We start from the raw sequence: 135,446 nt of genomic DNA on the forward strand, positions 1-135,446 counted from the left end.
TCCTATAGAAAGGGAGGAGAGAACTGTAACAAGCTTTCTAAAAAGCTGCTTAAAATCACTTAATGCTATCATAAAGACCCAGAAGAGATGCAGAGGAGGCTTACCGGTTCAAAAGTGGGAAGAGGTGTAATCAGAGGTCTGCACTCCTCAACGGTTTGAGCGGAGCAGCTCAGGAACAACCCAACCACAAGGAAAAGACTACTGAACCACAGATTCATGATTCTACAAGTGGCTAGCTTCAGTGTATAACTTGAAGAAAAACAACAAGCAGGAAGCTCTGACAAAGCTGAATGACTGATCCTCACAGAGCCACTCAGTCTTTATAGAAGCTGCTTATGGCAGAATTCCAAGTGCCCTGGCTTTTTGAATCTATATATTATAGGAATTTAAAAAAAATATTGTTATTTATTTTCCTTGGAGTTGGGCAGACAATATTTGACTTCAACCTTGTCTCCCTACAGTTAAACAGGAGGTTCTAGGGTGTCCTGTGTTTGTAGGATTCACAAGGACACTTTAGTTTTCACATTAAACATCACAGATGTGTTGACTTTTCCTGAGCTGCCCCAATACACAAATACACAGACAACATGTACTGTAAAATAAAACCTTTTTCCTGAAATCTGTGGTGGTCGGGTTAAAAAAGGTAAATAACACAACTTCTCCAAGTAAGCTCCAACAAGCCACTCATTTGCAGCAAGTTAGCTGACTGAAGCCTACCCACACAAAAAGGTTTTTAACATCCTTCAAACAAAAACATATATGTGGAAAATTTGGGAGACCCAAAAAATAATTATAGATTAAACAGTTTTGTATCTAAAGTGTGTGGAGAGCAGTGATATGGCACACACACACTAACAGAGTCCCAAATCTGAAAGTTGGGAATCTTGCAAAATGTCTTGCGGTCAAACTCTACTTTAGAGTAAACTAATGTGGAGATTGACGGGTAAGAATTGCGATGATAGTTTTAGGACTACTTTTCACTGAAAATTGACCAAGAAAAAACTAAAATTATGGACAAATCTTGGGAGGTTGTGCACGTTTTCATAACCTGGAGATGAGTATAAATTTACTATAATGATTTGCTGTGATTATTGTTATTTCTTTTCCAGTCAGCTTGCTACTCAGTTGACTTTTGTATTGTTTGCGTGACAATCCACAGACTCAGCTGTCATTTGGGTTCACCCCATACAACAAGATATCTGATATACTCGGCATGTTTAATAGCTAGAATTTGTGATAGTTGTGGCCCCAATATCGTGCCCAGTAGATCGGATAGAGATCAACACACCTCATACTTGAGACAATTCTGGAATAATAATCTTTACAACCATCACAAATTATTTAGAACTGTAGAGAAGGGAAATTAGGCACAAAATTGGCAATTAACTAGGGTGTAACCCGCAAGCTCAACGGTGAAGTTACATAAGATTGAACTCTAATTTTCATACAACTCGATAATTTTTATATGGTCATTTTAATTTTTAGGATATTCAGAAGAGACTGAAGATATATTGCTGTATTTATGGTTACTTAATGACATTTCACCCTTGTTCTGGAATTCCATTAGTTTAATTACAGCAAATTTTGTGCATAGAGAAAATCACATACTCGATTGTGCAGTTTGATATAAAGATAAAAACAAGCTCAAGCTTTTTTAAACATATAGGCCTGTTAACCTCATTTCAGATCTAATGGTCAAGGACTACAGTCTGTAATCCCCTATATATCTTAGCATTTGTAGCAAAGAGGCTAAAAGGTCTAGCTAGCTTGCATTGGATCGCGGTTTGGCCAAGCTAATAAACTAATAAGTTACCTTCTGTCCTGCTTAACAGAAATAAAAGTATTACACTGGAAATATGTGAAGGGTGAGAAAGCAGCATACACTATTTACATAAAACATTTTTTTTTCTGCAACTCAATTTTTTTTTCTCAAATCAGTGGTTTTAATTATTTTGGCCAGAGTTGGGTACACCACAATTGATCCAATGTTGTCTCACTGTCGGTCAAAAGGAGATTCCAGGTTGTTCTATGTTTGATTTGACCATTCCATTTGTGCATCAAACATTTACACGGGTTGAGTTGTCCTTAGTGACCCAAGATGCACAAATACACAAAGAATACAGTTCATCATAGGACTGTGACATTCCAGCTAAAATCAACACTTACTGATAGCCTCACCCCACTTTTAATGCCAGGATATCCAAGTCACCATCAATTACCAGCCCCTAAAGTATGCATTCAGGTCATAACCTGCAGTGAATGAAGGTTAGTCAGAATTTTTATTAAGCCTGAATAAAGGCACTTGTTTTCAAAATATTATGTAACAAGGCGTTCTTTAGTAAATTTTGGAAATGTTAATGTTTAAGTATGTTAAAAATCATCACATTTTTCAGTTTTGATGTGACCTAGATATGCATAGCTATAGTCTGCTTAACATATCAGATGTTTCTCACACTACTAATGCGATAGGTAGATAGCAGGGGGAGATCTTTTTTCAACCAATGTATAAACTTAAATTGTTGTTGAATATGGCTCAAGAACAAATAATCACAGCAGGGCAAAAGCAGATAAAGCTAGTTCCAAAACAATGGTGAACCTTGAGGTGGCTTTCACCCCCAAACTTGGAGTGGGCATTTTTTCTTTTGGACAGGCTGTGCCAGAGACCGGCGGCTAGTTTGTGCTAGCTTGCAAAATAATTGTATTTTTCCTTACAACAAATGTATTAGGCCTATTCTTAGGTAGCTTGCAGTACATATATTTGTTTCTACTTTCTTGACTTCATGCAGATGTATGGAAGTTTGAACTTCATCATGGGGTTTCAAGGACAACTAAAATTTTAACAGTATCCTGCAATCAAGCCAGAGCTCCTGGGTTAACATTTTTCAGGACCAATATACAGAGCAGTGGTTCTCAACTGGTCTATACTCAGGACCCACCACCAATTCCATACTGCAAAATTGCTACCAAAATGTTTCAACCAGTCTGATTTATTGACTGAAAAGTTGTGGAATTTGGAGCCCAGGTCCTATACGCTCCCAGAATACAGGCCTGCTCATGGTACCTACAGTCTCTATATGTACTATGGGAGGTAGGGCCTTCAGGGCTCTCTCCTTTGGAATCCTGAGCTCCCTTGGCTCGTAGATTCCTCTGGATCATTGGTGTAGAAATATTAATATCAGCCTTACATCGACTTCAACATCTATATTTAACATGATTAGTCTTCCCCGTTTCATCATCATTACAGTTGCTAAAGTTAATATTAGACTGATCTGGCTCTTATCACACTTAACTTTTATTGCTAATTATTCTGGATATTGGTTGGCCATGAATATAATCTGTTAGTGTGTGGTGTACTGTTTTTGTCATGACATTGCTATCCACACACTAAAGGATCAAAATAGTTTCATCATTATATTTCTACATGTTAGAGGTCTCACACATTTTCTACATACTTGTTTGGAGGATGATCAAAATCTTCTATCTAAACTACGTGCTCTCTGCATATTTGTGTTTTGGGGCAGCTCAGGAAAAGTCAACACATATGTAATGTTTGATGTGCAAACTGAAGTGTCCTTAGGAATCCTACAAACACAGGACACCCTAGAACCCTTAAAGTGAAAGGGGACAAGGAGGGCTAGAAATTCCAAAAAGCCAGGGCACTTGGAACTCCGCCATAAGCAGCTTCTATAAAGACTGAGTGAATCTGTGAGGCTCCATCATTCAGCTTTGTCAGAGAAAAGCTTTCTTGGTGTTCTCTTCCAGTCAAGCTAGCCATTTGTAGCATCATGAATCTGTTGTTCAGCAGTCTTTTCCTGGTGGCTGGGTTGTTCCTGAGCAGCTCGGCTCAAACAGTTGAGGAATGCAGACCTCTGATAACACCTCTTCCAACTTTTGAACCGGTAAGCTGCCTCTACTTCCCTCCTGGTTCTTTACGTTAGCAACAACCTTTTAGGAACCCTTTTCAGTTTTGTATAATAGTGATACATGAGATGAATTGCCTGGAGCTCAGAAATGATTCGCCCTAAAATTTAAATACATTATCATTTTCTTCCAGTAAGTGTGAAGCTGTGGTTTTCAACAACTGACATCGAATCCATTACTAAATCATATTCAGATGTTGTTTCTCTCTTATTTAGGTCTATGTGTTAAGCTATTATTAACATGTGCTACTTAATAAGCAAACACATTGGTTTCGAGGTTACACATAAAGGCTTTTTTCACTTCCACAACTCTTTTCAGAAAGTTCTTCGGGTTAGTGTAAAATGTGTTTTCAGAATCAGAATCAGAAATACTTAATTAATCCCAGAGGGAAATTCGGTTAGGTACTGTTTCTTGTGCAATACCTAAGTTGCACTGCAAACTCACATAACCAAAATTGAGGAATCGAAATACAATGTTCTGCAAAACCTTTAGAAGAGGGTTGGCCTCGTCTAGGGGGCTCGGGTATTAAGATAGATGAACCATATGATTGAAAAATGAGTTGATATATTACAATCTTGATCCAAAATTTGATACCAAGTGCTACGCCTGATAAAGGTTTGTACCTTATTGACTTCATGTTTGTCTGCAGAGTTACGGAAGGTGGATCTTCATCATGGGCTGGATTACTAGTGAACCACATAGAGCATTGTTCAAGACAACCAAGAGCCAGTGGATTGACTTCATTAAGACATCACCAAATGACAAGCAATTTGTTCAGGATATTGGGATCAGGCAGTGAGTATCAGCAGTGCAAATATATCATATAATAATTTAAATGAGTAAACATAGAGGAAAGAATCCCCCTAAAACTCAATAAACTAAGGTTTCTCACATTTTTGTCATGTTGTAGTCCTAATAATTCTATCGAGACAAGAACAACATCACTATGCTAAGAAGACAATTGTTGGGGAATAGATTTTTACATTTGTTGGTAAGGATGGACTGTTGAGGACAGACTCACAATTGTTATTTCAAGCTCAACTTAACTCAACTTCAGCTTTATTTCCCCCCCGAAGTGCAGTTGGTTTTGCTGCAAGGCATAACAGGACAGGAAAAAAAACAAAAGACAAAATGCATTATGGTGTTTGTCAAAAGTATGCACAGCCCGTTACTCTCACTTTTAACAGTTCCATTCTTAAACATGGTTTTCATTCAACATATGCTCTTCAACAATGACATGTCTGAACTTGTCTTTTCTCCTTTATTTCTTCTCAGTCCTACATATTGCAAGTATGGATCGCACCCTGTAACTGTTCATTCCAACCTTGCAGCTACTGACAGTAAGTCACCTGATCTGTTTTGATTATGGAGCTTGTCAATATTGGTTCTGTTAATCTGTGAATCTCAGTTTGTCCAAACTCTCGCTCGCCATTTTTACATGCTTCTGAAATTTTGATACGAGACAGATATGTTTGTTCCTAAAATCACCTTATTTTATAACATGGAGCCAATCAGGAAGGTTGTTCCTTTAGAGAGTGAAATGCCGGTTGCTTCCTCTTTAGGGAAGTTTTTCCTTCCCTTGTAACTTTGTTAAATGTTGGTTAGTGCTGTGCTCATGAAGGATTAATGTTTTTGTAAATAATATAACAAAGAGAAGGGTCTAGACATGCTCATTTTGTAAAGTCTCTTGAGATAGCATTTGTTATGAATTGGCTTTATATAAATACAGATTAGTTGCATTATTTATTGATTGCTAATGTAGAAAATGTTAGCATGATAAAAATCTGAACTTAGTTTCTCAACCTGAAGAACAATATTCCAGCATGTTAGCATTGTACCTTTGAGCACATTACCGTACTGATCATAGCATTTATCTCACTCAGCCCAACAGAGCTGCTAGCATGTTAATAAAACTATCGTAAAAACTCCTCTTCTTCTGGTCAAGTAAATGTATCCACCTTCATTTGAGTCTGGGAGCAATGTCTGCTTCAGATGTAAATGTTTTTTTTTTCTTTTTTTCTTTTAGAGTCCAGCTTCACTTGCACGTACCATTCCCTGCCAACCTGTGAGGGATGTCTGCTCTACACTGTCGACAGCAGAACCAACAATAATTTAATACACATTATGAACATCACTGAACCCCAAACCATTGCAGAGGTCGAAAGCTATCGGGCATTTTACTTGATGGGTAGGAACAACCAGATTCATCATAACTTCTTTGATATGTGAAACATTTCTTCATTTTAATCTATTTTACATTTCTGTTCCCAGCTAAAGAAAATCATATCAAGCACCACGAACTGGCACATGCCATGAAACAGGCGAGGTGTCTTGGTTTCACAGGAGAACCAGACTTCATCTATGACCCCAGGCATAGTGAGTAACCTTCAAACATGTCTGATTAAATAATGAAATGTAGAAGTGTGATTTCAGACAGAACTGATTTGTATCACTCTCTTTGCCTTTGCAGCTCTCTGTGACAAGAACAGAGATTAGGATGGAGAGGATTGAAGGGGATCTTCAGCAAAAGATATAAACTCCCTTGAAATTTGTTTCGAACTGACATTAGCAATGTAAATAAAAAAAATCTGACTTGAAACAGAAAGGTGTTGCCTTTGTTTTTGTTTTTTTAAATCGAAAAAAAAATCAGGTTAGGGTGGGGGCCAATGAAAGGTACTGGTGCATACAGTGGTGTTAACAGCACAGTTTAGTTAGTGTTTAGTTAGGAAGGAAGTTATTGTGCAGCCAGCTAATAGAGCTGAATTACATTTTGAAAATATATTTTGAGTCATATTTATTAATTTATAGGGTAAATTATATTATAGGTACAGGTTTAAAGGACAAGGCACAGCTACATCAGGTCATATTAAGAATCAGTATCTAGGTGTTTACACGTGCCCCAGAGGAAAATGTTGACCAATCACAGGTCTTGAAGTTTCATTTTTGAGAAGGTGCAAATCAGGCTACGTATGTTGGGTTCTGCATAAGACGATGCAATTTTATTGTCATTATTTAATTTGCACACTTGTGAAACAAGTTAATTCGAAGTGTGTCACACAAGAGATCAAAAGTAGGTACAGGGTGACACAAATCTAAGGTGTATGCTATGGAATAGATTTGACACCATGCTTTTAGACAACATGTTTTAGACAACATGCATTTGTGACACTCAGAGGGGGCAAAGCAGGCAAATACATTGTGAGAAGCCAAAAAACACTTGGTACACAAGAGGTACACTAACATGACGGGATATTGAGAAAATATCAATCAAAAATCATCAACCAAGCTTTTTTCATACAGTTGCAGGAAAAAAGTATGTGAACCCTTTGGAATTTCCTAGTTTTCTGCATAAATTGGTCATAAAATGTGTTCTGATCGTCATCTAAGTCACAACACTAAACAAACACAGTCTGCTTAAACTAACACCACACCAACTATTATATATATATTTTTTTATGTTTTTATTGAACACAACATGTAACCCAGTGCAGGGTGGAAAAAGTATGTGAACCCTTGGATTTAATAACTGGTTGACCCTCCTTTGGCAGCAATAACCTCAACCAAACGTTTCCTGTAGTTGCAGATCAGACCTGCACAACGGTCAGGAGGAATTTTGGACCATTCCTCTTGACAAAACTTTTTCAATTAAGCAATATTCTCAGGATGTCTGGTGTGAATCGCTCTCTTGAGGTCATGCCACAGCATCTCTATCGGGTTGAGGTCAGGACTCTGACTGGGCCACTCCAGAGGGCGTATTTTCTTCTATTGAGCTTCAATTGGTGGACAGATGGCCTTAAGTTTTCCTGCAAAATGTCTTGATAAACTTGGGAATTCATTTTTCCGTCGATGATAGCAATCTGTCCAGGCCCTGATGCCGCAAAGCAGCCCCAAACCATGATGCCCCCTCCACCATACGTCACAGTTGGGATGAGGTTTTGATGTTGGTGTGCTGTGCCTTTCTTTCTCCACACATAGTGTTGTGTGTTCCTTCTAAACAACTCAACTTTGGTTTCATCTGTCCACAGGATGTTTTGCCAGTAGTGCTGTGGAACATCCAGGTCCTCTTTTGCAAACTTCAAACGTGCAGCAATGTTTTTCTTGGACAGCAGTAGCTTTCCCTGTGGTGTCCTCCCATGAATTCCATTCTTGTTTAGTGTTTTACGTATCGTAGATTCATCAACAGAGATGTTAGCATGTGCCAGAGATTTGTCTTTAGCTGACACTCTAGGATTCTTCTTCACCTCATTGAGCATTCTGCGCTGTGCTCTTGAAGTCATCTTTACAGGACGGCCACTCCTAGGGAGAGTAGCAACAGTGCTGAACTTTCTCCATTTACAGACAATTTGTCTTACCGTGGACTGATGAACATCGAGGCTTTTGGAGATACTTTTGTAACCCTTCCCAGCTTTATGCAAGACAACAATTCTTAATCATTGGTCTTCTGCAAGCTCTTTGTTCGAGGCATGGTTCACATCAGGCAATGCTTCTTGAGAGTAGCAAACTCAAAACTGGAGTGTGTTTTTTATAGGGCAGGGCAGCTTTAACCAACACCTCCAATCTCGTCTCATTGGACTCCAGGTTGGCTGACCCCTGACTCCAATTAGCTCTGTGAGAAGTCATTAGCCTAGGGGTTCACATACTTTTTCCACCCTGCACTGTGAATGTTTACATGTTGTGTTAAACAAAAACATGAAAACATATAATTGTTTGTGTGGTATTAGTTTAAGCAGACTGAGCTTGTCTATTGTTGTGACTTAGATGAAGATCAGAACACATTTTATGACCAATTTAATCAGAAAACTAGGAAATTCCAAAGGGTTCACATACTTTTTCCTGCAACTGTATAACACCTTTCATATAAATCACATGCAATTCAAAGTGCTTTGCAGTGAGTGACATGAACCTTTAATAATGACATTTTACAAACAAAAATGGATTTAGTTGTAATGACTAATGTATACCAATAGCATTAAAGTAAATACAACATTTAAAGAGAAGGAGTTAAAAATAAAAATATCTAAATATCTAAATAAAACTAAAATATAACTCGGGGATCATGTGGGGGGTACTGCGGAAATATGGGGTCCCGGGGCCGTTGCTACGAGCCATCCGGACCCCTGTATGACCAAAGTGGGAGCTGTGTCCACATCCTCAGCACAAGTCAGACATGTTCCCAGAGGGGTGGACCGTGAGATTGATAGACAGATGGCTCAGTGTCAGCAGTAATGCGGGCGTTCTGCGGTACCATTTTGGTAAAGAGCGAGCTGAGCCTGCACCAATGGTGATTGGCTAGGGGTAGTGACCAAAAGAATAGGATCACGGATACATGTGGCCGAAATGAGTTTCCTCTCGAGGGTGGCTGGGCTTAGACTTAGAGATAGGGTGAGGAGTTTAGACATTCAGGGGCTCAGAGTAGAACCCCCTACTCTTTTGCATTGAAAGGAGCCAGTTGAGGTGGTTAAGGCATCTTTGGGGATCTTTTCCAGGTAAACCCAGTAGACCCAGAGTTTCGCTGGAGGGATTACTTATCGTGTCCAGCCTGGGAAGCCCTCGGAATCCATCAAAAGGATCTGGAAAACATTGACCTTGATGCAACCGTGACCTAACCACGGATAAGCGGAAGAGGATGGATGGAGGGAAAAATAACACTTATCACTGTTAAAAACTAGAATGAAGGAAATTCTAAAACCCGACATAAAAGCCAAACAGATAAGGTATTTTTTTAGTTCACCTTTAAAAGGATCAATATTACTCTGCAAATGTCTCCAGCCAGTTGTATTTATGTAAGTAATTTCTCACCTCACAATTTTTGAAGTCTCATCATTTTATTTTAAGTTGGTTTTAATCAGATCAAGATATTTATCAGATCGATCTCACTTTGTAAATGTTAATGCAAACCCGGAGTTAGCCATGTTGAGCCACAAGGTGTATTTCTTTGACTGATTCTATTGACCTTGTACAGTCTATTTTTCCTTATTATGAGGAAATACTCCATACATTTGAATTGTTATCCAGATGATACTTAACTATACATATCAATAAGCCTATTGACACCAAAATGACAAGTTTCCCCTTCCTAATATACAGTACATGTATCTAAGCCAGCCAGGAGAAAGAATCCCTAAAGATCAGGACTTAATCTGTGTTATACCTGAGAACAGACATGAAAAGAAACAGCTGGTTAAAGGAAGAAGGAGATATAAAAGATGCAGAGATACAGCTAATATAACGTCAATTCCATAATCAATGCCAAAAAGACTGAAATTCATGCACGGCCTGCTCCAACCCCACCTCAGCAACAAGGAAATGTAGACAACAGGAACTCCAGCATATTATCCCATATGCTGTTTTGTGAAGTGTCTCGAGATAACTCTTGTTATGAATTGGCCCTATACAAATAATTATTAATTGATTGAATGCAGTTTTATTTTAAAGATATTTACTTGTATACCACATGTAATGTTACTGTTCTGGTTAATGATCGTAAAACCAACCTGAAGGCGTACCTTCAAATGCTAAAGTTAAAGAATGTCATATTGTGTTTAGATACTGCTTTTAACAGTTATTCTTGTTAGTTAGCTTAACATCTGAAATGTGAAATTGTGCCATAGGTAATTTTTTGTTCAAATTCCTAAAGTTCCTCTATGATTCAAAAAATCAATTCAGACTGATCGAGAGGGAGGCAATCTCATAACTTGACATGCCTCCTCTCTCCAACGTTATGTTAAGACTTCAGAAACCCCTGAACCTGAGGGGACAGAGCCTTCTCCATAGCCGACCCTCCCTGTGGAATTCACTCTCCTCACATATTCAAGACTTCACAGGCCCATCCATAGTCTAATCACTGCTGAAGACTCACCTTTTCAAGTGAGCTTTTTGTGTGATTGTGCTGTGTTCTGTGGTGATTGGAGATTTCTGTCTGCTTTTGGTTTGGTGCTTGTGTTTTTTTTTTCTTTCAGAGGCTGGGTGTGGCTTATTGGCTGCTGGAGCTCTCTGCAATCACTCACCTGTTCGTCATCTGTAATCACCGGCTGCAGCATTTATACCCTGGTTCGCCTCTACGGTGGTAGATCGGCGGTTCAGTATCAGTAAGACTTTTTTGTGCTTTGGATTACCTGTCACTAATTATTCCCTTGTCTTATTTTTTCCCCAGTGCCTCCAACCAATGAGCTCCAGCCTCTCATTCAAGCCTCACCAGCCTTCACCAGCCTCACTTCAATAAATACCCCTTTAACCACTACCCTGTTTTCTGGTCCTGCTTCTGGGTCCACTTAAAAACCTTTGAGATCATATCAGTGTTCACTCTTATGTGTTGTTTAAATGTTGTTGTTTATCTGATGTGTGTGTAATATTGCTGGCTAAAGTGTATTACAGTATTAATTTGCTTTAGGCCTTACTACATCTGTGTGCAACAGTCCATTAACATAAACCCCATCCCCACTCTTAATGTATTTATGAGATTGGAAAAAACGAAGGCCACACCTTTAATGTTTCAAGTCACAATTCTTTACTTCCACAATTTCAGTTTAGTTCAGTAAAAGATATGATGTCAGTCGTCTTCATCTCAAACATCTTTTCCTTTTTCACACAACGCTGTAAAGTGAAAGAAAAATGAATTGATTAAATTATGTCTGAAATCACACTTCTACATTTATTTAATCAGACATGTTTGAAGGTTACTCACTGTCTTTGGGGTCATAGATGAAGTCTGGTTCTCCTGTGAAACCAAGACACCTCGCCTGCTTCATGGCATGTACCAGTTCGTGGTGCTTGATATGATTTTCTTTAGCTGGAAACAGAAATGTAAAATAGATTAAAATGAAGAAATGTTTCACGTATCAAAGAAGTTATGATGAATCTGGTTGTTCCTACCCATCAAGTAAAATGCCCGATAGCTTTCGACCTCTGCAATGGTTTGGGGTTCAGTGATGTTCATAATGTGGATTAAATTATTGTTGGTTCTGCTGTCGACAGTGTAGAGCAGACATCCCTCACAGGTTGGCAGGGAATGGTACGTGCAAGTGAAGCTGGACTCTAAAAGAAAAAAAGAAAAAAAAAACATTTACATCTGAAGCAGACATTGCTCCCAGACTCAAATGAAGGTGGATACATTTACTTGACCAGAAGAAGAGGAGTTTTTACGATAGTTTTAGAGCCATGCTAGCAGCTCTGTTGGGCTGAGTGAGATAAATGCTATGATCAGTACGGTAATGTGCTCAAAGGTACAATGCTAACATGCTGGAATATTGTTCTTCAGGTTGACAAACTAAGTTCAGATTTTTATCATGCTAACATTTTCTACATTAGATATCAATAAATAATGCAACTAATCTTTATTTATATAAAGCCAATTCATAACAAATGCTATCTCAAGACACGTTTCAAAAGGAGCAGGGTTAAACCTTACTGTTTTATATTATTTACAAAGATCCAACATTATTCCACCATGAGCACAGCACTAAGCAACATTTACATTGATAAAACAATGTTTAATATTTATGTTTCTCTTATATAATATAATGATTTTGGCAAACTGAGATAGCCTCTCACCTATAAGGTATATATAGGTTGAAAGAGGCGGTTTCTCTGTTGTGCCTTTTATTTGGACAAACTGAGATTCACTGATTAACAGAACTAACATTGACAAGCTCCATAACCAAAACAGATCAGGTGACTTACTGTCAGTAGCTGCAAGGTTGGAATGAACAGTTACAGGGTGTGATCCATACTTGCAATATGTAGTACTGAGAAGAAAAAAAGGAGAAAAGACAAGTTCAGACATGTCATTGGAAAAGGGAATATGTAAAAAAAAACAAACACAAGGAAGGCTTAAAGTAACAGTTATGAGTCTGTTCTCAACAGAACATCTTCACCAAATCAATGTAAAAATCTATCCCCCAAGAGGTAAATTGATGTGCCTTAAAGGATGTATCTCAGGTGTTGTTTGGTAACATCTGTAGAGCAGTTAATCTGGTTGGGATGATTAAGAATTCAGCATGGAGTAGTATAGACACAAGAATGTGACCAACGTTTGTTAAATGTGTTTTAGGGGGATTCTTTTCTCTATGTTTATCCATTTACATGAATATATGATATATTTGCACTGCTGATACTCACTGCCTGATCCCAATATCCTGAACAAATTGCTTGTCATTTGGTGATGTCTTAATGAAGTCAATCCACTGGCTCTTGGTTGTCTTGAACAACTCTCTGTGTGGTTCACTAGTAATCCAGCCCATGATGAAGATCCACCTTCCGTAACTCTGCCGACAAACATAAATTCAATAAGGTACAAACCTTTATCAGGCGTAGAACTGGGTATCAAAAGCTGACTCAAGATTGTAATATTTCAGCTCTTGATTCAAATCATATATTCATCTTCAATATTACCCTAGCCATTCTAAACAAGGCCAAATATTTTCTAAATGTTTGGCAGAAAATCATATTTAGATTCCTCAATTTTGTTTTTTTAATTGAGCAGGTAGTTTGCAGTTACTTAAACGTAAGTAATATACAGGAAACAGTAACATATTCTTAAAAACACATAGATCCTTTACCAGTAGAACTTTCAGGAAAAAGTTGTGGAAGTGCAAAAAGCCTTTATGTGTAGCCTCTAAATAAGCGTTTACGTAATAACGAGCACATGTTTAGCATAGCTTAACACGTAGACTTGAATCAGAGAGAAATAAGATCTGAATAAGATTTAGTAATAGATTCAAATTGAAAACCACAGCTTCACACTCACTGTAGAAAAAGGATAATGAATCCATCTGAAAATGTCAATCTTTGGGCAAAGTATCTGAGTCCAAGGTAGTCAATCTTATACAGTACATCAGTATTTCCAAAACTGAAAAAGCTGCTGAAAGTCATTCATGCTAATGCTAACCTAAAGACCCAGGAGGGAAGTAGAAGCAGCTTACCGGTTCAAAAGTTGGAAGAGGTGTTATCAGAGGTCTGCATTCCTCAACTGTTTGAGCCGAGCTGCTCAGGAACAACCCAGCCACCAGGAAAAGACTGCTGAACAACAGATTCATGATGCTACAAATGGTTAGCTTCAGTTTACAACTTGAAGAAAAACAACAAGCAGGAAGCTCTGACAAAGCTGAATGACTGATCCTCACAGAGCCACTCAGCCTTTATAGAAGTTGCTTATGGCAGAGTTCCAAGTGTCCTGGCTTTTTGACTCGTCATATTATAGGAATTTTAAATAAATAATTATTATCTTTGTTCCTTGGAGTTGGTCAGACAATATTTGACTTCAACCTTGTCTCCCTACAGTTAAACAGGAGGTTCTAGGGTGTCCTGTGTTTGTAGGATTCCTAAGGACACTTCAGTTTGCACATCAAACGTTGTGTTGACTTTTCCTGAGCTGCCACTAAACACAAATATGCAGAGAACATGTAGTTTAGATAGAAGATTTTTATCATCCTTTAAACAAAAACATACGTATGAAGAAAATGTGTGAGACCTCCAACATGTAGAAATATAATGATGAAACTATTTTGTGTGTGGATACCAATGTCAAGTTATAAAACAGTACATCACACACTAACAGATTATATTAATGTTCAACCAGAGTCTAGAAAAATTAGCAACAACAGCTAAGTGTGATAAGAGCCAGATTAGTCTAATATTAACTTCAGCAACTGTAATGATGATGAAACGGGAGGACTGATTGTGTTAATTATACAGTAGATGTTAAAGGAGATGTTAGGCTGATATTAATAGTTGTAGCAGTTAGAGTCGCAGGGGCGCATGTCAGCATGCCGTCCACACCAATGATCTTGAGGAACCAACGAGACAAGGGAGCTCTGGATTCCAAAGGAGAGGGGCCTGATAACTGAAGGCTCTACTTCCCATAGTAGAGACTGTAGGTACCATGAGCAGACCTGATAACTGAAGGCTCTGCCTCCCATAGTAGAGACTGTAGGTACCATGAGCAGGCCTGATAACTGAAGGCTATGCCTCCCATAGTAGAGACTGTAGGTACCATGAGCAGGCCTGATAACTGAAGGCTATGCCTCCCATAGTACATTCAGAGACTGTAGGTAAAAGTAGTCCAAAAACAATCAACAACAATTCTTACCAATTTAGTTTACTCTACAAAACTGTTCAATCTATCATTATTCATGTAAATGTTTTTGGTCTCCCACATTTTCTACATTATGTTTTTGTTTGAAGGATGTTAAAAACGTTTTAGTGTGAGCCAGGCTTCAGTCAGCTAACTAGTTGCTAATGAGAGGCTTGTTGGAGCTTACTTGGAGAAGTTATCCATCACCTTTTTTAACCCGACCACTAGAGAGTTCATGGTAAAGTTTTTTTTTATTTTAACGGTACATATTCTCTGTGTATTTGTGTTTAGGGGCAGCTCAGGAAAAGTCAACACATCTGTGATGTTTGATGTGCAAACTGAAGTGTCCTTAGGAATCCTACAAACTCAGGACACCCTAGAACCTCCTGTTTAACTGTAGGGAGACAAGGTTGAAGTCAAATATTGTCTGACCAACTCCAAGGAACAAAGATAATAATTATTTATTTTAAATTCCTATAATATGATGAGTCAAAAAGCCAGGACACTTGGAACTCTGCCATAAGCAACTTCTATAAAGGCTGAGTGGCTCTGTGAGGATCAGTCATTCAGCTTTGCCAGAGCTTCCTGCTTGTTGTTTTTCTTCAAGTTGTAAACTGAAGCTAACCATTTGTAGCATCATGAATCTGTTGTTCAGCAGTCTTTTCCTGGTGGCTGGGTTGTTCCTGAGCTGCTCCGCTCAGACCGTTGATGAATGCAGATCTTTGATCACACCTCTTCCAACTTTTGAACCGGTAAGCCTCTTCTGATTCTCTCTGATTAAGGTTTGAGCCAAATGCAATTTACGTTCAGCATTCAGCTATGTTGAGATTAATTACTGATATTTTTGTCTACCTCATTGACTTTTTGTTTGTCTGCAGAGTTACGGAAGGTGGATCTTCATCATGGGTTGGATTACTAGTGAACCACATAGAGTCTTGTTCAAGACAACCAAGAGCCAGTGGATTGACTTCATTCAGACATCACCAGACCACAAGGAATTTGTTCAGGATATTGGGATCAGGCAGTGAGTATCAGCAGTACAATATCAGCTGTACAATTATGTTACATAACTTTTTAAATATGCAAGCATTGGAGGAGAGAATTTGCCTTGAACACATTCGATGTTCTAGATATCAAACATATCTTAACACAAGGAGCCATAACAACCATCTGCAGTTATTTCTTTATGTTGATTTGATGTTGGCTAAAAACAGCCCAATGTCGTCCCACATTCTTCTTCTTACAAGGTTGAGGTCTAAGCTTATAGGTCACAGGTTCTGCATCACTATGATAAGAGGAATGTAAACATATAGAAATCATTTTTCTAGCAAAATATTTGAATATGAATGACATGTCTGAACTGATCTTTTATCCGTTCTTTTTTATTTTAGTCCTACACATTGCAAGTACGGATCACACCCTGTAACTATCCATTCCAACTCTGCGCTAACCGACAGTAAGTCTGCTGATCTGCTATCATACTGGTGCTTATGTTAGTCCTGTTACTCAGTGTATGAGTTTGTCCAATCAAAAATGTCAAACACATCTTCCAACTGTTTGTCTCCTAAAAAGGTTTAGGTTTGAGGACTTGTTGCTGCTAGTTGTAGGGGTGCTAATTTAGAAAACTCTGCCTTTGGCTGTATGAGAGTTTAGGAACAAAGATGAATGGAGACGTTAAAGTCAGAGGACATGTTGCAAAGTCCACCAGGACAGACCCTGTTTCAGATTCATCTCACCTTGTTTATATTGTCCTATTGCCTTGATATACCTGAAGGGTTTATGTGATGTCAGATATGATGCAGTATGAAACAGCAGTGGCTGATTTTCAGTGGCCCAAGAATGGGCATCACAAACATTTTAATAAACATAATAATAACAATAAAACAAATACACGAGAAAAAGTACAAAACAAACTCAAAATTTAACATATGATGATACAGGATGCTACTTTTTTACAATAAAACATTGTTAGACAGGGAGCATGTAACCGTATTGATTGTAGCATGTAGCTCATTACTCTCAGACCAACAGAGCTGCTAGCATGACTGTAGACTCTGAAACTATCGTAAACATTACTGTTCTGCAGTTCCGGTAAATGTATCTGCCTTCAAGTCAGTCTAGGAGCAAGCCAAACAATGTCTGCTTGGGATTTAATGGTTTTGTTTTTTCCTGTTAGAGTCCAACTTCACCTGCACGTACCATTCCCTGCCAACCTGTGAGGGATGTCTGCTCTACACGGTCGACAGCAGAACCAACAATAATTTAATCCACATTATGAACATTGATGAGCCAAAAACCATTGCAGAGGTCGAAAGCTATCGGGCATTTTACCTCATGGGTAAGAAGAACAGAAAAGAAAATAACTCCTTTAATATTTGAAACATTTCTTCATTTTAATCTATTTTACATTTCTGTTTCCAGCTAAAGAAAACGATATCAAGCACCACGAACTGGCACATGCCATGAAGCAGGCGAGGTGTCTTGGTTTCACAGGAGAACCAGACTTCATCTATGACCCCAAAGACAGTGAGTAACCTTCAAACAGGTCTGATTAAATAATGAAATGGAGATTTGTGATTTCAAACAGAACTTAATCAATTCATTTGTCTCTCTCTTTACAGCGTTGTGTGAAAAAGGAAAAGAAAAATGAAGACAAATGAATTTCGTATCTTAAACTGAACCAAACTAACATTGTTGAAATAAAAAAAAAATTATATAAAAAAAATAAGTGTGTGGCCTTTGTTTTTTTCCCATTTAAAAAAAAAATATATAGAGTGGGAATGGGGGGTTGAGGGAAAAGGGGCTAGCATAGAGCAGTGGAAACAGCAACAGGATGTTTGTTCTTGATCATCTCAGCTATTCAGGCTGATTATGGTCCCACAAAACTTGTGAGCATCCTCATATCCGACATGTACAATAAATAACTTTCTCAATGGATAGCCTAACCATAGTTAAAATTCATTTCTGTCTTATCCCTTTTAGTTGGTACAGAAAGATCAGGATCCAACCTTAGCCCTGCCACTTTAGAGCTATCTTATTGAAACAACTCAATAGTCTAGACTACCTTTTGCAATTAGATTAGGAACGCATGTCCCCATTCTGTCTGGCGCCACTGGAGATACTTATTTTGATTTGGATAATAAAGGAGTGACATCACTCTTATGCAAATTTCTCCAGCCAGTTGTTTTTATGTAAATAATTTCTCACCTCACAATTTTTGAAGTCTCATCATTTGTTGGTTTTAATCCTATTTATCAGATCGATCTCACTTTGTAACAAATGTTAATGATTACCCGGAGTTAGCCATGTTGAGCCACAAGGTGTATTTCTTTGACTGATTCTATTGACCTTGTACAGTATATTTTTCCTTATTATGAGGAAATACTCCATACATTTGAATTGTTATCCAGATGATACTTAACTATACATATCAATAAGCCTATTGACACCAAAATGACAAGTTTCCCCTTCCTAATATACAGTACATGTATCTAAGCCAGCCAGGAGAAAGAATCCCTAAAGATCAGGACTTAATCTGTGTTATACCTGAGAACAGACATGAAAAGAAACAGCTGGTTAAAAGAAGAAGGAGATATAAAAGATGCAGAGATACAGCTAATATAACGTCAATTCCACAATCACTGCGAAAAAGACTGATCCAAACACTTCACTGTTGGAATTAGAAGGAGCAATACGGCTCTAGACCCCAAACCAGGAGACTGAACAGAGGGAAACGTCTTGTTTAACTTTAGTCCCCTGACAAGGGTACTGGTTACTCACAACCAACTAAAGCAAATCAAGATTAGGGTTACCCAGAGTCAAGTGCATACAACCATTGATCACTTTTCTTAGCGATGTCAGAGCCCTTTGAAGCAGTGGGACAGCTTGGTTGTTTGTATATCACTCATCCATCCATCCATATATTAATATGGAACAATTGCATGAATGCAGCCCAGTAGGAGTAGACGGAGCTCCCCCAACCTTCAGCGAGGTGACCTGGCACTACTACCACCTGACTTCCCCGACACCCAGCCACTACCATCGGACCGTGTCGTCCCTCAACCACCACCCGATGCCCAGCCTCCACCATCGGATTGTGCCATCAACAACACCCGTCGCTCAGCTAACACCACCCACAACCACCGCCGTCCTCATTCATGCACGGCCTGCTCCAACCCCACCTCAGCAACAAGGAAATGTAGACAACAGGAACTCCAGCATATTATCCCATATGCTGTTTTGTGAAGTGTCTCGAGATAACTCTTGTCATGAATTGGCTCTATACAAATAATTATTAATTGATTGAATGCAGTTTTATTTTAAAGATATTTACTTGTATACCACATGTAATGTTACTGTTCTGGTTAATGATCGTAAAACCAACCTGAAGGCGTACCTTCAAATGCTAAAGTTAAAGAATGTCATATTGTGTTTAGATACTGCTCTGCTTTTAACGGTTATTCTTGTTAGTTAGCTTAACATCTGAAATGTGAAATTGTGCCAAAGGTAATTTTTTGTTCAAATTCCTAAAGTTCCTCTATGATTTAAAAAATCAATTCAGACTGATCGAGAGGGAGGCAATCTCATAACTTGACATGCCTCCTCTCTCCAACGTTATGTTAAGACTTCAGAAACCCCTGAACCTGAGGGGACAGAGCCTTCTCCATAGCCGACCCTCCCTGTGGAATTCACTCTCCTCACATATTCAAGACTTCACAGGCCCATCCATAGTCTAATCACTGCTAAAGACTCACCTTTTCAAGTGAGCTTTTTGTGTGATTGTGCTGTGTTCTGTGGTGATTGGAGATGTCTGTGTATTTTTCCTTGTCTGCTTTTGGTTTGGTGCTTGTGTTTTTTTTTCTTTCAGAGGCTGGGTGTGGCTTATTGGCTGCTGGAGCTCTCTGCAATCACTCACCTGTTCGTCATCTGTAATCACCGGCTGCAGCATTTATACCCTGGTTCACCTCTCCCAAGCTGCCAGATTATTTCCGCCTACACGGTGGTAGATCGGCGGTTCAGTATCAGTAAGACTTTTTTATGCTTTGGATTACCTGTCACTAATTATTCCCTTGTCTTATTTTTTCCCCAGTGCCTCCAACCAATGAGCTCCAGCCTCTCATTCAAGCCTCACCAGCCTTCACCAGCCTCACTTCAATAAATACCCCTTTAACCACTACCCTGTTTTCTGCTTCTGGGTCCACTTAAAAACCTTTGAGATCATATCAGTGTTCACTCTTATGTGTCGTTTAAATGTTGTTGTTTATCTGACGTGTGTGTAATATTGCTGGCTAAAGTGTATTACAGTATTAATTTGCTTTAGGCCTTACTACATCTGTGTGCAACAGTCCATTAACATAAACCCCATCCCCACTCTTAATGCATTCATGAGATTGGAAAAAATGAAGGCCACACCTTTAATGTTTCAAGTCACAATTCTTTATATCCACAATTTCAGTTTAGTTCAGTAAAAGATATGATGTCAGTCGTCTTCATCTCAAACATCTTTTCCTTTTTCACACAACGCTGTAAAGTGAAAGAAAAATGAATTGATTAAATTCTGTCAGAAATCACACTTCTACATTTATTTAATCAGACCTGTTTGAAGGTTACTCACTATCCTCGGGGTCATAGATGAAGTCTGGTTCTCCTGTGAAACCAAGACACCTCGCCTGCTTCATGGCATGTACCAGTTCGTGGTGCTTGACATGATTTTCTTTAGCTGGAAACAGAAATGTAAAATAGATTAAAATGAAGAAATGTTTCACATATCAAAGAAGTTATGATGAATCTGGTTGTTCCTACCCATCAAGTAAAATGCCCGATAGCTTTCGACCTCTGCAATGGTTTGGGGTTCAGTGATGTTCATAATGTGGATTAAATTATTGTTGGTTCTGCTGTCGACAGTGTAGAGCAGACATCCCTCACAGGTTGGCAGGGAATGGTACGTGCAAGTGAAGCTGGACTCTAAAAGAAAAAAAGAAAAAAAAAAACATTTACATCTGAAGCAGACATTGCTCCCAGACTCAAATGAAGGTGGATACATTTACTTGACCAGAAGAAGAGGAGTTTTTACGATAGTTTTAGAGCCATGCTAGCAGCTCTGTTGGGCTGAGTGAGATAAATGCTATGATCAGTACGGTAATGTGCTCAAAGGTACAATGCTAACATGCTGGAATATTGTTCTTCAGGTTGACAAACTAAGTTCAGATTTTTATCATGCTAACATTTTCTACATTAGATATCAATAAATAATGCAACTAATCTTTATTTATATAAAGCCAATTCATAACAAATGCTATCTCAAGACACGTTTCAAAAGGAGCAGGGTTAAACCTTACTGTTTTATATTATTTACAAAGATCCAACATTATTCCACCATGAGCACAGCACAGCACTAAGCAACATTTACATTGACAAAACAATGTTTAATATTTATGTTTCTCTTATATAATATAATGATTTTGGCAAACTGAGATAGCCTCTCACCTATAAGGTATATATAGGTTGAAAGAGGCGGTTTCTCTGTTGTGCCTTTTATTTGGACAAACTGAGATTCACTGATTAACAGAACTAACATTGACAAGCTCCATAACCAAAACAGATCAGGTGACTTACTGTCAGTAGCTGCAAGGTTGGAATGAACAGTTACAGGGTGTGATCCATACTTGCAATATGTAGTACTGAGAAGAAATAAAGGAGAAAAGACAAGTTCAGACACCAAAAAGTAAAGTAACAATAATGAGTCTGTTCTCAACAGTCCATCTTCACCAAATCAATGTAAAAATCAATCCCCTGACAATTGTCTTCTTATTACAGTGATGTTGTTCTTGTGACCTGTTAACTCGTGCCTCAGTCTTTTAGCGCGAAAGCATGCATGAAGCCATGAAGTCAACACTTGTTTGCTTTCAAGAATTAATGATTTAAAAATAACAATGGTGGTATGTTATTATTGGCTCCTTCTGTTTAGTTCTGGTTGAAATCTAGGACATACTGTTTCTTCAAAGACTTGATCTGAAAGGCAAATTGTCTCATTTCAGCTAATGTTTGAAGTAACAACTATACATTTTAGGCAGCATACCATGCTTGGATGGCAATCTCCATTTTGGTAGTAACAGACCCAGAAAAGCAAGAGGTAAACTGATGTGCCTTAAAGGATGCATCTCAGGTGTTGTTTGGTAACATCTGTAAAGCAGTTAATCTGGTTGGAATGATTACAAATTCAGCACGGAGGGATTCTTTCCTCTATGTTTATCCATTTACATGAATATATGATATATTTGAACTACTCACTGCCTGATCCCAATATCCTGAACAAATTGCTTGTGGTCACGTGATGTCTGAATGAAGTCAATCCACTGGCTCTTGGTTGTCTTGAACAACTCTCTATGTGGTTCACTAGTAATCCAGCCCATGATGAAGATCCACCTTCCGTAACTCTGCAGACAAACAAAAAGTCAATGAGGTACACAAAAATATCAGTAATTAATTTCAACATAGCTGAATGGTGAACTTAATTTGCAATTTGCTCAAACCTTAATCAGGGGTATCACTGACTATCAAATGTAAAAAATGTCAATCTTAGGGGAAAGTATCTGAGCCCAGGGTATTCAATCTTATACATCAGCATTATGCAAAACTGAAAAAGGTACCTAAAAACCTGCTAAAAATCATTCATGCTAATGCTAACCTAAAGACCCAGGAGGGAAGTAGAAGCAGCTTACCGGTTGAAAAGTTGAAAGAGGTGTGATCAGAGGTCTGCATTCCTCAACTGTTTGAGCCGAGCTGCTCAGGAACAACCCAGCCGCCAGGAAAAGACTGCTGAACAACAGATTCATGATGCTACAAATGGTTAGCTTCAGTTTACAACTTGAAGAAAAACAACAAGCAGGAAGCTCTGACAAAGCTGAATGACTGATCCTCACAGAGCCACTCAGCCTTTATAGAAGTTGCTTATGGCAGAGTTCCAAGTGTCCTGCCTTTTTGACTCGTTATATTATAGGAATTTAAAATAAATAATTATTATCTTTGTTCCTTGGAGTTGGTCAGACAATATTTGACTTCAACCTTGTCTCCCTACAGTTAAAGAGGAGGTTCTAGGGTGTCCTGTGTTTGTAGGGTTCCTAAGGACACTTCAGTTTGCACATAAACATTACAGATGTGTTGACTTTTCCTTAGCTGCCCCAAAACACAAATACACAGAGAATATGTACCGTTAAAATAAAATAAAACTTTACCATGAACTCTGTGGTGGTCGGGTTAAAAAAGGTGATGGATAACTTCTCCAAGTAAGCTCCAACAAGCCTCTCATTAGCAGCTAGTTAGCTGACTGAAGCCTGGCTCACACTAAAACGTTTTTAACATCCTTCAAACAAAAACATAATGTAGAAAATGTGGGAGACCAAAAACATTTACATAAATAATGATAGATTAAACAGTTTTGTAAAGCAAACTAAATTGGTAAGAATTGTTGTTGATTGTTTTTGGACTACTTTTACCTACAGTCTCTGAATGTACTATAGGAGGCAGAGCCTTCAGTTATCAGGCCTGCTCATGGTACCTACAGTCTGTACTATGGGAGGTAGAGCCTTCAGTTATCAGCCCTGCTCATGGTACCTACAGTCTCTACTATAGGAGGCAGAGCCTTCAGTTATCAGGTCTGCTCATGGTACCTACAGTCTCTACTATAGGAGGCAGAGCCTTCAGTTATCAGGCCTGCTCATGGTACCTACAGTCTCTACTATAGGAGGCAGAGCCTTCAGTTATCAGGCCTGCTCATGGTACCTACAGTCTCTACTATGGGAGGCAGAGACTTCAGTTATCAGCCCTGCTCATGGTACCTACAGTCTCTACTATGGGAGGCAGAGCCTTCAGTTATCAGGCCTGCTCATGGTACCTACAGTCTCTACTATGGGAGGTAGAGCCTTCAGTTATCAGTCCTGCTCATGGTACCTACAGTCTCTACTATGGGAGGTAGAGACTTCAGTTATCAGGCCTGCTCATGGTACCTACAGTCTCTACTATGGGAGGTAGAGACTTCAGTTATCAGGCCTGCTCATGGTACCTACAGTCTCTACTATGGGAGGTAGAGACTTCAGTTATCAGGCCTGCTCATGGTACCTACAGTCTCTACTATGGGAAGTAGAGCCTTCAGTTATCAGGCCCCTCTCATTTGGAATCCAGAGCTCCCTTGTGTCGTTGGTTCCTCTGGATCATTGGTGTGGACGGCATGCTGACATGCGCCCCTGCGACTCTAACTGCTACAACTATTAATATCAGCCTAACATCTCCTTTAACATCTACTGTATAATTAACACAATCAGTCCTCCCGTTTCATCATCATTACAGTTGCTGAAGTTAATATTAGACTAATCTGGCTCTTATCACACTTAGCTGTTGTTGCTAATTTTTCTGGACTCTGGTTGAACATTAATATAATCTGTTAGTGTGTGATGTACTGTTTATAACTTGACATTGGTATCCACACACAAAATAGTTTCATCATTATATTTCTACATGTTGGAGGTCTCACACATTTTCTTCATACGTATGTTTTTGTTTAAAGGATGATCAAAATCTTCTATCTAAACTACATGTTCTCTGCATATTTGTGTTTGGGGGCAGCTCAAGAAAAGTCAACACAACGTTTGATGTGCAAACTGAAGTGTCCTTAGGAATCCTACAAACACAGGACACCCTAGAACCTCCTGTTTAACTGTAGGGAGACAAGGTTGAAGTCAAATATTGTCTGACCAACTCCAAGGAACAAAGATAATAATTATTTATTTTAAATTCCTATAATATAACGAGTCAAAAAGCCAGGACACTTGGAACTCTGCCATAAGCAACTTCTATAAAGGCTGAGTGGCTCTGTGAGGATCAGTCATTCAGCTTTGTCAGAGCTTCCTGCTTGTTGTTTTTCTTCAAGTTGTAAACTGAAGCTAACCATTTGTAGCATCATGAATCTGTTGTTCAGCAGTCTTTTCCTGGTGGCTGGGTTGTTCCTGAGCAGCTCGGCTCAAACAGTTGAGGAATGCAGACCTCTGATCACACCTCTTCCAACTTTTGAACCGGTAAGCTGCTTCTACTTCCCTCCTGGGTCTTTAGGTTAGCATTAGCATGAATGACTTTCAGCAGCTTTTTCAGTTTTGGAAATACTGATGTACTGTATAAGATTGACTACCTTGGACTCAGATACTTTGCCCAAAGATTGACATTTTCAGATGGATTCATTGTCCTTTTTCTACAGTGAGTGTGAAGCTGTGGTTTTCAATTTGAATCTATTACTAAATCTTATTCAGATCTTATTTCTCTCTGATTCAAGTCTACGTGTTAAGCAATGCTAAACATGTGCTCGTTATTAAGTAAACGTTTATTTAGAGGCTACACATAAAGGCTTTTTGCACTTCCACAACTTTTTCCTGAAAGTTCTACTGGTAAAGGATGTGTTTTTAAGAATATGTTACTGTTTCCTGTATATTACTTACGTTTAAATAACTGCAAACTACCTGCTCAATTAAAAAACAAATTTGAGGAATCTAAATATGATTTTCTGCCAAACTTTTAGAAGATGTTTGGCTTCTTTGGAATGGCTAGGGTAATATTGAAGATGAATATATGATTTGAATCATGAGCTGAAATATTACAATCTTGAGTCAGCTTTTGATACCCTGTTCTACGCCTGATAAAGGTTTGTACCTTATTGAATTTATGTTTGTCTGCAGAGTTACGGAAGGTGGATCTTCATCATGGGCTGGATTACTAGTGAACCACATAGAGAGTTGTTCAAGACAACCAAGAGCCAGTGGATTGACTTCATTAGGACATCACCAAATAACAAGAAATTTGTTCAGGATATTGGGATCAGGCAGTGAGTATCAGCAGTGCAAATATATCATATATTCATGTAAATGGATAAACATAGAGGAAAGAATCCCCCTAAAACACATTTAACAAACGTTGGTCACATTCTTGTGTCTATACTACTCCATGCTGAATTCTTAATCATCCCAACCAGATTAACTGCTCTACAGATGTTACCAAACAACACCTGGGATACATCCTTTAAGGCACATCAATTTACCTCTTGGGGGATATAGTTTTACATTGATTTGGTGAAGATGTTCTGTTGAGAACAGACTCATAACTGTTACTTTAAGCCTTCCTTGTGTTTTTTTTTTTTTTACATATTGCCTTTTCCAATGACATGTCTGAACTTGTCTTTTCTCCTTTTTTTCTTCTCAGTACTACATATTGCAAGTATGGATCACACCCTGTAACTGTTCATTCCAACCTTGCAGCTACTGACAGTAAGTCACCTGATCTGTTTTGGTTATGGAGCTTGTCAATGTTAGTTCTGTTAATCAGTGAATCTCAGTTTGTCCAAATAAAAGGCACAACAGAGAAACCGCCTCTTTCAACCTATATATACCTTATAGGTGAGAGGCTATCTCAGTTTGCCAAAATCATTATATTATATAAGAGAAACATAAATATTAAACATTGTTTTGTCAATGTAAATGTTGCTTAGTGCTGTGCTCATGGTGGAATAATGTTGGATCTTTGTAAATAATATAAAACAGTAAGGTTTAACCCTGCTCCTTTTGAAACGTGTCTTGAGATAGCATTTGTCATGAATTGGCTTTATATAAATAAAGATTAGTTGCATTATTTATTGATATCTAATGTAGAAAATGTTAGCATGATAAAAATCTGAACTTAGTTTGTCAACCTGAAGAACAATATTCCAGCATGTTAGCATTGTACCTTTGAGCACATTACCGTACTGATCATAGCATTTATCTCACTCAGCCCAACAGAGCTGCTAGCATGACTGTAAAACTATCGCAAAAACTCCTCTTCTTCTGGTCAAGTAAATGTATCAACCTTCATTTGAGTCTGGGAGCAATGTCTGCTTCAGATGTAAATGTTTTTTTTTTTCTTTTTTTCTTTTAGAGTCCAGCTTCACTTGCACGTACCATTCCCTGCCAACCTGTGAGGGATGTCTGCTCTACACTGTCGACAGCAGAACCAACAATAATTTAATCCACATTATGAACATCACTGAACCCCAAACCATTGCAGAGGTCGAAAGCTATCGGGCATTTTACCTGATGGGTAGGAACAACCAGATTCATCATAACTTCTTTGATATGTGAAACATTTCTTCATTTTAATCTATTTTACATTTCTGTTTCCAGCTAAAGAAAATCATGTCAAGCACCACGAACTGGTACATGCCATGAAGCAGGCGAGGTGTCTTGGTTTCACAGGAGAACCAGACTTCATCTATGACCCCGAGGATAGTGAGTAACCTTCAAACATGTCTGATTAAATAAATGTAGAAGTGTGATTTCTGACAGAATTTAATCAATTCATTTTTCTTTCACTTTACAGCGTTGTGTGAAAAAGGAAAAGATGTTTGAGATGAAGACGACTGACATCATATCTTTTACTGAACTAAACTGAAATTGTGGATATAAAGAATTGTGACTTGAAACATTAAAGGTGTAGCCTTCATTTTTTCCAATCTCATAAATGCATTAAGAGTGGGGATGGGGTTTATGTTAATGGACTGTTGCACACAGATGTAGTAAGGCCTAAAGCAAATTAATACTGTAATACACTTTAGCCAGCAATATTACACACACGTCAGATAAACAACAACATTTAAACGACACATAAGAGTGAACACTGATATGATCTCAAAGGTTTTTAAGTGGACCCAGAAGCAGAAAACAGGGTAGTGGTTAAAGGGGTATTTATTGAAGTGAGGCTGGTGAAGGCTGGTGAGGCTTGAATGAGAGGCTGGAGCTCATTGGTTGGAGGCACTGGGGAAAAAATAAGACAAGGGAATAATTAGTGACAGGTAATCCAAAGCACAAAAAAGTCTTACTGATACTGAACCGCCGATCTACCACCGTGTAGGCGGAAATAATCTGGCAGCTTGGGAGAGGTGAACCAGGGTATAAATGCTGCAGCCGGTGATTACAGATGACGAACAGGTGAGTGATTGCAGAGAGCTCCAGCAGCCAATAAGCCACACCCAGCCTCTGAAAGAAAAAAAAACACAAGCACCAAACCAAAAGCAGACAAGGAAAAATACACAGACATCTCCAATCACCACAGAACACAGCACAATCACACAAAAAGCTCACTTGAAAAGGTGAGTCTTTAGCAGTGATTAGACTATGGATGGGCCTGTGAAGTCTTGAATATGTGAGGAGAGTGAATTCCACAGGGAGGGTCGGCTATGGAGAAGGCTCTGTCCCCTCAGGTTCAGGGGTTTCTGAAGTCTTAACATAACGTTGGAGAGAGGAGGCATGTCAAGTTATGAGATTGCCTCCCTCTCGATCAGTCTGAATTGATTTTTTAAATCATAGAGGAACTTTAGGAATTTGAACAAAAAATTACCTTTGGCACAATTTCACATTTCAGATGTTAAGCTAACTAACAAGAATAACCGTTAAAAGCAGAGCAGTATCTAAACACAATATGACATTCTTTAACTTTAGCATTTGAAGGTACGCCTTCAGGTTGGTTTTACGATCATTAACCAGAACAGTAACATTACATGTGGTATACAAGTAAATATCTTTAAAATAAAACTGCATTCAATCAATTAATAATTATTTGTATAGAGCCAATTCATGACAAGAGTTATCTCGAGACACTTCACAAAACAGCATATGGGATAATATGCTGGAGTTCCTGTTGTCTACATTTCCTTGTTGCTGAGGTGGGGTTGGAGCAGGCCGTGCATGAATGAGGACGGCGGTGGTTGTGGGTGGTGTTAGCTGAGCGACGGGTGTTGTTGATGGCACAGTCCGATGGTGGAGGCTGGGCATCGGGTGGTGGTTGAGGGACGACACGGTCCGATGGTAGTGGCTGGGTGTCGGGGAAGTCGGTGGTAGTAGTGCCAGGTCACCTCGCTGAAGGTTGGGGGAGCTCCGTCTACTCCTACTGGGCTGCATTCATGCAATTGTTCCATATTAATATATGGATGGATGGATGAGTGATATACAAACAACCAAGCTGTCCCACTGCTTCAAAGGGCTCTGACATCGCTAAGAAAAGTGATCAATGGTTGTATGCACTTGACTCTGGGTAACCCTAATCTTGATTTGCTTTAGTTGGTTGTGAGTAACCAGTACCTTTGTCAGGGGACTAAAGTTAAACAAGACGTTTCCCTCTGTTCAGTCTCCTGGTTTGGGGTCTAGAGCCGTATTGCTCCTTCTAATTCCAACAGCGAAGTGTTTGGATCAGTCTTTTTCGCAGTGATTGTGGAATTGACGTTATATTAGCTGTATCTCTGCATCTTTTATATCTCCTTCTTCTTTTAACCAGCTGTTTCTTTTCATGTCTGTTCTCAGGTATAACACAGATTAAGTCCTGATCTTTAGGGATTCTTTCTCCTGGCTGGCTTAGATACATGTACTGTATATTAGGAAGGGGAAACTTGTCATTTTGGTGTCAATAGGCTTATTGATATGTATAGTTAAGTATCATCTGGATAACAATTCAAATGTATGGAGTATTTCCTCATAATAAGGAAAAATATACTGTACAAGGTCAATAGAATCAGTCAAAGAAATACACCTTGTGGCTCAACATGGCTAACTCCGGGTTTTCATTAACATTTGTTACAAAGTGAGATCGATCTGATAAATAGGATTAAAACCAACAAATGATAAGACTTCAAAAATTGTGAGGTGAGAAATTATTTACATAAAAACAACTGGCTGGAGAAATTTGCATAAGAGTGATGTCACTCCTTTATTATCCAAATCAAAATAAGTATCTCCAGTGGCGCCAGACAGAATGGGGACATGCGTTCCTAATCTAATTGCAAAAGGTAGTCTAGACTATTGAGTTGTTTCAATAAGATAGCTCTAAAGTGGCAGGGCTAAGGTTGGATCCTGATCTTTCTGTACCAACTAAAAGGGATAAGACAGAAATGAATTTTAACTATGGTTAGGCTATCCATTGAGAAAGTTATTTATTGTACATGTCGGATATGAGGATGCTCACAAGTTTTGTGGGACCATAATCAGCCTGAATAGCTGAGATGATCAACAACAAACACCCTGTTGCTGTTTCCACTACTCTGTGCTAGCCCCTTTTCCCTCAACCCCCCATTCCCACTCTATATATTTTTTTTTTAAATGGGAAAAAAACAAAGGCCACACACTTTTTTTTTTATATACTTTTTTTATTTTTATTTCAACAATGTTAGTTTGGTTCAGTTTAAGATACGAAATTCATTTGTCTTCATTTTTCTTTTCCTTTTTCACACAATGCTGTAAAGAGAGAAATATGAATTGATTTAGTTTTGTCTGAAATCACAAATCTCCATTTCATTATTTAATCAGACCTGTTTGAAGGTTACTCACTGTCTTTGGGGTCATAGATGAAGTCTGGTTCTCCTGTGAAACCAAGACACCTCGCCTGCTTCATGGCATGTGCCAGTTCGTGGTGCTTGATATCGTTTTCTTTAGCTGGAAACAGAAATGTAAAATAGATTAAAATGAAGAAATGTTTCAAATATTAAAGGAGTTATTTTCTTTTCTGTTCTTCTTACCCATCAGGTAAAATGCCCGATAGCTTTCGACCTCTGCAATGGTTTTTGGCTCATCAATGTTCATAATGTGGATTAAATTATTGTTGGTTCTGCTGTCGACCGTGTAGAGCAGACATCCCTCACAGGTTGGCAGGGAATGGTACGTGCAGGTGAAGTTGGACTCTAACAGGAAAAAACAAAACCATTAAATCCCAAGCAGACATTGTTTGGCTTGCTCCTAGACTGACTTGAAGGCAGATACATTTACCGGAACTGCAGAACAGTAATGTTTACGATAGTTTCAGAGTCTACAGTCATGCTAGCAGCTCTGTTGGTCTGAGAGTAATGAGCTACATGCTACAATCAGTACGGTTACATGCTCCCTGTCTAACAATGTTTTATTGTAAAAAAGTAGCATCCTGTATCATCATATGTTAAATTTTGAGTTTGTTTTGTACTTTTTCTCGTGTATTTGTTTTGTTGTTATTATTATGTTTATTAAAATGTTTGTGATGCCCATTCTTGGGCCACTGAAAATCAGCCACTGCTGTTTCATACTGCATCATATCTGACATCACATAAACCCTTCAGGTATATCAAGGCAATAGGACAATATAAACAAGGTGAGATGAATCTGAAACAGGGTCTGTCCTGGTGGACTTTGCAACATGTCCTCTGACTTTAACGTCTCCATTCATCTTTGTTCCTAAACTCTCATACAGCCAAAGGCAGAGTTTTCTAAATTAGCACCCCTACAACTAGCAGCAACAAGTCCTCAAACTTAAACCTTTTTAGGAGACAAACAGTTGGAAGATGTGTTTGACATTTTTGATTGGACAAACTCATACACTGACTAACAGGACTAACATAAGCACCAGTATGATAGCAGATCAGCAGACTTACTGTCGGTTAGTGCAGAGTTGGAATGGATAGTTACAGGGTGTGATCCGTACTTGCAATGTGTAGGACTAAAATAAAAAAGAACGGATAAAAGATCAGTTCAGACATGTCATTCAAATTCAAATATTTTGTTATGTCCTCTTATCATAGTGATGCAGAACCTGTGACCTATAAGCTTAGACCTCAACCTTGTAAGAAGAAGAATGTGGGACGACATTAGGCTGTTTTTAGCCAACATCAAATCAACATAAAGAAATAACTGCAGATGGTTGTTATAGGCTCCTTGTGTTAAGATATGTTTGATATCTAGAACATCTAATGTGTTCAAGGCAAATTCTCTCCTCCAATGCTTGCATATTTAAAAAGATATGTAACATAATTGTACAGCTGATATTGTACTGCTGATACTCACTGCCTGATCCCAATATCCTGAACAAATTGCTTGTGGTCTGGTGATGTCTGAATGAAGTCAATCCACTGGCTCTTGGTTGTCTTGAACAACTCTCTATGTGGATCACTAGTAATCCAGCCCATGATGAAGATCCACCTTCCGTAACTCTGCAGAAAAACAAAAAGTCAATGAGGTACACAAAAATATCAGTAATTAATTTCAACATAACTGAATGGTGAACTTAATTTGCATTTGGCTCAAACCTTAATCAGAGAGAATCAGAAGAGGCTTACCGGTTCAAAAGTTGGAAGAGGTGTGATCAAAGATCTGCATTCATCAACTGTTTGAGCCGAGCTGCTCAGGAACAACCCAGCCACCAGGAAAAGACTGCTGAACAACAGATTCATGATGCTACAAATGGTTAGCTTCAGTTTACAACTTGAAGAAAAACAACAAGCAGGAAGCTCTGACAAAGCAGAATGACTGATCCTCACAGAGCCACTCAGCCTTTATAGAAGTTGCTTATGGCAGAGTTCCAAGTGTCCTGGCTTTTTGAATCGTTATATTATAGGAATTTAAAATAAATAATTATTATCTTTGTTCCTTGGAGTTGGTCAGACAATATTTGACTTCAACCTTGTCTCCCTACAGTTAAAGAGGAGGTTCTAGGGTGTCCTGTGTTTGTAGGGTTCCTAAGGACACTTCAGTTTGCACATCAAACATCACAGATGTGTTGACTTTTCCTGAGGTGCCCCTAAACACAAATACAAAGAGAATATGTAGTTTAGATAGAAGATTTTTATCATCCTTCAAACAAAAACATAGGTATGTAGAAATTGTGTGAGACCTCCAACATGTAGAAATATAATGATGAAACTATTTTGTTCCTTTAGTTTGTGGATAGCAATTTCAAGTTATAAACAGTACATCACACACTAACAGATTATATTAATGGTCAACCAGAGTCCAGAAAAATTAGCAACAACAGCTAAGTGTGATAAGAGCCAGATTAGTCTAATATTAACTTTAGCAACTGTAATGATGATGAAACGGGAGGACTGATTGTGTTAATTATACAGTAGATGTTAAAGGAGATGTTAGGCTGATATTAATAGTTGTAGCAGTTAGAGTCGCAGGGGCGCATGTCAGCATGCCGTCCACACCAATGATCCAGAGGAACCAACGACACAAGGGAGCTCTGGATTCCAAATGAGAGGGGCCTGATAACTGAAGTCTCTACCTCCCATAGTAGAGACTGTAGGTACCATGAGCAGGCCTGATAACTGAAGGCTCTGCCTCCCATAGTAGAGACTGTAGGTACCATGAGCAGGACTGATAACTGAAGGCTCTGCCTCCCATAGTAGAGACTGTAGGTACCATGAGCAGGCCTGATAACTGAAGGCTCTGCCTCCCATAGTAGAGACTGTAGGTACCATGAGCAGGCCTGATAACTGAAGGCTCTGCCTCCCATAGTACATTTAGAGACTGTAGGTAAAAGTAGTCCAAAAACAATAAACAACCATTCTTACCAATTTAGTTTGCTAAAGTGGAATTACATCGTGCAGAAAATGTGTAGAGACATTTTGCGAGATTCCCAACTTTCATATTTGGACTTTGGTTGGCCATGAATATAATCTGTTAGTTTGTGGTGTGCAGTTCTGGTCATATCACTGCTCTACACACACATTATAGGTACAAAACTGTTTAATCTATCATTATTTATGTAAATGTTTTTGGTCTCCCACATTTTCTACATTATGTTTTTGTTTGAAGGATGTTAAAAACGTTTTAGTGTGAGCCAGGCTTCAGTCAGCTAACTAGCTGCTAATGAGAGGCTTGTTGGAGCTTACTTGGAGAAGTTTTATTTAATTTTAACGATACATATTCTGTGTGTATTTGTGTTTTGGGGCAGCTCAGGAAAAGTCAACACATATGTAATGTTTGATGTGCAAACTGAAGTGTCCTTAGGAATACTACAAACACAGAAGACCCTAGAACCTCCACTGTAACTGTATAAAGACAAGGATGAAGTCAAATATTGTCTGAGGCATAAAAACTGTTTCATGCAAAATGAGGTAGACAACTAGCCATGATACAACCTGTAAAGCTGCAGTGTAATTCAAATCTAAAACAAAAAACAAAGAGAAAAAACACACATATCGAACAACAAGTAAGGTACCAACCCAGGGCACCATATATCCATCCTCATAAATCCAAAACTCTGCTGTGACCGCTCCATGAAATCCGCTTACAGGTTTTTAATATAAGCCATTGCTTTAGCATGGTTGTCAAATCGAACACGTCCTCCATTCTTCGTGTAGAAATCAAGCTTAGCAGGAAAAGTCAGGGAAAACTTGATTCTTTGCTCGTGCAGCATTTTTTTGCACTGGTTGAAACATCTACGTTTGTCCTCCACCGCGTTAGAGTAATCTGGGAAGAACATAATATGATGAACTTTCCATGTAACTCTTCCTTTGTCCCGCGCCATATTCCTGATCCTCTCTTTATCTGTGTGTCTCAAGAAGCACACAATAAAATGACGTGGGGGTCTTCCATCGGGATGCGGTTGTGCAGCCGATCTGTGTGACTGTTCTATCTCAATGCTACCACTAAACTCCATTTCCAAAATTTCAGGGAGCACTGTTGCTAGAAACCCAGCTGCATCGCGACCCTCACATGCCTCAGGAAAGCCGACAATACGGAGGTTGTTTCTCCTACCGCGGTTCTCTCAATCATCAACCTTTTGCCGTAGAGCTTCAACTTCACCACGAGCCGCGGGTGGGTTGGCTTTCCACTCTTTATCTGTGTCCTCTAAGAAATCCAGCTGGCTCTCAACACTGGTCAGACGTTCAGCTAGTTCGCAAATTTTTCCCTCGGTGGAAGCCATTGTTGCTCTTATTTCGTCCAGTATCATGCTCGTCCGACATCCTCTGTAACAAGTTGTAGATCTTTGCAATGTCCGCAGCCATGCTATCAGTGCCACTAATTTCCGGGCTTGTTCGTTCAGGAGTTAGCCTCTCCACGTTAGCATCAAAGCAAGCTTTGCTTGTATTTGAAGATTTAGTTGCCTTTTTTTCACCCTGCGTACCAGTTGGAGCCATGGAGTGACTGATACTTCGGTTTTAAATAAAATACGATCTCTTTAGAGTTAATTAAATTGCAATATCACAGAGCAGAGTGAGCGACCAAAACTTCAGGCCCCATTCTTCAGTTTTATTATTTATTTTTTTCTTCCACTTTATTTTATTTTAACAGTTCATATTCTCCATGTATTTGTGTTTAGGGGCAGCTAAGGACAAGTCAACACATCCGTGATGTTTGATGTGCAAACTGAAGTGTCCTTAGGAACCCTACAAACACAGGACACCCTAGAACCTCCTGTTTAACTGGAACTCTACTATGGGAGGTAGAGCCTTCAGTTATTAGGCCTGCTCGTGGTACCTACAGTTTCTATTATGGGAGGCAGAGACTTCAGTTATCAGGCCTGTTCATGGTACCTACAGTCTCTACTATGGGAGGCAGGGCCTTCAGTTATCAGGCCTGCTCATGGTACCTCCAGTCTCTACTATGGGAGGCAGCGCCTTCAGTTATCAGGCCTGCTCATGGTACCTACAGTCTGTACTATGGGAGGCAGAGCCTTCAGTTATCAGGCCTGCTCATGGTACCTACAGTCTCTACTATGGGAGGCAGAGCCTTCAGTTATCAGGCCTGCTCATGGTACCTACAGTCTCTACTATGGGAGGTAGAGACTTCAGTTATCAGGCCCCTCTCATTTGGAATCCAGAGCTCCCTTGTCTCGTTGGTTCCTCTGGATCATTGGTGTGGACGGCATGCTGACATGCGCCCCTGCGACTCTAACTGCTACAACTATTAATATCAGCCTAACATCTCCTTTAACATCTACTGTATAATTAACACAATCAGTCCTCCCGTTTCATCATCATTACAGTTGCTAAAGTTAATATTAGACTAATCTGGCTCTTATCACACTTAGCTGTTGTTGCTAATTTTTCTGGACTCTGGTTGACCATTAATATAATCTGTTAGTGTGTGATGTACTGTTTATAACTTGACATTGCTATCCACAAACTAAAGGAACAAAATAGTTTCATCATTATATTTCTACATGTTGGAGGTCTCACACATTTTCTACATACGTATGTTTTTGTTTGAAGGATGATAAAAATCTTCTATCTAAACTACATGTTCTCTTTGTATTTGTGTTTTGGGGCACCTCAGGAAAAGTCAACACATCTGTGATGTTTGATGTGCAAACTGAAGTGTCCTTAGGAACCCTACAAACACAGGACACCCTAGAACCTCTTCTTTAACTGTAGGGAGACAAGGTTGAAGTCAAATATTGTCTGACCAACTCCAAGGAACAACGATAATAATTATTTATTTAAAATTCTGATAATATGAAGATTCAAAAAGGCAGGACACTTGGAACTCTGCCATAAGCAACTTCTATAAAGGCTGAGTGGCTCTGTGAGGATCAGTCATTCAGCTTTGTCAGAGCTTCCTGCTTGTTGTTTTTCTTCAAGTTGTAAACTGAAGCTAACCATTTGTAGCATCATGAATCTGTTGTTCAGCAGTCTTTTCCTGGTGGCTGGGTTGTTCCTGTGCAGCTCGGCTCAAACAGTTGATGAATGCAGATCTTTGATCACACCTCTTCCAACTTTTGAACCGGTAAGCCTCTTCTGATTCTCTCTGATTAAGGTTTGAGCCAAATGCAAATTACGTATAGCATTCAGTTATGTTGAAATTAATTACTGATATTTTTGTGTACCTCATTGACTTTTTGTTTTTCTGCAGAGTTACGGAAGGTGGATCTTCATCATGGGCTGGATTACTAGTGATCCACATAGAGAGTTGTTCAAGACAACCAAGAGCCAGTGGATTGACTTCATTCAGACATCACCAGACCACAAGCAATTTGTTCAGGATATTGGGATCAGGCAGTGAGTATCAGCAGTACAATATCAGCTGTACAATTACGTTACATATCTTTTTAAATATGCAAGCATTGGAGGAGAGAATTTGCCTTGAACACATTAGATGTTCTAGATATCAAACATATCTTAACACAAGCAGCCTATAACAACCATCTGCAGTTATTTCTTTATGTTGATTTGATGTTGGCTAAAAACAGCCTAATGTCGTCCCACATTCTTCTTCTTACAAGGTTGAGGTCTAAGCTTATAGGTCACAGGTTCTGCATCACTATGATAAGAGGAATGTAAACATATAGAAATCATTTTTCTAACAAAATATTTGAATTTGAATGACATGTCTGAACTGATCTTTTATCCGTTCTTTTGTATTTTAGTCCTACACATTGCAAGTACGGATCACACCCTGTAACTATCCATTCCAACTCTGCACTAACCGACAGTAAGTCTGCTGATCTGCTATCATACTGGTGCTTATGTTAGTCCTGTTAGTCAGTGTATGAGTTTGTCCAATCAAAAATGTCAAACACATCTTCCAACTGTTTGTCTCCTAAAAAGGTTTAAGTTTGAGGACTTGTTGCTGCTAGTTGTAGGGGTGCTAATTTAGAAAACTCTGCCTTTGGCTGTATGAGAGTTTAGGAACAAAGATGAATGGAGACGTTAAAGTCAGAGGACATGTTGCAAAGTCCACCAGGACAGACCCTGTTTCAGATTCATCTCACCTTGTTTATATTGTCCTATTGACTTGATATACCTGAAGGGTTTATGTGATGTCAGATATGATGCAGTATGAAACAGCAGTGGCTGATTTTCAGTGGCCCAAGAATGGGCATCACAAACATTTTAATAAACATAATAATAACAATAAAACAAATACACAAGAAAAAGTACAAAACAAACTCAAAATTTAACATATGATGATACAGGATGCTACTTTTTTACAATAAAACATTGTTAGACAGGGAGCATGTAACCGTACTGATCATAGCATGTAGCTCATTACTCTCAGACCAACAGAGCTGCTAGCATGACTGTAGACTCTGAAACTATCGTAAACATTACTGTTCTGCAGTTCCGGTAAATGTATCTGCCTTCAAGTCAGTCTAGGAGCAAGCCAAACAATGTCTGCTTGGGATTTAATGGTTTTGTTTTTTCCTGTTAGAGTCCAACTTCACCTGCACGTACCATTCCCTGCCAACCTGTGAGGGATGTCTGCTCTACACGGTCGACAGCAGAACCAACAATAATTTAATCCACATTATGAACATTGATGAGCCAAAAACCATTGCAGAGGTCGAAAGCTATCGGGCATTTTACCTGATGGGTAAGAAGAACAGAAAAGAAAATAACTCCTTTAATATTTGAAACATTTCTTCATTTTAATCTATTTTACATTTCTGTTTCCAGCTAAAGAAAACGATATCAAGCACCACGAACTGGCACATGCCATGAAGCAGGCGAGGTGTCTTGGTTTCACAGGAGAACCAGACTTCATCTATGACCCCAAAGACAGTGAGTAACCTTCAAACAGGTCCGATTAAATAATGAAATGGAGATTTGTGATTTCAAACAGAACTTAATCAATTCATTTGTCTCTCTCTTTACAGCGTTGTGTGAAAAAGGAAAAGAAAAATGAAGACAAATGAAGTCGTATCTTAAACTGAACCAAACTAACATTGTTGAAATAAAAAAAAAAATTATATAAAAAAAAATAAGTGTGTGGCCTTTGTTTTTTTCCCATTTAAAAAAATAAATACAGAGTGGGAATGGGGGGTTGAGGGAAAAGGGGCTAGCACAGAGTAGTGGAAACAGCAACAGGGTGTTTGTTGTTGAGCAGCGTTGACACATACAGCTAAAAGAGCTGATTTAGATTTTGAAAATATACTTGAGTCATATTTTATATCTCATTGTCTTCATTCAGCTCTCTGTGACAAAACCAAAAATTAGAACTAAGATGAATGAAATGAATCTGCAGCTTAAGTAATGGACTTCCTTAAGAAAGTAAAGACAAACATGTGACTTGAAACATTAAAGTTTTTTTTTCCAATCTAATAAATACATTGAAAGTGAGGATAGGGGTTGGGGGAAAGGGATTGGTGTACGCAAGTGTGGGAAGGCAAATACTTTCATGCCAACCCCCATCCTCCAACGTTCATCCACCAGGCACGACATGAACCACAACAGAGAATATAAGTACTACAAGTGGGGGGCAAAGTTAGTATCACGTCTTTTAATGTGAAGCACTTTGTGACATCTGCTCTTGCAAGTTGCTATATAAATAAACTTTACGAGTTGGAATAAATTATTCCTCTCAATTCTGCCAAATTAATTACAGACAGTCAGTACTTTGTCCACCTATTGTGATTCTTGTCTGCTAGATGTGACATTTAATCTGTCAACAACGGGAGGATAGTTATTAATAGCCATCCAAACCACTAGTAAAACTATAAATCCGAAACCTTGGCAGATTAAACATCAAATCATGCTTGTTGGTTTCCTTTGTTTGTCCACCTTTCTCGGCTACTCTCAGCTTGATACTTGTGACTTTTTAACAGATAGCAGAAAGGCACTGTTAATTATTAAAACCAAAAACGAGGCTCTTAACAAAACTCTTCTAGCTACATATTCAATCATCTCGGCGATTCAGTTTGATTATGGTCCCACAAAACTTGTGAGCATCCTCATATCCGACATGTACAATAAATAACTTTCTCAATGGATAGCCTAACCATAGTTAAAATTCATTTCTGTCTTATCCCTTTTAGTTGGTACAGAAAGATCAGGATCCAACCTTAGCCCTGCCACTTTAGAGCTATCTTATTGAAACAACTCAATAGTCTAGACTACCTTTTGCAATTAGATCAGGAACGCATGTCCCCATTCTGTCTGGCGCCACTGGAGATACTTATTTTGATTTGGATAATAAAGGAATGACATCACTCTTATGCAAATTTCTCCAGCCAGTTGTTTTTATGTAAATAATTTCTCACCTCACAATTTTTGAAGTCTTATCATTTGTTGGTTTCAATCCTATTTATCAGATCGATCTCACTTTGTAAATGTTAATGAAAACCCGGAGTTAGCCATGTTGAGCCACAAGGTGTATTTCTTTGACTGATTCTATTGACCTTGTACAGTATATTTTTCCTTATTATGAGGAAATACTCCATACATTTGAATTGTTATCCAGATGACACCAAAATGACAAGTTTCCCCTTCCTCTGTGCTAGCCCCTTTTCCCTCAACCCCCCATCTCCACTCTGTATTTATTTTTTAAATTGGAAAAAAACAAAGGCCACACACTTATTTTTTTTTTTTATATAATTTTTTTTTTTATTTCAACAATTTTAGTTTGGTTCAGTTTAAGATACGACTTCATTTGTCTTCATTTTTCTTTTCCTTTTTCACACAACGCTGTAAAAAGAGAGACAAATGAATTGATTAAGTTCTGTTTGAAATCACAAATCTCCATCTCATTATTTAATCAGACATGTTTGAAGGTTACTCACTGTCTTTGGGGTCATAGATGAAGTCTGGTTCTCCTGTGAAACCAAGACACCTCGCCTGCTTCATGGCATGTGCCAGTTCGTGGTGCTTGATATCGTTTTCTTTAGCTGGAAACAGAAATGTAAAATAGATTAAAATGAAGAAATGTTTCAAATATTAAAGGATTTATTTTCTTTTCTGTTCTTCTTACCCATGAGGTAAAATGCCCGATAGCTTTCGACCTCTGCAATGGTTTTTGGCTCATCAATGTTCATAATGTGGATTAAATTATTGTTGGTTCTGCTGTCGACCGTGTAGAGCAGACATCCCTCACAGGTTGGCAGGGAATGGTACGTGCAGGTGAAGTTGGACTCTAACAGGAAAAAACAAAACCATTAAATCCCAAGCAGACATTGTTTGGCTTGCTCCTAGACTGAATTGAAGGCAGATACATTTACCGGAACTGCAGAACAGTAATGTTTACGATAATTTCAGAGTCTACAGTCATGCTAGCAGCTCTGTTGGTCTGAGAGAAATGAGCTACATGCTAAGATCAGTACGGTTACATGCTCCCTGTCTAACAATGTTTTATTGTAAAATAGTAGCATCCTGTATCATCATATGTTAAACTTTGAGTTTGTTTTGTACTTTTTCTTGTGTATTTGTTTTATTGTTATTATTATGTTTATTAAAATGTTTGTGAGGCTCATTCTTGGGCCACTGAAAATCAGCCACTGCTGTTTTATACTGCATCATATCTGACATCACATAAACCCTTCAGGTATATCAAGGCAACAGGACAATATAAACAAGGTGAGATGAATCTGAAACAGGGTCTGTCCTGGTGGACTTTGCAACATGTCCTCTGACTTTAACGTCTTCATTCATCTTTGTTCCTAAACTCTCATACAGCCAGAGGCAGAGTTTTATAAATTAGCACCCCTACAACTAGCAGCAACAAGTCCTCAAACCTAAACCTTTTTAGGAGACAAACAGTTGGAAGATGTGTTTGACATTTTTGATTGGACAAACTCATACACTGACTAACAGGACTAACATAAGCACCAGTATGATAGCAGATCAGCAGACTTACTGTCGGTTAGTGCAGAGTTGGAATGGATAGTTACAGGGTGTGATCCGTACTTGCAATGTGTAGGACTAAAACAAAAAAGAACGGATAAAAGATCAGTTCAGACATGTCATTCATATTCAAATATTTTGTTCAAAAAAATATTTCTATATGTTTACATTCCTCTTATCATAGTGATGCAGAACCTGTGACCTATAAGCTTAGACATCAACCTTGTAAGAAGAAGAATGTGGGACGACATTGGGCTGTTTTTAGCCAACATCAAATCAACATAAAGAAATAACTGCAGATGGTTGTTATAGGCTGCTTGTGTTAAGATATGTTTGATATCTAGAACATCTAATGTGTTCAAGGCAAATTCTCTCCTCCAATGCTTGCATATTTAAAAAGTTATGTAACATAATTGTACAGCTGATATTGTACTGCTGATACTCACTGCCTGATCCCAATATCCTGAACAAATTCCTTGTGGTCTGGTGATGTCTGAATGAAGTCAATCCACTGGCTCTTGGTTGTCTTGAACAAGACTCTATGTGGTTCACTAGTAATCCAACCCATGATGAAGACCCACCTTCCGTAACTCTGCAGACAAACAAAAAGTCAATGAGGTACACAAAAATATCAGTAATTAATTTCAACAAAACTGAATGCTAAACGTAATTTGCATTTGGCTCAAACCTTAATCAGAGAGAATCAGAAGAGGCTTACCGGTTGAAAAGTTGGAAGAGGTGTGATCAAAGATCTGCATTCATCAACGGTCTGAGCGGAGCAGCTCAGGAACAACCCAGCCACCAGGAAAAGACTGCTGAGCAACAGATTCATGATGCTACAAATGGTTAGCTTCAGTTTACAACTAGAAGAAAAACAACAAGCAGGAAGCTCTGACAAAGCTGAATGACTGATCCTCACAGAGCCACTCAGCCTTTATAGAAGTTGCTTATGGCAGAGTTCCAAGTGTCCTGGCTTTTTGACTCGTTATATTATAGGAATTTAAAATAAATAATTATTATCGTTGTTCCTTGGAGTTGGTCAGACAATATTTGACTTCAACCTTGTCTCCCTACAGTTAAACAGGAGGTTCTAGGGTGTCCTGTGTTTGTAGGGTTCCTAAGGACACTTCAGTTTGCACATCAAACATCACGGATGTGTTGACTTTTCCTGAGCTGCCCCTAAACACAAATACAAAGAGAACATGTAGTTTAGATAGAAGATTTTTATCATCCTTCAAACAAAAACATACGTATGTAGAAAATGTGTGAGACTTCCAACATGTAGAAATATAATGATGAAACTATTTTGTTCCTTTAGCGTGTGGATAGCAATGTCAAGTTATAAACAGTACATCACACACTAACAGATTATATTAATGTTCAACCAGAGTCCAGAAAAATTAGCAACAACAGCTAAGTGTGATAAGAGCCAGATTAGTCTAATATTAACTTCAGCAACTGTAATGATGATGAAACGGGAGGACTGATTGTGTTAATTATACAGTAGATGTTAAAGGAGATGTTAGGCTGATATTAATAGTTGTAGCAGTTAGAGTCGCAGGGGCGCATGTCAGCATGCCGTCCACACCAATGATCCAGAGGAACCAACGACACAAGGGAGCTCTGGATTCCAAAGGAGAGGGGCCTGATAACTGAAGGCTCTACTTCCCATAGTAGAGACTGTAGGTACCATGAGCAGGCCTGATAACTGAAGGCTCTGCCTCCCATAGTACAGACTGTAGGTACCATGAGCAGGCCTGATAACTGAAGGCTCTACTTCCCATAGTAGAGACTGTAGGTACCATGAGCAGGCCTGATAACTGAAGGCTCTGCCTCCCATAGTACATTTAGAGACTGTAGGTAAAAGTAGTCCAAAAACAATAAACAACCATTCTTACCAATTTAGTGTGCTAAAGTGGAATTAGACCGTGCATAAAATGTGTAGAGACATTTTGCGAGATTCCCAACTTTCATATTTGGACTCTGGTTGGCCATGAATATAATCTGTTAGTTTGTGGTGTGCAGTTCTGGTCATATCACTGCTCTACACACACATTATAGGTACAAAACTGTTTAATCTATCATTATTTATGTAAATGTTTTCGGTATCCCACATTTTCTACATTATGTTTTTGTTTGAAGGATGTTAAAAACGTTTTAGTGTGAACCAGGCTTCAGTCAGCTAACTAGCTGCTAATGAGAGGCTTGTTGGAGCTTACTTGGAGAAGTTTTATTTAATTTTAACGATACATATTCTGTGTGTATTTGTGTTTAGGGGCAGCTAAGGACAAGTCAACACATATTTAATGTTTGATGTGCAAACTGAAGTGTCCTTAGGAACCCTACAAACACAGGACACCCTAGAACCTCCACTGTAACTGTAGGAAGACAAGGTTGAAGTCAAATATTGTCTGACCAACTCCAAGGAACAACGATAATAATTATTTATTTTAAATTCCTATAATATAACGAGTCAAAAAGGCAGGACACTTGGAACTCTGCCATAAGCAACTTCTATAAAGGCTGAGTGGCTCTGTGAGGATCAGTCATTCAGCTTTGTCAGAGCTTCCTGCTTGTTGTTTTTCTTCAAGTTGTAAACTGAAGCTAACCATTTGTAGCATCATGAATCTGTTGTTCAGCAGTCTTTTCCTGGTGGCTGGGTTGTTCCTGAGCAGCTCGGCTCAAACAGTTGAGGAATGCAGACCTCTGATCACACCTCTTCCAACTTTTGAACCGGTAAGCTGCTTCTACTTCCCTCCTGGGTCTTTAGGTTAGCATTAGCATGAATAATTTTTCGCAGGTTTTTAGGTACCTTTTTCAGTTTTGCATAATGCTGATGTATAAGATTGAATACCCTGGGCTCAGATACTTTCCCCTAAGATTGACATTTTTGACATTTGATAGTCAGTGATACCCCTGATTAAGGTTTGAGCAAATTGCAAATTAAGTTCACCATTCAGCTATGTTGAAATTAATTACTGATATTTTTGTGTACCTCATTGACTTTTTGTTTTTCTGCAGAGTTACGGAAGGTGGATCTTCATCATGGGCTGGATTACTAGTGATCCACATAGAGAGTTGTTCAAGACAACCAAGAGCCAGTGGATTGACTTCATTCAGACATCACCAGACCACAAGCAATTTGTTCAGGATATTGGGATCAGGCAGTGAGTATCAGCAGTACAATATCAGCTGTACAATTATGTTACATATCTTTTTAAATATGCAAGCATTGGAGGAGAGAATTTGCCTTGAACACATTAGATGTTCTAGATATCAAACATATCTTAACACAAGGAGCCTATAACGACCATCTGCAGTTATTTCTTTATGTTGATTTGATGTTGGCTAAAAACAGCCTAATGTCGTCCCACATTCTTCTTCTTACAAGGTTGAGGTCTAAGCTTATAGGTCACAGGTTCTGCATCACTATGATAAGAGGAATGTAAACATATAGAAATCATTTTTCTAACAAAATATTTGAATTTGAATGACATGTCTGAACTGATCTTTTATCCGTTCTTTTTTATTTTAGTCCTACACATTGCAAGTACGGATCACACCCTGTAACTATCCATTCCAACTCTGCACTAACCGACAGTAAGTCTGCTGATCTGCTATCATACTGGTGCTTATGTTAGTCCTGTTAGTCAGTGTATGAGTTTGTCCAATCAAAAATGTCAAACACATCTTCCAACTGTTTGTCTCCTAAAAAGGTTTAGGTTTGAGGACTTGTTGCTGCTAGTTGTAGGGGTGCTAATTTAGAAAACTCTGCCTTTGGCTGTATGAGAGTTTAGGAACAAAAATGAATGGAGACGTTAAAGTCAGAGGACATGTTGCAAAGTCCACCAGGACAGACCCTGTTTCAGATTCATCTCACCTTGTTTATATTGTCCTATTGCCTTGATATACCTGAAGGGTTTATGTGATGTCAGATATGATGCAGTATGAAACAGCAGTGGCTGATTTTCAGTGGCCCAAGAATGGGCATCACAAACATTTTAATAAACATAATAATAACAATAAAACAAATACACGAGAAAAAGTACAAAACAAACTCAAAATTTAACATATGATGATACAGGATGCTACTTTTTTACAATAAAACATTGTTAGACAGGGAGCATGTAACCGTACTGATTGTAGCATGTAGCTCATTACTCTCAGACCAACAGAGCTGCTAGCATGACTGTTGACTCTGAAACTATCGTAAACATTACTGTTCTGCAGTTCCGGTAAATGTATCTGCCTTCAATCCAGTCTAGGAGCAAGCCAAACAATGTCTGCTTGGGATTTAATGGTTTTGTTTTTTCCTGTTAGAGTCCAACTTCACCTGCACGTACCATTCCCTGCCAACCTGTGAGGGATGTCTGCTCTACACGGTCGACAGCAGAACCAACAATAATTTAATCCACATTATGAACATTGATGAGCCAAAAACCATTGCAGAGGTCGAAAGCTATCGGGCATTTTACCTCATGGGTAAGAAGAACAGAAAAGAAAATAACTCCTTTAATATTTGAAACATTTCTTCATTTTAATCTATTTTACATTTCTGTTTCCAGCTAAAGAAAACGATATCAAGCACCACGAACTGGCACATGCCATGAAGCAGGCGAGGTGTCTTGGTTTCACAGGAGAACCAGACTTCATCTATGACCCCAAAGACAGTGAGTAACCTTCAAACAGGTCTGATTAAATAATGAAATGGAGATTTGTGATTTCAAACAGAACTTAATCAATTCATTTGTCTCTCTCTTTACAGCGTTGTGTGAAAAAGGAAAAGAAAAATGAAGACAAATTATGTCCAATCTTTAATTGAACCAACTGAAATTGTTATAATAAAGAAATAAAAAGATTCTTAAAATATTAATGTTGTGTATTCTGATCAAAACATTGAGAGTGGAGATGGGGGGGTTAAGGGAAAAGGGGCTAGTGCATTGCAGTGGAAACGGCAACAGGATGTTTGTTATTGAGCAACGTTGACACACACAGCTAAAAAAGCTGATTTAGATTTTGAAAATCAATCAATCTATCATTATTTGTATAGCGCCAATTCATAACAAATGTTATCTCGAGATGCTTAATCAGTTATGTTACAAAACACAAATGGGATATGGGGAGATTGGATAAGATGCAGGAAGTATTTCTCCTTTGCATCCCTCATGTTCCTTTTGCCCACACTTCCATGCAACTGAGGTGGGTCAGAGCAGGATGACGGTGTAAATATTTATTCCAAATAGATAGTGAAGTGATGAGTAAATAAATGCACATAAATGTTTAAAATGATTATGAACGGATATATTGTAAGAGTGACATGAGAGGCTATACGCTAAGGGACGTAAGACTTCTGTCTAACTTATAAAAATGGAATTTGGATCTACTTTGAATTTAGGAGCTATAATCAACCCTTAATCACAGCCACAGTAGGTGTTGTCTTAATATTCATAGGTGCAGATAGGCACTCTACCTATTTTGTGAAGGCGGAAATAACTAAGAAAATATTGGTTCTACTCGTATAGCTTGGTAAAACATACTGTTGAACTTGTCAGATTGTCACAAATTCAGTTTTATAGTTGATTTCTATTTTAGATGTTCATTTGATATAGCTATACAATTTCATGATAAAGTTTATTTGAGAAAAGCAGAGCCCTGATGGCTTTTAGGAGCTCTTTAGACTAGAGTCTTAGGTGTCAACTGATCACAGCATGGCTTCAAAGAGAGAGTGGATTTGTTTCTTAGAAAGATACCAACAATAAAACCCAATGACTACAGGCCAACAAACATAAAACCCATCAGAGTTTGAGGACTTTCTTTGTAAAATCTGCCGTCAGGGTAACTCAATAAGATTTACCGGAGTTAATGTTAGGTTCCTGTGAGATAGATCTCATAGGGAAAGGGGGGAGACAGCTTTGATAGGTGTCTGAGCAGGGCAGTCTGTGAGTTAAGATCAGAGTTCTCTTCCCTGGCTGATTTGCAGGAAAGAGGGGGTCAGACCAATGTCTGAGCATCAGTCAAGGTGAAGAATATAGGCTTCTTAACGAAGATCTTATATGCGGTGGCCAGGGAGACTTTCACGACATATTCCAGACTATGGCATGTCGTTCAAAGTGTGTAGATCTTGCCTGATAAGAGTGATGTCACTCCTTTATTATCCAAATCAAAATAAGTATCTCCAGTGGCTCCAGACAGAATGGGGGCATGCGTTCCTAATCTAATTGCAAAAGGTAGTCTAGACTATTGAGTTGTTTCAATAAGATAGCTCTAAATTGGCAGGGCTAAGGTTGGATCCTGATCTTTCTGTACCAACTAAAAGGGATAAGACAGAAATGAATTTTAACTATGGTTAGGCTATCCATTGAGAAAGTTATTTATTGTACATGTCAGATATGAGGATGCTCACAAGTTTTGTGGGACCATAATCAAACTGAATCGCCGAGATGATTGAATACGTAGCTACGAGAGTTTTGTTAAGAGCCTCGTTTTTGGTTTTAACAATTAACAGTGCCTTTCTGCTGTCTGTTAAAAAGTCACAAGTATCAAGCTGAGAGTAGCCGAGAAAGGTGGACAAACAAAGGAAACCAACACGCATGATTTGATGTTTAATCTGCCAAGGTTTCGGATTTATAGTTTTACTAGTGGTTTGGATGGCTATTAATAACTATCCTCCCGTTGTTGACAGATTAAATGTCACATCTAGCAGACAAGAATCACAATAGGTGGACAAAGTACTGACTGTCTGTAATTAATTTGGCAGAATTGAGAGGAATAATTTATTCCAACTCGTAAAGTTTATTTATATAGCAACTTGCAAGAGCAGATGTCACAAAGTGCTTCACATTAAAAGACGTGATACTAACTTTGCCCCCCACTTGTAGTACTTATATTCTCTGTTGTGGTTCATGTCGTGCCTGGTGGATGAACGTTGGAGGATGGGGGTTGGCATGAAAGTATTTGCCTTCCCACACTTGCGTACACCAATCCCTTTCCCCCAACCCCTATCCTCACTTTCAATGTATTTATTAGATTGGAAAAAAAAACTTTAATGTTTCAAGTCACATGTTTGTCTTTACTTTCTTAAGGAAGTCCATTACTTAAGCTGCAGATTCATTTCATTCATCTTAGTTCTAATTTTTGGTTTTGTCACAGAGAGCTGAATGAAGACAATGAGATATAAAATATGACTCAAGTATATTTTCAAAATCTAAATCAGCTCTTTTAGCTGTATGTGTCAACGCTGCTCAACAACAAACACCCTGTTGCTGTTTCCACTACTCTGTGCTAGCCCCTTTTCCCTCAACCCCCCATTCCCACTCTATACATTTTTTTTTTAAATGGGAAAAAAACAAAGGCCACACACTTTTTTTTTTTATATACTTTTTTTTTTTTATTTCAACAATGTTAGTTTGGTTCAGTTTAAGATACGACTTCATTTGTCTTCATTTTTCTTTTCCTTTTTCACACAACGCTGTAAAGAGAGAGACAAATGAATTGATTAAGTTCTGTTTGAAATCACAAATCTCCATTTCATTATTTAATCGGACCTGTTTGAAGGTTACTCACTGTCTTTGGGGTCATAGATGAAGTCTGGTTCTCCTGTGAAACCAAGACACCTCGCCTGCTTCATGGCATGTGCCAGTTCGTGGTGCTTGATATCGTTTTCTTTAGCTGGAAACAGAAATGTAAAATAGATTAAAATGAAGAAATGTTTCAAATATTAAAGGAGTTATTTTCTTTTCTGTTCTTCTTACCCATGAGGTAAAATGCCCGATAGCTTTCAACCTCTGCAATGGTTTTTGGCTCATCAATGTTCATAATGTGGATTAAATTATTGTTGGTTCTGCTGTCGACCGTGTAGAGCAGACATCCCTCACAGGTTGGCAGGGAATGGTACGTGCAGGTGAAGTTGGACTCTAACAGGAAAAAACAAAACCATTAAATCCCAAGCAGACATTGTTTGGCTTGCTCCTAGACTGACTTGAAGGCAGATACATTTACCGGAACTGCAGAACAGTAATGTTTACGATAGTTTCAGAGTCTACAGTCATGCTAGCAGCTCTGTTGGTCTGAGAGTAATGAGCTACATGCTACAATCAGTACGGTTACATACTCCCTGTCTAACAATGTTTTATTGTAAAAAAGTAGCATCCTGTATCATCATATGTTAAATTTTGAGTTTGTTTTGTACTTTTTCTTGTGTATTTGTTTTATTGTTATTATTATGTTTATTAAAATGTTTGTGAGGCCCATTCTTGGGCCACTGAAAATCAGCCACTGCTGTTTCATACTGCATCATATCTGACATCACATAAACCCTTCAGGTATATCAAGGCAATAGGACAATATAAACAAGGTGAGATGAATCTGAAACAGGGTCTGTCCTGGTGGACTTTGCAACATGTCCTCTGACTTTAACGTCTCCATTCATCTTTGTTCCTAAACTCTCATACAGCCAAAGGCAGAGTTTTCTAAATTAGCACCCCTACAACTAGCAGCAACAAGTCCTCAAACCTAAACCTTTTTAGGAGACAAACAGTTGGAAAATGTGTTTGACATTTTTGATTGGACAAACTCATACACTGACTAACAGGACTAACATAAGCACCAGTATGATAGCAGATCAGCAGACTTACTGTCGGTTAGTGCAGAGTTGGAATGGATAGTTACAGGGTGTGATCCGTACTTGCAATGTGTAGGACTAAAATAAAAAAGAACGGATAAAAGATCAGTTCAGACATGTCATTCAAATTCAAATATTTTGTTAGAAAAATGATTTCTATATGTTTACATTCCTCTTATCATAGTGATGCAGAACCTGTGACCTATAAGCTTAGACCTCAACCTTGTAAGAAGAAGAATGTGGGACGACATTAGGCTGTTTTTAGCCAACATCAAATCAACATAAAGAAATAACTGCAGATGGTTGTTATAGGCTGCTTGTGTTAAGATATGTTTGATATCTAGAACATCTAATGTGTTCAAGGCAAATTCTCTCCTCCAATGCTTGCATATTTAAAAAGATATGTAACGTAATTGTACAGCTGATATTGTACTGCTGATACTCACTGCCTGATCCCAATATCCTGAACAAATTGCTTGTGGTCTGGTGATGTCTGAATGAAGTCAATCCACTGGCTCTTGGTTGTCTTGAACAACTCTCTATGTGGATCACTAGTAATCCAGCCCATGATGAAGATCCACCTTCCGTAACTCTGCAGAAAAACAAAAAGTCAATGAGGTACACAAAAATATCAGTAATTAATTTCAGCATAACTGAATGGTGAACTTAATTTGCATTTGGCTCAAACCTTAATCAGAGAGAATCAGAAGAGGCTTACCGGTTGAAAAGTTGGAAGAGGTGTGATCAAAGATCTGCATTCATCAACTGTTTGAGCCGAGCTGCTCAGGAACAACCCAGCCACCAGGAAAAGACTGCTGAACAACAGATTCATGATGCTACAAATGGTTAGCTTCAGTTTACAACTTGAAGAAAAACAACAAGCAGGAAGCTCTGACAAAGCTGAATGACTGATCCTCACAGAGCCACTCAGCCTTTATAGAAGTTGCTTATGGCAGAGTTCCAAGTGTCCTGGCTTTTTGAATCGTTATATTATAGGAATTTAAAATAAATAATTATTATCTTTGTTCCTTGGAGTTGGTCAGACAATATTTGACTTTAACCTTGTCTCCCTACAGTTAAAGAGGAGGTTCTAGGGTGTCCTGTGTTTGTAGGGTTCCTAAGGACACTTCAGTTTGCACATCAAACATCACAGATGTGTTGACTTTTCTTGAGCTGCCCCTAAACACAAATACAAAGAGAACATGTAGTTTAGATAGAAGATTTTTATCATCCTTCAAACAAAAACATACGTATGTAGAAAATGTGTGAGACCTCCAACATGTAGAAATATAATGATGAAACTATTTTGTTCCTTTAGTTTGTGGATAGCAATGTCAAGTTATAAACAGTACATCACACACTAACAGATTATAATAATGGTCAACCAGAGCCCAGAAAAATTAGCAACAACAGCTAAGTGTGATAAGAGCCAGATTAGTCTAATATTAACTTCAGCAACTGTAATGATGATGAAACGGGAGGACTGATTGTGTTAATTATACAGTAGATGTTAAAGGAGATGTTAGGCTGATATTAATAGTTGTAGCAGTTAGAGTCGCAGGGGCGCATGTCAGCATGCCGTCCACACCAATGATCCAGAGGAACCAACGACACAAGGGAGCTCTGGATTCCAAAGGAGAGGGGCCTGATAACTGAAGGCTCTACTTCCCATAGTAGAGACTGTAGGTACCATGAGCAGGCCTGATAACTGAAGGCTCTACCTCCCATAGTACAGACTGTAGGTACCATGAGCAGGCCTGATAACTGAAGGCTCTACTTCCCATAGTAGAGACTGTAGGTACCATGAGCAGGCCTGATAACTGAAGGCTCTGCCTCCCATAGTACATTTAGAGACTGTAGGTAAAAGTAGTCCAAAAACAATAAACAACCATTCTTACCAATTTAGTTTGCTAAAGTGGAATTAGACCATGCATAAAATGTGTAGAGACATTTTGCGAGATTCCCAACTTTCATATTTGGACTCTGGTTGGCCATGAATATAATCTGTTAGTTTGTGGTGTGCAGTTCTGGTCATATCACTGCTCTACACACACATTATAGGTACAAAACTGTTTAATCTATCATTATTTATGTAAATGTTTTCGGTATCCCACATTTTCTACATTATGTTTTTGTTTGAAGGATGTTAAAAACGTTTTAGTGTGAACCAGGCTTCAGTCAGCTAACTAGTTGCTAATGAGAGGCTTGTTGGAGCTTACTTGGAGAAGTTTTATTTAATTTTAACGATACATATTCTGTGTGTATTTGTGTTTAGGGGCAGCTAAGGACAAGTCAACACATATTTAATGTTTGATGTGCAAACTGAAGTGTCCTTAGGAACCCTACAAACACAGGACACCCTAGAACCTCCACTGTAACTGTAGGAAGACAAGGTTGAAGTCAAATATTGTCTGACCAACTCCAAGGAACAACGATAATAATTATTTATTTTAAATTCCTATAATATAACGAGTCAAAAAGGCAGGACACTTGGAACTCTGCCATAAGCAACTTCTATAAAGGCTGAGTGGCTCTGTGAGGATCAGTCATTCAGCTTTGTCAGAGCTTCCTGCTTGTTGTTTTTCTTCAAGTTGTAAACTGAAGCTAACCATTTGTAGCATCATGAATCTGTTGTTCAGCAGTCTTTTCCTGGTGGCTGGGTTGTTCCTGAGCAGCTCGGCTCAAACAGTTGAGGAATGCAGACCTCTGATCACACCTCTTCCAACTTTTGAACCGGTAAGCTGCTTCTACTTCCCTCCTGGGTCTTTAGGTTAGCATTAGCATGAATAATTTTTCGCAGGTTTTTAGGTACCTTTTTCAGTTTTGCATAATGCTGATGTATAAGATTGAATACCCTGGGCTCAGATACTTTCCCCTAAGATTGACATTTTTGACATTTGATAGTCAGTGATACCCCTGATTAAGGTTTGAGCAAATTGCAAATTAAGTTCACCATTCAGCTATGTTGAAATTAATTACTGATATTTTTGTGTACCTCATTGACTTTTTGTTTTTCTGCAGAGTTACGGAAGGTGGATCTTCATCATGGGCTGGATTACTAGTGATCCACATAGAGAGTTGTTCAAGACAACCAAGAGCCAGTGGATTGACTTCATTCAGACATCACCAGACCACAAGCAATTTGTTCAGGATATTGGGATCAGGCAGTGAGTATCAGCAGTACAATATCAGCTGTACAATTATGTTACATATCTTTTTAAATATGCAAGCATTGGAGGAGAGAATTTGCCTTGAACACATTAGATGTTCTAGATATCAAACATATCTTAACACAAGGAGCCTATAACGACCATCTGCAGTTATTTCTTTATGTTGATTTGATGTTGGCTAAAAACAGCCTAATGTCGTCCCACATTCTTCTTCTTACAAGGTTGAGGTCTAAGCTTATAGGTCACAGGTTCTGCATCACTATGATAAGAGGAATGTAAACATATAGAAATCATTTTTCTAACAAAATATTTGAATTTGAATGACATGTCTGAACTGATCTTTTATCCGTTCTTTTTTATTTTAGTCCTACACATTGCAAGTACGGATCACACCCTGTAACTATCCATTCCAACTCTGCACTAACCGACAGTAAGTCTGCTGATCTGCTATCATACTGGTGCTTATGTTAGTCCTGTTAGTCAGTGTATGAGTTTGTCCAATCAAAAATGTCAAACACATCTTCCAACTGTTTGTCTCCTAAAAAGGTTTAGGTTTGAGGACTTGTTGCTGCTAGTTGTAGGGGTGCTAATTTAGAAAACTCTGCCTTTGGCTGTATGAGAGTTTAGGAACAAAAATGAATGGAGACGTTAAAGTCAGAGGACATGTTGCAAAGTCCACCAGGACAGACCCTGTTTCAGATTCATCTCACCTTGTTTATATTGTCCTATTGCCTTGATATACCTGAAGGGTTTATGTGATGTCAGATATGATGCAGTATGAAACAGCAGTGGCTGATTTTCAGTGGCCCAAGAATGGGCATCACAAACATTTTAATAAACATAATAATAACAATAAAACAAATACACGAGAAAAAGTACAAAACAAACTCAAAATTTAACATATGATGATACAGGATGCTACTTTTTTACAATAAAACATTGTTAGACAGGGAGCATGTAACCGTACTGATTGTAGCATGTAGCTCATTACTCTCAGACCAACAGAGCTGCTAGCATGACTGTTGACTCTGAAACTATCGTAAACATTACTGTTCTGCAGTTCCGGTAAATGTATCTGCCTTCAATCCAGTCTAGGAGCAAGCCAAACAATGTCTGCTTGGGATTTAATGGTTTTGTTTTTTCCTGTTAGAGTCCAACTTCACCTGCACGTACCATTCCCTGCCAACCTGTGAGGGATGTCTGCTCTACACGGTCGACAGCAGAACCAACAATAATTTAATCCACATTATGAACATTGATGAGCCAAAAACCATTGCAGAGGTCGAAAGCTATCGGGCATTTTACCTCATGGGTAAGAAGAACAGAAAAGAAAATAACTCCTTTAATATTTGAAACATTTCTTCATTTTAATCTATTTTACATTTCTGTTTCCAGCTAAAGAAAACGATATCAAGCACCACGAACTGGCACATGCCATGAAGCAGGCGAGGTGTCTTGGTTTCACAGGAGAACCAGACTTCATCTATGACCCCAAAGACAGTGAGTAACCTTCAAACAGGTCTGATTAAATAATGAAATGGAGATTTGTGATTTCAAACAGAACTTAATCAATTCATTTGTCTCTCTCTTTACAGCGTTGTGTGAAAAAGGAAAAGAAAAATGAAGACAAATTATGTCCAATCTTTAATTGAACCAACTGAAATTGTTATAATAAAGAAATAAAAAGATTCTTAAAATATTAATGTTGTGTATTCTGATCAAAACATTGAGAGTGGAGATGGGGGGGTTAAGGGAAAAGGGGCTAGTGCATTGCAGTGGAAACGGCAACAGGATGTTTGTTATTGAGCAACGTTGACACACACAGCTAAAAAAGCTGATTTAGATTTTGAAAATCAATCAATCTATCATTATTTGTATAGCGCCAATTCATAACAAATGTTATCTCGAGATGCTTAATCAGTTATGTTACAAAACACAAATGGGATATGGGGAGATTGGATAAGATGCAGGAAGTATTTCTCCTTTGCATCCCTCATGTTCCTTTTGCCCACACTTCCATGCAACTGAGGTGGGTCAGAGCAGGATGACGGTGTAAACATTTATTCCAAATAGATAGTGAAGTGATGAGTAAATAAATGCACATAAATGTTTAAAATGATTATGAACGGATATATTGTAAGAGTGACATGAGAGGCTATACGCTAAGGGACGTAAGACTTCTGTCTAACTTGTAAAAATGGAATTTGGATCTACTTTGAATTTAGGAGCTATAATCAACCCTTAATCACAGCCACAGTAGGTGTTGTCTTAATATTCATAGGTGCAGATAGGCACTCTACCTATTTTGTGAAGGCGGAAATAACTAAGAAAATATTGGTTCTACTTGTATAGCTTGGTAAAACATACTGTTGAACTTGTCAAATTGTCACAAATTCAGTTTTATAGTTGATTTCTATTTTAGATGTTCATTTGATATAGCTATACAATTTCATGATAAAGTTAATTTGAGAAAAGCAGAGCCCTGATGGCCTTTAGGAGCTAGGACTAGAGTCTTAGGTGTCAACTGATCACAGCATGGCTTCAAAGAGAGAGTGGATTTGTTTCTTAGAAAGATACCAACAATAAAACCCAATGACTACAGGCCAACAAACATAAAACCCATCAGAGTTTGAGGACTTTCTTTGTAAAATCTGCCGTCAGGGTAACTCAATAAGATTTACCGGAGTTAATGTTAGGTTCCTGTGAGATAGATCTCATAGGGAAAGGGTGGAGGCGGCTTTGATAGGTGTCTGAGCAGGGCAGTCTGTGAGTTAAGATCAGAGTTCTCTTCCCTGGCTGATTTGCAGGAAAGAGGGGGTCAGACCAATGTCTGAGCATCAGTCAAGGTGAAGAATATGGGCTTCTTAACGAAGATCTTATATGGGGCGGCCAGGGAGACTTTCACGACATATTCCAGACTATGGCATGTCGTTCAAAGTGTGTAGATCTTGCCTGATAAGACTTGATGTCACTCCTTTATTATCCAAATCAAAATAAGTATCTCCAGTGGCGCCAGACAGAATGGGGACATGCGTTCCTAATCTAATTGCAAAAGGTAGTCTAGACTATTGAGTTGTTTCAATAAGATAGCTCTAAAGTGGCAGGGCTAAGGTTGGATCCTGATCTTTCTGTACCAACTAAAAGGGATAAGACAGAAATGAATTTTAACTATGGTTAGGCTATCCATTGAGAAAGTTATTTATTGTACATGTCAGATATGAGGATGCTCACAAGTTTTGTGGGACCATAATCAAACTGAATCGCCGAGATGATTGAATATGTAGCTAGAAGAGTTTTGTTAAGAGCCTCATTTTTGGTTTTAATAATTAACAGTGCCTTTCTGCTATCTGTTAAAAAGTCACAAGTATCAAGCTGAGAGTAGCCAAGAAAGGTGGACAAACAAAGGAAACCAACACGCATGATTTGATGTTTAATCTGCCAAGGTTTCGGATTTATAGTTTTACTAGTGGTTTGGATGGCTATTAATAACTATCCTCCCGTTGTTGACAGATTAAATGTCACATCTAGCAGACAAGAATCACAATAGGTGGACAAAGTACTGACTGTCTGTAATTAATTTGGCAGAATTGAGAGGAATAATTTATTCCAACTCGTAAAGTTTATTTATATAGCAACTTGCAAGAGCAGATGTCACAAAGTGCTTCACATTAAAAGACGTGATACCAACTTTGCCCCCCACTTGTAGTACTTATATTCTCTGTTGTGGTTCATGTCGTGCCTGGTGGATGAACGTTGGAGGATGGGGGTTGGCATGAAAGTATTTGCCTTCCCACACTTGCGTACACCAATCCCTTTCCCCCAACCCCTATCCTCACTTTCAATGTATTTATTAGATTGGAAAAAAAAACTTTAATGTTTCAAGTCACATGTTTGTCTTTACTTTCTTAAGGAAGTCCATTACTTAAGCTGCAGATTCATTTCATTCATCTTAGTTCTAATTTTTGGTTTTGTCACAGAGAGCTGAATGAAGACAATGAGATATAAAATATGACTCAAGTATATTTTCAAAATCTAAATCAGCTCTTTTAGCTGTATGTGTCAACGCTGCTCAACAATAAACACCCTGTTGCTGTTTCCACTACTCTGTGCTAGCCCCTTTTCCCTCGACCCCCCATTCCCACTCTGTATTTATTTTTTTAAATTGGAAAAAAACAAAGGCCACACACTTATTTTTTTTTATATAATTTTTTTTTTTTATTTCAACAATGTTAGTTTGGTTCAGTTTAAGATACGACTTCATTTGTCTTCATTTTTCTTTTCCTTTTTCACACAACGCTGTAAAGAGAGAGACAAATGAATTGATTAAGTTCTGTTTGAAATCACAAATCTCCATTTCATTATTTAATCGGACCTGTTTGAAGGTTACTCACTGTCTTTGGGGTCATAGATGAAGTCTGGTTCTCCTGTGAAACCAAGACACCTCGCCTGCTTCATGGCATGTGCCAGTTCGTGGTGCTTGATATCGTTTTCTTTAGCTGGAAACAGAAATGTAAAATAGATTAAAATGAAGAAATGTTTCAAATATTAAAGGAGTTATTTTCTTTTCTGTTCTTCTTACCCATGAGGTAAAATGCCCGATAGCTTTCGACCTCTTCAATGGTTTTTGGCTCATCAATGTTCATAATGTGGATTAAATTATTGTTGGTTCTGCTGTCGACCATGTAGAGCAGACATCCCTCACAGGTTGGCAGGGAATGGTACGTGCAGGTGAAGTTGGACTCTAACAGGAAAAAACAAAACCATTAAATCCCAAGCAGACATTGTTTGGCTTGCTCCTAGACTGACTTGAAGGCAGATACATTTACCGGAACTGCAGAACAGTAATGTTTACGATAGTTTCAGAGTCAACAGTCATGCTAGCAGCTCTGTTGGTCTGAGAGTAATGAGCTACATGCTACAATCAGTACGGTTACATGCTCCCTGTCTAACAATGTTTTATTGTAAAAAAGTAGCATCCTGTATCATCATATGTTAAATTTTGAGTTTGTTTTGTACTTTTTCTTGTGTATTTGTTTTATTGTTATTATTATGTTTATTAAAATGTTTGTGAGGCCCATTCTTGGGCCACTGAAAATCAGCCACTGCTGTTTCATACTGCATCATATCTGACATCACATAAACCCTTCAGGTATATCAAGGCAATAGGACAATATAAACAAGGTGAGATGAATCTGAAACAGGGTCTGTCCTGGTGGACTTTGCAACATGTCCTCTGACTTTAACGTCTCCATTCATCTTTGTTCCTAAACTCTCATACAGCCAAAGGCAGAGTTTTCTAAATTAGCACCCCTACAACTAGCAGCAACAAGTCCTCAAACCTAAACCTTTTTAGGAGACAAACAGTTGGAAGATGTGTTTGACATTTTTGATTGGACAAACTCATACACTGACTAACAGGACTAACATAAGCACCAGTATGATAGCAGATCAGCAGACTTACTGTCGGTTAGTGCAGAGTTGGAATGGATAGTTACAGGGTGTGATCCGTACTTGCAATGTGTAGGACTAAAATAAAAAAGAACGGATAAAAGATCAGTTCAGACATGTCATTCAAATTCAAATATTTTGTTAGAAAAATGATTTCTATATGTTTACATTCCTCTTATCATAGTGATGCAGAACCTGTGACCTATAAGCTTAGACCTCAACCTTGTAAGAAGAAGAATGTGGGACGACATTAGGCTGTTTTTAGCCAACATCAAATCAACATAAAGAAATAACTGCAGATGGTTGTTATAGGCTCCTTGTGTTAAGATATGTTTGATATCTAGAACATCTAATGTGTTCAAGGCAAATTCTCTCCTCCAATGCTTGCATATTTAAAAAGATATGTAACGTAATTGTACAGCTGATATTGTACTGCTGATACTCACTGCCTGATCCCAATATCCTGAACAAATTGCTTGTGGTCTGGTGATGTCTGAATGAAGTCAATCCACTGGCTCTTGGTTGTCTTGAACAACTCTCTATGTGGATCACTAGTAATCCAGCCCATGATGAAGATCCACCTTCCGTAACTCTGCAGAAAAACAAAAAGTCAATGAGGTACACAAAAATATCAGTAATTAATTTCAACATAACTGAATGCTAAACGTAATTTGCATTTGGCTCAAACCTTAATCAGAGAGAATCAGAAGAGGCTTACCGGTTCAAAAGTTGGAAGAGGTGTGATCAGAGGTCTGCATTCCTCAACGGTCTGAGCCGAGCTGCTCAGGAACAACCCAGCCACCAGGAAAAGACTGCTGAACAACAGATTCATGATGCTACAAATGGTTAGCTTCAGTTTACAACTTGAAGAAAAACAACAAGCAGGAAGCTCTGACAAAGCTGAATGACTGATCCTCACAGAGCCACTCAGCCTTTATAGAAGTTGCTTATGGCAGAGTTCCAAGTGTCCTGCCTTTTTGAATCTTAATATTATCAGAATTTTAAATAAATAATTATTATCGTTGTTCCTTGGAGTTGGTCAGACAATATTTGACTTCAACCTTGTCTCCCTACAGTTAAAGAAGAGGTTCTAGGGTGTCCTGTGTTTGTAGGGTTCCTAAGGACACTTCAGTTTGCACATCAAACATCACAGATGTGTTGACTTTTCCTGAGGTGCCCCTAAACACAAATACAAAGAGAACATGTAGTTTAGATAGAAGATTTTTATCATCCTTCAAACAAAAACATACGTATGTAGAAAATGTGTGAGACCTCCAACATGTAGAAATATAATGATGAAACTATTTTGTTCCTTTAGTTTGTGGATAGCAATGTCAAGTTATAAACAGTACATCACACACTAACAGATTATATTAATGGTCAACCAGAGTCCAGAAAAATTAGCAACAACAGCTAAGTGTGATAAGAGCCAGATTAGTCTAATATTAACTTTAGCAACTGTAATGATGATGAAACGGGAGGACTGATTGTGTTAATTATACAGTAGATGTTAAAGGAGATGTTAGGCTGATATTAATAGTTGTAGCAGTTAGAGTCGCAGGGGTGCATGTCAGCATGCCGTCCACACCAATGATCCAGAGGAACCAACGAGACAAGGGAGCTCTGGATTCCAAATGAGAGGGGCCTGATAACTGAAGTCTCTACCTCCCATAGTAGAGACTGTAGGTACCATGAGCAGGCCTGATAACTGAAGGCTCTGCCTCCCATAGTACAGACTGTAGGTACCATGAGCAGGCCTGATAACTGAAGGCTCTGCCTCCCATAGTACAGACTGTAGGTACCATGAGCAGGCCTGATAACTGAAGGCTCTGCCTCCCATAGTAGAGACTGGAGGTACCATGAGCAGGCCTGATAACTGAAGGCCCTGCCTCCCATAGTAGAGACTGTAGGTACCATGAACAGGCCTGATAACTGAAGTCTCTGCCTCCCATAATAGAGACTGTAGGTACCATGAGCAGGCCTGATAACTGAAGTCTCTGCCTCCCATAATAGAGACTGTAGGTACCATGAGCAGGCCTGATAACTGAAGGCCCTGCCTCCCATAGTACAGACTGTAGGTACCATGAGCAGGCCTGATAACTGAAGGCGCTGCCTCCCATAGTACAGACTGTAGGTACCATGAGCAGGCCTGATAACTGAAGGCGCTGCCTCCCATAGTAGAGACTGTAGGTACCACGAGCAGGCCTGATAACTGAAGGCTCTGCCTCCTATAGTAGAGACTGTAGGTACCACGAGCAGGCCTGATAACTGAAGGCGCTGCCTCCCATAGTAGAGACTGTAGGTACCACGAGCAGGCCTGATAACTGAAGGCTCTACCTCCCATAGTAGAGTTCCAGTTAAACAGGAGGTTCTAGGGTGTCCTGTGTTTGTAGGGTTCCTAAGGACACTTCAGTTTGCACATCAAACATCACGGATGGGTTGACTTGTCCTTAGCTGCCCCTAAACACAAATACATGGAGAATATGAACCGTTAAAATAAAATAAAGTGGAAGAAAAAAATAAATAATAAAACTGAAGAATGGGGCCTGAAGTTTTGGTCGCTCACTCTGCTCTGTGATATTGCAATTTAATCAACTCTAAAGAGATCGTATTTTATTTAAAACCGAAGTATCGGTCACTCCATGGCTCCAACTGGTACGCAGGGTGAAAAAAAGGCAACTAAATCTTCAAATACAAGCAAAGCTTGCTTTGATGCTAACGTGGAGAGGCTAACTCCTGAACGAACAAGCCCGGAAATTAGTGGCACTGATAGCATGGCTGCGGACATTGCAAAGATCTACAACTTGTTACAGAGGATGTCGGACGAGCATGATACTGGACGAAATAAGAGCAACAATGGCTTCCACCGAGGGAAAAATTTGCGAACTAGCTGAACGTCTGACCAGTGTTGAGAGCCAGCTGGATTTCTTAGAGGACACAGATAAAGAGTGGAAAGCCAACCCACCCGCGGCTCGTGGTGAAGTTGAAGCTCTACGGCAAAAGGTTGATGATTGAGAGAACCGCGGTAGGAGAAACAACCTCCGTATTGTCGGCTTTCCTGAGGCATGTGAGGGTCGCGACGCAGCTGGGTTTCTAGCAACAGTGCTCCCTGAAATTTTGGAAATGGAGTTTAGTGGTAGCATTGAGATAGAACAGTCACACAGATCGGCTGCACAACCGCATCCCGATGGAAGACCCCCACGTCATTTTATTGTGTGCTTCTTGAGACACACAGATAAAGAGAGGATCAGGAATACGGCGCGGGACAAAGGAAGAGTTACATGGAAAGGTCATCATATTATGTTCTTCCCAGATTACTCTAACGCGGTGGAGGACAAACGTAGATGTTTCAACCAGTGCAAAAAAATGCTGCACGAGCAAAGAATCAAGTTTTCCCTGACTTTTCCTGCTAAGCTTGATTTCTACACGAAGAATGGAGGACGTGTTCGATTTGACAACCATGCTAAAGCAATGGCTTATATTAAAAACCTGTAAGCGGATTTCATGGAGCGGTCACAGCAGAGTTTTGGATTTATGAGGATGGATATATGGTGCCCTGGGTTGGTACCTTACTAGTTGTTCGATATGTGTGTTTTTTCTCTTTGTTTTTTGTTTTAGATTTGAATTACACTGCAGCTTTACAGGTTGTATCATGGCTAGTTGTCTACCTCATTTTGCATGAAACAGTTTTTATGCCTCAGACAATATTTGACTTCATCCTTGTCTTTCTACAGTTACAGTGGAGGTTCTAGGGTCTTCTGTGTTTGTAGGATTCCTAAGGACACTTCAGTTTGCACATCAAACATTACATATGTGTTGACTTTTCCTGAAATGCCCCAAAACACAAATACACACAGAATATGTATCGTTAAAATTAAATAAAACTTCTCCAAGTAAGCTCCAACAAGCCTCTCATTAGCAGCTAGTTAGCTGACTGAAGCCTGGTTCACACTAAAACGTTTTTAACATCCTTCAAACAAAAACATAATGTAGAAAATGTGGGAGACCAAAAACATTTACATAAATAATGATAGATTAAACAGTTTTGTACCTATAATGTGTGTGTAGAGCAGTGATATGACCAGAACTGCACACCACAAACTAACAGATTATATTCATGGCCAACCAAAGTCCAAATATGAAAGTTGGGAATCTCGCAAAATGTCTCTACACATTTTCTGCACGATGTAATTCCACTTTAGCAAACTAAATTGGTAAGAATGGTTGTTTATTGTTTTTGGACTACTTTTACCTACAGTCTCTAAATGTACTGAAGTGTCTGATGTAACTAGGACAGAGATAATATAAGTTTACAACGGGTGCGTCTTGTGATAGTATCTGAAGGAGATTTAGGAGTCCCCTCAGGTGGAATGTTTAAATTGAGGTATTGTATAGGAGTAGTGCCACATGTGGTTGTGTAACGTGATGTTTTATGACCCATGACGAAAAGCGGATGTTTGGATGCATATAAGCAATTGTCTCTGTGTGTTCGAGAGAGATCATTATTGGCTTCTTGATCCTCCTGGTCAGACGTGACCAGTGATTCTGTTTCTTGCTTAAATAAAATTATACTCTTTGAAAGCAAGTCAGTCTCAACGGCGAATTTCTTCATCATCAAACATATCAACAACAAGGAAATCCACATCAATTTTGGCGTCACGGAACAGGATCGGTTGGGGCCTTCTGCAGGGGACCACAGCTTGTTTATTATTTCCATCACTTCGTAAGTGTTTCTTTCTTTTTTTTCTGCACATATTGCGGAGCTGTTTCTGTCGTCTATCGGCAATTTTGGCCGCACTGTCAAAGAACTGAAGTGCAATGATGTGTTGATGTTGGAGTAATTCTCCGTCTAAATTGGGGTTTATTGAGTTAAAAAGTATATAGATAAAGGGGAATAAAATAAAGAAGAGATAAATAAGAGAAGAAGAGATAAAAAGTTGAAAGGTAATGATAGCATAAGCGCAACTAGTAACGAGACCAGTTAGCTAAAAAACTATGCAAGTTTAACAAGGACAGGGCCCGTATCCTCTTAACAGTAAGTCATGTGTAAATTAGACACTGAAGTGAAAGTTGGCTTTAAGAAGTAGTCAAATTTGAGTAAAAATAAAACAAAGGGGATCCCTGGCCAGGGTATTTGAATAGATGATAAACGTATAATGTAGGAAAATAAAAGAGAAGAAATAAAGATGAGAAGTGTAAAGATGAGAAGTAAAAAGATGAAAAGTGAAGATAAGGAATAAAGATAAGAGTTTTGAGAAAAGTGGGAAAAAAGCGCTGAGTAAAGGAAAAAGTGTGCATTGAAGCATGCAGTGTGAAGTAATTTGTTAAAAGACAATTTGTTAAAAGTTTGACAGAAGTAAAATATTTGATAGAGGAAAATTATAAATGAGTCGACTTCAAAATCTGAACTGAAGTGTGTGTGGCTGTTGAAGGGCTCTGTCTCTGTCTGTGTCTTGTCTCTTGTGTTGTGATTTGGATGGTTTTGAGAGGTCTGTGTGGTGTGAAGATGTGTATTTGATCCGGAAATGTTCTTGTATATGTGTGATTGATAAATAGAATAGATGTATTATTAAATAGGCATATATAGCAGGTGATTGGTTAAAAGGCGATTTAGTAACTTATAAGAGGGGACATTTTTGCTTCATCAGTGATAAAAAACATGAGCCTTTGTTTCAGAGGACTTTTACTTATCTGATCTTCATCAGTGTTAAAAACCTATGAGCCCTTTGTTTCAGGGGACTTTATATATTAAATTTGATAAAAATCTATGAGCCCCTCAGAGGATGTTTGTTTAATCTGATAAATACACATGAGCCTAATAAAGGACGTTTATACATAGCATAAGTGTATATAGTATCTGTTTTTAAGAAGTGGAGAGACCAGCGAGGATAGTCTGTACCCATTCAGGTAGCAAGATTAGAGAAAAGAACAGAAAAATTCCTGATAAAGTTTAGAACTGCCGGCTGATTGGAGTGTGAACTTCTCTTTCTGTCTGTTTGTGCGTATGTGTGTGATCACATTAAAATAGGTGGAGAGAATATATTTTCTAATTGGCTGTTGATTGGGAGGATATTGTGCTGATTTCTGTGTGTGCATAGACTCTGTGCACAGGGGTGGAGCAGTGATCTTAAAAGTGTGTGTGTTCTGTGCTAGTATATTACCACCCTCTAGGAAGTCAACACATTCTGTTTCATTTAATGTCCAATAACTAAGTTTAGCTGAAACATCATATAACAAGACAAAGTTACAAAAGATAATTAGACACTAACTTTATGAACATCCATTGTGAGTAACCCAGTCAGCTCTAGAAACCAGATTCAAAACGGTTCTTTGTGATGCCATTATTTTGCTTTTCTTATTGCCTTACGCCTTAGTCTCTTTATTTCCGGTCTTCACATAAAATGTGCTTTTATTTAGAAAAACTGCAAAGGGGACTTCTGCTACATCGTAAAGTTATGGGAGTAAATACATACAGCTAAAATAACAACCAAGAGGAGAAAATGTTACACTTACGCTGTTTTGTGAGGTGGATTTATCTTAAAAACCTCGGTTTGGGTGACTTACTCTCTTTCAGAAGGATGCTACATGCAGCATGTTTCCATGTGTGAGCTCTGAGCTCTGACTCAGTGATGAGTGACAGGAGGATTAAATGCAAATGTAACCTTACTGTGCTTCAACTGTAATCAAATAGATATGATTGGCTTAGTTGTCACTTAATAAATCTTACTTGACCGATAAGTTTTCTTTTAATGACTCCACTAGTAAAAAGTGTACATTTTAGTGAAAGTAGGGGTGTCACAGCACCCACAACACCCACGGGTGAGATGCGCTTGTCTGTGCATTAAATGCACTAGGTTTGGACCATAGGGTTTGGAGACGATGTTAACCCTTTGACAGCCAGGTTAGACTGGAAGCCCTTGCTAAAATTAGGAGGCGGGTCCAAGAGGCGTTGCCTCACATAGAAAGCCAATTAGATTACTCCTTTTGAAGAGGAGTGGAGAGAGAGCCCTTCCTCCTCTCTCTTCTCTCTGTGGGACACAGAGGGAAGGAAAACACACCCCCAGTAGGGAGACAGCCTTTGCAATAGATAAAAAAAAAAATAGATAAAGATTACAGATAATGTGTGCATATTTTACTGAATTGTTATTGCATTGTCTATATGGATTCAGAGTGATTAAACTTTTGTTTTGTTTTCTTTCTGTTTTCTCTGTTTCTCTCTACTATGCTGTGTGAGAGCTAAAGGGAAGACAGACAGATGGATTGTGTCTGAACTGGATCAGTACAAAAGGCAGATGAGAGGATACCTGGGGGTACTTCACAAACACTGGAAGCTTGCGGATGACAGCATGTAGGGATCCTGAATCCAGCTTGATCAAGGCCAGTGCGGTTTTATCCACAAACTCTTTCAACAAACACCTGAACTTTTCTATCTGTGTATACACATTTTTTATAGTCAACATCTTTGATACATGCTTAGTCTGTTTTCGCATAGAGGCTTACATTGTTTCTTCTATGTATCACATTACAATTATATAGGAGGAAGTCTTGGCAACAGACTGACTAATTGAAGCATTTGGTCAATAATGGAGTATTTTTGATTTGATTGATCATTTATGGAAAAGTTGATTTGATTCAAATGCAGTTGAGTGCTGTGAATGCTGGTTTCATTGTCTGAGTATGGTCTAGCTTGACCTGGGCTATTTTGAGATGGAACATTGACATTATTTCCATAATTTTAAAGATAAATAAGTGTGATTAGATGCACTAGGTGATAAACAAGTGCTTTTGCTTTTATAGTAAGAAGGCTTTGGTCTCCTTTGGGGTTGGCAAATTCATTCACTTTAAAGTGTGGTAACAGTACTTTCTAAATAGTTTGACTTACAATACGAGGAACTAAGAGGGTCATTGTAATGTCAAAGATGGACACCAAAATTACAAAATCAATCACTCCTGTTGATGTAGTACAGAAGACTAATCCTCTTGTTAAAGATATTCCAAAAATATCAGAAAAATGGAGTAAGCGTTGGCCTGACATTGACCAGCCTTGGCCAGTGGAGGGGACTTTGAACCCGGATGTGATCAAAACAATACAGGTACTTGTGTCTATATACAAGGTAAAGCAGAAGAAGGGGAAAAAAGGAAAAAGGCGTATGGAGAAAAGACAAACTGAGCTTGGAGTTCTGCAGTTGTTTGAAAATGAAGGACAGAAACTGTTAGAAGCTGCAAATGAAAAAAGAGGCCGCGGTATGCAAGAAATACAGAAAAATGATAAGGCAGTGGGTAAGTTAATGGAGAAGGTTAACACACCCTTCTCACATACTGCCTTAGTAAAGAAGCCTTATGAGAAGGAAGTGAAGTTTACTGATGTTTACCCTCAGCTCCCCAGTGATTATACAGAAGGGCAACTATCACATCACAGACGAGGATGAACAAATAATCGAGAAGGGAAAGGCTACAACGACCATAGAAATGTACCCAAGCTCCGACAGCAAACACAAAAAGAGCCGTTTGAGAAGTTGGAGTGGTCAGCAGTTCAGACGACTGGACATAGAGGATGACAGTGAGAGTGATTCGGATGAAGCTGTTGGTGGATATGACCCAGCAGTAAGACGGATGTTGGCTAAAGCGGAGAAAAAAGGAGACAAGCCAATAAGAAGAGTGGATCCAGGAAAGGACGACACAGATGTGAGCAATGATGATGAAGACTCAGAGAGAGAAGGTTCTTCATATCTTTACCCATTAGCAGCCGGTTCAGGAAGTAGAGAGATAAGTGAATGCTCAGTGAAGGAAATTGTCAGACCTGCTGGGTCTGATGATCCAGGAGGCACATGGTTTAGCCCATGTGCAAGGGGGGAGTTAGGAGAAAGATTAAGAAAGAATATGGTTTTTGGGTACTGTATTTGCTTGAACAGATTGATTATGTCATAAGCAGGTGTACTATCTGTCTAAAAAAACAATGTTAGGACGCCAACAGGTCCTATGCGTGAGTTAGTTGTGGATTTTGTTGACATGATAAGACCGGTAGGAGGTAAAAGATACATGTTAGTTGTTGTGGATAGATTTTCAAGGTGGCCTGAGGCCTGTCCAACTAAGGGGAAAGATGCTCAGTCTGTTGCCAAGTTTTTGTGTCGTGAGGTTATAAGCAGGTGGGGACTCCCAGACCGCATATCCTCAGATAATGGGAAAGAGTTCGTGGATAAAACAGTAAGACTAATTCTGCAAAAATTGGGAATTAAACAACGTTTAGGAGCTGTTTATCATCCGCAAAGCCAAGGTGCTTGTGAAAAAATGAATGGTGTTTTAAAAAACCGCATTGTTAAAATCTGCCAACACACAGGTTTGAATTGGGTGGAAGCGCTTCCACTGGCGTTAATGGCGTGTCGTTCAAGTGGGCTCCGTGATTTGCACATGACACCCCATGAGTTGGCAATGGGCAGACGGATGCCGACACCTTGTTTGCGTACAAGTGGCAAAGGTCCAAGTTTAGCCCTTTTAGAAGATGAAATGCGAGTGTATGTTAATTACATGGCTGCTTTACATAAGAGAATATACACATATGTCTCTGACAGGCAAAAACGAGAGGAGGTGCAAGAGAGACTCGATGAGCAAAAGACGAATGCAGTGCAACCTGGAGACAAGGTATTCGTGAAGGTGTTTAGGAGGAAGTGGTTTAATGAACGCCGTGAAGGACCATTTGAAGTAGTCCGCAGTACGGGAACTGCAGTCCAGGTTAAAGGGTCTCCTACCTGGTATCATTTATCACATTGTGTTAAAGCGCCAACAGAAGAGGTTCCACGATCACAGAACCGAGATGTTGAAAGCGCAAGAGAGCCAACAGAAGCTGCAGAAGCAGCAGAGGTTCGTGCAGACCCCCAAGGTCAGGATCCGGAAGAAGGGATTGACCATGTTGGGGCTATGCATGATGATTTTGATTACACTTTTGATGATGTCAGGGATGACTTGTCAGTCCATGAGCAAGAAAGACGATTTGGTGACATTGATTTACAACATGTCCCAGAAACAACAGAGTCTATTTCTCAAGAGCATGAGTCAAAGACTCCAGAGGACTGTGATGCCTCTACAGGAAAATCCACAGACCCAGTTGGGCCAAGGAGTCCAAGGCCAACCCGAAGAAAGGTTAGACCAAAACGTTACGAGGACTAGAGTAGAAGTGACTTTGGGAAAGTCAGTTCAGCTCCCATGTCAGTGTACAAAGGAAAATAATGGGAAAGGGAAATTCCGAGTCCAGTGGGAAGATAGCCATGGTAAGGTTATTGATTTATTGGGGACATCACCACTAGAAAAGTATGTGTTGCTTAATGATCGAAGAAGGTCAAAGATTGAGGGAGACTGTAGTCTTTATTTACGTAGATCTCAGATTGAAGATCAAGGTGACTATAAGTGTACATATTATGACCCAAAATTAGTAAATATGGGAGAGCATAGTGTCCAATCGGGGTTAGGTTACAGAAACAGTATTGTGACTTTAGTGGTACTAAATGAAACTAGAATTGCAAAACCCCCGGTTGTTGAAGTAGGAAAACTATCAACTACTATATCAACTCTTCCGCTGATTGAGAAAATAAAACATCCACCTTTTCAAAACTGAAGGTTACTGACGTCACAGAGATATTGCGTCTAAATACAGCTGAGCCTCAAATGATTTCTACAACTCAAATTCCTGTAAACATTGTGATTAAAGCTACGTTAGGGAATTCAGCACGCCTTCCATGTAAATGTGGAAAATGGAATAATGATGATAATAATCCCCCTAATTGGAAAAATGTTCGTGGTGAAGAAATAGTGCTAACAGGACCTGAAATTAATAGTGTGCCTCATGATCAAAGAAAGTATATTTTGTACAATCACATAAGGTTGTTTAGGGTTGTAGACGACTGTACACTTGTCCTAATCAATGTAACAGGGGAAGATCAGGGAGAATATACATGCACTTATTTGGATCCAGAGTTTAAATTTGTACCATATCACAATTATTGGGTAAAAGGGTATAGAACTCGTAAGATAATGCTTGTGGTAGAAGGCCTAGATCCTATTGAAGTAGTTACGGTGGCTAAAGAGGTTCAAAAGCAACTAGTCACTCCAAGGGTGACTGATGAACAGATGATGTCTACTACTGTAGCTCAGAGAATAACTAGTAGTATTAACGTATCAACTTTGGTTACTACTCTAGCTGCGAGTAATTTTACAAGTGAGGTTGTAAAGATGGGATCTACTATCAACGAAACAATGATGAGTTCTTCGGTGTCTACAGAGTCTGTAGGTATGATGTTGACATCTGTTGCTACATCTACATTAGTTAAGGCAGCTGAAACAATTCAGATGACTATGTCGAATCTGATTGGTGATTTTGTAAATGCTGACGGGACATCAGAAGTCATGACTAAACATCTTCATGCATTAGAGAAGCGTGAAACCCAATGGAAAGCTTATGGGTTTGATTCCTCGGTGTTGCAAATTGCAGACCCGTGGGCAAGTAGAAATATGTGGTACCAACAGTTGACTCACTCTGTTAGATTGGCTAGTAATTTGAGTGGTCCATGTGTCGTGAGAGTTCCAGCACCAGGCACATGGCCTTCAATTCTAGAGACGGTACCAGAACCTTTAACTTCTAAATGTCAAAATTATGCGCTATCGTGGTTGGTATTTAAGCAACAAGCACCAAAGGATTATTGGATGGCCGTGTCGGTGCATCTATTTACACCTCAACGGAATTGTGCTTGGTTGAAGAAGTTATCATATATAAATCTCCTTGATCAGTATGAAGATATTACGACAGCAGTCCCTGATCCTATGGAAGTGACACCTGTGAAGGTTAAATCTTGTTTTTGTTCAAATGGTACTCATGGTGGAGATGGTATGTTTATGGGAATATCAGAATGTGATAACTATATGATGCAATTTGGACGACGTGATCAAAGGGCTATTGATGACATGTATATAGTGACCTTTCATGCACCACATCGCCGACTGAGTAAAACTCTAAGTGTAAAGAATCAAACTTTACCGGGTAATTTTACCATAGGAACATTTAAAGATATCTGGTGGATTTGTGGCGATAAGGCATACTTATTTTTACCTTATGGTTGGATTGGATGTTGTTATATGGCACAGTTGAAACTTCCGTATGATGTTTTTGTTATTCAGAAGGGACAAGGGTCTGATGAGGATAACTCTACGACAATCTCTAGCAGTAGAAAGAAAAGAGATTTGGCACAATTTCACAACTTGGAGTCTTATCATTGGAGGATAAGTTTGGGAGAGAAATGGGGAATAGGATTGTTTCCATGGTATGGTGTTACATACTTAGCTGATCATATTGATAATATTACATATACCCTGCAAGGTTTTGCAAACGAGACCATAAAAGGTTTTGAATATTTGTCAAATACTCAGAGGAGTCATCGATTGACGTTGCTGAAACATGACATGGCTCTTGATTACATTTTGGCCAAACAAGGTGGCCTCTGTGTAGCTTTGAATCTAACTGGAGAAGCCTGTTACACTTTGATTCCTGATGCTACTGACAATATGACTAGTGTCATAGATGCTTTGAAACTAATTAGGGATTCATTTGGTCCATCAGAAAGAGCGGGATGGTCTGCGAATACCTGGTTACAAGACCAATTAGGACCAGTAGGAGCTATAGTGGTTCAGATTCTGGTGGCTACCCTTCTATCACTGTGTGTGATGTTTTGTTTTTGTACGCTGTTGTTGACCTTTGCTAAGGCTATGATATTGAGATGGGTAGGAGTTGTGATGCCAGGAGAAAACATTCAGATGCCGCTACTGAGTGGTAATGACCTAAGTGAAGGTGAGGAGGTCATAGAGATTGGAGAGAAATATCCATTTTGAATATCTGAATTCAACATTGACTCACTATTATTTTGAACTGGAAGTGAATTGATAAAAGGGGGGAATTGAATATTTTAATCATGTATATTAATCATGTATATGTTAATCATGTAGTGGAATAAGGTGAAAGTATGATACAAAAATGAATATCTTTGATGTTTTTGTATGTACAAAGATACTGGCTGTTGATTTTTCTTCCCAGGATGATATTTGGGAGACCAATGTGAGGGTGGCTGATTGTCCAGAGATCCTTCCAGATTAATGGAGTTGAAACAACCAAACTTAAGAAAATGGAGGATGGAAATGGACAACGGAAACCTGAAGGAAGACATCATGATGAGGGGTTTCGATTGAAAAATCATTGAGGGTTTATTACAATGTAACTTGTAATATTGATAAATATTTTTGTATGTTTTACTTTATAGTAGATATTTTTAGCAAGACATATTTTTCTGGAACTGTATAAGATGCATATATTGGGACCTCAGGTGTTTTCTTTCTTTATCGATCCTTAGGGAAAGTGGTGTTAGGTAGGGAGAGGTCCATTGGAAGGTGCGATGGGTCGACCAGCCTGACTTTGGACAATTTTTAGATTTTATTTCTGAGGTTTTAAATGTGTGCATTTATATATCATCCTGAAAAGTTTTCATAACCCTTTTCTTTTTAATTGGTTTGGAGTACCATAGGTGGTTGCCTGGGGCAGAGGAACCGTGAGAGAGTTTTTCCTGTCTAGATTGTTTGATGGATAACAAAGAAAGATAGCTGCCTGATGGGTTTTTCGCTCTCACACTCCACAAATAAAATTTTACTATATTACTAAGGTTAAGCATGGACAGAAGTGATTCGTATGAGGCTAATTAACATCATAATTGTATAATTTATCTCGTTTGCGAGACTATAGTCTCGCTAGGGGGGACTATGAAGTGTCTGATGTAACTAGGACAGAGATAATATAAGTTTACAACGGGTGCGTCTTGTGATAGTATCTGAAGGAGATTTAGGAGTCCCCTCAGGTGGAATGTTTAAATTGAGGTATTGTATAGGAGTAGTGCCACATGTGGTTGTGTAACGTGATGTTTTATGACCCATGACGAAAAGCGGATGTTTGGATGCATATAAGCAATTGTCTCTGTGTGTTCGAGAGAGATCATTATTGGCTTCTTGATCCTCCTGGTCAGACGTGACCAGTGATTCTGTTTCTTGCTTAAATAAAATTATACTCTTTGAAAGCAAGTCAGTCTCAACGGCGAATTTCTTCATCATCAAACATATCAACAACAAGGAAATCCACATCAGTACTATGGGAGGCAGAGCCTTCAGTTATCAGGTCTGCTCATGGTACCTACAGTCTCTACTATGGGAGGCAGAGCCTTCAGTTATCAGGTCTGCTCATGGTACCTACAGTCTCTACTATGGGAGGTAGAGCCTTCAGTTATCAGGCCTGCTCATGGTACCTACAGTCTCTACTATGGGAGGTAGAGACTTCAGTTATCAGGCCCCTCTCATTTGGAATCCAGAGCTCCCTTGTCTCGTTGGTTCCTCTGGATCATTGGTGTGGACGGCATGCTGACATGCGCCCCTGCGACTCTAACTGCTACAACTATTAATATCAGCCTAACATCTCCTTTAACATCTACTGTATAATTAACACAATCAGTCCTCCCGTTTCATCATCATTACAGTTGCTAAAGTTAATATTAGACTAATCTGGCTCTTATCACACTTAGCTGTTGTTGCTAATTTTTCTGGACTCTGGTTGACCATTAATATAATCTGTTAGTGTGTGATGTACTGTTTATAACTTGAAATTGCTATCCACAAACTAAAGGAACAAAATAGTTTCATCATTATATTTCTACATGTTGGAGGTCTCACACAATTTCTACATACCTATGTTTTTGTTTGAAGGATGATAAAAATCTTCTATCTAAACTACATATTCTCCGTGTATTTGTGTTTAGGGGCACCTCAGGAAAAGTCAACACATCTGTGATGTTTGATGTGCAAACTGAAGTGTCCTTAGGAACCCTACAAACACAGGACACCCTAGAACCTCCTCTTTAACTGTAGGGAGACAAGGTTGAAGTCAAATATTGTCTGACCAACTCCAAGGAACAAAGATAATAATTATTTATTTTAAATTCCTATAATATAACGATTCAAAAAGCCAGGACACTTGGAACTCTGCCATAAGCAACTTCTATAAAGGCTGAGTGGCTCTGTGAGGATCAGTCATTCAGCTTTGTCAGAGCTTCCTGCTTGTTGTTTTTCTTCAAGTTGTAAACTGAAGCTAACCATTTGTAGCATCATGAATCTGTTGTTCAGCAGTCTTTTCCTGGTGGCTGGGTTGTTCCTGAGCAGCTCGGCTCAAACAGTTGATGAATGCAGACCTTTGATCACACCTCTTCCAACTTTTGAACCGGTAAGCCTCTTCTGATTCTCTCTGATTAAGGTTTGAGCCAAATGCAAATTAAGTTCACCATTCAGTTATGTTGAAATTAATTACTGATATTTTTGTGTACCTCATTGACTTTTTGTTTTTCTGCAGAGTTACGGAAGGTGGATCTTCATCATGGGCTGGATTACTAGTGATCCACATAGAGAGTTGTTCAAGACAACCAAGAGCCAGTGGATTGACTTCATTCAGACATCACCAGACCACAAGCAATTTGTTCAGGATATTGGGATCAGGCAGTGAGTATCAGCAGTACAATATCAGCTGTACAATTATGTTACATATCTTTTTAAATATGCAAGCATTGGAGGAGAGAATTTGCCTTGAACACATTAGATGTTCTAGATATCAAACATATCTTAACACAAGCAGCCTATAACAACCATCTGCAGTTATTTCTTCATGTTGATTTGATGTTGGCTAAAAACAGCCTAATGTCGTCCCACATTCTTCTTCTTACAAGGTTGAGGTCTAAGCTTATAGGTCACAGGTTCTGCATCACTATGATAAGAGGACATAACAAAATATTTGAATTTGAATGACATGTCTGAACTGATCTTTTATCCGTTCTTTTTTATTTTAGTCCTACACATTGCAAGTACGGATCACACCCTGTAACTATCCATTCCAACTCTGCACTAACCGACAGTAAGTCTGCTGATCTGCTATCATACTGGTGCTTATGTTAGTCCTGTTAGTCAGTGTATGAGTTTGTCCAATCAAAAATGTCAAACACATCTTCCAACTGTTTGTCTCCTAAAAAGGTTTAAGTTTGAGGACTTGTTGCTGCTAGTTGTAGGGGTGCTAATTTAGAAAACTCTGCCTTTGGCTGTATGAGAGTTTAGGAACAAAGATGAATGGAGACGTTAAAGTCAGAGGACATGTTGCAAAGTCCACCAGGACAGACCCTGTTTCAGATTCATCTCACCTTGTTTATATTGTCCTATTGCCTTGATATACCTGAAGGGTTTATGTGATGTCAGATATGATGCAGTATGAAACAGCAGTGGCTGATTTTCAGTGGCCCAAGAATGGGCATCACAAACATTTTAATAAACATAATAATAACAACAAAACAAATACACGAGAAAAAGTACAAAACAAACTCAAAATTTAACATATGATGATACAGGATGCTACTTTTTTACAATAAAACATTGTTAGACAGGGAGCATGTAACCGTACTGATTGTAGCATGTAGCTCATTACTCTCAGACCAACAGAGCTGCTAGCATGACTGTAGACTCTGAAACTATCGTAAACATTACTGTTCTGCAGTTCCGGTAAATGTATCTGCCTTCAAGTCAGTCTAGGAGCAAGCCAAACAATGTCTGCTTGGGATTTAATGGTTTTGTTTTTTCCTGTTAGAGTCCAACTTCACCTGCACGTACCATTCCCTGCCAACCTGTGAGGGATGTCTGCTCTACACGGTCGACAGCAGAACCAACAATAATTTAATCCACATTATGAACATTGATGAGCCAAAAACCATTGCAGAGGTCGAAAGCTATCGGGCATTTTACCTCATGGGTAAGAAGAACAGAAAAGAAAATAAATCCTTTAATATTTGAAACATTTCTTCATTTTAATCTATTTTACATTTCTGTTTCCAGCTAAAGAAAACGATATCAAGCACCACGAACTGGCACATGCCATGAAGCAGGCGAGGTGTCTTGGTTTCACAGGAGAACCAGACTTCATCTATGACCCCAAAGACAGTGAGTAACCTTCAAACAGGTCTGATTAAATAATGAAATGGAGATTTGTGATTTCAGACAAAACTAAATCAATTCATATTTCTCTCTTTACAGCATTGTGTGAAAAAGGAAAAGAAAAATGAAGACAAATGAATTTCGTATCTTAAACTGAACCAAACTAACATTGTTGAAATAAAAAAAATAAAGTATATAAAAAAAAAAGTGTGTGGCCTTTGTTTTTTTCCCATTTAAAAAAAAAAATATATAGAGTGGGAATGGGGGGTTGAGGGAAAAGGGGCTAGCACAGAGTAGTGGAAACAGCAACAGGGTGTTTGTTGTTGATCATCTCAGCTATTCAGGCTGATTATGGTCCCACAAAACTTGTGAGCATCCTCATATCCGACATGTACAATAAATAACTTTCTCAATGGATAGCCTAACCATAGTTAAAATTCATTTCTGTCTTATCCCTTTTAGTTGGTACAGAAAGATCAGGATCCAACCTTAGCCCTGGCACTTTAGAGCTATCTTATTGAAACAACTCAATAGTCTAGACTACCTTTTGCAATTAGATTAGGAACGCATGTCCCCATTCTGTCTGGCGCCACTGGAGATACTTATTTTGATTTGGATAATAAAGGAGTGACATCACTCTTATGCAAATTTCTCCAGCCAGTTGTTTTTATGTAAATAATTTCTCACCTCACAACTTTTGAAGTCTTATCATTTGTTGGTTTTAATCCTATTTATCAGATCGATCTCACTTTGTAACAAATGTTAATGAAAACCCGGAGTAAGCCATGTTGAGCCACAAGGTGTATTTCTTTGACTGATTCTATTGACCTTGTACAGTATATTTTTCCTTATTATGAGGAAATACTCCATACATTTGAATTGTTATCCAGATGATACTTAACTATACATATCAATAAGCCTATTGACACCAAAATGACAAGTTTCCCCTTCCTAATATACAGTACATGTATCTAAGCCAGCCAGGAGAAAGAATCCCTAAAGATCAGGACTTAATCTGTGTTATACCTGAGAACAGACATGAAAAGAAACAGCTGGTTAAAAGAAGAAGGAGATATAAAAGATGCAGAGATACAGCTAATATAGCTAATATTTGTGAAGTGTCTCGAGATAACTCTTGTTATGAATTGGCTCTATACAAATAATTATTAATTGATTGAATGCAGTTTTATTTTAAAGATATTTACTTGTATACCACATGTAATGTTACTGTTCTGGTTAATGATCGTAAAACCAACCTGAAGGCGTACCTTCAAATGCTAAAGTTAAAGAATGTCATATTGTGTTTAGATACTGCCCTGCTTTTAACAGTTATTCTTGTTAGTTAGCTTAACATCTGAAATGTGAAATTGTGCCAAAGGTAATTTTTTGTTCAAATTCCTAAAGTTCCTCTATGATTTAAAAAATCAATTCAGACTGATCGAGAGGGAGGCAATCTCATAACTTGACATGCCTCCTCTCTCCAACGTTATGTTAAGACTTCAGAAACCCCTGAACCTGAGGGGACAGAGCCTTCTCCATAGCCGACCCTCCCTGTGGAATTCACTCTCCTCACATATTCAAGACTTCACAGGCCCATCCATAGTCTAATCACTGCTAAAGACTCACCTTTTCAAGTGAGCTTTTTGTGTGATTGTGCTGTGTTCTGTGGTGATTGGAGATTTCTGTGTATTTTTCCTTGTCTGCTTTTGGTTTGGTGCTTGTGTTTTTTTTTCTTTCAGAGGCTGGGTGTGGCTTATTGGCTGCTGGAGCTCTCTGCAATCACTCACCTGTTCGTCATCTGCAATCACCGGCTGCAGCATTTATACCCTGGTTCACCTCTCCCAAGCTGCCAGATTATTTCCGCCTACACGGTGGTAGATCGGCGGTTCAGTATCAGTAAGACTTTTTTGTGCTTTGGATTACCTGTCACTAATTATTCCCTTGTCTTATTTTTTCCCCAGTGCCTCCAACCAATGAGCTCCAGCCTCTCATTCAAGCCTCACCAGCCTTCACCAGCCTCACTTCAATAAATACCCCTTTAACCACTACCCTGTTTTCTGCTTCTGGGTCCACTTAAAAACCTTTGAGATCATATCAGTGTTCACTCTTATGTGTCGTTTAAATGTTGTTGTTTATCTGACCTGTGTGTAATATTGCTGGCTAAAGTGTATTACAGTATTAATTTGCTTTAGGCCTTACTACATCTGTGTGCAACAGTCCATTAACATAAACCCCATCCCCACTCTTAATGCATTCATGAGATTGGAAAAAATGAAGGCCACACCTTTAATGTTTCAAGTCACAATTCTTTATATCCACAATTTCAGTTTAGTTCAGTAAAAGATATGATGTCAGTCGTCTTCATCTCAAACATCTTTTCCTTTTTCACACAACGCTGTAAAGTGAAAGAAAAATGAATTGATTAAATTCTGTCAGAAATCACACTTCTACATTTATTTAATCAGACATGTTTGAAGGTTACTCACTATCCTCGGGGTCATAGATGAAGTCTGGTTCTCCTGTGAAACCAAGACACCTCGCCTGCTTCATGGCATGTACCAGTTCGTGGTGCTTGACATGATTTTCTTTAGCTGGAAACAGAAATGTAAAATAGATTAAAATGAAGAAATGTTTCACATATCAAAGAAGTTATGATGAATCTGGTTGTTCCTACCCATCAGGTAAAATGCCCGATAGCTTTCGACCTCTGCAATGGTTTGGGGTTCAGTGATGTTCATAATGTGGATTAAATTATTGTTGGTTCTGCTGTCGACAGTGTAGAGCAGACATCCCTCACAGGTTGGCAGGGAATGGTACGTGCAAGTGAAGCTGGACTCTAAAAGAAAAAAAGAAAAAAAAAAACATTTACATCTGAAGCAGACATTGCTCCCAGACTCAAATGAAGGTGGATACATTTACTTGACCAGAAGAAGAGGAGTTTTTACGATAGTTTTATTACCATGCTAGCAGCTCTGTTGGGCTGAGTGAGATAAATGCTATGATCAGTACGGTAATGTGCTCAAAGGTACAATGCTAACATGCTGGAATATTGTTCTTCAGGTTGACAAACTAAGTTCAGATTTTTATCATGCTAACATTTTCTACATTAGATATCAATAAATAATGCAACTAATCTTTATTTATATAAAGCCAATTCTTAACAAATGCTATCTCAAGACACGTTTCAAAAGGAGCAGGGTTAAACCTTACTGTTTTATATTATTTACAAAGATCCAACATTATTCCACCATGAGCACAGCACTAAGCAACATTTACATTGACAAAACAATGTTTAATATTTATGTTTCTCTTATATAATATAATGATTTTGGCAAACTGAGATAGCCTCTCACCTATAAGGTATATATAGGTTGAAAGAGGCGGTTTCTCTGTTGTGCCTTTTATTTGGACAAACTGAGATTCACTGATTAACAGAACTAACATTGACAAGCTCCATAACCAAAACAGATCAGGTGACTTACTGTCAGTAGCTGCAAGGTTGGAATGAACAGTTACAGGGTGTGATCCATACTTGCAATATGTAGTACTGAGAAGAAATAAAGGAGAAAAGACAAGTTCAGACACCAAAAAGTAAAGTAACAATAATGAGTCTGTTCTCAACAGTCCATCTTCACCAAATCAATGTAAAAATCAATCCCCTGACAATTGTCTTCTTATTACAGTGATGTTGTTCTTGTGACCTGTTAACTCGTGCCTCAGTCTTTTAGCGCGAAAGCTTGCATGAAGCCATGAAGTCAACACTTGTTTGCTTTCAAGAATTAATGATTTAAAAATAATAATGGTGGCATGTTATTATTGGCTCCTTGTGTTTAGTTCTGGTTGAAATCTAGGACATACTGTTTCTTCAAAGACTTGATCTGAAAGGCAAATTGTCTCATTTCAGCTAATGTTTGAAGTAACGACTATACATTTTAGGCAGCATACCATGCTTGGAAGGCAATCTCCATTTTGGTAGTATGTGACCCAGAAAAGCAAGAGGTAAACTGATGTGCCTTAAAGGAGGCATCTCAGGTGTTGTTTGGTAACATCTGTAAAGCAGTTAATCTGGTTGGAATGATTACAAATTCAGCACGGAGGGATTCTTTCCTCTATGTTTATCCATTTACATTAATATATGATATATTTGAACTACTCACTGCCTGATCCCAATATCCTGAACAAATTGCTTGTGGTCACGTGATGTCTGAATGAAGTCAATCCACTGGCTCTTGGTTGTCTTGAACAACTCTCTATGTGGTTCACTAGTAATCCAGCCCATGATGAAGATCCACCTTCCGTAACTCTGCAGACAAACAAAAAGTCAATGAGGTACACAAAAATATCAGTAATTAATTTCAACATAGCTGAATGGTGAACTTAATTTGCAATTTGCTCAAACCTTAATCAGGGGTATCACTGACTATCAAATGTCAAAAATGTCAATCTTAGGGGAAAGTATCTGAGCCCAGGGTATTCAATCTTATACATCAGCATTATGCAAAACTGAAAAAGGTACCTAAAAACCTGCGAAAAATCATTCATGCTAATGCTAACCTAAAGACCCAGGAGGGAAGTAGAAGCAGCTTACCGGTTCAAAAGTTGGAAGAGGTGTGATCAGAGGTCTGCATTCCTCAACTGTTTGAGCCGAGCTGCTCAGGAACAACCCAGCCACCAGGAAAAGACTGCTGAACAACAGATTCATGATGCTACAAATGGTTAGCTTCAGTTTACAACTTGAAGAAAAACAACAAGCAGGAAGCTCTGACAAAGCTGAATGACTGATCCTCACAGAGCCACTCAGCCTTTATAGAAGTTGCTTATGGCAGAGTTCCAAGTGTCCTGCCTTTTTGACTCGTTATATTATAGGAATTTAAAATAAATAATTATTATCTTTGTTCCTTGGAGTTGGTCAGACAATATTTGACTTCAACCTTGTCTCCCTACAGTTAAAGAGGAGGTTCTAAGGTGTCCTGTGTTTGTAGGATTCCTAAGGACACTTCAGTTTGCACATAAACATTACACATGTGTTGACTTTTCCTGAGCTGCCCCAAAACACAAATACACAGAGAATATGTACCGTTAAAATTAAATAAAACTTTACCATGAACTCTGTGGTGGTCGGGTTAAAAAAGGTGATGGATAACTTCTCCAAGTAAGCTCCAACAAGCCTCTCATTAGCAGCTAGTTAGCTGACTGAAGCCTGGTTCACACTAAAACGTTTTTAACATCCTTCAAACAAAAACATAATGTAGAAAATGTGGGAGACCAAAAACATTTACATAAATAATGATAGATTAAACAGTTTTGTAGAGCAAACTAAATTGGTAAGAATTGTTGTTGATTGTTTTTGGACTACTTTTACCTACAGTCTCTGAATGTACTATAGGAGGCAGAGCCTTCAGTTATCAGGCCTGCTCATGGTACCTACAGTCTCTACTATGGGAGGCAGAGACTTCAGTTATCAGGCCTGCTCATGGTACCTACAGTCTCTACTATGGGAGGCAGAGCCTTCAGTTATCAGGCCTGCTCATGGTACCTACAGTCTCTACTATGGGAGGCAGAGCCTTCAGTTATCAGCCCTGCTCATGGTACCTACAGTCTGTACTATGGGAGGTAGAGACTTCAGTTATCAGGCCTGCTCATGGTACCTACAGTCTCTACTATGGGAGGTAGAGACTTCAGTTATCAGGCCTGCTCATGGTACCTACAGTCTCTACTATGGGAGGTAGAGCCTTCAGTTATCAGGCCTGCTCATGGTACCTACAGTCTCTACTATGGAAAGTAGAGACTTCAGTTATCAGGCCCCTCTCATTTGGAATCCAGAGCTCCCTTGTCTCGTTGGTTCCTTTGGATCATTGGTGTGGACGGCATGCTGACATGCGCCCCTGCGACTCTAACTGCTACAACTATTAATGTCAGCCTAACATCTCCTTTAACATCTACTGTATAATTAACACAATCAGTCCTCCCGTTTCATCATCATTACAGTTGCTGAAGTTAATATTAGACTAATCTGGCTCTTATCACACTTAGCTGTTGTTGCTAATTTTTCTGGACTCTGGTTGAACATTAATATAATCTGTTAGTGTGTGATGTACTGTTTATAACTTGACATTGGTATCCACACACAAAATAGTTTCATCATTATATTTCTACATGTTGGAGGTCTCACACATTTTCTTCATACGTATGTTTTTGTTTAAAGGATGATCAAAATCTTCTATCTAAACTACATGTTCTCTGCATATTTGTGTTTGGGGGCAGCTCAAGAGAAGTCAACACAACATTTGATGTGCAAACTGAAGTGTCCTTAGGAATCCTACAAACACAGGACACCCTAGAACCTCCTCTTTAACTGTAGGGAGACAAGGTTGAAGTCAAATATTGTCTGACCAACTCCAAGGAACAAAGATAATAATTATTTATTTTAAATTCCTATAATATAACGAGTCAAAAAGGCAGGACACTTGGAACTCTGCCATAAGCAACTTCTATAAAGGCTGAGTGGCTCTGTGAGGATCAGTCATTCAGCTTTGTCAGAGCTTCCTGCTTGTTGTTTTTCTTCAAGTTGTAAACTGAAGCTAACCATTTGTAGCATCATGAATCTGTTGTTCAGCAGTCTTTTCCTGGTGGCTGGGTTGTTCCTGAGCAGCTCGGCTCAAACAGTTGATGAATGCAGACCTCTGATCACACCTCTTCCAACTTTTGAACCGGTAAGCTGCTTCTACTTCCCTCCTGGGTCTTTAGGTTAGCATTAGCATGAATGACTTTCAGCAGCTTTTTCAGTTTTGGAAATACTGATGTACTGTATAAGATTGACTACCTTGGACTCAGATACTTTGCCCAAAGATTGACATTTTCAGATGGATTCATTGTCCTTTTTCTACAGTGAGTGTGAAGCTGTGGTTTTCAATTTGAATCTATTACTAAATCTTATTCAGATCTTATTTCTCTCTGATTCAAGTCTACGTGTTAAGCAATGCTAAACATGTGCTCGTTATTAAGTAAACGTTTATTTAGAGGCTACACATAAAGGCTTTTTGCACTTCCACAACTTTTTCCTGAAAGTTCTACTGGTAAAGGATCTATGTGTTTTTAAGAATATGTTACTGTTTCCTGTATATTACTTACGTTTAAATAACTGCAAACTACCTGCTCAATTAAAAAAACAAATTTGAGGAATCTAAATATGATTTTCTGCCAAACTTTTAGAAGATGTTTGGCTTCTTTGGAATGGCTAGGGTAATATTGAAGATGAATATATGATTTGAATCATGAGCTGAAATATTACAATCTTGAGTCAGCTTTTGATACCCTGTTCTACGCCTGATAAAGGTTTGTACCTTATTGAATTTATGTTTGTCTGCAGAGTTACGGAAGGTGGATCTTCATCATGGGCTGGATTACTAGTGAACCACATAGAGAGTTGTTCAAGACAACCAAGAGCCAGTGGATTGACTTCATTAGGACATCACCAAATAACAAGCAATTTGTTCAGGATATTGGGATCAGGCAGTGAGTATCAGCAGTGCAAATATATCATATATTCATGTAAATGGATAAACATAGAGGAAAGAATCCCCCTAAAACACATTTAACAAACGTTGGTCACATTCTTGTGTCTATACTACTCCATGCTGAATTCTTAATCATCCCAACCAGATTAACTGCTCTACAGATGTTACCAAACAACACCTGGGATACATCCTTTAAGGCACATCAATTTACCTCTTGGGGGATAGAGTTTTACATTGATTTGGTGAAGATGTTCTGTTGAGAACAGACTCATAACTGTTACTTTAAGCCTTCCTTGTGTTTTTTTTTTTTTACATATTCCCTTTTCCAATGACATGTCTGAACTTGTCTTTTCTCCTTTTTTTCTTCTCAGTACTACATATTGCAAGTATGGATCACACCCTGTAACTGTTCATTCCAACCTTGCAGCTACTGACAGTAAGTCACCTGATCTGTTTTGGTTATGGAGCTTGTCAATGTTAGTTCTGTTAATCAGTAAATCTCAGTTTGTCCAAATAAAAGGCACAACAGAGAAACCGCCTCTTTCAACCTATATATACCTTATAGGTGAGAGGCTATCTCAGTTTGCCAAAATCATTATATTATATAAGAGAAACATAAATATTAAACATTGTTTTGTCAATGTAAATGTTGCTTAGTGCTGTGCTCATGGTGGAATAATGTTGGATCTTTGTAAATAATATAAAACAGTAAGGTTTAACCCTGCTCCTTTTGAAACGTGTCTTGAGATAGCATTTGTTATGAATTGGCTTTATATAAATAAAGATTAGTTGCATTATTTATTGATATCTAATGTAGAAAATGTTAGCATGATAAAAATCTGAACTTAGTTTGTCAACCTGAAGAACAATATTCCAGCATGTTAGCATTGTACCTTTGAGCACATTACCGTACTGATCATAGCATTTATCTCACTCAGCCCAACAGAGCTGCTAGCATGGTAATAAAACTATCGTAAAAACTCCTCTTCTTCTGGTCAAGTACATGTATCCACCTTCATTTGAGTCTGGGAGCATTGTCTGCTTCAGATGTAAATGTTTTTTTTTTTCTTTTTTTCTTTTAGAGTCCAGCTTCACTTGCACGTACCATTCCCTGCCAACCTGTGAGGGATGTCTGCTCTACACTGTCGACAGCAGAACCAACAATAATTTAATCCACATTATGAACATCACTGAACCCCAAACCATTGCAGAGGTCGAAAGCTATCGGGCATTTTACCTGATGGGTAGGAACAACCAGATTCATCATAACTTCTTTGATATGTGAAACATTTCTTCATTTTAATCTATTTTACATTTCTGTTTCCAGCTAAAGAAAATCATGTCAAGCACCACGAACTGGTACATGCCATGAAGCAGGCGAGGTGTCTTGGTTTCACAGGAGAACCAGACTTCATCTATGACCCCAAAGACAGTGAGTAACCTTCAAACAGGTCTGATTAAATAAATGTAGAAGTGTGATTTCTGACAGAATTTAATCAATTCATTTTTCTTTCACTTTACAGCGTTGTGTGAAAAAGGAAAAGATGTTTGAGATGAAGACGACTGACATCATATCTTTTACTGAACTAAACTGAAATTGTGGATATAAAGAATTGTGACTTGAAACATTAAAGGTGTGGCCTTCATTTTTTCCAATCTCATAAATGCATTAAGAGTGGGGATGGGGTTTATGTTAATGGACTGTTGCACACAGATGTAGTAAGGCCTAAAGCAAATTAATACTGTAATACACTTTAGCCAGCAATATTACACACACGTCAGATAAACAACAACATTTAAACGACACATAAGAGTGAACACTGATATGATCTCAAAGGTTTTTAAGTGGACCCAGAAGCAGAAAACAGGGTAGTGGTTAAAGGGGTATTTATTGAAGTGAGGCTGGTGAAGGCTGGTGAGGCTTGAATGAGAGGCTGGAGCTCATTGGTTGGAGGCACTGGGGAAAAAATAAGACAAGGGAATAATTAGTGACAGGTAATCCAAAGCACAAAAAAGTCTTACTGATACTGAACCGCCGATCTACCACCGTGTAGGCGGAAATAATCTGGCAGCTTGGGAGAGGTGAACCAGGGTATAAATGCTGCAGCCGGTGATTACAGATGACGAACAGGTGAGTGATTGCAGAGAGCTCCAGCAGCCAATAAGCCACACCCAGCCTCTGAAAGAAAAAAAAACACAAGCACCAAACCAAAAGCAGACAAGGAAAAATACACAGACATCTCCAATCACCACAGAACACAGCACAATCACACAAAAAGCTCACTTGAAAAGGTGAGTCTTTAGCAGTGATTAGACTATGGATGGGCCTGTGAAGTCTTGAATATGTGAGGAGAGTGAATTCCACAGGGAGGGTCGGCTATGGAGAAGGCTCTGTCCCCTCAGGTTCAGGGGTTTCTGAAGTCTTAACATAACGTTGGAGAGAGGAGGCATGTCAAGTTATGAGATTGCCTCCCTCTCGATCAGTCTGAATTGATTTTTTAAATCATAGAGGAACTTTAGGAATTTGAACAAAAAATTACCTTTGGCACAATTTCACATTTCAGATGTTAAGCTAACTAACAAGAATAACCGTTAAAAGCAGAGCAGTATCTAAACACAATATGACATTCTTTAACTTTAGCATTTGAAGGTACGCCTTCAGGTTGGTTTTACGATCATTAACCAGAACAGTAACATTACATGTGGTATACAAGTAAATATCTTTAAAATAAAACTGCATTCAATCAATTAATAATTATTTGTATAGAGCCAATTCGTAACAAGAGTTATCTCGAGACACTTCACAAAACAGCATATGGGATAATATGCTGGAGTTCCTGTTGTCTACATTTCCTTGTTGCTGAGGTGGGGTTAGAGCAGGCCGTGCATGAATGAGGACGGCGGTGGTTGTGGGTGGTGTTAGCTGAGCGACGGGTGTTGTTGATGGCACAGTCCGATGGTGGAGGCTGGGCATCGGGTGGTGGTTGAGGGACGACACGGTCCGATGGTAGTGGCTGGGTGTCGGGGAAGTCGGGTGGTAGTAGTGCCAGGTCACCTCGCTGAAGGTTGGGGGAGCTCCGTCTACTCCTACTGGGCTGCATTCATGCAATTGTTCCATATTAATATATGGATGGATGGATGAGTGATATACAAACAACCAAGCTGTCCCACTGCTTCAAAGGGCTCTGACATCGCTAAGAAAAGTGATCAATGGTTGTATGCACTTGACTCTGGGTAACCCTAATCTTGATTTGCTTTAGTTGGTTGTGAGTAACCAGTACCCTTGTCAGGGGACTAAAGTTAAACAAGACGTTTCCCTCTGTTCAGTCTCCTGGTTTGGGGTCTAGAGCCGTATTGCTCCTTCTAATTCCAACAGCGAAGTGTTTGGATCAGTCATTTTCGCAGTGATTGTGGAATTGACGTTATATTAGCTGTATCTCTGCATCTTTTATATCTCCTTCTTCTTTTAACCAGCTGTTTCTTTTCATGTCTGTTCTCAGGTATAACACAGATTAAGTCCTGATCTTTAGGGATTCTTTCTCCTGGCTGGCTTAGATACATGTACTGTATATTAGTAATGGAAACAGCAGCAGGATGTTTGTTGTTGAGCAGCGTTGACACATTCAGCTAAAAGAGCTGATTTAGATTTAGAAAATATACTTGAGTCATATTTTATATCTCATTGTCTTCATTCAGCTCTCTGTTACAAAACCAAAAATTAGAACTAAGATGAATGAAATGAATCTGCAGCTTAAGTAATGGACTTCCTTAAGAAAGTAAAGACAAACATGTGACTTGAAACATTAAAGTTTTTTTTTCCAATCTAATAAATACATTGAAAGTGAGGATAGGGGTTGGGGGAAAGGGATTGGTGTACGCAAGTGTGGGAAGGCAAATACTTTCATGCCAACCCCCATCCTCCAACGTTCATCCACCAGGCACGACATGAACCACAACAGAGAATATAAGTACTACAAGTGGGGGGCAAAGTTAGTATCACGTCTTTTAATGTGCAGCACTTTGTGACATCTGCTCTTGCAAGTTGCTATATAAATAAACTTTACGAGTTGGAATAAATTATTCCTCTCAATTCTGCCAAATTAATTACAGACAGTCAGTACTTTGTCCACCTATTGTGATTCTTGTCTGCTAGATGTGACATTTAATCTGTCAACAACGGGAGGATAGTTATTAATAGCCATCCAAACCACTAGTAAAACTATAAATCCGAAACCTTGGCAGATTAAACATCAAATCATGCGTGTTGGTTTCCTTTGTTTGTCCACCTTTCTCGGCTACTCTCAGCTTGATACTTGTGACTTTTTAACAGACAGCAGAAAGGCACTGTTAATTGTTAAAACCAAAAACGAGGCTCTTAACAAAACTCTCGTAGCTACGTATTCAATCATCTCGGCGATTCAGTTTGATTATGGTCCCACAAAACTTGTGAGCATCCTCATATCTGACATGTACAATAAATAACTTTCTCAATGGATAGCCTAACCATAGTTAAAATTCATTTCTGTCTTATCCCTTTTAGTTGGTACAGAAAGATCAGGATCCAACCTTAGCCCTGCCAATTTAGAGCTATCTTATTGAAACAACTCAATAGTCTAGACTACCTTTTGCAATTAGATTAGGAACGCATGCCCCCATTCTGTCTGGAGCCACTGGAGATACTTATTTTGATTTGGATAATAAAGGAGTGACATCACTCTTATCAGGCAAGATCTACACACTTTGAACGACATGCCATAGTCTGGAATATGTCGTGAAAGTCTCCCTGGCCACCGCATATAAGATCTTCGTTAAGAAGCCTATATTCTTCACCTTGACTGATGCTCAGACATTGGTCTGACCCCCTCTTTCCTGCAAATCAGCCAGGGAAGAGAACTCTGATCTTAACTCACAGACTGCCCTGCTCAGACACCTATCAAAGCTGTCTCCCCCCTTTCCCTATGAGATCTATCTCACAGGAACCTAACATTAACTCCGGTAAATCTTATTGAGTTACCCTGACGGCAGATTTTACAAAGAAAGTCCTCAAACTCTGATGGGTTTTATGTTTGTTGGCCTGTAGTCATTGGGTTTTATTGTTGGTATCTTTCTAAGAAACAAATCCACTCTCTCTTTGAAGCCATGCTGTGATCAGTTGACACCTAAGACTCTAGTCTAAAGAGCTCCTAAAAGCCATCAGGGCTCTGCTTTTCTCAAATAAACTTTATCATGAAATTGTATAGCTATATCAAATGAACATCTAAAATAGAAATCAACTATAAAACTGAATTTGTGACAATCTGACAAGTTCAACAGTATGTTTTACCAAGCTATACGAGTAGAACCAATATTTTCTTAGTTATTTCCGCCTTCACAAAATAGGTAGAGTGCCTATCTGCACCTATGAATATTAAGACAACACCTACTGTGGCTGTGATTAAGGGTTGATTATAGCTCCTAAATTCAAAGTAGATCCAAATTCCATTTTTATAAGTTAGACAGAAGTCTTACGTCCCTTAGCGTATAGCCTCTCATGTCACTCTTACAATATATCCGTTCATAATCATTTTAAACATTTATGTGCATTTATTTACTCATCACTTCACTATCTATTTGGAATAAATATTTACACCGTCATCCTGCTCTGACCCACCTCAGTTGCATGGAAGTGTGGGCAAAAGGAACATGAGGGATGCAAAGGAGAAATACTTCCTGCATCTTATCCAATCTCCCCATATCCCATTTGTGTTTCGTAACATAACTGATTAAGCATCTCGAGATAACATTTGTTATGAATTGGCGCTATACAAATAATGATAGATTGATTGATTTTCAAAATCTAAATCAGCTTTTTTAGCTGTGTGTGTCAACGTTGCTCAATAACAAACATCCTGTTGCCGTTTCCACTGCAATGCACTAGCCCCTTTTCCCTTAACCCCCCCATCTCCACTCTCAATGTTTTGATCAGAATACACAACATTAATATTTTAAGAATCTTTTTATTTCTTTATTATAACAATTTCAGTTGGTTCAATTAAAGATTGGACATAATTTGTCTTCATTTTTCTTTTCCTTTTTCACACAACGCTGTAAAGAGAGAGACAAATGAATTGATTAAGTTCTGTTTGAAATCACAAATCTCCATTTCATTATTTAATCAGACCTGTTTGAAGGTTACTCACTGTCTTTGGGGTCATAGATGAAGTCTGGTTCTCCTGTGAAACCAAGACACCTCGCCTGCTTCATGGCATGTGCCAGTTCGTGGTGCTTGATATCGTTTTCTTTAGCTGGAAACAGAAATGTAAAATAGATTAAAATGAAGAAATGTTTCAAATATTAAAGGAGTTATTTTCTTTTCTGTTCTTCTTACCCATGAGGTAAAATGCCCGATAGCTTTCGACCTCTGCAATGGTTTTTGGCTCATCAATGTTCATAATGTGGATTAAATTATTGTTGGTTCTGCTGTCGACCGTGTAGAGCAGACATCCCTCACAGGTTGGCAGGGAATGGTACGTGCAGGTGAAGTTGGACTCTAACAGGAAAAAACAAAACCATTAAATCCCAAGCAGACATTGTTTGGCTTGCTCCTAGACTGAATTGAAGGCAGATACATTTACCGGAACTGCAGAACAGTAATGTTTACGATAGTTTCAGAGTCAACAGTCATGCTAGCAGCTCTGTTGGTCTGAGAGTAATGAGCTACATGCTACAATCAGTACGGTTACATGCTCCCTGTCTAACAATGTTTTATTGTAAAAAAGTAGCATCCTGTATCATCATATGTTAAATTTTGAGTTTGTTTTGTACTTTTTCTCGTGTATTTGTTTTATTGTTATTATTATGTTTATTAAAATGTTTGTGATGCCCATTCTTGGGCCACTGAAAATCAGCCACTGCTGTTTCATACTGCATCATATCTGACATCACATAAACCCTTCAGGTATATCAAGGCAATAGGACAATATAAACAAGGTGAGATGAATCTGAAACAGGGTCTGTCCTGGTGGACTTTGCAACATGTCCTCTGACTTTAACGTCTCCATTCATTTTTGTTCCTAAACTCTCATACAGCCAAAGGCAGAGTTTTCTAAATTAGCACCCCTACAACTAGCAGCAACAAGTCCTCAAACCTAAACCTTTTTAGGAGACAAACAGTTGGAAGATGTGTTTGACATTTTTGATTGGACAAACTCATACACTGACTAACAGGACTAACATAAGCACCAGTATGATAGCAGATCAGCAGACTTACTGTCGGTTAGTGCAGAGTTGGAATGGATAGTTACAGGGTGTGATCCGTACTTGCAATGTGTAGGACTAAAATAAAAAAGAACGGATAAAAGATCAGTTCAGACATGTCATTCAAATTCAAATATTTTGTTAGAAAAATGATTTCTATATGTTTACATTCCTCTTATCATAGTGATGCAGAACCTGTGACCTATAAGCTTAGACCTCAACCTTGTAAGAAGAAGAATGTGGGACGACATTAGGCTGTTTTTAGCCAACATCAAATCAACATAAAGAAATAACTGCAGATGGTCGTTATAGGCTCCTTGTGTTAAGATATGTTTGATATCTAGAACATCTAATGTGTTCAAGGCAAATTCTCTCCTCCAATGCTTGCATATTTAAAAAGATATGTAACATAATTGTACAGCTGATATTGTACTGCTGATACTCACTGCCTGATCCCAATATCCTGAACAAATTGCTTGTGGTCTGGTGATGTCTGAATGAAGTCAATCCACTGGCTCTTGGTTGTCTTGAACAACTCTCTATGTGGATCACTAGTAATCCAGCCCATGATGAAGATCCACCTTCCGTAACTCTGCAGAAAAACAAAAAGTCAATGAGGTACACAAAAATATCAGTAATTAATTTCAACATAGCTGAATGGTGAACTTAATTTGCAATTTGCTCAAACCTTAATCAGGGGTATCACTGACTATCAAATGTCAAAAATGTCAATCTTAGGGGAAAGTATCTGAGCCCAGGGTATTCAATCTTATACATCAGCATTATGCAAAACTGAAAAAGGTACCTAAAAACCTGCGAAAAATTATTCATGCTAATGCTAACCTAAAGACCCAGGAGGGAAGTAGAAGCAGCTTACCGGTTCAAAAGTTGGAAGAGGTGTGATCAGAGGTCTGCATTCCTCAACTGTTTGAGCCGAGCTGCTCAGGAACAACCCAGCCACCAGGAAAAGACTGCTGAACAACAGATTCATGATGCTACAAATGGTTAGCTTCAGTTTACAACTTGAAGAAAAACAACAAGCAGGAAGCTCTGACAAAGCTGAATGACTGATCCTCACAGAGCCACTCAGCCTTTATAGAAGTTGCTTATGGCAGAGTTCCAAGTGTCCTGCCTTTTTGACTCGTTATATTATAGGAATTTAAAATAAATAATTATTATCGTTGTTCCTTGGAGTTGGTCAGACAATATTTGACTTCAACCTTGTCTTCCTACAGTTACTGTGGAGGTTCTAGGGTGTCCTGTGTTTGTAGGGTTCCTAAGGACACTTCAGTTTGCACATCAAACATTAAATATGTGTTGACTTGTCCTTAGCTGCCCCTAAACACAAATACACACAGAATATGTATCGTTAAAATTAAATAAAACTTCTCCAAGTAAGCTCCAACAAGCCTCTCATTAGCAGCTAGTTAGCTGACTGAAGCCTGGTTCACACTAAAACGTTTTTAACATCCTTCAAACAAAAACATAATGTAGAAAATGTGGGATACCGAAAACATTTACATAAATAATGATAGATTAAACAGTTTTGTACCTATAATGTGTGTGTAGAGCAGTGATATGACCAGAACTGCACACCACAAACTAACAGATTATATTCATGGCCAACCAGAGTCCAAATATGAAAGTTGGGAATCTCGCAAAATGTCTCTACACATTTTATGCACAGTCTAATTCCACTTTAGCAAACTAAATTGGTAAGAATGGTTGTTTATTGTTTTTGGACTACTTTTACCTACAGTCTCTAAATGTACTATGGGAGGCAGAGCCTTCAGTTATCAGGCCTGCTCATGGTACCTACAGTCTCTACTATGGGAAGTAGAGCCTTCAGTTATCAGGCCTGCTCATGGTACCTACAGTCTGTACTATGGGAGGCAGAGCCTTCAGTTATCAGGCCTGCTCATGGTACCTACAGTCTCTACTATGGGAAGTAGAGCCTTCAGTTATCAGGCCCCTCTCCTTTGGAATCCAGAGCTCCCTTGTGTCGTTGGTTCCTCTGGATCATTGGTGTGGACGGCATGCTGACATGCGCCCCTGCGACTCTAACTGCTACAACTATTAATATCAGCCTAACATCTCCTTTAACATCTACTGTATAATTAACACAATCAGTCCTCCCGTTTCATCATCATTACAGTTGCTGAAGTTAATATTAGACTAATCTGGCTCTTATCACACTTAGCTGTTGTTGCTAATTTTTCTGGACTCTGGTTGAACATTAATATAATCTGTTAGTGTGTGATGTACTGTTTATAACTTGACATTGCTATCCACACGCTAAAGGAACAAAATAGTTTCATCATTATATTTCTACATGTTGGAAGTCTCACACATTTTCTACATACGTATGTTTTTGTTTGAAGGATGATAAAAATCTTCTATCTAAACTACATGTTCTCTTTGTATTTGTGTTTAGGGGCAGCTCAGGAAAAGTCAACACATCCGTGATGTTTGATGTGCAAACTGAAGTGTCCTTAGGAACCCTACAAACACAGGACACCCTAGAACCTCCTGTTTAACTGTAGGGAGACAAGGTTGAAGTCAAATATTGTCTGACCAACTCCAAGGAACAACGATAATAATTATTTATTTTAAATTCCTATAATATAACGAGTCAAAAAGCCAGGACACTTGGAACTCTGCCATAAGCAACTTCTATAAAGGCTGAGTGGCTCTGTGAGGATCAGTCATTCAGCTTTGTCAGAGCTTCCTGCTTGTTGTTTTTCTTCAAGTTGTAAACTGAAGCTAACCATTTGTAGCATCATGAATCTGTTGCTCAGCAGTCTTTTCCTGGTGGCTGGGTTGTTCCTGAGCTGCTCCGCTCAGACCGTTGATGAATGCAGATCTTTGATCACACCTCTTCCAACTTTTCAACCGGTAAGCCTCTTCTGATTCTCTCTGATTAAGGTTTGAGCCAAATGCAAATTACGTTTAGCATTCAGTTTTGTTGAAATTAATTACTGATATTTTTGTGTACCTCATTGACTTTTTGTTTGTCTGCAGAGTTACGGAAGGTGGGTCTTCATCATGGGTTGGATTACTAGTGAACCACATAGAGTCTTGTTCAAGACAACCAAGAGCCAGTGGATTGACTTCATTCAGACATCACCAGACCACAAGGAATTTGTTCAGGATATTGGGATCAGGCAGTGAGTATCAGCAGTACAATATCAGCTGTACAATTATGTTACATAACTTTTTAAATATGCAAGCATTGGAGGAGAGAATTTGCCTTGAACACATTAGATGTTCTAGATATCAAACATATCTTAACACAAGGAGCCTATAACAACCATCTGCAGTTATTTCTTTATGTTGATTTGATGTTGGCTAAAAACAGCCCAATGTCGTCCCACATTCTTCTTCTTACAAGGTTGATGTCTAAGCTTATAGGTCACAGGTTCTGCATCACTATGATAAGAGGAATGTAAACATATAGAAATATTTTTTTGAACAAAATATTTGAATATGAATGACATGTCTGAACTGATCTTTTATCCGTTCTTTTTTGTTTTAGTCCTACACATTGCAAGTACGGATCACACCCTGTAACTATCCATTCCAACTCTGCACTAACCGACAGTAAGTCTGCTGATCTGCTATCATACTGGTGCTTATGTTAGTCCTGTTAGTCAGTGTATGAGTTTGTCCAATCAAAAATGTCAAACACATCTTCCAACTGTTTGTCTCCTAAAAAGGTTTAGGTTTGAGGACTTGTTGCTGCTAGTTGTAGGGGTGCTAATTTATAAAACTCTGCCTCTGGCTGTATGAGAGTTTAGGAACAAAGATGAATGAAGACGTTAAAGTCAGAGGACATGTTGCAAAGTCCACCAGGACAGACCCTGTTTCAGATTCATCTCACCTTGTTTATATTGTCCTGTTGCCTTGATATACCTGAAGGGTTTATGTGATGTCAGATATGATGCAGTATAAAACAGCAGTGGCTGATTTTCAGTGGCCCAAGAATGAGCCTCACAAACATTTTAATAAACATAATAATAACAATAAAACAAATACACAAGAAAAAGTACAAAACAAACTCAAAGTTTAACATATGATGATACAGGATGCTACTATTTTACAATAAAACATTGTTAGACAGGGAGCATGTAACCGTACTGATCTTAGCATGTAGCTCATTTCTCTCAGACCAACAGAGCTGCTAGCATGACTGTAGACTCTGAAATTATCGTAAACATTACTGTTCTGCAGTTCCGGTAAATGTATCTGCCTTCAATTCAGTCTAGGAGCAAGCCAAACAATGTCTGCTTGGGATTTAATGGTTTTGTTTTTTCCTGTTAGAGTCCAACTTCACCTGCACGTACCATTCCCTGCCAACCTGTGAGGGATGTCTGCTCTACACGGTCGACAGCAGAACCAACAATAATTTAATCCACATTATGAACATTGATGAGCCAAAAACCATTGCAGAGGTCGAAAGCTATCGGGCATTTTACCTCATGGGTAAGAAGAACAGAAAAGAAAATAAATCCTTTAATATTTGAAACATTTCTTCATTTTAATCTATTTTACATTTCTGTTTCCAGCTAAAGAAAACGATATCAAGCACCACGAACTGGCACATGCCATGAAGCAGGCGAGGTGTCTTGGTTTCACAGGAGAACCAGACTTCATCTATGACCCCAAAGACAGTGAGTAACCTTCAAACATGTCTGATTAAATAATGAGATGGAGATTTGTGATTTCAAACAGAACTTAATCAATTCATTTGTCTCTCTTTTTACAGCGTTGTGTGAAAAAGGAAAAGAAAAATGAAGACAAATGAAGTCGTATCTTAAACTGAACCAAACTAAAATTGTTGAAATAAAAAAAAAAATTATATAAAAAAAAAAAATAAGTGTGTGGCCTTTGTTTTTTTCCAATTTAAAAAATAAATACAGAGTGGAGATGGGGGGTTGAGGGAAAAGGGGCTAGCACAGAGTAGTGGAAACAGCAGCAGGATGTTTGTTGTTGAGCAGCGTTGACACATTCAGCTAAAAGAGCTGATTTAGATTTAGAAAATATACTTGAGTCATATTTTATATCTCATTGTCTTCATTCAGCTCTCTGTTACAAAACCAAAAATTAGAACTAAGATGAATGAAATGAATCTGCAGCTTAAGTAATGGACTTCCTTAAGAAAGTAAAGACAAACATGTGACTTGAAACATTAAAGTTTTTTTTTCCAATCTAATAAATACATTGAAAGTGAGGATAGGGGTTGGGGGAAAGGGATTGGTGTACGCAAGTGTGGGAAGGCAAATACTTTCATGCCAACCCCCATCCTCCAACGTTCATCCACCAGGCACGACATGAACCACAACAGAGAATATAAGTACTACAAGTGGGGGGCAAAGTTGGTATCATGTCTTTTAATGTGAAGCACTTTGTGACATCTGCTCTTGCAAGTTGCTATATAAATAAACTTTACGAGTTGGAATAAATTATTCCTCTCAATTCTGCCAAATTAATTACAGACAGTCAGTACTTTGTCCACCTATTGTGATTCTTGTCTGCTAGATGTGACATTTAATCTGTCAACAACGGGAGGATAGTTAATAATAGCCATTCAAACCACTAGTAAAACTATAAATCCGAAACCTTGGCAGATTAAACATCAAATCATGCGTGTTGGTTTCCTTTGTTTGTCCACCTTTCTCGGCTACTCTCAGCTTGATACTTGTGACTTTTTAACAGATAGCAGAAAGGCACTGTTAATTGTTAAAACCAAAAACAAGGCTCTTAACAAAACTCTCGTAGCTACATATTCAATCATCTCGGCGATTCAGTTTGATTATGGTCCCACAAAACTTGTGAGCATCCTCATATCTGACATGTACAATAAATAACTTTCTCAATGGATAGCCTAACCATAGTTAAAATTCATTTCTGTCTTATCCCTTTTAGTTGGTACAGAAAGATCAAGATCCAACCTTAGCCCTGCCAATTTAGAGCTATCTTATTGAAACAACTCAATAGTCTAGACTACCTTTTGCAATTAGATTAGGAACGCATGCCCCCATTCTGTCTGGAGCCACTGGAGATACTTATTTTGATTTGGATAATAAAGGAGTGACATCACTCTTATGCAAATGTCTCCAGCCAGTTGTTTTTATGTAAGTAATTTCTCACCTCACAATTTTTGAAGTCTCATCATTTTATTTTAAGTTGGTTTTAATCCTATTTATCAGATCGATCTCACTTTGTAAATGTTAATGCAAACCCGGAGTTAGCCATGTTGAGCCACAAGGTGTATTTCTTTGATTGATTCTATTGACCTTGTACAGTCTATTTTTCCTTATTATGAGGAAATACGCCATACATTTGAATTGTTATCCAGATGATACTTAACTATACATATCAATAAGCCTATTGACACCAAAATGACAAGTTTCCTAATATACAGTACATGTATCTAAGCCAGCCAGGAGAAAGAATCCCTAAAGATCAGGACTTAATCTGTGTTATACCTGAGAACAGACATGAAAAGAAACAGCTGGTTAAAGGAAGAAGGAGATATAAAAGATGCAGAGATACAGCTAATATAACGTCAATTGCACAATCACTACGAAAAAGACTGATCCAAACACTTTGCTGTTGGAATTAGAAGGAGCAATACGGCTCTAGACCCCAAACCAGGAGACTGAACAGAGGGAAACGTCTTCCTGGTTACTCACAACCAACTAAAGCAAATCAAGATTAGGGTTACCCAGAGTCAAGTGCATACAACCATTGATCAGTTCTCTCAGCGATGTCAGAGCCCTTTGAAGCAGTGGGACAGCTTGGTTGTTTGTATATCACTCATCCATCCATCCATATATTAATATGGAACAATTGCATGAATGCAGCCCAGTAGGAGTAGACGGAGCTCCCCCAACCTTCAGTGAGGTGACCTGGCACTACTACCACCCGACTTCCCCGACACCCAGTCACTACCATCGGACCGTGTCGTCCCTCAACCACCACCCGATGCCCAGCCTCCACCATCGGACTAACCCTAACCCTTATTTTAAAGATATTTACTTGTATACCACATGTAATGTTACTGTTCTGGTTAATGATCGTAAAACCAACCTGAAGGCGTACCTTCAAATGCTAAAGTTAAAGAATGTCATATTGTGTTTAGATACTGCTCTGATTTTAATAGTTATTCTTGTTAGTTAGCTTAACATCTGAAATGTGAAATTGTGCCATAGGTAATTTTTTGTTCAAATTCCTAAAGTTCCTCTATGATTCAAAAAATCAATTCAGACTGATCGAGAGGGAGGCAATCTCATAACTTGACATGCCTCATCTCTCCAACGTTATGTTAAGACTTCAGAAACCCCTGAACCTGAGGGGACAGAGCCTTCTCCATAGCCGACCCTCCCTGTGGAATTCACTCTCCTCACATATTCAAGACTTCACAGGCCCATCCATAGTCTAATCACTGCTAAAGACTCACCTTTTCAAGAGAGCTTTTTGTGTGATTGTGCTGTGTTCTGTGGTGATTGGAGATTTCTGTGTATTTTTCCTTGTCTGCTTTTGGTTTGGTGCTTGTGTTTTTTTTTCTTTCAGAGGCTGGGTGTGGCTTATTGGCTGCTGGAGTTCTCTGCAATCACTCACCTGTTTGTCATCTGTAATCACCGGCTGCAGCATTTATACCCTGGTTCACCGCTCCCAAGATGCCAGATTATTTCCGCCTACACGGTGGTAGATTGGCGGTTCAGTATCAGTAAGACTTTTTTGTGCTTTGGATTACCTGTCACTAATTATTCCCTTGTCTTATTTTTTCCCCAGTGCCTCCAACCAATGAGCTCCAGCCTCTCATTCAAGCCTCACCAGCCTTCACCAGCCTCACTTCAATAAATACCCCTTTAACCACTACCCTGTTTTCTGGTCCTGCTTCTGGGTCCACTTAAAAACCTTTGAGATCATATCAGTGTTCACTCTTATGTGTTGTTTAAATGTTGTTGTTTATCTGATGTGTGTGTAATATTGCTGGCTAAAGTGTATTACAGTATTAATTTGCTTTAGGCCTTACTACATCTGTGTGCAACAGTCCATTAACATAAACCCCATCCCCACTCTTAATGTATTTATGAGATTGGAAAAAACGAAGGCCACACCTTTAATGTTTCAAGTCACAATTCTTTATATCCACAATTTCAGTTTAGTTCAGTAAAAGATATGATGTCAGTCGTCTTCATCTCAAACATCTTTTCCTTTTTCACACAACGCTGTAAAGTGAAAGAAAAATGAACTGATTAAATTCTGTCTGAAATCACACTTCTACATTTATTTAATCAGACATGTTTGAAGGTTACTCACTATCCTCGGGGTCATAGATGAAGTCTGGTTCTCCTGTGAAACCAAGACACCTCGCCTGCTTCATGGCATGTACCAGTTCGTGGTGCTTGATATGATTTTCTTTAGCTGGAAACAGAAATGTAAAATAGATTAAAATGAAGAAATGTTTCACATATCAAAGAAGTTATGATGAATCTGGTTGTTCCTACCCATCAAGTAAAATGCCCGATAGCTTTCGACCTCTGCAATGGTTTGGGGTTCAGTGATGTTCATAATGTGGATTAAATTATTGTTGGTTCTGCTGTCGACAGTGTAGAGCAGACATCCCTCACAGGTTGGCAGGGAATGGTACGTGCAGGTGAAGCTGGACTCTAAAAGAAAAAAAGAAAAAAAAAACATTTACATCTGAAGCAGACATTGCTCCCAGACTCAAATGAAGGTGGATACATTTACTTGACCAGAAGAGATTCACTGATTAACAGAACTAACATTGACAAGCTCCATAATCAAAGCAGATCAGGTGACTTACTGTCAGTAGCTGCAAGGTTGGAATGAACAGTTACAGGGTGTGATCCATACTTGCAATATGTAGGACTGAGAAGAAATAAAGGAGAAAAGACAAGTTCAGACATGTCATTGTAAAAGGGAATATGTAAAAAAAAAAAAAGGAAGGCTTAAAGTAACAGTTATGAGTCTGTTCTCAACAGAACATCTTCACCAAATCAATGTAAAAATCTATCCCCCAAGAGGTAAATTGATGTGCCTTAAAGGATGCATCCCAGGTGTTGTTTGGTAACATCTGTAGAGCAGTTAATCTGGTTGGGATGATTAAGAATTCAGCATGGAGTAGTATAGACACAAGAATGTGACCAACGTTTGTTAAATGTGTTTTAGGGGGATTCTTTTCTCTATGTTTATCCATTTACATGAATATATGATATATTTGCACTGCTGATACTCACTGCCTGATCCCAATATCCTGAACAAATTGCTTGTCATTTGGTGATGTCTTAATGAAGTCAATCCACTGGCTCTTGGTTGTCTTGAACAACTCTCTGTGTGGTTCACTAGTAATCCAGCCCATGATGAAGATCCACCTTCCGTAACTCTGCCGACAAACATAAATTCAATAAGGTACAAACCTTTATCAGGCGTAGAACTGGGTATCAAAAGCTGACTCAAGATTGTAATATTTCAGCTCATGATTCAAATCATATATTCATCTTCAATATTACCCTAGCCATTCTAAACAAGGCCAAATATTTTCTAAATGTTTGGCAGAAAATCATATTTAGATTCCTCAATTTTGTTTTTTTAATTGAGCAGGTAGTTTGCAGTTACTTAAACGTAAGTAATATACAGGAAACAGTAACATATTCTTAAAAACACATAGATCCTTTACCAGTAGAACTTTCAGGAAAAAGTTGTGGAAGTGCAAAAAGCCTTTATGTGTAGCCTCTAAATAAGCGTTTACATAATAACGAGCACATGTTTAGCATAGCTTAACACGTAGACTTGAATCAGAGAGAAATAAGATCTGAATAAGATTTAGTAATAGATTCAAATTGAAAACCACAGCTTCACACTCACTGTAGAAAAAGGATAATGAATCCATCTGAAAATGTCAATCTTTGGGCAAAGTATCTGAGTCCAAGGTAGTCAATCTTATACAGTACATCAGTATTTCCAAAACTGAAAAAGCTGCTGAAAGTCATTCATGCTAATGCTAACCTAAAGACCCAGGAGGGAAGTAGAAGCAGCTTACCGGTTCAAAAGTTGGAAGAGGTGTTATCAGAGGTCTGCATTCCTCAACTGTTTGAGCCGAGCTGCTCAGGAACAACCCAGCCACCAGGAAAAGACTGCTGAACAACAGATTCATGATGCTACAAATGGTTTGCTTCAGTTTACAACTTGAAGAAAAACAACAAGCAGGAAGCTCTGACAAAGCTGAATGACTGATCCTCACAGAGCCACTCAGCCTTTATAGAAGTTGCTCATGGCAGAGTTCCAAGTGTCCTGGCTTTTTGACTCGTCATATTATAGGAATTTTAAATAAATAATTATTATCTTTGTTCCTTGGAGTTGGTCAGACAATATTTGACTTCAACCTTGTCTCCCTACAGTTAAACAGGAGGTTCTAGGGTGTCCTGTGTTTGTAGGATTCCTAAGGACACTTCAGTTTGCACATCAAACATCACAGATGTGTTGACTTTTCCTGAGCTGCCCCTAAACACAAATATGCAGAGAATATGTAGTTTAGATAGAAGATTTTTATCATCCTTCAAACAAAAACATACGTATGTAGAAAATGTGTGAGACCTCCAACATGTAGAAATATAATGATGAAACTATTTTGTGTGTGGATACCAATGTCAAGTTATAAAACAGTACATCATACACTAAAAGATTATATTAATGTTCAACCAGAGTCCAGAAAAATTAGCAACAACAGCTAAGTGTGATAAGAGCCAGATTAGTCTAATATTAACTTTAGCAACTGTAATGATGATGAAACGGGAGGACTGATTGTGTTAATTATACAGTAGATGTTAAAGGAGATGTTAGGCTGATATTAATAGTTGTAGCAGTTAGAGTCGCAGGGGCGCATGTCAGCATGCCGTCCACACCAATGATCCAGAGGAACCAACGAGACAAGGGAGCTCTGGATTCCAAAGGAGAGGGGCCTGATAACTGAAGGCTCTACTTCCCATAGTAGAGACTGTAGGTACCATGAGCAGACCTGATAACTGAAGGCTCTGCCTCCCATAGTAGAGACTGTAGGTACCATGAGCAGGCCTGATAACTGAAGGCCCTGCCTCCCATAGTAGAGACTGTAGGTACCATGAGCAGGCCTGATAACTGAAGGCCCTGCCTCCCATAGTAGAGACTGTAGGTACCATGAGCAAACCTGATAACTGAAGGCTCTGCCTCCCATAGTAGAGACTGTAGGTACCATGAGCAGGCCTGATAACTGAAGGCCCTGCCTCCCATAGTAGAGACTGTAGGTACCATGAGCAAACCTGATAACTGAAGGCTCTGCCTCCCATAGTAGAGACTGTAGGTACCATGAGCAGACCTGATAACTGAAGGCTCTGCCTCCCATAGTACATTCAGAGACTGTAGGTAAAAGTAGTCCAAAAACAATCAACAACCATTCTTACCAATTAAATTTGCTCTACAAAACTGTTCAATCTATCATTATTCATGTAAATGTTATTCATTATGTTTTTGTTTGAAGGATGTTAAAAACGTTTTAGTGTGAGCCAGGCTTCAGTCAGCTAACTAGTTGCTAATGAGAGGCTTGTTGGAGCTTACTTGGAGAAGTTATCCATCACCTTTTTTAACCCGACCACCACAGAGTTCATGGTAAAGTTTTTATTTATTTTAACGGTACATATTCTCTGTGTATTTGTGTTTAGGGGCAGCTCAGGAAAAGTCAACACATCTGTGATATTTGATGTGCAAACTGAAGTGTCCTTAAGAATCCTACAAACACAGGACACCCTAGAACCTCCTGTTTAACTGTAGGGAGACAAGGTTGAAGTTAAATATTGTCTGACCAACTCCAAGGAACAAAGATAACAATTATTTATTTAAAATTCCTATAATATGACGAGTCAAAAAGGCAGGACACTTGGAACTCTGCCATAAGCAACTTTTATAAAGGCTGAGTGGCTCTGTGAGGATTAGTCATTCAGCTTTGTCAGAGCTTCCTGCTTGTTGTTTTTTTTTCAAGTTGTAAACTAAAGCTAACCATTTGTAGCATCATGAATCTGTTGCTCAGCAGTCTTTTCCTGGTGGCTGGGTTGTTCCTTAGCAGTTCGGCTCAAACAGTTGAGGAATGCAGACCTCTGATCACACCTCTTTCAACTTTTGAACCGGTAAGCCTCTTCTACTTCCCTCCTGGGTCTTTAGGTTAGCATTAGCATGAATGTTTTTTTGCAGGTTTTTAGGTACCTTTTTCAGTTTTGCATAATGCTGATGTATAAGATTGAATACCCTGGGCTCAGATACTTTCCCCTAAGATTGACATTTTTGACATTTGATAGTCAGTGATACCCCTGATTAAGGTTTGAGCAAATTGCAAATTAAGTTCACCATTCAGCTATGTTGAAATTAATTACTGATATTTTTGTGTACCTCATTGACTTTTTGTTTTTCTGCAGAGTTACGGAAGGTGGATCTTCATCATGGGCTGGATTACTAGTGAACCACATAGAGCATTGTTCAAGACCACCAAGAGCCAGTGGATTGACTTCATTCAGACATCACGTGACCACAAGCAATTTGTTCAGGATATTGGGATCAGGCAGTGAGTAGTTCAAATATATCATATATTCATGTAAATGGATAAACATAGAGGAAAGAATCCCTCCGTGCTGAATTTGTAATCATTCCAACCAGATTAACTGCTTTACAGATGTTACCAAACAACACCTGAGATTCATCCTTTAAGGCACATCAGTTTACCTCTTGCTTTTCTGGGTCTGTTACTACCAAAATGGAGATTGCCATCCAAGCATGGTATGCTGCCTAAAATGTATAGTCGTTACTTCAAACATTAGTTGAAATGAGACAATTTGCCTTTCAGATCAAGTCTTTGAAGAAACAGTATGTCCTAGATTTCAACCAGAACTAAACACAAGGAGCCAATAATAACATGCCACCATTATTATTTTTAAATCATTAATTCTTGAAAGCAAACAAGTGTTGACTTCATGGCTTCATGCATGCTTTCGCGCTAAAAGACTGAGGCACGAGTTAACAGGTCACAAGAACAACATCACTGTAATAAGAAGACAATTGTCAGGGGATTGATTTTTACATTGATTTGGTGAAGATGGACTGTTGAGAACAGACTCATTATTGTTACTTTACTTTTTGGTGTCTGAACTTGTCTTTTCTCCTTTATTTCTTCTCAGTCCTACATATTGCAAGTATGGATCACACCCTGTAACTGTTCATTCCAACCTTGCAGCTACTGACAGTAAGTCACCTGATCTGTTTTGGTTATGGAGCTTGTCCAAATAAAAGGCACAACAGAGAAACCGCCTCTTTCAACCTATATATACCTTATAGGTGAGAGGCTATCTCAGTTTGCCAAAATCATTATATTATATAAGAGAAACATAAATATTAAACATTGTTTGTTAGCATGATAAAAATCTGAACTTAGTTTGTCAACCTGAAGAACAATATTCCAGCATGTTAGCATTGTACCTTTGAGCACATTACCGTACTGATCATAGCATTTATCTCACTCAGCCCAACAGAGCTGCTAGCATGGTAATAAAACTATTGTAAAAACTCCTCTTCTTCTGGTCAAGTAAATGTATCCACCTTCATTTGAGTCTGGGAGCAATGTCTGCTTCAGATGTAAATGTTTTTTTTTTCTTTTTTTCTTTTAGAGTCCAGCTTCACTTGCACGTACCATTCCCTGCCAACCTGTGAGGGATGTCTGCTCTACACTGTCGACAGCAGAACCAACAATAATTTAATCCACATTATGAACATCACTGAACCCCAAACCATTGCAGAGGTCGAAAGCTATCGGGCATTTTACTTGATGGGTAGGAACAACCAGATTCATCATAACTTCTTTGATATGTGAAACATTTCTTCATTATAATCTATTTTACATTTCTGTTTCCAGCTAAAGAAAATCATATCAAGCACCACGAACTGGTACATGCCATGAAGCAGGCGAGGTGTCTTGGTTTCACAGGAGAACCAGACTTCATCTATGACCCCGAGGATAGTGAGTAACCTTCAAACATGTCTGATTAAATAAATGTAGAAGTGCGATTTCAGACAGAATTTAATCAATTCATTTTTCTTTCACTTTACAGCGTTGTGTGAAAAAGGAAAAGATGTTTGAGATGAAGACGACTGACATCATATCTTTTACTGAACTAAACTGAAATTGTGGAAGTAAAGAATTGTGACTTGAAACATTAAAGGTGTGGCCTTCCTTTTTTTCAAATCTAATAAATATATTTAAGTTAAAGGGATAATTCACCCATTTGCATTAAGCTTTGTATCATTAGAAACCTGGTAGTATTTTTGAATGGTCGTGAATCCCGCCCTCATTTCGCCCCCCCTTCAATAAGTGGACTGTTGCACACAGTGGTGTTAACAGCACAGTTTAGTTAGCGTTAACAGGGAGTAATTGTGCAGCCGAGACACCAGCTAATAGAGCTGAATTGCATTTTGAAAATACATTTTGAGTCACGTTTTATTGATCTAAAGGGACAGCTGCATCTGGGCCCGTCCAACCCCATTTTACTACTTAAATGACACAACCTCTGAGCACAAAGCAAGTTCCTAAGGCAAATCAAAAAGCACTTTGGCATGAACTTTGAAGCAACAGAAGCACTGCCCTCCCTCAAAACATCAGTGGCATTCTGCCCCACTAACCAATGGAGCACTTAAAGGGATACTTCACCCATTTGCATTAAGCATTGTATCAGTATTAAACTGGTAGTATTTTTGAATGGTCGTGCATCCCGCCCTCATTTTCCCCTCAGATGGGAAATCTTTGTATTTCTAAGTCTGAAAAGGAGCTTCCAGTGACACAAAAATCATCATATTGTGTCACTGGAAGCTGTTGCGGTTAGCTGTGTGAAACTACAACACTAGTTCCTCATATTTTCGACCTAAGCTATGCTAACAGGCTCTATGGAGAAAGCTGATAATGGCAAAAAAATATAAATATAGCAGCTAGACGGCTGCTGCCAACAGGCCGGTCTTGTGTTTTGGCTGCTGCCAAGAGCAGAGTCAAATGTCAAATTCCTTAACTGTATATCCATTTTGCAGTTAATTCTATGACGAGATAGGTCCTGACTGACATTACTTTAAATTTAAGTCACTTCAATTGTTGCAGCCATGCACGTTCCATTTGTTGGAAAAGTGTTAGAGCCCAGTTCATACTTTGGATTGGAAGGTGGAAGAACAAAAAAGAGTTGTCCTACTTGAATATTCTAAAGCCAGTCTAACAAGGACACCATGAGAGCAAGTGTAGCTATAGAAGGTCTGTCCTAACCATTTCACTTTAATCTACAAATGTAAGTCCAACTTCTAACATTTGTGCATTTTAAACCTATAGTGTCAGTTGTACTCGCTAAAGCATACTGAACCAAATGCCAACATGTTACTTGGCAACAGGCGAACCCAGACGTCCCTCTCCCCAACAACATTTTCCTTATCCTCCTGGGGCATTCCAAGGCATTCACAGGCCAGATCTGTGACTCCACAGGCAGTGTCCCAGATGTCCACATGACATTTAACAGGCGTGTAAGCCCAACAGCCCTACAATGCCAAGAGCCTTTAGCATCTCTGGGCGTATCTCATCCACCCTTGGTGCCTTGCCACTGAGGAGCTTTTTAACTCCCTTAGTGTTCTCTGCCAAGGTTATTGGTAAGGCTTCCCCCAGATCTTCAGAAAATCGTTTCAACAGTTAATCACCAAGCTTACCTGGACTACCCATAACAATACAAAGAAGCTCCTAACTCCCGCCTCACAATAGACAACTCTGCTGCATACCTTCTTATCTGCACCCACACCTGTAGCACATCACCGCTGTCCTGAAAAATCTCCATTAGTTCCCTGTCTCTTACCATCCCCCTCAAATTCAGAATCCTGGTCCTAACACCTAAAGCCCTTAACCATCAGGCCCTCTCCTGTCTCACTGATCTCCTTCACCATCACACTCCTTCTTGAAGCCTCAGCTCTTTAAACTTTAAACCCATTGATCCATGAAATTTGACTCAAAATATGATTTCAAAATCTAAATCAGCTGTATTAGCTCTGCGTCTGTGCTGCACAATAACAAACTTTCTATTGCTCTTACTGGTGGTTGGATGTCACACACCTTTTCAATTTGTTGACCACTGTTTGGTTCTCAGAGACTTGCTCTGAAGAATAGGGACTGGTGTGGAAATTGGTTAAATTGGCTCTAATAGCTGTTGCATGACATTAGCAGTCAAACTGGTCCCTCTGCCTATGCTGGTGCAACATGGCAGTTTGAACCCTGAAAAGATGTGATTCATTTAGAGACACACGGTGGTCTGGGCTGTGTAGTACAGGTAGGTACAGGTAGGCACTCTACCCATTTTGTGAAGGCACAGATAACTGTAAGAAGGTATTTGTTCTTGTTTGATTGCACTGGCAGCAGATACACCTGTTCGGAGAAATAGAATCGGAGAACTCCGAAATGAATGCATGAAAAAGTAGGTCATAGTTGGTCCTAATGTAGTCTCCACAGTCAATGAAGACATCCCGACTAGAAGTCACCTTGATTAGTTAGATTTTGTCATCGATTGTGGCACCTGGGAACGTCCACAGGTATTTCCTGTAAACAGTGGGTTGCACTAGTCTCAACTTCTAAATCCATTTTTGTTTGTACCAATGTATTGTCATTATTATTATTATTATTCTTTTTCAATTGCTGCAAAGCACGTTGAATTGCATTTGATTTTTATGAAAGGTGCCATATAAATAAATCTTGATTGATTCTTGTTGATTAATATTGCTGCAAAAATGTTCCCCAGTATATTAATAAGATTGTAAAAAAGAAAACAGAGGCCGCACCTTTAATATTTCATCAGTCACAATTTTTATTTACTATCAAAATTCCTGTTTTGAAATATATTTATTAGATTGAAAAAAAGACCAGACCTTTAATGTTTCAAGTCAAAATTGTTTATTTACTTCCACAATTTCATTTTGGTTCAGTTATAGAACGTCAGTCATCTTTATCTCAAATATCTATTCCTTTTTCACACAACGCTGTAAAGAGAAAGAAAAATGAATTGATTAAATTCTGTCTGAAATCACACTTCTACATTTATTTAATCAGACATGTTTGAAGGTTACTCACTATCCTCGGGGTCATAGATGAAGTCTGGTTCTCCTTTGAAACCAAGACACCTCGCCTGCTTCATGGCATGTACCAGTTCGTGGTGCTTGATATGATTTTCTTTAGCTGGAAACAGAAATGTAAAATAGATTAAAGTGAAGAAATGTTTCACATATCAAATTAGTTATTATTATTGATCTTGTTTTTCCTACCCATCAGGTAAAATGCCCGATAGCTTTCGACCTCTGCAATGGTTTGGGGTTCAGTGATGTTCATAATGTGGATTAAATTATTGTTGGTTCTGCTGTCGACCGTGTAGAGCAGACATCCCTCACAGGTTGGCAGGGAATGGTACGTGCAGGTGAAGTTGGACTCTGACAAACAAAAAATAAAACAAAAACATTTACATCCGAAGCAGACATTGTTACGCTTGCTTCCTCGACTCAAATGAAGGTTGATACTATGACTTTTCACATTTAAGTCAGTGTTACCTCCTGGTCAAAAGCATCTGATGACGATATTCAAGCTAATCAAACAAAACTATAAATGTAAAGCTTTTATAATATTAATAATTTTGACAATCAAAATCTCATCCAAAAACATTTAAATCATCAGGCTCTTCAGTTGTTCAGTGACCTTTATGTCCCACTTAAGGTGTCAGGATCTGTAACACATGGAACATCTAGTGGAAATTGTTAAGTGTGTTTTCATAATTCTTAGCTTTGAAAAACAGGGTTTTTTTTCAACATGTAATACCTTGCATGCCAAGGTTAAAACGGATCTGGATTGGGGTCATTTTAAAGGCAAAAGAAAACCATTTTTAAGTGAGCTCTACTTCCTGTTTTACAATGTTTTAAGAATGACACTTTACACAGTGAAATTGTCTCACTTTGATTGGGGGAAGCACCAAATCTATCTTGTTAGATTTGGAAATAAGGTCACTGTTCGGCTTACAATCAGCAAGCTATTGGCTTAACTCCAGTTCTGTACAAGAGGCACAATGGAAGGTGACATAATGACGTTAGATACATGAAATGACTGATGGTGAATTATTTGTGGGAGTGTCCTGGGATAAACAATGTCATGAATGTTCTTGAGGCGTAAATTAGTCACCGTTGACCTTTGCTTACACAGGAATCAAAATTCAGATAAATATTTTGTTTATGTTTCCAATCCATTGCCCCCAGACTACTGGGGCATAATAACCATCACATCCTGAGTTCTCTCTCTTATCTTAGATAATGATTTTGGCAAACAGAGGTAAGGTAAATATAGATTAAAAGAGGCTGTTTTTCTCTGTTGAATCAGTTGTGACTTTTGTTTGGACAAACTCAGATTCACTGATTTTATTATTATAATTATTTATAAAAGAATGTTTTATATAAATGTTTCTCTTATCTAAGATAATGATTTCGGCAAACTGAGATAGCCACTCACCTATAAGTATAGGTTAAATATAGGTTTAAAGAGGCGGTTTCTCTGTTGTGCCTTTTATTTGGACAAACTGAGATTCACTGATTAACAGAACTAACATTGACAAGCTCCATAACCAAAACAGATCAGGTGACTTACTGTCAGTAGCTGCAAGGTTGGAATGAACAGTTACAGGGTGTGATCCATACTTGCAATATGTAGTACTGAGAAGAAATAAAGGAGAAAAGACAAGTTCAGACATGTCATTGGAAAAGAGAATATTTAAACACAAAAAAAACAAACCTGTTCAAGACTGGAACTGTCAAAAGAGAGTGTAACGCAGGGTGTGCATACTTTTAACAAACAGCAGGAGAACTTGAAGTAACAATAGTGAGTTTGTACAAATCTATCTTCCAACAATTGTGTTCTCATCAAAGTGATGTTGTACATGTGACCTGTTAGCTTATGCCTCAGTCTTCTAGCATGAGAGCATGCATGAAGCCATTAAGGCTTGTAGAAGAACCCAAAGAAGAAAGCATGTTAGCTGCTTAATATAGGCCTATTGTTTAGTTCTAGTTGAAATCTAAGACATACAGTTTATTGAAAGATTGTCTAAAAGAAATATCAGAATTTTAAGCAGCAAACATGCCATGCTTGGATGGAAATCTCCATGTTAGTAATTCCTGAGCTAGCATGGCAAAAGGTAAATTGATGTGCCTTAAAGGATGCATCCCAGGTGTTGTTTGGTAACATCTGTAGAGCAGTTAATCTGGTTGGAATGATTAAGAATTTAGCATGGAGTAGTATAGACACAAGAATGTGACCAACGTTTGTTAAATGTATTTTAGGGGGATTCTTTCCTCTATGTTTATCCATTTACATGAATATATGATATATTTGCACTGCTGATACTCACTGCCTGATCCCAATATCCTGAACAAATTGCTTGTCATTTGGTGATGTCTTAATGAAGTCAATCCACTGGCTCTTGGTTGTCTTGAACAATGCTCTATGTGGTTCACTAGTAATCCAGCCCATGATGAAGATCCACTTTCCGTAACTCTGCCGACAAACATAAATTCAATAAGGTACAAATCTTTATCAGGCGTAGAACTGGGTATCAAAAGCTGACTCAAGATTGTAATATTTCAGCTCATGATTCAAATCATATATTCATCTTCAATATTACCCTAGCCATTCTAAACAAGGCCAAATATTTTCTAAATGTTTGGCAGAAAATCATATTTAGATTCCTCAATTTTGTTTTTTTAATTGAGCAGGTAGTTTGCAGTTATTTAAATGTAAGTAATATACAGGAAACAGTAACATATTCTTAAAAACACATAGATCCTTTACCAGTAGAACTTTCAGGAAAAAGTTGTGGAAGTGCAAAAAGCCTTTATGTGTAGCCTCTAAATAAGCGTTTACATAATAACGAGCACATGTTTAGCATAGCTTAACACGTAGACTTGAATCAGAGAGAAATAAGAGCTGAATAAGATTTAGTAATAGATTCAAATTGAAAACCACAGCTTCACACTCACTGTAGAAAAAGGATAATGAATCCATCTGAAAATGTCAATCTTTGGGCAAAGTATCTGAGTCCAAGGTAGTCAATCTTATACAGTACATCAGTATTTCCAAAACTGAAAAAGCTGCTGAAAGTCATTCATGCTAATGCTAACCTAAAGACCCAGGAGGGAAGTAGAAGCAGCTTACCGGTTCAAAAGTTGGAAGAGGTGTTATCAGAGGTCTGCATTCCTCAACTGTTTGAGCCGAGCTGCACAGGAACAACCCAGCCACCAGGAAAAGACTGCTGAACAACAGATTCATGATGCTACAAATGGTTAGCTTGACTGGAAGAGAACACCAAAAAAGCTTTTCTCTGACAAAGCTGAATGATGGAGCCTCACATATTCACTCAGCCTTTATAGAAGTTGCTTATGGCGGAGTTCCAAGTGTTCAGGCTTTTTGGACTCTTCATATAATAGGAATTTTTATTTATTTTCCTCAGAGTTGGGCAATGACATGGACTTCTATGTACCTCCTCTCACTGCAGGCTAAGAGGAGATCCTAGGGGTGTCCTGTGTTTGTAGGATTTCTAAGGACACTTCAGTTTGCACATCAAACATTTACAATGTGTGTTGATTTGTCCTTGGATACTCACAATGTACAAATAGAAATAAATGAAAAAAGAAAAACCTTCTAATTGAACTTTGTCGTTCTTAGGTTGAAAAAAATTAACCCGACCAAACAGACACAACTTCATCTAGTAAGCCACTCATTAGCAGCTATCCAAACCACACTAATGGTTTTTACAAATGTTCAAACAAACACATTGTAGAAAATGTGGGAGACCACACACGTAGAAAAACACAGATTAAACAGTAGTGTGACAAGAACAATGATGTGACCAAGACAGCACACCACACACTAACAGATTATATTCATGGCCAATCAGAGTCCAGAATCTCTCAAAATCTCTCATGTTGGAACTCAGTTTTAGAGTAAATAATTACGGCGGTTGTTGGGTAAGAAAAGGTGATGATTGTATCTGGAGTCATGGACATTACCATGGGTATGTTAGAGGGCAAGCTGAAGGTGAGTAAGAAGTATTGGCCGCGGCTGTTGTGCTTCCTTCTTCAGTCAGCTCACTTCCCAATTGGTTGTTTGTTGACGTGTGTCTTAGTGACTGCACTGCGGCCCCTTTTTTTCATTTTGGCATGTTAAGTAAGAGCTTCCAGACTGCCAGTGTGAGCTGTGTGTCTCAAGTCTGTCTTTGGTGGGTCTTGTGCTGAAAATTTAGAGACTAGAAGTCCTGCCTATTGTTATTTTTAGCCTCGTGGTTTTGATCAGAAAGGACAAAATGATATAGATGGCTATATCAACCTTGTATGACATATATGTCTATACATATTAGTAGAATATGTGACAGGCATGAAAAAAGTCCAGTTATACTTCTTGTTTGATTTTCAAGTTAAAAGCTTGCTCTGGAATTTGTGTGAAGAAATTGCCCTTGTTTATGCACTTGTTTTAAGGCTTTTATTCTGAAGGTGTTCCAGGATAGTTGTGTGATGTTCAAACTTGGGCCTGGGCAATAAAACGAGAACGACAGTTATTACAATGTAATTTTTCTCAATATAAATTTAACCTAACCGCTTGGCTATCTGCGCCCCCAATATCACACCTACTTAAGTGAAGCTCTGAAATAAAGGAGAGCGCCGTAACCATTCAGCCACCGTTATACCCCACCAGTGTGACCTTTTTGACAGATATTAAGTCCACATATTACTTATGAGCACACACTTTGCACCCATTTTGCCAACAAAATAAAAGCGCATCATTAAAAACCAAATAAAAATTGTTGCAGACCTCATAAAAGTCTAATGGTCAAGGCCTACAATCTATACTGTAGTTAGTGTTAGCTTTATAGAAAAAGAGGCGAAAAAGTCAAGCTAGCTAGAACTTGCTAGCTTGACTAGCAAGTATGTCAATTTCGCCACCAGGGAGGCTCTCAATCAAAACAATAACAAAACATGACATTGAGGTTGGCGGGGAATCACGGGAGTGACTCTCTGCTACCCCGATGAAAACGAACTGCGAGTTGACCTGAGTATAGGGGACCTGGGAAAGGGAAGTTTATTTATTTAGTGCATCTTAGCAACAAGTGCGATTCAAAGTGCTTCAAAGTGTAAAGTGGCATTGCAAGTCACACAGGGCCGAGCCACGAACACTGGGAGAACTATGTGAGGATGATCTTCAATTGACCTCAGCTAAGCATTTAATACAATCATTCCAGACTTTTTAGTCAGCAATCTGCTTGACTTCAGCCTCTCCTCCCCTGTATACAACTAAATCAAGGACTTGTCCAGAAATAGAAATTACGCACAGAGTGTCGATCAATGTCAGTATACCTTCTCCTCCACCTAAGGGCTGGCACGACTTTGTAGACTGCCTAAAGATTCTAGGATGTCCTAATATCTGAGGACCTCTCCTGGTCAGTCCACACCACTGCATCTGTAAAGAGAACACAACAAAGACTCTTCCTGAGAGTGCTCATGGGACTACTGTAAATGCTCCAGAATTAGAAAGCGATTCCAATTGCCATTTGCACACACAAAAACCACGGAGAGACTCATTATTACTTATTCATGGTTGTTGGGAACAGAGCTTAAAATGACAGTGAATGCAATTCCATTCTGATTTTGATTTACGTAACCCACTCAAATTTCTAGAAACTAAAAAAAAAAACCTCAGTTGGAGCTGACAGGGAAAATAAAAAATACATTTGACAAAAGATCAAAGCTAATATAATTGGTCAAATCATGGGCCACTGATAGCTCAGTAACTTCAGGAAGGGACAGAGCAGGCTGTTCTGCCTGAGGAGAGTCAAATCGTTCAGTGTCTGCAAAAGACTCCTGAAGACCTTCTACCAGTCTGTGGTGGCCAGTGCACTCTTCTTTGCTGTGGTGTGCTGGTGGGGTGGCAGTAAAACTGGTGAGGTCAGCAGGTTCAACAAGCTGGTGAGGAAGGCACGCTCGCTTGTTGGCCTGGACAGTGGAGATGGTGGCTGAGAGGAGGATGAGGGACAAAATCACAGCCATCCTGGACAACTCCTCTCACCCTCTCCATGATGAGCCATGGCAGCTGGGAAGTTCCTTCAGCCATCCTCACATCCCCCCCAGGTTCAAAACTGAGCGCTTCAGGCGCTCGTTTGTGCCTACTGCCATCAGACTGTACAACAGCAGTGGTTCCTATAGTCTGTCTTCTTAATTACTGACAGACATTTTGCTTATTATAGTTGTAAATACGTAGTTACTTTATCTTTACTTTTATTTTATTCCAATATATTCTAATTGTATTAATATTAATATGCATGTTCTTCTTGTTGTCTTTTACTGCTGCAGCACTTGAATTTCCCCACTGGGGATCAATAAAGGATTATCTTATCTTATCTTATCTTAAGCATAACCCTTATCCACTGGTCATGGATTTGTCTCCAGACCTGTTGCGAGCTTTCATACCCCAAAAGCTTTTTAACCCACCCATGTATCAAATCTTGAAGTAATTGTGTTCAATCCACTACTGTCTCCCTCTGCCCTGACAAATCCTCAGCCAGTTTTCTGCTGCGTTAGGAACATCAACCACTTTCCAAATTGAATCCCCTATGCCATCCTTAAACACTGAGGAATTACCCACTCTTTTCAATTGGCCCTGTCTTCTTATTCTTCATTTTTTGGCCCCTTTCAATAGAAGAGCCAATCCATCGCCAACCTCTGTATTTATTTGAATGGAAATAAATTCACAACTTTATTGTTTTTTTTTCCACATTTATTTATTTACATCCTCAATTTCTGTTAAACATATTTCTCAGGGATGGTTAGTACTTCAGCTGAATATCGCCTTCACTTTTCTTCAGCTTACTGTTCGTCTTTGTCACAGAGAGCTGCAAAGAGAAAGAGAGAGAAATAATTCAGTTTTGTCAGAAATCACTCCTCTCTATGTCATCAATCAGATAAGTATGTAGGTAACGTACTGTCTTTGGGGTCGTAGATGAAGTCTGGTTCTCCAGTGAAACCAAGACACTTGGCCTGCTTCATGGCATGTACCAGCTCGTGGTGCTTGATAGTCGACTCTTTGGCTGGAAACAGAAATGTAATTCAATTATGATTAAGACATTTTTCGGACTACAAACTGTTTTTTTCTCTCTTGTTCTTCTTACCCATCAGGTAAAAAGCCCGATAGCTTTTGACCTCTGCAATGGTCTTAGGTTCGTCGATATTCATAATGTGGATTAATTGATTGTTGGTTCTGCTGTCCACGGTGTAGAGCAGACATCCCTCACAGGTTGGCAGGGAATGGTATGTGCAGGTGAAGTTGGACTCTGGAAAGTAAAAGATTAAAACAAAAGCACTGTAATTTGAAGTAGACACTATTTGGCTAGCTCCTAGGCTGAAATGAAGATGAATAATTTGACAAACCCTGATTCACTGACTAACAGAACTAACATTGACAAGCTCCAGTGTCATATCAGAACAGGTGACTTACTGTCAGTTGCTGCAGTGTTGGAATGAATAGTTACAGGGTGTGATCCAAACTTGCAATATGTAGGACTGATAAGAAATAAAAGAGAAATGGTTAGTTCCGACATGTCAGTGGAAGGGTTGAAGAGAACATGTAGGAAAAGCCTTGTTCAGAGCTGGAATATAAAAAAATGGTGTAACAAAGATGGTGCCTACTATCAACTAACACCACGAAATCTAGATGGAACAAAAAATAATTTAATACATTGCATTTATCTTATCATAGTCATGTTGTGTCTGTGACCTGTTAACTTGTGCCTTAAACCAGGCAACTGTTCTCTTTGCAATCTATGTTTAAAAAATGGTATGAATTTCAAGCTGCATACATGCCATGCTTGGACTGAAACCTCCACTGTAGAAGTAACTATTCTAGCCTAGCAAAAGGGGATCTGATGTGCATCCTTAGTGTTTTTTGTTATGGTAGAGTATCAAGAGTATTAAGCGTTTAAGAAGAATAAAATTGTGTCATCTGCATAACGGTTGATCAGGGTTGGATGACTAAGAATTTAGCATGGAGTAGCAAACAGACAATAAAACATAACCACCTTTGTTTAATAAGTTGTATATGTTATATATTTGTACAGCTGATCGCGCACTGATTAATACTCACTGCCTGATCCCGATATCCTGAACGAATTCCTTGTGGTCAGGTGACGTCTGAATGAAGTCAACCCACTGGCTCTTGGTTGTCTTGAACAAGACTCTGTGTGGTTCACTAGTAATGTAACCCAAGATAAAGATCCACCTTCCGTAACTCTGCAGATAAATGTAAAGTTAATGAGTTAGACTCAAATGTCTGCTGTAATGCAAGCAGAGCCAAAGGCTGATTGTAAATTGCATTTTTGCACACACCTTTATCAAGTCTCAATTGTTGGGTCAAGTTTGTATTCTTTTCAGCTAATTCTTATGGTTTTATAGGATTCAACTTTTTACATTATTTTAGCCTTTTTTTAATTAGGCCTAAACTTGTCTTAAAATTTGGCAAAACATCAGATTTTGAGAGCTAAGAGTTGTTAAACTTAGGTATTGCACAGGAAAAGTACCAAGTATTAAAACCACAATGAGAAAAACTTTCTAAAAAACATTGTGGAAGGGAAAAAAGGCTCTATTATATGTGTAACCTTAGAATTACACTTTTAAAATTAAAAATTGAGTCAATTCATTCAGACATATAAAGCCTGGTTCAACACATACAGTAGATTGGAATAATCATAGGGAAACAAGTTCTGTATGAGGCTTAGTCAATCATATCTGATGTACAAATTCCCAGGTTCTTACTTACCATAGAGAAATGACTATGTATCCATCTGAAAGTTTAATTTTAGGGCGAAAGTATCTCTGAGGCCCAGGTTTTTGATCTCATTTAAACATTGTGCTCTGAGAGTCATGTTAGAATGAGTTCTCTTTTTCTTCTTCACTGAGTGACAAAATTAATTTTCCTGGCTTCTCAAAAGTTGTGGCCAATTTGTCTTCTAATGCTAAGGTGTAGCTCAAACTGAATACTAATGATAAGGAAAGAAATCAATCAAATGAGGACTAAAGGTTCAAAAAAGATGTGTACTGCTAAAAATCCTGAATGCTAATGCTAACCTACAGACCCAGCAGAGAAGGCTTACCGGTTCAAATCTTGGAAGAGGTGTGATCAGAGGTCTGCATTCTTCAACTGACAGAGCCGAGCTGCTCAGGAACAACCCAGCCACCAGGAAAAGACTGCTGAACAACAGATTCATGATGCTACGGATGGTTAGCTTGTTAGCAATGTATGGAAGAAAACACCAAGCAGGAAGCTTTTCTCTGACAAAGCTGAATGACGGAGCCTCACAGAGACATTCGGCCTTCATAGAATCTAATCATGGCAGAGTTCCAAGTGTCCTGGCTTTTTGGACTATTCATATAATATGAATGTATAGTAAATAATTTAAATTTTTTTCCTGGAGTTGGGCACACGATATTTGACTCCACCCTTGTCCAACTGTTATTTAAGACGAGATTTTATGGTGTCCTGTGTTTATAGGGTTTCTAAGGACACTGATCATTTGTACATCAAACATTTACAGATTTATTGACTTGCCCTTTGCTGTCCACAACACATAACTGCACAGACTGCATAGTATATATCACACAAAACAATAATCTTGAACTGCTGAGATCAAAAAAGGTAAAAGCCACAACTTTATCAGGTAATCAGTAGCAAACTAATCATTATCAGCTCATTAGCTGACCAACCTTTAATTCTAGCATTATATCATCATCATTGATTTCACTCTTTTTAGCTCATATAGATCATCTTCACGCCATAACATGTCACTCTTTCTATTGCTTTCCTTCAATTTACTCACAGACAATATTTGTACAATAAGACTCATCCGCTCACAGATCCTTGATATTAAGCTAGCAAGGTCCACAGCATTTAGGTCAGCATTTGTTCAACAGGTTATGTTTGATATTAAAGAAATGCTTATGCTGTCTTCAAAAATCCTTTCTGCTCAGATAAAAGGTGTAAGAGATCCAATATCACCATGTGCTACAACACAAGCAGAATTATCCCTTAAAGTAGAAGCATGATTCCTTTGAGACATTTGCAATATAATTTATGAATCTCAAGTAAGGGGACTCATCCTTTTCCATCATCTAGCAAACCCTAAATAGCAAGCTAGCAAGGTCAACAGTATTTACATCTCCTTTTAGTTTTTATAATCTATGGAAAAAGGCTTGACACTATGAGCAATTATACTTTGTTGAATTAGGGAAATCTTGCTTGCAGCCATCTCCTCTTAAAACATACTTTTACTTCATAAGATATGTAAGAATTGAATAGATGTATCGATTGACACAGGAGGACACAGGAGTTATACCACAGAAGCTTAGGCCTCTACGTTTTCTGACCTTTATAGTGTGTGTGCATATGCATTTTTTGTCCAAAGTTGGGAAAGCAATGTTTGAACTCAACATTTTCTCATGGTGGGTTCAACGGTGATATCAGGTTGTTCTGGGCTTTAAAGATTTCCTAAGGACACTGTTCTTTTTGTGCATCAAACATCACAGAATATGTGATTTGTTCTTGGCTGCCAAAGATGCACAAATACACAGATGATACAGATAATCACAGGACGGTCTCATTCCAGCTAAAACCAACACTGACTGATAGTGTCATCTCTACCAATAATGCTATAAAATCCAACATGTCATCGATCAGCCCCTAAATTTGTCATTCAGGCCATAAATTGCAAATTGTGTTTTATTTAGAAACTGGAATATACCTGAATAAAATGTCAAAGCCTTTATATTACCAGTTTTCGCTGAAATGTGTAAATGTTTTGAATTAAAATTTCCTCACAGATATTTGTTATATGTATAAGGAATACTCTGCCTCATTAGTTAAAAATACAACCTGATTGATCTCTCAAAAAGAGCAGGTTAGCCTGTTGGTGATGCCAATATGTAAGTTAGCCCATTAACACCCGTTTTTGTACCGGTAGTGTTTCATTTTAGTGACATTTGGAAGACTAAACTTGTGTTCTTTTTAAAACTTCTTCCTTCTCAGGTAAAAAAAAAATTGAACAGACACAACATTATAAAATATGACAACACAGCCAGACTTAGCACTTAAAGACTTTCCCACCACCAACGCGTGGAGCCCAGCCACCACCACTGGACTGTGTCTTCCCAACTACCGCCTGACACCCAGTAACCCAGTCACCACCATAAGACTGTTTCTTCCCAACCATCACCATCAGACTTGTCTTCCCAGCCACCTCCCGATGCCCAGCCACCACCATCAGACTGTGTCATCCCCACAACCACCTCATTCATGCACACACTGCTCCGACCTCCACCTCAGCGGCAAGGAAGTTCAGATTTCTCTGGCTTTGATAACTGTTGGAAATATTTGAGGTAGTCTAATTACTCAACAAAAAAAAATCTAACATTGTTTTAGTCCATTTTTAATAAATTTGTAATATTTCAATTTAAAGATTGTCATAAAATTCCACATATTGTACGTTTATTCTTGTATATTTAAGACTTTAATCACAATATCTGAAAAAAAACCCTTAATGTGGCCATAATACTCCTTCGTTATATAGTAGTTTAACAGGCTGGGGTAAAAAGGAGCAATAGAAAAAAAGCTACATGTGTTCAGACATTTCTGTTATTTACACAATAGGTTTAAAGGAGATTTGATGATATCCTGTGTTTGTAGGACTTCTAAGGACACTGGTTTGTGTATCAAACATCAACAGATTTGTTGACCTGTCCTTGCCTGTCCTCGATTCTCAAATACAGAGACTACAGTCCATCGCAGGACTGCCTGGGTTAAGCTAAAACCAACAATGACTCATTGCCTCACTTGAGCCGATAAGGATATCAATCACGCCATCGATTGCTTGCCCACAAATTCAGCATTTAGTTCACAACTTACAGTAATTGAGGCTACTGAGAACATTTAATAAGCCTGAATAAAGGTACTTAGAAAGCGTTTTAAGAGGTATTTCTTTAACACGTTTTCTTACTGTTGTTTTCCTTTCTCTTCTTTCATTTGACTCTAATTGAACGTAAGAAATTGGGATATATTACTTTACACTGGGTTTGGGATGGAGTGAAACTGAAAATTAGTTTTGTTGTTGTTAAAAATATTTTTATTAAAATGAAGTATTGTTTGGCTTGAAATGTACGAAAACAAAATATTTAAAAAAGTGTGCAATTTGGAAACCTACGATGTGGGGACATAGACCTGATTTAAACCACACTGACAGGGACCCACAGGTTTACAGGGTCATTATGAAGGTTGACATTTTCTTTCAAGTGAAGGTTTTATTGTTATAGATTTTTCAGGTTTTCTCAGTTGTTATAAATAAGTTAGAGAAAAATGGTCACATGGACAAAAACGGCTACACGGACAATCAACTCAATCTTTTTATGCGTTATTTTTTCCAATTTGTGGTTGGAGAGAAAACATGATCTGTGATGAGGCTTTTATTTCCGTTTCACTTCAGTGTTTTCGCTCTGAACATGTGTATACATGGTGTAAACTGTAAGTACACATGGTTTGTACACCTACAATATGGGGACACAAGTTGGATTTTTACTCCTTTTTATAGGGACCCATGGCCTTAAGGGTTCCTTCAATTGGCAGACATGTATAAATATTTTGGAATATTGATTAATTGCTGTTCTCTATTGTATCTAGGACAAGAAACAGTTTCATGATTTTTGTTTACAGTTTTTATAATTTACAGTGTGCATCTCCGAGTATACATTGCCCTTCCAGAGTATAATATCCGTCTATGCTGTGTGCTGTATACATAATCATACCCTTATCTGATTCAGATTCAAATTTTTTTTTAGAAGGGAAAAAACGACGACCTAAATGACGTCATGACCTAAATGACGACCCAAGGGTCAAAGGTCAACCTCACTGTGAAGTGGATGATCTGGGATCACAAGTATGGCCCTAGCTTTCCTCAGGACCTGCTGATTATAAATGGTCAAAAGTCCAACCTGACACCTCCCTGAGATTCTGCTGCTTGTTTTTACAAGTCTCCCAAGTCTGTTCTTGTTTGAGTTCAGGCTTCCATACCATGCAGCGATGCAAACATTTAAAACAGAGTCAATCAAACTTTTATAAAACAGAGTCATCATGACCCTGCTGTCCCCCCTCAAGAAGACCCTGCTCTCCCCCCTCAAGAAGGCTCTGCTCTCCCCCCTCAAGAAGACCCTGCTCTCCCCCCTCAAGAAGGCTCTGCTCTCCTCCCTCAAGAAGACCCTGTTCTCCCCCCTCAAGAAGACCCTGCTCTCCCCCCTCAAGAAGGCTCTGCTCTCCCCCCTCAAGAAGGCCCTGCTCTCCCCCCTCAAGAAGGCTCTGCTCTCCCCCCTCAAGAAGACCCTGCTCTCCCCCCTCAAGAAGGCCCTGCTCTTCCCCCTCAAGAAGACTCTGCTCTCCCCCCTCAAGAAGGCTGACAACAACAGTGTCATCAGCAAATTGAAGAAGGTGTCTATTACTGTGATTGCTGCGACACTCATTAGTGTACATAATGTACAGAAGGGGTGACAGACAACAACCCTGAGGAGACCCAGTGGAAGAAGAGAGCTGGTTAGAAAAAACACCATTTACTTTCACACACTGCCACCTGTTGGTCAGAAAATCTACAACCCATCCAATCAAGCTAGGCTCAAGTTTAAAGTGATGGATTAACCTTTCAGAAGCAAAATCAGCTGTGTGGAGTTAAATGCTGAAGTCAATGAACAGGAGTCTGGCATGTGTCTTAGGGCCCTCAAGATGCTTCTACAAATAGTGTAACAATGTGGTGACAGCATCCTCCACACCTCTACCAGCTCTGTACACAAATTGAAGAGGATCTAGGTGTTCTTCAACCTGCATTAAAATTTGAGTCCTGATAATTTTTTCTAATGTCTTCATCAGTAGAGAAGTCAGCGCTACAGGCCTGAAATCATTCAGTGTTTTCAGGTTGCTCATTTTAGCTACAGGAACAATAATGGACTTTTTCCAAAGTTTAGTCACTTTCTGCAGGTTTCTGCAAACTATTTAATTCATCTGTTACTGCTAAGTTCTGTCTCAATCTTATCTTTATACCTAATTTGAGCTTTCTTAATTTCAGCCCATTTTTCAATTTCCTCTCAGCAAGGACGTCACTTTCATTAAAAGCAACTTTCCGTTCATGTATAAGACCCTTCATGTCTTTGGAGAGCCACTGATTGTTATTAGGGAAAATCTTCACATTTCTGGAAGGAATCACACAGTCTTCACAAAATGAAATGTAGCTGCACACAACATCTGTAAGTTCATCAATATCAGAGCAGTCCTCCTGGAATATAGAGCAGTCTGTGCACTCAAAACACCCCTGAAGTCAGTCCAGACTTTGACCTGCTTAACACTGGTTTTCTCCCTCCTCATCACAGATCTATACACAGGTAGAAGGTGCACAGTATTGTGATCTGAGGAACCCAGTGCAGGCCCTGCTTCAGACTCATATGCCCCCTTGATTGATCCATAACATAGATCCAGAGTTTTGTTGCTTTATTAGGAGCATCTGGAGATATAGACTGCAATTTGTGTGTTACTTTCAAGATTGTGCCGGCAGCAGTTTTAGCGTCAGCTTTAAGATGAATGACAATCAGCCAGCCTGTGGTGTGTGAATGTGTATGAATGGATTGGTTATCACTGATGGACACTTTTCTTTAGCAGCCTCTGCCATTAGTTTGTGAATGGGTGAATGTGACATCCAGTATGAAAGCATCTTTGAGTAGTCAAGAAGACTGGAAACACACCAATACAAGTCCAAATCCATTCGTCATAACTGGGCGTTATATGGAATTGTAATTTTCCCTTAAGATTGCAACTGTTATGCTGCATTATCTCGCAGGGTTTCTAAGAGTCGCCAAGGTTTCTGACCCCTAAATTCTACCAGATGCGTTACGGCAGCGGAGCTGATAGGTTTTTACTTTACTCAGTGTGTGTGTTCTTTCTCTGGCTCCACAGCGGTCCGTCTAAGCTCCATCAGTCTGGGGCCCTCTACAGCGGACACGCAAGGCTTATATTTTTGCCGGATGCACAGAGCATCAATTCGCCACAGAGCAGATCGGGCGGGACAGAAAGTCAGACTCCTCGAAACAACATTAAAACATCCTGTTTATTTTCAGAATAAAACCCTCCTTTTCGACGGTTCAGAACAACGACCGCATGTGTGTTTGTTTATGTTAGAAGAGTTTTATACGGTTTCATACATCTTATTATCTCAATAATTACCACAGGAACTCCTTTGTCTTGGCATCCCAGGTTTCAGGCTGAGTTCTCCTGTGGTGTTGACAGACTAGGATGCACGGAGCCATAACGGAGCGGATCAGACACACAATGCACCACCGTATCTGGTGGACGTTCTGGGTAATAATGGCCAGATCCAATCTTAACTCAAACAGTCCAAGGTGAATCTCGATGTTTTCCCTTTTGGCTGCTGGGTTCATGGTTCAAACCAGGTTCTATTGGATTAGTAAAAAAATAGAACAAATACACCCACGTCAACTCACACACATGGACAACCTTTAAGCTTTGGAGATACAGTGACGAGGGCTTCCCAGGTCATAGACCTCAAACCACATGAGGGCACACATCTCTGTCAAGTACAGGAATGGCCTGTATGGTATTGTAACATTTTTTGCTCCAGAATAATCGGAATCCAGCAGAGAGACTTGGGGTTGTTTGTGGAAGAGGCTGGTTTGTCCAAAAATCTCCGCCCGACCCTTGTGTGTGTCATTATCTAAAGGGGCCACACGAGGGCGCACATCTCTGTCAAGTACTGATCTGCTTGTTGTCTCTGACAAACTCTGACTGTTGTTTGTTTGTAAATGCATGTCTGGTCTGGGTGGACTCTTCTAATGTGTCTCTTAGAGCCACTGGGAGTCTTATATCAATCCTCTCTCAGCCCAGAGCGGCCCACAGTGCAGCACTATTGTCTGACCAGCCCTGCTGTCATTCTTATGTCCAGCACACTCTTTGCACAAGCAGAAAATAAATATGGGGCCTTCTATGGCCTTCGTGAGTATGCTGGTCTTAAAATGGAGTTCATATTCTCAGGTGCATTTTCATATCCCTTGAGCCTTCATTTGCACCCTAATTTTGTTTTGTCTAACTCGCAAAAGGGTTGTCACGGCCGGCTCACACACCTGTGACAAAAACTGGAGGAGAGAAGGAGTACGCTTCAACAAGCACATTTATTTGTACAACAGCAAATTCAACCAAAAGGTACAGCGCATCAGGGATATCCTCTTTCCCCAATCTCCTGCTCGATGTCTCCCCGTCTTCCCCCAAGGAGGAAGTGAGACAAGGGGTGCATCCGAATTGTCCCTCCTGTCTCCTCTCACTATCCACTTCACCTTTAACCCCGGAAGCATTTAAGTGGCGGCCATGATAAGAGCCATTCGAATTCTCTAAAAGTTAAGGAAAGGTGGGTCAATGCTTCCTTTATAACCTCCTTTAGCATAGGATACACTGGACCATCCTTTACGAAAGGAGATGAGATTTGACGCCCCACAATTCCTTGCGGCCGCAACATTTAAAGCGAGTCGAGCATCCGAGCGCTCACAAACATTAACGATGATCGTAAAGTGACTCAGATCATGTAAGAGATAAAAGATAAGAGACATTTTTATCAGAGGATGTTTTATTCAACATATTTCATTCAATTCAGAATGTTTTGTGCATTTCTTCAGTTGTACATTCTTGTCTTGCATACATGTAACAATTAATTTCATAAAGATAAAGATAAACTTTATTGATCCCCGTGGGGGAAATTTGTGCATTACAGCAGCTCCAGAAAACAGGGGACAGGAATATAATTATTAAAAATAAAAATAGAAGTTAAGAAACAGATCAAACATATTTACATCATTTAAATAAAAAAAATACAATAATGTAAAAAAATACAATAATGTAAAATTACAAAGTAACTTGTTATTTACAAAACACACACAGTTTGTAGCATGAGGTGGTGATGTTGTTAAACAGTCTGATTAAACAGTCTGACTTCAGATGGGATGAACGACCTGCGGTAGCGCTCTGTCTTGCAGGGTGGGTGTCTGAGTCTGCTGCTGAAGGAGCTGCTCAGGGCCCCCACAGTGACATGCAGGGGGTGAGAGGGGTTGTCCATGATGGATGTCAGCTTCACTAACATCCTCCTCTCACCCACCTCCTCTACAGAGTCCAGAGGACAGTCCAAGACAGAACTGGCCCTCCTGACCAGTCTGTTCAGTCTCTTCCTGTCTCTCTCTGTGCTCCCTCCTCCCCAGCAGACCACTGCATAGAAAAGTGCAGACGCCACCACAGTGTCATAAAAAGTCCGTAGCAGAGTCCTGCACACTCCAAAGGACCTCAGTCGCCTCAGCAGGTGAAGTCGACATTGGCCCTTCTTGTACAGGACGTCTGTGTTGTGTGACCAGTCCAGTTTGTTGTTGAGGTGAACACCCAGGTATTTGTACGTCTCCACCCTCTCGATGTCCAAGTCCTGGATGTTCACCGGTGCAGTCTGGGGTGATTTCCTGTGGAAGTCAATCACCATCTCCTTTGTCTTGCTGGCGTTGAGCTGAAGGTGGTTGAGCTCATTCCAGTCGAAAAAGTCCATGATGACCTGCCTGTACTCCTGTTCGCTCCCCTTAGACACTCACCCCACGATGGCTGTGTCATCGGAGAACTTCTGCAGGTGGCAGCTCCCAGAGTTGTAACAGAAGTCCGAGGTGTACAGGGTGAAGAGAAACGGGGAGAGAACTGTCCCCTGAGGGGCCCCTGTCCTGCAGACCACCATGTCAGACTCACAGTCCTGAAGCCTTACGTACTGTGGTCTGTTGGTGAGGTAGTCCGTTGTCCATGCAGCCAGGTGACAGTCCACTCCCGCCCTCTCTAGCTTCCCCCTGAGCAGTGCAGGCTGGATGGTGTTGAAGGCACTGGAGACCCTCACAGTGCTGCCGGTGTTCTCCAGGTGAGTCCAGGATCTCTGCAGCAGGTAGATGACGGCGCCATCCACCCCGATGTTCGGCTGGTAGGCGAACTGCAGAGGATCCAGATTTGAAGTCACCAGGGGGTGGAGGTTGTTGAGAACGATCCTCTCCATGGTCTTCATCAGGTGAGAGGTGAGGGCCACAGGTCTGAAGTGGTTAGGCTCCCTGGGGTGAGATGTCTTTGGGACTGGCACCACACAGGAAGTATTCCACAGGGTCGGTACCCTCTCCAGTCTCAGGCTCAGGTTGAAGATGTGCAGAAGAACCTCACAGAGCTGGTCTGCACAGTCCTTCAGGAGTCTGGAGCTGATGCCGTCGGGACCTGTGGCCTTCCTCGCCTTGATCTTCCTCAGCTGGCTTCTCACCTGATCAGCTGTTTTGGAGAGGCCGTCGGAGGAGGAGGAGGAGGAGGAGGAGAAGGAGAGGGCTGTTGAGGGGGGTAGCAGGGTACTCAGGGTAGTCAGATGGAGTGTTGAGGGGGGTGGCAGGGTACTCAGGGTAGTCAGATGGAGTGTTGAGGGGGGTGGCAGGGTACTCAGGGTACTCAGATGGAGTGTCTGAGAAGCGGGCTGGTCTGCGCTCTGGTGGGTGGAGATGGGGTTTGGAGCAGAATCAAATCTATTGAAGAACAGAATCAGTTAATTTGCCCACTCCCTGTCTCCTGCTTCAGGGCCTCTCCCACGCCTTCTGCTGTGACCTGAGATGTTATTCAGGCCCCTCCAGACTTCTCTTGCATTTTTATGCTGTAAATGCTCCTCCATCTTTGCCCGGTAGCTGGCTTTCCCCTCCTTGATTTTTCTCTTGAGCTCCTTCTGCTCCCTCCTCAGCGCCTCTCTGTCTCCAGATCTTAAAAACCCTTCTCTTGTCATTGAGCAGGGTTTTCAGCTCAGGGGTCACCCAGGGTTTGTTGTTGGAGAAACACTGTATTTTTTTGGTGGGTACAGTGTTCTCAACACAGAAGTTTATGTAATCTGTGATGCAGTGAGTTAAACCGTCGATGTCCTCCCCATGTGGGCTGCACAGCACCTCCCTGTCAGTGGTGTTGAAGCAGTCCTGCAGCGCCTCAGTGGCCTCCTTAGACCACTTCTTCACATACCTGGTTGTGGGGGGTTGTTTTTTCACCATAGGTATGTAAATGGGCTGCAGTCTCACCAGGTTGTGGTCTGAGCGGCCCAGGGGGGGGAGGGGTGATGATCTGTATGCATCCTTGGTGTTTGCATACAGTAAGTCCAAAGTTTTATTGTCCCTGGTATGGCAGTCAACATACTGAGTGAAAGTAGGGAGAGAGGCAGACAGGGAAACGTGATTAAAGTCTCCTGAGATGAGAATAAGAGACTGGGGGTGTGATGTCTGGAGCTGAGACACTACACTGTGGATGAGTTCTTTTCCCGACACTTCACTCCGGCTCTGCATCCCCTTCTCTTCCTCCGTAGTTCTGCGGGGATGTCCGGTCTTTCGGCTGGATGTATCCGAGGCTGGCACAGCGCAACCAGCTGTTCACAGGTGTAAACAATGGAGCCGTGACTGAATGGGTCTCCTGAGGAAGTTTTAAAGAGTCCACAGAGAGAGAAAAACATCACCAATACTCCAAAAAGAAGAATATCCATGTTTGCTGTTTAGAGTTGGAGTTACTCGCGAAGTTACAGCAACAAAAAGTAAATATTAACAAAATAAACTAAAAAACAATAACGAGTGGGGTCGGAGCTGCGTAACAGGCGACCACCCAGAGTGGTGCCGGAAGAAAAATACAATCATATTGATGTTGATGTTGATTTCTGATTGGACAGGAAGCTGATGGTTTCACTTTTCTTACTTGTAGCCTGGTAGTCTATATTTCTTTTATTTCAATCCCAACCTCGTGGTGATCAGGATTATTTCACCGGTAAGAAGCACAGAAAGAGTTTTTTAGATGATCTTTTTGTAGTCCATTTTCGGAACACTGTAGTTTCAACACGGCAGACCCACGTCATTAACCTCCGCTGGCCCGTCACATTTAATGACGTGGCCTAGTGGAAATGTGGTCGGATTGTCGGAGCAACGAGATCTCCTTTCCCTAAGTCCTTTATGAATTCTCCTAACATCTTTCCTTAACCTCATGACATTTTCGCGGGGTTAAGGTTACGTGGATAGTGAAAGGAGATAGGAGGGACAATTCAGATGCACCCAAGTTCTTATGGTATTGAGAACACCCGGGCCCAGGTGTTCTCCATCCCCGATCCCACAGACCACACCCACCGGCACCTGAAACAAAGGAAAAAGACACAAGGGACCAGGAACCAGCCGGGTCGTCACAGGGTGTAACAAAATAATTGTAATAATTAGCTGTGTGTCTCTGCTGCATCTCCGCCTGCTGAAAATCCAGGGTAACTTATATCCAGTTGTTGGTAGAATGGCCCTGTGTACCTGTTCCTTTATCGCCTACGGTAACCTTTCCTTATGTCCCTCCAACTTCATCCTCTGTGTGTGACTATTTCTTCATTTTGAAAACAAGGTCCACACATTTATGAGACAGATTTAGTTTCTTTACTTCCACAAATTCAGTCGAACATATTAGTCATGGAACTTTTGTAACTACTTCAGGCAATGATCATAACACCTTCGTCTTCTTTGCAGAATTCTGCAGGGAAAAAGAGAGAAAAAGTATTCAGTTTTGTCTGAAATCCTACTTCATTACATTCTTATATCATTTAGAAGGTGACACACCATTCTCAGGGTTGTAGTGGAAGTCTGGTTCTCTTGTGAAACCGAGACAGCTCGCCTGCTTTTTGAAAACTTCCAGGTCTGATTCCTCAAGAGTCATCCCCCTGGCTGGAAACAAACAAAATAAGAGAAAAACAAATAAATAAAAATGAAGAAATGCTACAGATGTCAAATTTAGTTATTCCCTTTTGACCCGTTCTTCCTACCAAACAGGTAAAGTGCGCGAGCGTTGATCTCAGGCTTGTCTGTAGGGCTGCTAAAGTTCATCTTCTGAAGTGAGTTGTTAATGTTCATGAAGGTGCTGTTGACAGTGGTGACCATACATCCGTCACAGTTTGGCATTAATTGGAACGTGAAGCTGACCTTGCCCACTGAGGACAAAGACAAAGTTAAAAAAAGAAATGAAAACAACAGTATTGCATCTGACACAGACACTGTTTAGCTTGCTCATAGAATCAAATGAAGATGGATGATCTGAGTTTCAAGATAATTTCTGGACTTCTCATGCTTTTATTGAGAGGACAGGGCAATGGATAGAGCTGGAAACAGAAATGAGAGTGTGGGGGCCAAGGGTGAGGTTTGAATCTGGGGCTGTAGTCTCTGTACATGAAACATGGAATTTAACCACTGAGCTAAACAGACGTCTAATTCTAGTTTATTTATGCGAGCAGCTTAAAGGTACAAAACTAACATTCTAGTGTTGAGCAGGAATATTGTTTACCAAGTTCACCATAAAGGAGCAATATATAACTCTGACCCCTAGTGTTTAAAATGGATACTGCAGTCCAAAGTCAAAGCATTGTAGAGAACTGTCTCCCCCCCCCCACCCCGCAATGCAGTCATACATTTCCACAATTTCCCAGTTTGGGATCAATAAAGTAATTCTATTCTATTCAGAGGCTTTTTAGGTCGGGTACAATCACTTCTATCTGAACCACTTCTCTTGCCCGCTTCCATCACTGCAACACCTATTAACCTGATAACTGCTCTCATATCTGACAAACCAAGGTGCGTCCAAAACGGCCGTGTGGGGGGTGTCTTAAAACCGCCTACCTTCTCTGGTTTAAACAAATACAGAGCATTCAAGAGCAGAATCTAAAGTTAGAAGGAGGACATACTGGCTGCTGCATTGTTGTCAGAGAAGCCAGCACTTCAACATAGCATGTTTCCTTAATGTCTGATCAGAGAGTAAGATACCTTTATCATTTAATTCAGTAGACATCTTACAGATTGGACCTTTAACATCCTCTATAGGTTTTTGTACCTAAACCAAGAACATGTATAGCTTTAATTTAGAATTGTTCCCATTATGACTTTTTTCTCTTCTCTCTTAATTATAAAGGCTTTGGCAACTATAGAGGTTGTCACTCAACTAACGTAAGTATGGGTTCCAATAAGCAGTTTCACAGGCGGTGAAACTGTGGTATTTATATTTCAACAATCCCTGATTTACTGACTTGCAAAACAAACATTTACAAGCTCCAGTGTCGTCATATCAGATCAGGTAACTTACTTTGGGATTTTGCAGTATCGCCTTCAATATTTAATGTGAGGTTTGAACGTATACAAGTTCCATTCCTGGAGAAAAAGAGTGAGAAGACATGACGAGTTTAAACATCGGATTGGAAATTTGTAGACCATGTTTGAAAAAAACTGTTCATGACTGAAACAAAATAAAAACCAGCATAACAAGGGCACCACAAGAGCTGAATGATGCTTCAACAAGTTGGTGCTCAACAGTCCATCTTGATCCACAAATGTACATTTAACGTCTAACATTTGAGCTTATTTTAACCCATAGTGTTGGGGGGGGGGGGTCATGGAAATTCAAATCAGTTAAAATTGTATATTTTACCAATTATTGTAAAAATATATGCTAAAAAGTAGTTAAATTTCTAATAAAACTATATGATTAAGTGAAATGCTCGTAAAGATTCATGTGTAAAAAGAATTCAAATGTTAGAAAGTTTGTCTCTGCTGCTATTTACACCTAAACATGAACACACCTATGTGTTCACATGTTCTCCTCTTCATCAACAAGTTTAAATAAGTCTCAGAGCTCCCCAAAACATATCTGTGAAGTGTCTTGTTCTAAATCCACCCTGATCCTGTATTTGATCATGTCTATAAACCCCTCTATTTCAGCCCTGCTCAGAACAGGCTGTTTCTGTGTCTGTATCTTTAAATGTAAATGAGCTTTGAGCAAAGGCATTGTCTATTAGGGGGATTATTTCCTCTGATGAAAGCTCGATTTAATTATCATGTGGTTTATTTGGGCAGCTGATGTTGCATTTTTAAATACTCACATCTTGTACAGCTGAGCCATGACCAGGTCATTGGGGCTTGATGTGGACATAGACATGTTGACCCAGGAGCTCTCGGTTGCTTTCAGAATGTCATTAAATATGCCATTGTCAACGTAACCCATGATGAGGTTCATCCGTCCGTATATCTGCATAAAGTAGACTCAAATATCTGTTATCAATTTAAAAACGGACTTAAAGACGAACCTTTATAGGTTTTTTCAGCATTGTTCTATCGTTTTTAGATTATGGTTTGATTAGATGGATTGTCTTTTTGAATTTGTTTGTGTATAGTTATATACTAATATAGACTTTCTATGTACAGACATAACAAGCCCTCCAAACAGAACATCATATATATTGATTCTTAAATCTAGATTTTTATACACAGCAGATATTTTCGATAGGTCTTCAAACTTGGGTATTATACGGATGATAGTACCAACCCCTAATGGAAGAATGTCCTGAATAAAGTACAGCACCAAAAGATTTTTTGTATTACTTTCATAATTTAACAGATTTATTTGAACAAGGTAGGCGTAATTATCAGAATCAGAGGGAACACGGTTGTAATAATCTTGACTTGAATTTGACTTGATGCTTTAATCATTCTATGAAGGCTTAGTTTAGATCGCTGCACTTGATTGTTTATCCTTGTCACTAGATTGTGGGGCAATCTCGGACTAAGTTGCTGAGTTGTTCAAAGGCTCATGTCCTTTGTAGAAAAACACAGCATAGGGCAGCTGTGGTTCAGTTGGTAGGGTCAGTCGTCCCTCAACTGGAAGGTCTAGGGTTTGATCCCCAGCTCCTGCAACAATATGTCTGATGTGTCCTTGAGCAAGAACCTTAACCCCAGTTTGCTCCGGTTGCTTAGGTGGCGGCATATGAATGTGAATGAACTGATTTGTTTCTTCTGATGTTCACTTTACACAGCAGCCTCTACCATCAGTTTGTGAATGTGTAGGTGTGATCTACAGTGTAAAAGCGCTTTGAGCAGTCAGAAGACTAGAAAAGTGCTATACAAGCTCAAGTCCATTCACCATTTACCAAAATCCTACCACACAGAAAATTTCTATCCAACATTAAGGGTAATAATGGAAACCAAATATTTTTTGTACAGTGTCATGCTTTCAACCTTTAATTTAATGTTAATGCCAAAAACAAATTAGGGCAAGAAGTTCAGGAAAGCTGTAAACCACTTCAAATATTTAATGCAAATGTTTACTTAAAGAGCCAGGCAGGAAGCAGAGGAGGGCTTACCACAGAGGGGTCGGCCATAGACAAAGGCGTGACCAAGGGTTTGCATTCTTCGGGTGTCTGGGCCGAGCTGCTCAGGAACAACCCCACTACCAGAAAGACACTGCTGAACCACAGATCCATGATGGTTATAGGCTTCAGACTATTCCAGGAAGAAAACAAACACAGTGCCTTTCAGCCTTTAAAGAATGGCACAGTATCAGGTGTCCTGATTTATCAACCGTTGTTTTTGTCAACGGTTTGTTCTTGAGTTTGAGTTCAGAGTTTAGGAGTCAATGTTTCCCTTCAACTGTCCTTCAAACATTTACAGATTTGTTGACTCGTCCTTGGCTACCCATGATTCACAAATACACAGAGAATAAAGTACATCACAGGAGTACATTGACCCTGCCAAAACCTACACTGACTCACAAACTCACCTTCTCCTCCAATGCTTTAACATCCAACAGGCCATCGGTCACTGTCCCCCATATTCTTCATTCAGGTCAGAATTTTCACAAACTGCAGGATGGTGAGAGCATTTAATAAGCCTGAATGAGGTTACTTTAAAAATGTTTAGAGCGATGTTTTTGGGGCCATTTCTACATTTATTGAATAGGACAGTTGAAGAGACAGAGGAAATGTTGGAAGGAGAGAGAGGAGGACGACATGCAGTGGGGCAGAGGTCGAATTTGAACCCACAGCCACTGCAACAAAGGACTATATCCTCCGTACATGGGTCGCATGACACAACCACAAGACTATCGGACATGCTCCAAAAATACTGCCATTTCAAAAATATGGTCACATAACCATTTATCTTTACACACAAAATACAAGCTCAGGTTATGGTAACACATTTTACAGGTAAAACGTATTAATAACCTGTATTTAATAAATATAAGGCGTGAAATCCGTACACAAAGCCCTCGCACCCACCTTATATCACAATGCAAATACACCAGTAATCACAAACAAGATAACAAGATGGTGGAGAAACAATGCACTATGTGGTCACGTCACATGGGGACAAATGGTGGACAACAAAGTGAGAGCCGTGTGGCTCCCTTTTGAAATACCTCGAGCTCTCTGAGCTGAGTTCAATAACTATAACTTAACTTCTGGGCGGCAGTAGCTGAGTCTGTAGGGACTTAGGTTGGGTCCCGGTGCGGACCAAATATGGAAGTTGGTCTGGTAGCTGGAGAGGTACCAGATCACTTCCTGATCACTTCCTTCCGGTTCGTTGTTGATAGCGTCCATAGCTATCACCATAGCAACAGTAGAAAACGTAACAATGCAACGTTTTTCTATCGAGACCTGAAAGAATCTTCTGGAAACGAACAAACTAAAGATCATAAACATGAACCGAACGAAGATTATGGGAAAACTGGGCAGTCACGTGACCTGAGGTATGCCTATACAAAAGAATAGGCAAAAGGAAAGGTAGACACGTCACAATTTTAGAGCCCTTATTGTGAAACTACTACGTTTTGCGCTGTGGACCAACGTAGGTATTACACATTTTGACATGAGACTGAGTTGGTTATGTAGTGCTTCAATCTTACTGGTAGGCATTGACAACCTGAGTTTGGTTATTGTTCTTCACCCATTCAGTGAAGCCAATACTGAGGCAGTCACAAGTTAAAGGGTTACCAGAAAGGTCAAGGTATGTTAGTGCAGGGAGAGACTGGAGGATCGTCTTGTTGATCATTGTCAACTCATTGTTTCCCAGATTCAACCAGATAAGTACAGACAGGTTGGCCCGGGTCAGAAAATTCAAAGATTGGAGCTTGTTCTTCGAGAGGTCGAGAGTCTCCAGTGTACTAATGTGGTTTGATTAAACGTTGAGACCTGTCAACTTGTTCAGCTCTAGAAAAGCACATCATCTGAGTACTGAAATGCGATTTTTCCTGATAAAGAGTTTTAACAACTGTTGGGGTTGTATCAAGTCAACTTTGGTTATATTCTTTAATGATTATATTTAATTATTAATGATATAAATAAAATATCATTAAACTATGTTTAATCTCGTTTTGGGGCACCAACCTGTAATCAGGTAAATATAACCAAAATATCACTCAAATCAGTCTCAAATTAGTTATTTAATTACTAATATTATTAATAATGAATAACTATATTTAATAAATTGAAGGCGTAAAATCCGTACACAAAGCCTTCGCACCCAGCTTATATCACAATGTAAATACACCAGAAACCACAAACAACTGCTCTCTTAAATTATAACAGAATTTATTTAAACAAAGCAACATCAACCCAAAATCAATGAACTTAATCAAACAAATCACTATCATAAACTAACCTAAGCAACAAACATTATGTTTGTCGTGTGTGTGCGTGTGTGTGTGTGTGTGTGTGTGTGTGTGTGTGTGTGTGTGTGTGTGTGTGTGTGTGTGTGTGTGAGAGAGAGAGAGGGGGAAGAAGAAAGGGGGAAGATTACTTCGTCCCACGTGGTCGCCCTTCTGATGGCGCACACCTAACAAAGACCTAAATGTGGCCTTAATGTCTAAAAGAGACTGAGTTCGGCCCTACACGATCTGTGTCTCTGAGGCGTCTGGATGGCTGCGAGTGTATAGATCTCTGTGTGTGTGTGTGTGTGTGTGTGTGTGTGTGTGTGTGTGTGTGTGTGGGTGTGGGTGTGGGTGTGGCCTATGTGCGTAATGGCGCGGTGGTGGAGTTAGTCTCCAGATGTACGTTTACACAGGAATATGTGTGTGTGTGTGTGTGTGTGTATGTTCGTAGAAGGGGAAATAAAAGAGGATAAAAGAGAATAAAAGAGAAATGCGTGCCTGAAGAGGCCGGATCACAGTCCGACTCCCGCGCCACAACTCGGAGTAATTCCCTTCATTCACAGAAACAAACCAATAGCCGAATTCAAGTTAATACAGCTTACACTGGCCTTTCTGATCAGAAGAGTAATACCTGGTTATAACGCTGTTACGCTAAACACATATAGGACGCAACGGTCCGAAACAGGAACAACAAGAGTTTTAAACAGTTAAAACTCAGGACGCAGCGGTCCAACAAAGATAAAAATTACAGTTTCTGCTTCGATCAACAATTGTTAAAAACACTCTCTAAAGCTAATTCTGCCCAGACCTAATTAAGCCTCACTTGTGAATCGCTTTGTTGATTTGATTGGTGAAAGGAAAAGAGTCCGGCGATGGAGCAGATCTTCTGTCCATCCTGGTGCAGAGGCGTCTGATGGCGGCGAGGGTCCCTTACGGCGAGAGCGGCTTCGTTGGTTCTCCGTCGAGTGGAAAGATGTCCTTTGATGTCCTTTCGTTGCAGGACGGAATAAGACCGTTATCTTTCTGATAATCTGTTATAGTCTGTCGCTTTCCGAGAAACTGAGATGCGTTCACTGGACAATCCGAGCTCGGAATTTAGAACACTGCCGGCCACGGATTACCTGCGCCCCAAAAAAACTTAAAACAAAGGAAGATTGTTGCAGAAAACAAGAGGTGAGCTTGGGTCTCCGAGCACTAGAAGTTAGTGTGTGGAAAGAGAAAGAACAATGGAAGTCTTGGAGCTTTGTAGCCTGGCCTGCTCCATGGGGGGTCTACCTCAGGTCCCCTCCAATAAGGAGAGAGAGGTTCCGGTCCCCCCTTACTTCACGCGTAGGTGTGAAGTAC

At 39.2% G+C, this 135,446-nt stretch overlaps 22 protein-coding genes across 22 annotated transcripts; 10 read left to right on the forward strand and 12 right to left on the reverse strand.

Moving 5' to 3' along the window:
- The first annotated feature begins 3,709 nt into the window (after nt 1–3,709).
- On the forward strand, nt 3,710–6,527 carry LOC136177169 (uncharacterized). Its single transcript, XM_065948550.1, has 6 exons — nt 3,710–3,899; nt 4,571–4,716; nt 5,197–5,261; nt 5,948–6,109; nt 6,193–6,297; nt 6,392–6,527. Exons 1-6 carry the CDS (start codon nt 3,786–3,788, stop codon nt 6,415–6,417), a joined length of 618 nt encoding a protein of 205 aa, XP_065804622.1. The 5' UTR covers nt 3,710–3,785; the 3' UTR covers nt 6,418–6,527.
- A 4,877-nt stretch (nt 6,528–11,404) lies between these two features.
- LOC114921650 (uncharacterized) lies at nt 11,405–14,041 on the reverse strand. Its single transcript, XM_065948218.1, has 6 exons — nt 13,842–14,041; nt 13,039–13,184; nt 12,601–12,665; nt 11,794–11,955; nt 11,606–11,710; nt 11,405–11,514 (listed from the first exon to the last, which is right to left on the reverse strand). The coding sequence occupies exons 1-6, from the start codon at nt 13,953–13,955 to the stop codon at nt 11,486–11,488; spliced, it is 621 nt and encodes a 206-aa protein (XP_065804290.1). The 5' UTR covers nt 13,956–14,041; the 3' UTR covers nt 11,405–11,485.
- A 1,507-nt stretch (nt 14,042–15,548) lies between these two features.
- Nucleotides 15,549–17,720, forward strand: LOC110001270 (uncharacterized). The gene is made up of 6 exons (XM_065948549.1): nt 15,549–15,744; nt 15,871–16,016; nt 16,384–16,448; nt 17,169–17,330; nt 17,414–17,518; nt 17,614–17,720. The coding sequence occupies exons 1-6, from the start codon at nt 15,631–15,633 to the stop codon at nt 17,640–17,642; spliced, it is 621 nt and encodes a 206-aa protein (XP_065804621.1). The 5' UTR covers nt 15,549–15,630; the 3' UTR covers nt 17,643–17,720.
- A 2,685-nt stretch (nt 17,721–20,405) lies between these two features.
- On the reverse strand, nt 20,406–22,897 carry LOC136177102 (uncharacterized). Its single transcript, XM_065948200.1, has 6 exons — nt 22,714–22,897; nt 22,283–22,428; nt 21,608–21,672; nt 20,795–20,956; nt 20,607–20,711; nt 20,406–20,515 (listed from the first exon to the last, which is right to left on the reverse strand). Exons 1-6 carry the CDS (start codon nt 22,825–22,827, stop codon nt 20,487–20,489), a joined length of 621 nt encoding a protein of 206 aa, XP_065804272.1. The 5' UTR covers nt 22,828–22,897; the 3' UTR covers nt 20,406–20,486.
- Nucleotides 22,898–24,851: 1,954 nt separating this feature from the next.
- On the forward strand, nt 24,852–27,495 carry LOC110001269 (uncharacterized). Its single transcript, XM_029281855.2, has 6 exons — nt 24,852–25,062; nt 25,714–25,859; nt 26,234–26,298; nt 26,945–27,106; nt 27,190–27,294; nt 27,386–27,495. The coding sequence occupies exons 1-6, from the start codon at nt 24,949–24,951 to the stop codon at nt 27,412–27,414; spliced, it is 621 nt and encodes a 206-aa protein (XP_029137688.1). The 5' UTR covers nt 24,852–24,948; the 3' UTR covers nt 27,415–27,495.
- A 2,684-nt stretch (nt 27,496–30,179) lies between these two features.
- On the reverse strand, nt 30,180–32,318 carry LOC136177101 (uncharacterized). The gene is made up of 6 exons (XM_065948199.1): nt 32,133–32,318; nt 31,861–32,006; nt 31,452–31,516; nt 30,570–30,731; nt 30,382–30,486; nt 30,180–30,288 (listed from the first exon to the last, which is right to left on the reverse strand). Exons 1-6 carry the CDS (start codon nt 32,244–32,246, stop codon nt 30,260–30,262), a joined length of 621 nt encoding a protein of 206 aa, XP_065804271.1. The 5' UTR covers nt 32,247–32,318; the 3' UTR covers nt 30,180–30,259.
- Nucleotides 32,319–36,331: 4,013 nt separating this feature from the next.
- LOC136177113 (uncharacterized) lies at nt 36,332–38,509 on the forward strand. The gene is made up of 6 exons (XM_065948275.1): nt 36,332–36,528; nt 36,655–36,800; nt 37,169–37,233; nt 37,954–38,115; nt 38,199–38,303; nt 38,399–38,509. The coding sequence occupies exons 1-6, from the start codon at nt 36,415–36,417 to the stop codon at nt 38,425–38,427; spliced, it is 621 nt and encodes a 206-aa protein (XP_065804347.1). The 5' UTR covers nt 36,332–36,414; the 3' UTR covers nt 38,428–38,509.
- A 1,585-nt stretch (nt 38,510–40,094) lies between these two features.
- Nucleotides 40,095–42,269, reverse strand: LOC136177109 (uncharacterized). The gene is made up of 6 exons (XM_065948236.1): nt 42,076–42,269; nt 41,804–41,949; nt 41,371–41,435; nt 40,489–40,650; nt 40,301–40,405; nt 40,095–40,205 (listed from the first exon to the last, which is right to left on the reverse strand). The coding sequence occupies exons 1-6, from the start codon at nt 42,187–42,189 to the stop codon at nt 40,177–40,179; spliced, it is 621 nt and encodes a 206-aa protein (XP_065804308.1). The 5' UTR covers nt 42,190–42,269; the 3' UTR covers nt 40,095–40,176.
- A 1,632-nt stretch (nt 42,270–43,901) lies between these two features.
- LOC136177120 (uncharacterized) lies at nt 43,902–46,230 on the forward strand. The gene is made up of 6 exons (XM_065948297.1): nt 43,902–44,093; nt 44,379–44,524; nt 44,893–44,957; nt 45,678–45,839; nt 45,923–46,027; nt 46,123–46,230. Exons 1-6 carry the CDS (start codon nt 43,980–43,982, stop codon nt 46,149–46,151), a joined length of 621 nt encoding a protein of 206 aa, XP_065804369.1. The 5' UTR covers nt 43,902–43,979; the 3' UTR covers nt 46,152–46,230.
- Nucleotides 46,231–48,717: 2,487 nt separating this feature from the next.
- On the reverse strand, nt 48,718–50,890 carry LOC114921733 (uncharacterized). The gene is made up of 6 exons (XM_065948273.1): nt 50,696–50,890; nt 50,424–50,569; nt 49,991–50,055; nt 49,109–49,270; nt 48,921–49,025; nt 48,718–48,825 (listed from the first exon to the last, which is right to left on the reverse strand). The coding sequence occupies exons 1-6, from the start codon at nt 50,807–50,809 to the stop codon at nt 48,797–48,799; spliced, it is 621 nt and encodes a 206-aa protein (XP_065804345.1). The 5' UTR covers nt 50,810–50,890; the 3' UTR covers nt 48,718–48,796.
- A 1,631-nt stretch (nt 50,891–52,521) lies between these two features.
- On the forward strand, nt 52,522–54,850 carry LOC136177119 (uncharacterized). Its single transcript, XM_065948295.1, has 6 exons — nt 52,522–52,713; nt 52,999–53,144; nt 53,513–53,577; nt 54,298–54,459; nt 54,543–54,647; nt 54,743–54,850. The coding sequence occupies exons 1-6, from the start codon at nt 52,600–52,602 to the stop codon at nt 54,769–54,771; spliced, it is 621 nt and encodes a 206-aa protein (XP_065804367.1). The 5' UTR covers nt 52,522–52,599; the 3' UTR covers nt 54,772–54,850.
- A 2,484-nt stretch (nt 54,851–57,334) lies between these two features.
- LOC136177118 (uncharacterized) lies at nt 57,335–59,593 on the reverse strand. The gene is made up of 6 exons (XM_065948294.1): nt 59,314–59,593; nt 59,042–59,187; nt 58,609–58,673; nt 57,727–57,888; nt 57,539–57,643; nt 57,335–57,443 (listed from the first exon to the last, which is right to left on the reverse strand). The coding sequence occupies exons 1-6, from the start codon at nt 59,425–59,427 to the stop codon at nt 57,415–57,417; spliced, it is 621 nt and encodes a 206-aa protein (XP_065804366.1). The 5' UTR covers nt 59,428–59,593; the 3' UTR covers nt 57,335–57,414.
- A 14,103-nt stretch (nt 59,594–73,696) lies between these two features.
- On the forward strand, nt 73,697–75,842 carry LOC136177134 (uncharacterized). The gene is made up of 6 exons (XM_065948383.1): nt 73,697–73,890; nt 74,017–74,162; nt 74,507–74,571; nt 75,292–75,453; nt 75,537–75,641; nt 75,735–75,842. Exons 1-6 carry the CDS (start codon nt 73,777–73,779, stop codon nt 75,761–75,763), a joined length of 621 nt encoding a protein of 206 aa, XP_065804455.1. The 5' UTR covers nt 73,697–73,776; the 3' UTR covers nt 75,764–75,842.
- A 2,078-nt stretch (nt 75,843–77,920) lies between these two features.
- LOC136177115 (uncharacterized) lies at nt 77,921–80,419 on the reverse strand. Its single transcript, XM_065948290.1, has 6 exons — nt 80,224–80,419; nt 79,793–79,938; nt 79,118–79,182; nt 78,310–78,471; nt 78,122–78,226; nt 77,921–78,030 (listed from the first exon to the last, which is right to left on the reverse strand). The coding sequence occupies exons 1-6, from the start codon at nt 80,335–80,337 to the stop codon at nt 78,002–78,004; spliced, it is 621 nt and encodes a 206-aa protein (XP_065804362.1). The 5' UTR covers nt 80,338–80,419; the 3' UTR covers nt 77,921–78,001.
- Nucleotides 80,420–82,156: 1,737 nt separating this feature from the next.
- LOC136177100 (uncharacterized) lies at nt 82,157–84,785 on the forward strand. The gene is made up of 6 exons (XM_065948197.1): nt 82,157–82,348; nt 83,005–83,150; nt 83,524–83,588; nt 84,235–84,396; nt 84,480–84,584; nt 84,676–84,785. Exons 1-6 carry the CDS (start codon nt 82,235–82,237, stop codon nt 84,702–84,704), a joined length of 621 nt encoding a protein of 206 aa, XP_065804269.1. The 5' UTR covers nt 82,157–82,234; the 3' UTR covers nt 84,705–84,785.
- Nucleotides 84,786–89,128: 4,343 nt separating this feature from the next.
- LOC136177121 (uncharacterized) lies at nt 89,129–91,456 on the reverse strand. The gene is made up of 6 exons (XM_065948300.1): nt 91,266–91,456; nt 90,835–90,980; nt 90,402–90,466; nt 89,520–89,681; nt 89,332–89,436; nt 89,129–89,236 (listed from the first exon to the last, which is right to left on the reverse strand). Exons 1-6 carry the CDS (start codon nt 91,377–91,379, stop codon nt 89,208–89,210), a joined length of 621 nt encoding a protein of 206 aa, XP_065804372.1. The 5' UTR covers nt 91,380–91,456; the 3' UTR covers nt 89,129–89,207.
- Nucleotides 91,457–93,097: 1,641 nt separating this feature from the next.
- LOC136177099 (uncharacterized) lies at nt 93,098–95,264 on the forward strand. Its single transcript, XM_065948196.1, has 6 exons — nt 93,098–93,283; nt 93,410–93,555; nt 93,924–93,988; nt 94,709–94,870; nt 94,954–95,058; nt 95,154–95,264. Exons 1-6 carry the CDS (start codon nt 93,170–93,172, stop codon nt 95,180–95,182), a joined length of 621 nt encoding a protein of 206 aa, XP_065804268.1. The 5' UTR covers nt 93,098–93,169; the 3' UTR covers nt 95,183–95,264.
- A 3,251-nt stretch (nt 95,265–98,515) lies between these two features.
- On the reverse strand, nt 98,516–100,650 carry LOC136177107 (uncharacterized). The gene is made up of 6 exons (XM_065948225.1): nt 100,461–100,650; nt 99,658–99,803; nt 99,225–99,289; nt 98,905–99,066; nt 98,717–98,821; nt 98,516–98,625 (listed from the first exon to the last, which is right to left on the reverse strand). The coding sequence occupies exons 1-6, from the start codon at nt 100,572–100,574 to the stop codon at nt 98,597–98,599; spliced, it is 621 nt and encodes a 206-aa protein (XP_065804297.1). The 5' UTR covers nt 100,575–100,650; the 3' UTR covers nt 98,516–98,596.
- A 1,736-nt stretch (nt 100,651–102,386) lies between these two features.
- On the forward strand, nt 102,387–104,654 carry LOC114921732 (uncharacterized). The gene is made up of 6 exons (XM_065948235.1): nt 102,387–102,576; nt 102,862–103,007; nt 103,618–103,682; nt 104,104–104,265; nt 104,349–104,453; nt 104,545–104,654. The coding sequence occupies exons 1-6, from the start codon at nt 102,463–102,465 to the stop codon at nt 104,571–104,573; spliced, it is 621 nt and encodes a 206-aa protein (XP_065804307.1). The 5' UTR covers nt 102,387–102,462; the 3' UTR covers nt 104,574–104,654.
- A 2,718-nt stretch (nt 104,655–107,372) lies between these two features.
- Nucleotides 107,373–110,870, reverse strand: LOC136177163 (uncharacterized). Its single transcript, XM_065948514.1, has 6 exons — nt 110,685–110,870; nt 109,882–110,027; nt 109,125–109,189; nt 107,765–107,926; nt 107,574–107,678; nt 107,373–107,482 (listed from the first exon to the last, which is right to left on the reverse strand). The coding sequence occupies exons 1-6, from the start codon at nt 110,796–110,798 to the stop codon at nt 107,454–107,456; spliced, it is 621 nt and encodes a 206-aa protein (XP_065804586.1). The 5' UTR covers nt 110,799–110,870; the 3' UTR covers nt 107,373–107,453.
- Nucleotides 110,871–114,274: 3,404 nt separating this feature from the next.
- Nucleotides 114,275–116,997, reverse strand: LOC110002067 (uncharacterized). The gene is made up of 6 exons (XM_020657699.2): nt 116,665–116,997; nt 115,659–115,804; nt 115,014–115,078; nt 114,688–114,849; nt 114,502–114,606; nt 114,275–114,411 (listed from the first exon to the last, which is right to left on the reverse strand). Exons 1-6 carry the CDS (start codon nt 116,887–116,889, stop codon nt 114,386–114,388), a joined length of 729 nt encoding a protein of 242 aa, XP_020513355.2. The 5' UTR covers nt 116,890–116,997; the 3' UTR covers nt 114,275–114,385.
- An 11,057-nt stretch (nt 116,998–128,054) lies between these two features.
- Nucleotides 128,055–132,050, reverse strand: LOC114921734 (uncharacterized). Its single transcript, XM_029282111.2, has 6 exons — nt 131,818–132,050; nt 130,561–130,706; nt 129,768–129,832; nt 128,461–128,625; nt 128,258–128,362; nt 128,055–128,171 (listed from the first exon to the last, which is right to left on the reverse strand). Exons 1-6 carry the CDS (start codon nt 131,935–131,937, stop codon nt 128,131–128,133), a joined length of 642 nt encoding a protein of 213 aa, XP_029137944.1. The 5' UTR covers nt 131,938–132,050; the 3' UTR covers nt 128,055–128,130.
- Nucleotides 132,051–135,446: the final 3,396 nt, after the last annotated feature.

This window comes from Labrus bergylta, chromosome 19, assembly GCF_963930695.1.
Source record: "Labrus bergylta chromosome 19, fLabBer1.1, whole genome shotgun sequence".
In the NCBI taxonomy this organism is placed as follows: Eukaryota; Metazoa; Chordata; class Actinopteri; order Labriformes; family Labridae; genus Labrus; species Labrus bergylta.

Bases quoted from the DNA above. Each gene is read 5' to 3' on its own strand.
- LOC136177169 (XM_065948550.1), top strand. From the start codon at position 3,786: ATGAATCTGTTGTTCAGCAGTCTTTTCCTGGTGGCTGGGTTGTTCCTG. The intron at 5,262-5,947 runs GTAAGTCACCTG...TTTTTCTTTTAG, and splicing joins CAACCTTGCAGCTACTGACA to AGTCCAGCTTCACTTGCACG. The intron at 6,298-6,391 runs GTGAGTAACCTT...TTGCCTTTGCAG, and splicing joins CATCTATGACCCCAGGCATA to CTCTCTGTGACAAGAACAGA.
- LOC114921650 (XM_065948218.1), bottom strand. From the start codon at position 13,955: ATGAATCTGTTGTTCAGCAGTCTTTTCCTGGTGGCTGGGTTGTTCCTG. The intron at 12,666-13,038 runs GTGAGTATCAGC...TTTTCTTCTCAG, and splicing joins CAGGATATTGGGATCAGGCA to TACTACATATTGCAAGTATG. The intron at 11,956-12,600 runs GTAAGTCACCTG...TTTTTCTTTTAG, and splicing joins CAACCTTGCAGCTACTGACA to AGTCCAGCTTCACTTGCACG.
- LOC110001270 (XM_065948549.1), top strand. From the start codon at position 15,631: ATGAATCTGTTGTTCAGCAGTCTTTTCCTGGTGGCTGGGTTGTTCCTG. The intron at 16,017-16,383 runs GTGAGTATCAGC...TTTTTATTTTAG, and splicing joins CAGGATATTGGGATCAGGCA to TCCTACACATTGCAAGTACG. The intron at 16,449-17,168 runs GTAAGTCTGCTG...TTTTCCTGTTAG, and splicing joins CAACTCTGCGCTAACCGACA to AGTCCAACTTCACCTGCACG.
- LOC136177102 (XM_065948200.1), bottom strand. From the start codon at position 22,827: ATGAATCTGTTGTTCAGCAGTCTTTTCCTGGCGGCTGGGTTGTTCCTG. The intron at 22,429-22,713 runs GTAAGCTGCTTC...GTTTGTCTGCAG, and splicing joins CTCTTTCAACTTTTCAACCG to AGTTACGGAAGGTGGATCTT. The intron at 20,516-20,606 runs GTGAGTAACCTT...TTCACTTTACAG, and splicing joins CATCTATGACCCCGAGGATA to CGTTGTGTGAAAAAGGAAAA.
- LOC110001269 (XM_029281855.2), top strand. From the start codon at position 24,949: ATGAATCTGTTGTTCAGCAGTCTTTTCCTGGTGGCTGGGTTGTTCCTG. The intron at 25,860-26,233 runs GTGAGTATCAGC...TTTTCTTCTCAG, and splicing joins CAGGATATTGGGATCAGGCA to TACTACATATTGCAAGTATG. The intron at 26,299-26,944 runs GTAAGTCACCTG...TTTTTCTTTTAG, and splicing joins CAACCTTGCAGCTACTGACA to AGTCCAGCTTCACTTGCACG.
- LOC136177101 (XM_065948199.1), bottom strand. From the start codon at position 32,246: ATGAATCTGTTGTTCAGCAGTCTTTTCCTGGTGGCTGGGTTGTTCCTG. The intron at 32,007-32,132 runs GTAAGCCTCTTC...GTTTTTCTGCAG, and splicing joins CTCTTCCAACTTTTGAACCG to AGTTACGGAAGGTGGATCTT. The intron at 31,517-31,860 runs GTGAGTATCAGC...TTTTTATTTTAG, and splicing joins CAGGATATTGGGATCAGGCA to TCCTACACATTGCAAGTACG.
- LOC136177113 (XM_065948275.1), top strand. From the start codon at position 36,415: ATGAATCTGTTGTTCAGCAGTCTTTTCCTGGTGGCTGGGTTGTTCCTG. The intron at 36,529-36,654 runs GTAAGCCTCTTC...GTTTTTCTGCAG, and splicing joins CTCTTCCAACTTTTGAACCG to AGTTACGGAAGGTGGATCTT. The intron at 38,304-38,398 runs GTGAGTAACCTT...CTCTCTTTACAG, and splicing joins CATCTATGACCCCAAAGACA to CGTTGTGTGAAAAAGGAAAA.
- LOC136177109 (XM_065948236.1), bottom strand. From the start codon at position 42,189: ATGAATCTGTTGCTCAGCAGTCTTTTCCTGGTGGCTGGGTTGTTCCTG. The intron at 41,950-42,075 runs GTAAGCCTCTTC...GTTTGTCTGCAG, and splicing joins CTCTTCCAACTTTTCAACCG to AGTTACGGAAGGTGGGTCTT. The intron at 41,436-41,803 runs GTGAGTATCAGC...TTTTTGTTTTAG, and splicing joins CAGGATATTGGGATCAGGCA to TCCTACACATTGCAAGTACG.
- LOC136177120 (XM_065948297.1), top strand. From the start codon at position 43,980: ATGAATCTGTTGTTCAGCAGTCTTTTCCTGGTGGCTGGGTTGTTCCTG. The intron at 44,525-44,892 runs GTGAGTATCAGC...TTTTTATTTTAG, and splicing joins CAGGATATTGGGATCAGGCA to TCCTACACATTGCAAGTACG. The intron at 46,028-46,122 runs GTGAGTAACCTT...CTCTCTTTACAG, and splicing joins CATCTATGACCCCAAAGACA to CGTTGTGTGAAAAAGGAAAA.
- LOC114921733 (XM_065948273.1), bottom strand. From the start codon at position 50,809: ATGAATCTGTTGTTCAGCAGTCTTTTCCTGGTGGCTGGGTTGTTCCTG. The intron at 50,570-50,695 runs GTAAGCCTCTTC...GTTTTTCTGCAG, and splicing joins CTCTTCCAACTTTTCAACCG to AGTTACGGAAGGTGGATCTT. The intron at 49,026-49,108 runs GTAAGAAGAACA...TTCTGTTTCCAG, and splicing joins TCGGGCATTTTACCTCATGG to CTAAAGAAAACGATATCAAG.
- LOC136177119 (XM_065948295.1), top strand. From the start codon at position 52,600: ATGAATCTGTTGTTCAGCAGTCTTTTCCTGGTGGCTGGGTTGTTCCTG. The intron at 54,460-54,542 runs GTAAGAAGAACA...TTCTGTTTCCAG, and splicing joins TCGGGCATTTTACCTCATGG to CTAAAGAAAACGATATCAAG. The intron at 54,648-54,742 runs GTGAGTAACCTT...CTCTCTTTACAG, and splicing joins CATCTATGACCCCAAAGACA to CGTTGTGTGAAAAAGGAAAA.
- LOC136177118 (XM_065948294.1), bottom strand. From the start codon at position 59,427: ATGAATCTGTTGTTCAGCAGTCTTTTCCTGGTGGCTGGGTTGTTCCTG. The intron at 58,674-59,041 runs GTGAGTATCAGC...TTTTTATTTTAG, and splicing joins CAGGATATTGGGATCAGGCA to TCCTACACATTGCAAGTACG. The intron at 57,644-57,726 runs GTAAGAAGAACA...TTCTGTTTCCAG, and splicing joins TCGGGCATTTTACCTCATGG to CTAAAGAAAACGATATCAAG.
- LOC136177134 (XM_065948383.1), top strand. From the start codon at position 73,777: ATGAATCTGTTGTTCAGCAGTCTTTTCCTGGTGGCTGGGTTGTTCCTG. The intron at 74,163-74,506 runs GTGAGTATCAGC...TTTTTATTTTAG, and splicing joins CAGGATATTGGGATCAGGCA to TCCTACACATTGCAAGTACG. The intron at 75,454-75,536 runs GTAAGAAGAACA...TTCTGTTTCCAG, and splicing joins TCGGGCATTTTACCTCATGG to CTAAAGAAAACGATATCAAG.
- LOC136177115 (XM_065948290.1), bottom strand. From the start codon at position 80,337: ATGAATCTGTTGTTCAGCAGTCTTTTCCTGGTGGCTGGGTTGTTCCTG. The intron at 79,939-80,223 runs GTAAGCTGCTTC...GTTTGTCTGCAG, and splicing joins CTCTTCCAACTTTTGAACCG to AGTTACGGAAGGTGGATCTT. The intron at 78,031-78,121 runs GTGAGTAACCTT...TTCACTTTACAG, and splicing joins CATCTATGACCCCGAGGATA to CGTTGTGTGAAAAAGGAAAA.
- LOC136177100 (XM_065948197.1), top strand. From the start codon at position 82,235: ATGAATCTGTTGTTCAGCAGTCTTTTCCTGGTGGCTGGGTTGTTCCTG. The intron at 82,349-83,004 runs GTAAGCTGCTTC...GTTTGTCTGCAG, and splicing joins CTCTTCCAACTTTTGAACCG to AGTTACGGAAGGTGGATCTT. The intron at 84,585-84,675 runs GTGAGTAACCTT...TTCACTTTACAG, and splicing joins CATCTATGACCCCAAAGACA to CGTTGTGTGAAAAAGGAAAA.
- LOC136177121 (XM_065948300.1), bottom strand. From the start codon at position 91,379: ATGAATCTGTTGTTCAGCAGTCTTTTCCTGGTGGCTGGGTTGTTCCTG. The intron at 90,981-91,265 runs GTAAGCTGCTTC...GTTTTTCTGCAG, and splicing joins CTCTTCCAACTTTTGAACCG to AGTTACGGAAGGTGGATCTT. The intron at 89,682-90,401 runs GTAAGTCTGCTG...TTTTCCTGTTAG, and splicing joins CAACTCTGCACTAACCGACA to AGTCCAACTTCACCTGCACG.
- LOC136177099 (XM_065948196.1), top strand. From the start codon at position 93,170: ATGAATCTGTTGCTCAGCAGTCTTTTCCTGGTGGCTGGGTTGTTCCTG. The intron at 94,871-94,953 runs GTAAGAAGAACA...TTCTGTTTCCAG, and splicing joins TCGGGCATTTTACCTCATGG to CTAAAGAAAACGATATCAAG. The intron at 95,059-95,153 runs GTGAGTAACCTT...CTCTTTTTACAG, and splicing joins CATCTATGACCCCAAAGACA to CGTTGTGTGAAAAAGGAAAA.
- LOC136177107 (XM_065948225.1), bottom strand. From the start codon at position 100,574: ATGAATCTGTTGTTCAGCAGTCTTTTCCTGGTGGCTGGGTTGTTCCTG. The intron at 99,290-99,657 runs GTGAGTATCAGC...ATTTCTTCTCAG, and splicing joins CAGGATATTGGGATCAGGCA to TCCTACATATTGCAAGTATG. The intron at 98,822-98,904 runs GTAGGAACAACC...TTCTGTTTCCAG, and splicing joins TCGGGCATTTTACTTGATGG to CTAAAGAAAATCATATCAAG.
- LOC114921732 (XM_065948235.1), top strand. From the start codon at position 102,463: ATGAATCTGTTGCTCAGCAGTCTTTTCCTGGTGGCTGGGTTGTTCCTT. The intron at 102,577-102,861 runs GTAAGCCTCTTC...GTTTTTCTGCAG, and splicing joins CTCTTTCAACTTTTGAACCG to AGTTACGGAAGGTGGATCTT. The intron at 104,266-104,348 runs GTAGGAACAACC...TTCTGTTTCCAG, and splicing joins TCGGGCATTTTACTTGATGG to CTAAAGAAAATCATATCAAG.
- LOC136177163 (XM_065948514.1), bottom strand. From the start codon at position 110,798: ATGAATCTGTTGTTCAGCAGTCTTTTCCTGGTGGCTGGGTTGTTCCTG. The intron at 109,190-109,881 runs GTGAGTATCAGC...ATTTCTTCTCAG, and splicing joins CAGGATATTGGGATCAGGCA to TACTACATATTGCAAGTATG. The intron at 107,679-107,764 runs GTAGGAAAAACA...TTCTGTTTCCAG, and splicing joins TCGGGCATTTTACCTGATGG to CTAAAGAAAATCATATCAAG.
- LOC110002067 (XM_020657699.2), bottom strand. From the start codon at position 116,889: ATGAAGGCCGAATGTCTCTGTGAGGCTCCGTCATTCAGCTTTGTCAGA. The intron at 115,079-115,658 runs GTGAGTATTAAT...ATTTCTTATCAG, and splicing joins CAGGATATCGGGATCAGGCA to TCCTACATATTGCAAGTTTG. The intron at 114,412-114,501 runs GTACGTTACCTA...TTCTCTTTGCAG, and splicing joins CATCTACGACCCCAAAGACA to CTCTCTGTGACAAAGACGAA.
- LOC114921734 (XM_029282111.2), bottom strand. From the start codon at position 131,937: ATGGATCTGTGGTTCAGCAGTGTCTTTCTGGTAGTGGGGTTGTTCCTG. The intron at 130,707-131,817 runs GTAAGCCCTCCT...TACTTTATGCAG, and splicing joins CTATGGCCGACCCCTCTGTG to ATATACGGACGGATGAACCT. The intron at 128,363-128,460 runs GTAGGAAGAACG...GTTTGTTTCCAG, and splicing joins TCGCGCACTTTACCTGTTTG to CCAGGGGGATGACTCTTGAG.